Here is a 142,121-nt window from a genome sequence, read left to right on the forward strand (position 1 = left end):
GTTCTAGGATAAAGGACCCATGCTCTCTCCTTGTCCAGCTTTACCTGAGTTCTTGGGACCCTGCCCTCAAGCTTACCCAGCAGATGCCTCACCCACTTGACCCACTGACCTACTGACCCACTGATCCACTGACCTGGCTTCACAATTCGCTCTCTTGATCCCACCCTTCAATTTACCAACCAATGAAAGTTATCCATTCATTGAACACAGGACTTTATCTGACAACGATCTACCCTGCTTACAACTACACAATGTTAATTAAACTCAGGTAACCAACAAACGTTTGTAAGAAGAACATTAAGAAAATGGAGTCCCCATATGACATAAAATAAGTGCAAAATTAAAAAGAAATAGTTCTCTGGTTTTCAATGACTCAGTCACCTTGGAAGGAAGGATGGGGCACTGGGCACTGTCTGCTAACCTCCAGATAGACACTTTTGCCTGCACAGTGTTTACATCTGGGTTATAAGACATTCCCTACATAAGAGAAGCCTGCAAGCAATTGGTATTATATTTTTTTGCTTGTACAAAATGAGGCTTGAGGGTGCCACATGGTCACCTCTAACCTGTGCATTTGTCAGTTGATGTGATGGGAATGCTCCAGTGTCCAAGAGGCCACTTGGGTCCTTCTTCATCTGCCCTAAACCACGCAATCCAATTTCTCACCGAGAATCAATATTTCCACCCACACGCCAGCTGCCGAGTGACATCTAGATCAGCAAGCACTGACGCCAGGTGTTGACATCCCTGGCCCACTGGGTCTCTTACCAGGCCAAGGTCATTTTCTAAAGAGGGACTTTGTCCTAGTTTCTGCTTTTCTGTTGCTGTGATAAACACCGTGACCAGAAGCAACTCGGGGAAGGAAAGGGTTTAATTGGCTCAGTCTTCTGGGTCGCAGTCCATCACTGAGGGAAGTCAGGGTAGCGGCTCAGGATGAACCGAAGCAGAAAACAGGAAGCAATGTTCTTTATTAGCTCACCCTCTGGCTCACGCTAAGCTGGATTCCTTACACAGCCCAGGCCCACTTGCTCAGGGTTGGTGCCTTCTTAACACTGGATTGGGCTGTCCCACAGTAATCATCAGGTAATACAATGTCTCTGATCTGATCAGATCAGATCTTTAATTAAGGTTTCCTCTTCCCTCTTAACTCTCGATTGTGTCCACTGACAAGAAAAATCTCACCAGTACAGAGTCCTTTCATAGCTTTTGATCAGGTACAGAAATCTCACCTGTCCTTCCTTTGGAGAAGACTGAGCCATCAAAACCCGGAGAGCTATTTTTCTTCTTGATTTTGTCCTTATTTTATATCGTATGGGGGCTCCATTTTCTTAACTTTGCTTTTAAAAAGAAGAATAACAGCCAGATTTGGTGTGTATAACTTAATTGCTGCTACTTCAAAAACTGATGCTTACAAGTTCAAGTCCAGCCTGGGCTACATAGTAAGACCCCCCACCTCTACATAAATAAGCAAACAAATAATGGCAAGCTCAGGTGTGGTACATGTCTATAATCCCAACCCTGCGGAAGGCTGAGACAACAAGAGTGGCATGGGTCTCGGGCTAGCCTGGGCTACATAACTATACCTTTAAAAAAAGTTTCAAGTATTTGTATATATAATTAAATTCAATAAAATGAGCTCTAATAAAAACAAGTTAGGAAGCAATTATTTACACAGTCAGGAGAGTCCTCCGTATGTGTGTTCACTTCCTTGTGTGAGTGTGTCCTCTCTCCTTTTTGTTTTTGTTTTTGGTGGTGTTGCTCTTTTCGGTTTTTTTTGTTTGTTTGTTTGTTTGTTTTTTTTTTTTTTTGTTTTGTTTTGTTTTCAAGACAGAGCCCTGGCTGTCAACAACTTGGTTTGTAGACCAGGCTGGCCTCAAACTCACAGAGATTCACCTGCCTCTAGTATTGGGATTAAAGGCATATGCCACCATGACAGCCTCGCTCCCTCTTGTTGGAGACTTTGAAAATAATAAGCCATCTCTCCATGTCAGTTGGGTCTCCATCTGTTTTTCTTTTAAGAACCTGCAGTAGTCTCTTTATTCAGTGCTGGAAATTAAAACCCAGGGCCTCATACATGCTAGATACATACATGCCAGGTACATGCATGTTAGTTACATGCATGCTAGATACACACATGCTAGCTACATTCATGCTACATACATACATGCTAGGTACGTACATGCTACATACATGCATGCTAGGTACGTACATGCTACATACATGCATGCTAGGTACATACATGCTAGGTACATGCATGCTACATACATGCATGCTAGGCAAGTACTCTGCTATACAGCTTCTTCTTTCCGTTTGTTTGCATGTCAGAGCTGAGGTCTCTCTTTGTAGTCTTGGCTGGCCTGGAACTCCCTATGCAGACCAGGCTGACCTCATTCTCAGAGACCCACTTGTCTCTGCCTTTTCAGGTGCTGGGATTAAAGGTGTGCACTACCATGCCCAGCCCAGACTTCCAATGTACCATGATGCTGTGCAGCTAGCCTGAATGGCCCTTCCAAGGGCCCTACCCAGCACGCTTGTCTGCAATCCAAAAGCCTAAAATATCTTGCTTCCCTTTTCTTTACTTGTAAGACAGGGTCCCATACAGCACAGGCTGAACTCAGGTAGCCAAAGATGACACTGAAGTTGTGATCTTCCTGAAGCTACTTCCTCAGCGTTGACATTACAGGTATGTGCCACCATACCTGGTTTATGTGGCACTGCTATCAAACCCAGGGCTTCCTGCACGTTAGGCCAGCACCCTACAAACTGAGTTCTACCCCCAGCCTTTAACTATTTCCCACTTTTGGGACAGACCCTGAGCTCTGTAACCCAGGTTCACATTGAACTCACTATGTAGCCCAGGCTGGCCTCAAACTCTGCGTCCTTCGATCTCTATCTCTACCTCCAAGTCAGAACTTCTGTGTGGAAAGGAGAGACCACACCCAGCCACAAAAGACTTCTAAGATGAGAACCATTTGTTACTCTTTATTTAATGTCCCACAGAGCCTTCTGTTGGCAACTGGAATCAATCCCAGGTCCTGTGCATCAGGGACCCTGCCCTCGGGAAGCCTCTGCTCAGGGACCAGATGGTGCTAGCTGCGATTTAGCTCGTCAGATATCTTGGGCCGTTGTATGTTGTTCCTGGGACATTTTCCTCCAGCTTTCGTGTGCCAGTCTCCATCCTTCCATCTGCTGTCCAAGGTCACCTCCAGAAGACCCCATCTCTAAGACCCAGGGAGACTCATCCCATCACTTAGCTCTCCTCCATCCTGGCATTGGACACACTCTGAGTCCCTGTTTGATTTCAGTCTGTTCCCTATGCAGACAGAGAATAATAAACTAGAGGCTGCCTGAGAGCAGCCTTTTGCTGTGCCCCTGAGCCTGGAAAAGCCTGGAAGTGCTACTGGCTGAATGGATGAGGGGTGTCTTACCTTCATTTCCATTACAAGAGGAATGCACGGAGCCTTTGAGAGGGATCTGTTTCCCGCTGTGACCCTGTGGCCACTTGGGAACTGCTGGCTCACCAGAGGCTTCCAAACTCTTGGCCCCAGACCAGGCCACTGCAGTGGCAGGCTGGGGAATGGCAGACCGAGCTTGCTTCCTGGAGAAGCCGGTGTCTTGTGAGGTCCTGCTGACCATCACATTTCTCCTGCAAGGATGCCTTGTCCTTCCCCCAGGACCCCAGGCTTGCCAGCCGCTTGACCATAGCTGGGCTGTGTGCTCTTTTAGCCCAAAGGCTACCATGTAGCGCTTGCTGGTGCAGCGCTGGTTGGGGCAGCTGGCAGCACTTTTATCTTTTTGTTGTATCTGTTAAGAGCTCACCCTGCTTCCTCTCTTGAAGTTCCAGGAAAGGGATGGCACCCATGAGGACAAATGCTTCTCTTTTCTTATTCAAGGTCCCCACCCTGGCTCATGCCCAGGATAGCTGCTCTCTTTCTTCCTTTGCTCCCCACTCCTAGGGAACCTCAAACCAATTTTGGGTCTCTGTTTCCCTCCATCTGACTCAGACAAGAACCAAGTGGCTAGCTAGTGTACCTCCTTCTGCCCAAGGGTATTATCACAGTATTCTTCAGATACCCCCTCAATCACTTTGGCTGTGTGTAGAGCGAAGGCCCGCCCCTCAACACCCCCCCCGCCCCCTCCAGCTTGGTAGTTCTGACTCCTCAGCTCACCCACACTCTGTGGACAGTTGTCTTGAGGATCTAGTGGGACAGGCATTTCGGTCATGCCAATGTTGTATGTTTGTGAGCAAATGTTTAGAAGGTGCACCATGTGTATCCCGAGACAGGCGGATGTCCACGTGCCACCAAAGAAATTAACTAAAAATGATCTGAAACATATGCTGTGCTAGGGTTGTAGATAGCGTTTGTCATCAAGGTCCTGGGTTTTATCCTCAGGAATACGAAAGATAAAACCAGCAAACACATCTAAATACAGGAACCTAAAGGTTGACATCTATGCAGGTCAGGATGCAAAGCACACATTTCCCTGGCTGGACTGTGGTGTGACTCAGTGGTGTGGATCTGTGGTAGAACACTTGCCTAGTGTACATAAGCACCTGGATTTCATCCTCAGTACCACACACAGAAAAAAAAATCTTTATGACATTGGGTTGGGCTAAGTAAGCCTTCTTAGATAGGACACTAAGAGCAAAGACAGCAAAAGTAAAAATAGATAAACTGGGCATCATCAGAATGAAAAACTTTTATGTCTTAAAGGACACCATCAGGGAAGGTGAAGAGACCGCTAATAAAATGACGGAGACCGTTTGCAATCAGGGCTGCGGAGTGGGGAGAGCAGCTCGGTTGGAATGGTGCAGGCCTAGCGTGCACAAGGCCCTTACTTTAATCTTCCTCCAGTCTGCATGAACCAGGCCTGATGGTGCACACCTACAGCCCAGTATTCCAGGAGGCAGGAAGATGAGATATCCAAGGTCATCCTCAGCTACATAGTGAAGTTGAGGCTAGCCTAGGCTACACGAGGCCCAGTGTGCTAATGATATTCTTCTTTTGTCAACTTGATACAAGCTCGAGTCATTTGGAAAGAGGGGATATCAATAGTAAAAACAAGCTGAAATGCTTCCGTCAGACGGGCCTGTAGGCAAATCTGTAGGTCATTTTCTTGATTAATAATCCAGGGGCCCAGCTCACTGTAGTTGGTGCCATCTCTGGACAGGTCCTGGGTTGTATAAAAAAGCAGCTGAACAAGCCATGGGGAGCATGGGGAGAAGTGAGAGTTTTTCCTTCATGGTTTCAGATCTGGTTCCTGCCTTCAGGACTTCCCTGAGTCACAGACTGTACGACGTAAGCTGAAATAAACCTTTTCCTCCAAAAGTTGCTTTGGGTCTTTGGCATAGCAGTAGAAGGCAAACCAAGACATCCCGTGTCAACACAAATGAACAAAATGAGGAAGCAACTTACCTGACAGGAAATTTGTATTTAGAATATGTTGAGAACTCAGGCTGGAGAGATGGCTCTGCTTTTCAGGGCTGCTCTTCTAGAGGACCTGAGTTCCTCTCCTGGCATCCACCCCAGCTGGCTCACAACAACCTGTAACTCTAGTTCTAGGGATTTAAAGCCTCTGGCTTCTCCTCACTTACCCCGCCCCCACCCCAGCTACACACAAGACCTAGTGGAAAAATGGATAAAGACCCTAAATAGACATTTCTCCAGAAAACAGAGATAATAAACATGCGCAGGCCCTGGTCATCAGCATCGGTCTCTAGGGAAATGCAAAGCAGAATGACACGCAGATCTGCCTTTACCGCCTCTGGAATGGCTACAATCAAAAGTTAGATAATCACAAGTGTTGGCACAGTGCATGGTTCAGAGGGAAGTGTAAACCTTTTTGGAAAACCGTGGGGTAGGTCAAAGGTCAAACACAAAACTGCCTGCCCTGTGACCCTGCTGTTTTGCTTTGAGTACACCCAAGAAAAACAAACTCATGTATTCACATTAAAGCTTGTGCACCCACGTTCATAATTGCATCATTTTCAAGAGCCAACAAAGCAAAAATAATCAACATACTCAAGGTACACCCATGCAACTGAACATTACTTACTGGGGACCGGAAAGATGGCTCAGTGGTCAAGGGAGCCTGGTGCTCACTCCTGAAGGGGCCTGGAGTTTGACTTCCAGCACACACATCGGGTGGCTCACACAGCCTGTCACTCCAGTTCCAGGGAATCTGACGCCCCCTTCTAGCCTCTAAGAGCCACCAGGTGTGCATGCGGTACACAGACACCACACAGGCAAAATACCAGTATACATAAAATTAATTAATTAACTGACTAAATACATATTTTGGGCCAGGTATGATGGTGCACAGCTTTAACTCCCATTACTTGAGGCAGAGGCAGGTGGATCTCTATGAACTCAAGACCAGCCTTGTCTACATAGAGAGTTCCAGGTCAAAGGAAAACAAAACAAAACAAAACAAAACGATGGAGTCTAAAATAAGAAATATAGTTTGGGATTATACAAGTGTCCCTCTCCAGTCTGATATTCTTTATGGTTTTTTTTTGTTTGTTTGTTTTTGTTTTTTTTTGTTTTCTCTGTGTAGGGTTTCTCTGTGTAGCCCTGGCTGTCCTGGAACTCACTCTGTAGACCAGGCTGGCCTCGAACTCAGAAATCCGCCTGCCTCTGCCTCCCAAGTGCTGGGATTAAAGGCGTGCGCCACCAACGCCTGGCCAGTCTGATATTCTTAAATCACACACCCATTCCTTGGCTGAGTCAGAAACTATACCCAGATAAGAGCAAGAGAAATTCCTAGCTCTCAACTCCCACCCAAGCCCTGAAGATAAGGAGCCCCAGGCCAAGGAACTCCCAAACTGACAACTGTTCTCCGAGAAAGCCAGGAGGGAGACTGGGGATTCCTCAGATCTCCAGGCACCTCTGAAGTAAGACAGTGGCTTCTCTACCTAGGACCAACCCCTGGTTACCAACCAGCCCAAGGTAACGTTAACTGAGGTACCCTATTTAATGGTAGCGACAGGGAACAGAATAATCCCCACTTTACGTAGTCAATTTTATTAAAACGTAACAAGTCATTTGGAGATTTCTTGTGTGGGGATGAAAATGTCTACCCATGGTTGAGAAGACCGTACTACACCTGTTCTGTCCCTCCCTCTTCCGTGAGAAGCAAGGAACCAGCAAGTAGAGCCAACTTGGGGCATGGTGCCTGAAAATAGAAACTGCAACGTGATTTTATTTCTAACTCCATAGACATCTCTGTGAGTGATTCATCTCCCTGGGTTTCACATTCCATGTCTGCAAAGCAGGCTGAGTTAACCCCGACCTGCTCACCCAGGACGCTGGGTAATGGCTAGGAGACAAATTCCTCTCCCCCCCACCCCATGTGCTTTATAAACAGAGACCCTGGCATCTTCCTTACCCAGGGCAAGATAAACCAGGTGCAATCTGACCACGAGAACCCCTCCCCTAAAGGACAGTTCCCGCCCCCCCCCACTTCTTCCACAGAGCTTTGAGTACACCCCGTTACACAGTTTGGAGTGGGTAGTAGCAGCTAGCACAGAAAGGAGAAACTCCAGGCAGGCAGAGGTGCTGAGACTAATCCCAGCCCACACAAACAAGGTTTCCAGTGCTGATTCGGGGGAAGCAGTGCTCTCATACCTAGATAATTGTGGTTTAATGTGACTGGACTGTTTCTATGAAAAGAGTTATATAGTTCACTTCAAACCAGAAGGCACAGGGGTAGGACGGGATGTGACTGAGGGGAAGATGAGGGGAGTTAGAGACAGGTCAGTGGTACAGTGAGGGCTCTGCAGGTGTGAGGACCCAAGGGTGGATTCCTAGCACCCACACTATAAAGCCAGGCATGATTGCGTATGGCCTAACATCCAATCACTAGAGAGAACAGCCAAATCGGCAAGCCACTGTTATTGAGACACTGACTCAAAATAAGGTGTAGAAGCTGGAGAGCTGGCTCAGAGGTTAGGGGAGCTTGCCGCTATTACAAAAGAGCCAGGTTCAGTTCCCAGCACCCACATGGTGGCTTCTAAGCCTGGTTTCAGGGGATCTCTTCTGACATCTACAGGCACCAGATACACACATGGTACACATAAATACACATAAAATAGAAAATGCAAAAAAAAAAAAACTGTAGAAAGATAGACACCTGACAATCACTGACCGTTGGCCTCCACACGTGCACATACAACACGCAGACACACAGACACAGATGAGGAAACAGTATGGAGAAACAAAGCAATTTGCAGTAGTGTGGGGGTCACATCCCAGCAGAGTAGTTATGATGACAGGCTTGTTCCTCCCCGAGTTATAGCCCCACCACACAGGGGACACACAAGCTGGTCACAGCTCAATGGGTTTGGGGATATTTTAAAGATGTCTTCAAGATAACTGGACATGACTTCCTATGATGGATGGGCTCATAGAGATCTGGGGAGTATCCCTCTGCTCATCTTAACCTCTGGGCACCTGTCTACTCCTGTCTGTACTTTATCAGGCTCTAGGGAATATGGGAAGGGCTCTAGGCTAAGAATCTTGCCATCAGCTCAATTCAATTTGCCTGACCCCGGCCTTAGACTCTCTTGCTCACTGCAGTTCTAGAGGTGATCCAGAAGGTACCTGGCCCTTTGCCCCATGTCCCACCTCAGATTCCACCCAAATGCGACCTCTATCTTTGGTGTGGCTCAGCAGTCTTCTTGTGGCCGCTGGGTTCCATAACAGTGAGCCCAGCTTCCCTTAGCTGTCCACCTTTCTGGAACCTCCTAGAACTTCCTTGCCCAACATCCCATTCAGTGATCATGCCTGTTCGCCTCACTTGGCCCTTCCGGTCCTGCCAAATTCGCCCTTATACTTGGACAGTGACCATCATGAAATAAAAGGCTGGTTCGGTTTCTCTCACACCAGAGTCCCCTCTCAGAGGTGATCACGCAGCCTTTCTGTCAGTGGAGTGTCTGGGAGGAGTGTCTGAAAAAGGAGCAGAGTTGCGGTGTTCCAAGAGTAAAGATGGACACCCTCTTCCAAGATGAGGCCCTGGGCAGCCTGGCAGGTCAGGGCAGCCTGTCTTCATTACCCCAAAGTTGCTTGGGACCTGCTGAGACGAAGGACCACAGAGGGAAGGAGCTGGACCTCTTCAGTGTCGGAGTCATAAGGCTCGCTGTAGGGTCAGAATGAAATTAAGCATGAGGGTGGGGGCAGGGCACCAAACGGATAGAGGTGTGATGGAGCCAAGAGCTGAGATGTCTTTTAAACACCTGCTACTCTCTGAAGAGCGAGCGAGCCGTGTTTTATTTCCTGTCTTGCTTAAAGCCACACAGGCGCAGGTTAAGCCTCATCATTTGACAGTTAACTTCCGGCCCACACTTCCACTACCTTAATTGTACAGAAGAGCACAGAGTCTCAAGACCATGTACGTTAGCGGGTGTTAGATCTGGAGCTGACTGGTGAGGGTGTGGCAAATGTGTGCACTCCCAGCGTTTAATTCACTCCTCTGGGTGGACCAAACTATTCACTACAGATAGGGGAGTGTGAGGTCTGGAGAAGGTAGGGAACCTGTTTCAGGTTCCAGACTGCAAACGAGAGACACTGCTCAACCTCTGAAGCTCCTCAACCACACAACCACTTTCTCTACCACTAGCATCTTTAGGGGTACACGCGCGTCTCCGCGCAGCAGGGAATCCCTGCCACCCAGGATACAACCGACGTGGGGAACGCAAGGCAGGCAGGAGCCCAGGAGGAGCAGCTGGCCTCAAGGGAAGCACTAGGAGGCTCCGCCTCCGCCGCGCCCGCGAGCTAGGGGGTGTGCCCACGCCAGAGGCTCCGCCTCCTCCGCGCGCGCTTCGCCCCAGGTCCTATTGCGCGCGCTCCCGGTGCCGGGCGAGCGCGGCGCGGGCCCGCGGTGGCCTGAGGCCTGCCCGCTGGGCCCTGACGCTGCGCAGCTCGGCTCTGCGGCGTCCCGGGCTGAACTTGGCCCCGCGCCCTAGGCTCTCGCCGCGTGCCCGGGAGCTCTCGGAGCGCCGAGGCGCGGCCCCGCGTGAGGCGCGCACCTGCCGAGGACGAGGCGCGGGCAGGGGGTCGCAGGTTCCCCCGCGCCCCTGCTGCCTGTCCCTGCTAGCCAACCCCGGCCACTTCCCGGACGAGAGAGATGAAGTAAGCTGCACCCCACCCCGCTTGCTCTGGGCTGTGCGCTTCTTGCATCCGAGGACATGCTAGCCAGCCGGCCACGGTGGTGGCTCGGGTCCCACGGTGCTCGCCTGAGTCTCCGATCCTCCACCCGCACGCCCCTCCTTCCGCGGAATAAAGGCATCGTTACCCTACCCCACCCCTGCATGACCTGGGGTTGCGGTGCAGTTAAGTGGCGGGCCAGTAGGAGGCGGCCAGGCCCCTTCCCGGGTAGCCCTGGGGTCCCAGCGTGCCCTTGTCCCTGGGCTTCCTGGAACGTGCCTCCGAGAGCGAGAGCGAGAGCGAGCTGGTGCTTTCCCAGTGCTTAAGCTTTGGCAGTTGTTATCGCATGAGCATTTCCCACATACCGACGCAGCACATTCTTTTCCTGGGGCATGGGGCCTCTGAAAGTCGGCTCTCCTAGCCTTGAATATTTTAAACAGAAATTCCTTCCATATGGTTAGTCCAGTAGCCAGCCCACCCGCTCCACTGTGACCCCTGAAAGGTGATGGGGTTGGAAAACTAGGACGTCTGAAGTGATGCAAGGATGACCGAATCTTTGAGTTGATGAAGCTAATCTTTATTTTGGGAGCACATCCCAGAAAAGCACCTGTTTAAGAAGGGTATAGTGGTGCACACTTTTGATCCCAGCACTTCTCGGAGGGCAGAGGCAGGAAGATCTCTGTGAGGTTGAAGCCAGCCTGTTCTACCTTGAGAGTTCTAGACTATTCACACAATGAGACCCTACCTTAAATAGACAGCAGTGTTTGACTTGAACACGGCTCATTTTTAAGAATTCTGTATTTAACAAATAAATAATTTAATATACAAGACTATCTAACAGAAGGCAACTGCTGTTGGCTGTTTGGGTAGCTCAGGGAGCCTTTAAAGGAGAAAGAATGGGCTGGTAGAGCCCACCCATTCTCCCAGCATTTCTGAGACGGGCAGAAGAATGGGGAGCCTAAGCCAGCCTGACCAGACTAGCTACACTCTCGTCTCCAGACAAAACCAAGCCATAAGGGAGAAGCACAAAGACTGAGTTAGCCATCTATGGTCCAGTCCTCCGGATCTGTCTGGGAGCAGCTGTCCTGGGTTTCAAGTCAGCCAATCACTTACACCATATCCTCACAGAGTACTTTTTGTTCCCTGATCTGGCTTCTTCTGGCCAGTCATTAAGATAGGGTTGTTTATTCCCATTTTACAGCTAGGGAAAACAGCATAGGATTAAGCCATGGGTTTTGGGCTTCACGGTTACAGCTATACTCTTTATTCTTTGTAGTATAGGGCATCGTATAGCCTAGGTAAACAACAAACCTTTGAGTTAAAGCCCCAGTTTATATTTCTTTTAAAACAGTTTTTTTAAATTAATTTTTGTGTGTTTGTGCGTATGAGTAGTTTGCCTGCATATATGTAAGTGTGTACAGTGTTCACCAATGCTAGAAGAGGGTGTGGGATCTCCTGGAACTGGAGTCATAGGTGGTTATGGGCTGCCACGTGGGATGTGGAGAGTCAAACCCAGGTCCTCTGCAAGAGCCACATGTGCTCTTAAGCAATAAGTCAGCTCTTCTGCCTCATATGTTATGTGCGTGTGTGCACGTGTGCGTGTGTGCACGTTCACATGTCTAGAGAACAGAAGGGGAATTGGATCTCACGGAGCTGGGGTTACAGTGAGCTGCCATGTTGGTTCTGGGGACTGAATCTAGGTCTCCAGGAACAGCAAGTGTTAAGCAAACTCTCTAGTCCTCCTTCCCCGCTCCCTGTTTGGTTTGTTTTAATTTTGTCTGTTTATTGTATGTGTGAGGTTGGGTGTTTTATCTCCGTGTATATCTTTGTACCACATATGTCCCTGGAATCCTCGGAGGCCAGGCAAGGACTGGAGTTACAGATGGTTGTGAGGGGTCGTGTACATGCTGGGAATTGAACTCGGGTCCTCTGCAATAGCAGCAGGCACCCTTAACTGCTGAGTCTTCTCTCCAGCTCTTCTTTCTTTTGTGAAACAAGGTCTTGTTTTCTATCCCAGGTGGGTCTTAAGCTCTTAGTTCTACCTCTCCCTCTTCAGACTTGCAACCCCCGCTGTCATGTTCTTTATTCTTCTGGCCAGATGTTAGACTTCTCAAGGGCTAAGAAGGGGCCACCCCAGCCCCATACTTCTTCACTCTTCCCTGTGATCAAATGGAACAGCTGAGCTCTCATGATCCATACCTTGAAGTTTTTCTGTAGCAAGGTGGTTCGTTGGTTTCGAGGTATTGCAGGAAGTAAGTTCCCGGTGCTAACAGTGGTAGAAGCTAGTGTTTCTTGAGAGCCTGCAGCTTGCCAAGCATAGTGTGCCAAAGTGCCTTACGTGGATCATCATGTGTGTGCGGAACGGATTTGCTTGTCTGTTCTGTGGTTGAAAACAAAAGAGGTTAAAGACTGTCTCAGGTCACCTAGCTGCTGAGAGGCACAGAATTGAATCCCAGATTGTATACTTAATGTCTTAGCCCACAGGGCCTGTCAGGTTTCAGTAGGGTATCGACAGAATGTCCTCCTGATAGCAGAAGGAGGGCATGTGAAGTACTAGTGGACATGGGGCCCAGAGCAGTGTTCAGCCAGCTGGCCTATGTGAGCAACCACCGGCAGGAGAACCAGGAATGTCTACGCCAAGCTGCTGTCTGCCATTCTGTTTTGGGGATCTAGCCACACATTCTTTCTTGTCCTTTTTTTTTTTTTTAATTTTTATGTGTATGTGTGAGGTTTTGTTTGCACCATGTGTGTACAGTGCCTTCAGAAGCCAAAAGAGGGTACTGGATCCCCTGGGGCTGGAGTTACAGATTGGGTAGGTGCTGGGAACTGAACCTGGGTCCTCTGCAAGAATAGCCAGTGTTCTTAACCGCTGAGCCACCTGCCCAGCCTTTAGCCACACATTTTGTAGAGCCATTAGAGATTAGCTCTACGACCAACCTGCTTCCATCCACGTTCTGCCACCTCTGAGTTGTCTGACCTTCAGCAAGGTAGTTTAGCTTTCTGTGTTCACTGCTAGACAAACGGTTGATGATCGTGCCTATCTCACAGAAGTGTGGTGAGGATAGAAGGGTCTGTTACTGCCTAGCATTTGGCATATGGCATACATGCCATAAATAGATCACAATACTAATAGCGTTGTCATAAGCAAAAAGCAGCTGCTGGTGGGCTGCGGTGTCGCGGTGCTCGCAGTGACCGCTACAGCCTATTGTTTCCGTGGCACCATGCAGCCCTGGGTATCTTGTACCGGAGGTTACAGTGATCCTGTGTAAACGAGATTGATTTTGTCGTTAGCAAATATTTCTGGGGAGCTTGCTGGGTGCCTGGCCATGAATATTTTGGATGTGGGAGATACTGCACATCCTTTCCTTGTCCAGTGAACGTACCTTTCCCTGTCCAGGTGGGACTTGCCTTCTTGGGAGGAGTGCGTGTCAGGCAGTAAGCAAGCTAAGTGTAATTATCATACAGCGTCTCAGCAAGTGTTAGAGACACAGGCTGGGGATATAGCTCACTTGGTGAAGTGCTTGCTTAGCATGCATAACACAGCCAGCACTGCATGGAACTGAACATGGTGACATGTGCCTGTCATCCTAGTGCTCAGGAGCTCGGGGGCGGGGGGGGGGGAAGGAAGAAAAGAAGTTTATGAGTCTGGAGAGATGGCTCAGCAGTTACCAGCACTTGCTGTCCTTGCAGAGGACCTGAGTTCAATTCCCAGCACTCACATGGCAGCTCACAATGTCTATAATGTCCATTCCAGGGTGTCTGAAGCCCACTTCTGGCCTCTGCAGGCGTCAGGTAGACCTGGAAGGAAGGAAGGAAGGAAGGAAGGAAGGAAGGAAGGAAGGAAAGAAGGAAGGAGGGACTACAGAGAGAAATAGAATAGGAAGTAGGCATGAGGTGGAAGTGGAAGTTTTAGTATTTTGTGGAATGGTCTGAGATAGCCCGACTTAGCAAGCGGTCTTGCTGAAGTTGGTGAGGTAATGGGCCATGTGAGTACCTGCAGGGGAATATAGCTCAGAGAGAAGAGCCAGAATAAAGGCCCGGAGGCAGGGGGATGGGCAGAATAGTCAGAGGTCAGAGAAATGATGGCAAGAAGCTAGACCGTGTAGACCCTTTCCTACCAACACTGAGGGTCACTGTGGCCCTGTGCTAGACTCAACTCTGCAGGGGTCACAGGAAGCTGTAGGAGCGGAAGGGAGTTCTGTGGTAATCCAGACAGAGGAGACAGCAGCAGAGACAAAGGCGGTGAGAGATACTGTACTCCAAACCTGTATGGCCTCTGTTGTGTTTGTGTGTGCACATGCGTGTGGACACATGTGGAGCTCAGAGAACAGGCTCTGGAGCTGGCTCTCTCCTTCCACCCTGCAGTTCCTGTGGAGTGAACTCAGGTCATCAGCCTTGGTGGCAGACACCTGGGCCAGCCCCCAAATAGGATTTGAAGGCGGACACCGGTATTTGCCAACAGACCTCTAAGGTTTATGATCTGAGTATGTCTGTGTGTTTACTGGGACTTGTGGAGACTGCATTTGAAGCAGGTTGAGAGTCGTGGTGGTACATGCCTGAAATCCCAGTGCCAGGGAGGACAAGGCTGGTCCATACCAGGCCTGAGGCCAGCCTGAGCTACATAGAGATGCCTTGTTTCAAAAAACAAAGAAGCACAAACCTGAAGAAAAGGGGAAAAGGGGAGGGGAGGAAGGGGGTGATTTAGATCTGTGGTTAATAAAGCAGGTTGGATTTGGATGTGAACCAGTTAGCATTCAACTAATGTGATCAGAGGATCTGAGTGTGAGTTAATTGGGAAAGTCCAAACTGGAAATACCGGCTTGGCAGCACAGATAGCAGCTGGCTGGTCAGTGCGGAGCAGCTGCTATGCAGGAGGTGGGGGCTGGGCTGGGGAACTTGATTTATGTTCTTTGCCAATATCTGGGTTCTAGATGTCACAATATCAAGCGCATATATGACAGCAAAAAGTGATCCCACGATCAGGAAACAGTAAAGTTTGAGTGTGTATTGACCTTTGCTCTTAATGGAATTTGGTTAGTTATTCGTTTATGTAACTTCCCTTTAACTGTGTTTAACAACCAGCTGGGATAAGACCCGGAAATTTTGCAATCAAACATTGCAAAAAGGTACAAAGGGGCTTTGAGCGCTCCTCAGCGCTTGCAGCTACAGAGGAGGCCAGGGAAAGGGCTGTTTGAACGTAAGATAGCCTCATCTGGAAGCACTGGTCCCCAGATTGTCCTCGTGGGGGGGCCAAATGCAGATACTGGTTGATTGACACCAGGTTGTATTCTTTGCCTGCACTGGTAAGTTTGGCATTGGAGCCCCAGAACTGGGGGTGGGGGGTGGGACAACACTTGGCTGATAAGGATGATTTTATAAATGTTCTTTCATCTGTGTTCTTGTTCCTTTCCCAATCCTTTCAAAATTAGTATTTATTTTTATTTTATGTGCATTGGTGTTTTGCCCTCATATGTGTCTGTGTGAGGGTGTTGGATCCCCTGGAACTGGAGTTACAAACAGTTGTGACCTGCCATGTGGGTGCTGGGAATTGAACCCCAGGCCCTCTGGAAGAGCACCTGTCTCTCCAGCCCCCCAAATTCTTTTTAAAAGTTCAGATTCTGAGGCTGTGATTAGAGACACCCCTCTTTTAGCCCCACCTATAGAAAGCAGCTTTGTCAATGATATCTGAGAGGGTAGGGCAGGGAAGGGGGTGTAGATAATGGCCCCTGATCTCTCACAGGTCATTCTCCCACCCTTGTCTTGTCATAAAGGCTGGTAATTAGCCAGCACCAGCCCTGCCTCTCGGTGTTGCTGGTCTGGGCAGGGACAGCTTTGGGGTGGCTGTCCATGTGCCCCTTTCCTGTGTGGGTGATAGGAAAATAGAGCTGGACTCTGCCCCTGCTCACCATGGCTGGCCAAATCTGTCTTTCCCCTTCTGGAATGTTCTCAGGGCCTTTGTCTAATGGGTGAGTCTCTTCCGGGATGACCTGTCAGTAGGTGGGGTTGGGGAGCCAAGGGTATTGGAATAAGATGCTTGTGTGCACGCACGCTCAGTCCTCATTCTAACATGAGCCTGTCAGAGTAATGCACTGTCACCCAGAGGAAGCCCACCTGCCTTCCTGTCTGCTGACTCCCACCTCCTCTATTTTATCTCCTGTGCCTGCATGCCTGTATGTCCACCATGTACATGCTTAGTGTAGGATCCCTGGAACTGGAGTTATGGATGGTTGTGAGCCACCATGTGGGTGCTGGGACTGGGTCCTCTGCAAGAGGAACACATGCTCTAAACTGCTGAGTCATCGTTCCAGCCTCCACCCTACCCCCCCCCCCCCCCCCCCCCCCGCTTGTTTTTGTTTTTGAAGTGGAGTTGCTACGTAGCCCAGGCTAACCTGGAATTCACAATCCTCCTGACTCCTAAAGGCTGAGATTGTAGGCTTGGCTCACCAGGTCCTGTGCCAGATGTTTCGTGAACAAAATTTGTTATGTATGAAACCACGTCTTCCACACTCTTCTGTTGGTGTGGTTGTTGTTGTTGTTTTGGTTTTTGAGACAGGATTTCTTTGTGTATCCCTGGCTGTCCTGGTCTCATTCTGAAGACCAGGGTGTAGACTTGTCTCTATATTTCATGGCCCCGTGGGGTCTGTCCCCTCTAGCACTTCTGTGCTTATATAAATAGGTGGTAGCATCTCCTTGACAGTAGGGTGGGGACCTCCCTTGAAATGTGTGGAACCAAGGGCCAGAAGATAACCTGGGCACACTTAGTCCATCACCCAGGCAAGGAAGCGAGGAGGCCTTGGCAAGTTGAATGCCTTATTCAGGCCTGTGTGGTTGTTTAGGATGGGGGCAAAATGGTGGCTATGAATGACATTTCCCCTGTCCGTGTTGATGTCTGTCCTCTCTCTCCTCCAGTCCCTCAGCCTGTTAGTCATGGCTTCCTGACTGATTGCTTAATTAGACAAAGAAAGCAAGGGAGAAGAAAATTCCTAAGTGGGCATTTGGTTTCCTGCTTCTTGACCAGCGCCCGTCTGTCCGTCGTGTGTGCAGCTCTGGAAGGTGTATTTCCTAGCCCCTTCCTCTCAGTCAGTGTAGGGCCCAGAGGGAGAGGGCGGGAGTCAAACCACTCAGACCACAGCTTCTGAAGCAAGAGGTGGTACAGCCTGTGGGGAGGAGAGCCAGAGGAGCCCCCAGGTTTCGCTGTCCACATCTTGGGAGGCTGAGACAGCTTGTGAAATTGGTGACAGACTTTGTTCTCCAGGGCGCTCCAGGGCAGGGTTGGCTCTCTAGCCCAGAGGTAAGGGGAATGGCCCAGGTTTCCTCAGAGCAATGGCATTGTGCCATCCTAAGGCAGGCTTTATATTTAATTTGCTTCCTCCCTTCCTTCCTTCCTTCCTTTCTTTTTCTTTTTCTTTCTTTCTGTTTCTTTTTCTTTTTTCCAAGACAGATTTTCAAACTACTTGTGTTATAGGCTGGCTTGGACTTCTGAGCTCTCTGGCGTCAACCCCCAGATACTGGCTTACCAGGCGTGCATCACAATACCTGGACTGTTTAAGTAATCTAATTAGTTAGCATTTGTCTAGAGTTCATTTTAAAAACTTATTATTTTATTTAGTGTGTGTTACACGTGTGCACACCATTCACTTGCCAAGGCATGTGCATGTAGGTCAGAGGTCAGACCCAGGGAGTCGGGTTTCTCCTTCAGTCCTGTCAGCTCAGGGATTGGACTTGGGTCAACATGCTTCTTGGTTAGCAAGTACTTTTATCCACTAAACCATTTCATCCACCTGGGGGAGGTGAGGGGAAGTGGAGAGGGAGGGTAGGACGAGAGAGAAAGAGGGTAGAGAGAGAATGTGGAAAGAAGGAGAAAGGAGGAAGAGAGGGTGGGAAGAGGAGTGCAGTTTCTTGTTCGTTTTTTTTTGGTTTTGGGAGCCAGAGTCTTACTGTGTAGCCCAGGCTAGGCCTGAACTTTCAGTAACCCCCCTGCCTGCTGGGCTGGCAGGCATGTGCTGTCATATGTGGTTGTGTAGGGTTTGTTTTGTTTGCTCTGGCTTGGGTCACACACCTCATCTATTACTCTTTGCGGCCCTCCCCTCCTCGGTTGGTCGGTTGGTCGCATGGCTATTCTAACGTAGCACTAGAGCCTGGCTGGGGCCTCCTTCCTGTTAGGTAAACACTCTGCCTCGGGCTGGAATCCTCAGCCCTTCTCTTCCTCCTCATTTAGCGTCTCTTTAAATTACCCGGACCGACCTCTGTTGGCGGCTCAAGCTGGCCTTGAGCTTTTGACCCTCATGCCTTAACCTCCCAAGGGCTAGGATCACAGGCACACACACCACCATGCTTGGCGTCAGCCATGTTTTGTAGATTGTGTCGGTTCCCTGTACTAGGCATGCTGAGCCCAGTGCTTGGGACGAGGGTTAGCCTGGTAACTTGGGCACTATGACTTTGTCATTGGCTCCTGGTCATCTCCTCAGCTGTATTATGAGAATCGTGTCAGAACCAGTGGGGTGAGAAGTACAGCTTCATCCCCCAGGTCATGCCCGCTGCCATAGTCTACGCAGGACTTCTCATCCGAAGCCATTTTTGATAAGGAGGTGGGTGAAGTAGAGGGTCTAAGGCCCGGCTCAAGCAGGACTGTGCTGTCCTAGTGATGAGCGTGGAAGGCTGGGCGTGTGCTTTTTTTGCTTTTCCTTTTGTGAGTGTGGGTGTTTCCTGTGAAGTGTGTGCATGCTTGGTGTCTGTGGAGGCCAGAAGAGGGCATTGGATCCACCCCACCTCTGGGACCGGAGTTACAAACAGTTGTAAACCGCCACGTGGGTGCTGGGAATCTAACTCTGGGAGCAACTAGGATGTTTAGCCACTGAACCGACTCTGCAATCCCAGGCATGTCTGCTTTGACGCTGACGTCCTCTGTGCTCAGTGTTCTGGAACCTTGCCCCTCAAAGTATGCTCCTGGGACCCAGGCATCATCAGCTCCTTAGGCCTCGCCCTCATCTTCTTTTTTCAGACTCTGCCTTTTAAACAGTTCCCTGGAAAATTCAAGCACACAGTACAGTTTGAGCTATACTGTTAGGGTTAAAAAACAGGCCCGTCCTGAGAACAAGTAGCGTGTATACCACCCACGCCGATCTCGGAAAGAGTATTTACGCAGGGGTTTAGTAATCACACTGTTGAAATACCCAGTGTTGCTGCTTCGGGAGTTCTGGGAATGCAAGAGAGAAGACTGGTTCACTTGGGCACTGGGTCCGGAACACACACGCTGTCCGAGGAAAACAGTATTAAGCAGAGAACCAGAAGGCAGTGTGGGCCGGGTTCCACCCATCCTCCTTGTCCTCAGAGAGGTGGCCTTGGCCCCCCTGCCCCACCTGACAGGGCTCCCTAACTTCCCCCTGTACCAGCACATCCCGAGCCCTGGCTCCCAGGACGGATCAGGAGTTCGGAGTGCTTTTTGCCAGCTGGCGCCACCTCCTTCTCCAGGCTGTTCTCTGGGCTTCAGATTTCTCCCGCACTGACCTTGCAGCTTCTCCTTCCCCCAGGGCAGAGGCTGCTGCCAGCTGAGAAAGAAAGGCTCAGGTGCCAAGGACAGGAATTGAGAAGCAGAGGAAAGCGTGACGCTCAGATCCCTTCTGTGTGCTTGGGAATAGGTATAGATGCAGGAACTGCAGGTGAGGAAGGCTGGGCCCTCTCAGGTCCTTTGGATGGATGGACCATTCATCTTGTGGATGTGCCACAGACACTATTATTGGGCCTTTGCCCTACTTGGGTGTCACTAGAGCCATCTTGGGGAGGGGTCCCCAGAGAGATGAGGAAGGAAGGCTAGGACTAGGTAAAAGCAGGTGCACGGCTCATACCTGTAATCCCAGCACTTCAAAGGCTGAGGCAGGAGGATTGCCATGAGTGTGAGGCCAGTCCTAGGCTACAGAGTAAGACCCTGTTTCACACACTCATAACAACAGCAATCTATAGAGGCCAAGTGAATCCCAACTGAAGAGTGCCGGTAGGCTGGCCAGCGCTGTGGGGCCTTCTGTATGTTCGACGGTCTCTCTGGACCCCAGTTTCCCATCTGTTCATGTTGTCTGGTTTACGAAGGGTGCTTACCCGGTTCTGTACTTGCCCCTTCATCTTTCCACCTCCAGCCTGAACCCCATTTATCAACCTCCATTCTTCCCTTCCTTCTGCCTTTTCCCAAAGTTCAGGTTCAGTGGAGGCCTGGAGGGCTGCGGTGATATAAACACAGCACTTGGCCCTGTGACTTCAGCCAGAACAGAAGGCAACACAGTAAATACTCAGGTGCTCCTGTAACTCGACCCAGGCCTCTTGCCTGGGAGGGCATGCTTGCCTAGGGAAGACCAGTAAGGCTTGTCACTCTGTCACTATGGAAGCTTCATTCCACAGCACCTCAGCCTGTGCTGAGGAATCCCAAGAATACTCAGATCATTGGGTTGGGACTGGTGTGCTTTTATACTGAACCATCTTTCTGGCCTCCACAGTCTGGTCTTAGGTGCTGTCCCAGAGCCACTATTAGTTGTGACTTTTGCATGATGCCCAGCAGACACTGGAAAAAGCTGAGTGGTGGGTGAGAAAGGACAGTCATGTCCTCTCACGGTCCAGCCATTGGCCGGAAGGGTACCTGGTACTATTCCTGACCTAGGGTTCTCCTGCTATCCAATTAGCCTGCACTCATGGCTGAGACTAACTGTGGTTGTGGAGTGGACGACTCCTCTCTCATCACCATGGACCTCTCTGGTGATTCATGCCATTCTCCGATCCTCTGAGCAGCAAAACGTGCTGGTTCCACTCAGTGGCCTAGGACTTTCCTGGACACAATTCCTGCTTGCAGAGCAAGCTCCCTACATACTTTTGGCATGGAAGACAGACTGCTGGGGGGAGGAGAATGCCGGAGGACTATAACATTTCCCTGAGAAACAGGTGGCCATTTCTCGCCAGGCAGGAAATGTTTGATGTCCTGTGTTCCTTCTACATCCTAACCTCCTGAACCATGTCTGATCCTTCCTTGTTCCTTGTCTGCTCTTCCCAGGCACACAGGCATTTGGAAGATGCTTGTTGCAGCAATGTGCTTGGCCCTTTTGGGCTGCCTGCAGGCGCAGGAATTCAAGGGACATGTTTCCATAATCCTGCTGGGAGCAACCGGGGACCTAGCTAAAAAGTACCTGTGGCAGGGCCTGTTTCAGCTATACCTGGATGAGGCTGGGAAGGGCCACAGTTTCAGCTTCCACGGGGCCGCCTTGACAGCCCCCCAGCAAGGCCAGAAGCTCATGGACAAGGCTTTGGAGTCCCTCTCCTGCCCCAAGGACTTGGTACCCAGTCAATGTGATGAACTCAAGAGTCAGTTTCTACAGCTGAGCCAGTACCGCCAACTGAAGACAGTGGAGGACTATCAGACTCTGAACAAGGACATTGAGACCCAAGCCCAGCAGGATGGGCTCTGGGAGGCAGGCAGGATCTTCTACTTCTCGGTGCCGCCCTTCGCCTACGCAGACATTGCCCGTAACATCAACAGCAGCTGCCGCCCACACCCAGGAGCCTGGCTACGGGTTGTTCTGGAAAAACCCTTTGGACATGACCACCTCTCAGCCCAGCAGCTGGCTTCAGAACTCGGAAGTTTTTTCCAGGAAGAGGAGATGTACCGTGTGGATCATTACCTGGGCAAGCAGGTGAGCTGCAGCTTGGAGCCTGGCATGGCTGTGCTAGGTGGTGTATCATGGAGCCTGGCATGGCTGTGCTAGGTGGCGTATCATGGATCTGTCATTAGGAACTCGCTGCCAAATACAGAACTGAGCTCAAGAGTGTTAGGAACCCTCAGCCTCGTGGTCTTCCTGAAGGAAGACAGGAAAGATGGAAGTTGGAGAAACTGGTGGAATAGCAGGCAGAAAGGACCAGTCGCTATATCCTAGTCTGGGCTTCCCAGTGAGGGTATACATTCCAATTCCCGCATGTTGACCTGGGACTCTGATGTCTGGATCTGGCTTTCATTTGGGGATGTTGTGGGAATTGGATTTAGCTTTTTAAACCCCTCACCCGTCTGCCCTTTTAAAATAGAAATATTTTTTCATCTTGAATTCTGTCTTGAGGCAAAAGGCCAGTAACAGTTTAGAACTGAATAAGGGAAGCCGTGTTCCACAAAGCCTAGGACACAGGAGCTTGGGACGATCAGGAAGATACAGGCCTCGGGGCTGTGCACTCTGGGCTCATCATGGCTAACAACAGAGCGTGCACTGTACCTTGGTACCCAGACTGCTGAGCTGGGCCTCGTACTGGTCAGGGAGTTGACGACCTGGACAGGTGTTTGGCTTTCCATCCAGCCATTTGCATTTGTCATGGTTAGAGTCGCAAGACCAGGACCAGCCTTGTTAAGGTTTATTGACCTGGAAACAAAAAGGGACAACATTAAATGTATACACTTTGAAGTTTTTCACGTTACAATTTTGTCACTAAATTATCTTATTGAAAGTGGATAGTCTTAAATGATAGGGATCTTCTTTCCTTTTTTTTCCATTGTACTGCAGATTGAACCTGGGGTCTCACACATGTGAGGCAAGCACCCCACACTGAGCTATAGCCGCAGGAAAACAGTCAATTTACAAGTTGTTCTTTCTTGGCTGGAAACTGTTTAGGTCATTTTGTCTAGAGTATCTCTGCTGAATTGTGAGACCTGAGGTGTAGGAGCCATAGTCCCCAGAGTGTTTTCCCCTTTAAGTGGAGAGGTCTGAAGCTCGAGGGCTCTTCCTTTACCTGAAAGAACCTGGGATGACCAGTCTTTCTCCCTGACAGGCAGTGGCTCAGATCCTACCCTTCCGAGATCAGAACCGCAAGGCCTTGGATGGCCTCTGGAACAGGCACCATGTGGAGCGGGTGGAAATCATCTTAAAGGAGACCATCGATGCAGAAGGTGTGTGAGAGTTCTGGCACTCCTTAGCCTTGCCTGCCTGGTGTTTGGTGGCACTCCAGGCCCTGCAGTCTGGAGTATCAGCCAGGCCTTTGCACCAGGTCCAGCTCAGCTTGGAGGGAGGGTTTCTGTTAGTATGTAACCTCCTTCCAGATCTCCTACCATGTGCTGCACTTTTTACCGGGCCAACCCGCAGGGTGCCTAGTGACAAAACCCAAGTTGTCATTGATACCCCAGGGGGGCATCTGGTCCAGTGACATTCACCTGGTGGAGACATTTGAAACATCTGACACGTTGTGTCGGCGGTTACCCCAGGCATGTTTTAGTGCGTGTGACACATTTCTGTATATGTGTGTGTGTATTTTTAAGACAGGGTCTCATATAGCCCAGGCTGGACTCAAAATCACTCATAGCCAGGGGTGACCTTGAACTTCTGATCCTCCTGCCTCTACATCCCTAGTACTGGAACTCTAGGTGAGCGTTACCACACCCAGCCAATGTGGGTCTTATGCTAGTGTAATAATGGTGACCATTGCAGCTTTGTGATTACTTGAGTGATGTTGCTACATGGGAAATGGCAGCTCTCCTATGCTCTCCTGTCTCTCAAGTGATCTCTAGCATCCTTGGTTATTCTGGGAGGCCTTCACGGGCCACTCCCTCCTGAAGGCAGACTTCCCTTGCTCTCTGTGGAGCTGTTCCTGGTTTTCGATGGCTTCTTTTTCTCTCTTTCTCCTGTGCCAAGAGGGCACCTGTCTTACAACGTACTGTACACATGGTATCAGTCCTGGGTTGGGGGGCAGAGTATTGGGCTCCTCTCTGCCTCTAGCTTGGTATCTTCAGTGTGTCACTTTTCCATCTCACGCAGGAGTAGGTTTTTCAGATGATGACAGATACGGTTCCTCTGAGCTCTGGCATTCTGCAGTGTTAATTCACAATGTTTAGAAGTGTGTGTGTGTGTGTGTGTGTGCACGCGTGCGCGGGTGCATCTATGCGCTCGTGCACCTGTGTCATGTGACCTTAGGGAGGTTAGAGGACATCTTTGGAGTTGGTTCTTTCCCCCCACGTGGCTCCTGGCTATTGAACTCAGATCATTACTCAGGCTTGGTGGCAACACATTTACTCACCGGGTCATATTTCAGGTCCTGTTATTATAATTAAAACTATTTTTAAAATTTATTTCATTGTTTTATGTGTATTCATATTTTGCCTGGATGTATATGTGTACCGGGCACACACCTAGTGCCCCGGGAGGTCAGGAGGGTCTCCTGGGGCTGGAGTTGCAGACAGTTGTGAGTCACCCTGTGGGTGCTGGGAACTGGATGCAGATGCTCTGCGAGAGCAGTAAGTGCTTTAACCCCTGGGCCGTCTCTCAGGCCCCTGTTATTACAATTTTGATCACCACATTTACAACTTTGGCTCTTTCACCATCACCATCATTATATAGTAATGATTTAAGAAGCTAACTGTCACTGTGTCCCCAGTAGCCACATTAGGTGGGGACAATTACTGACCTTCTGTAAGAGAATCAGAATGGTGCTGTGTCCAAGGGTCCTTGGCTGGAGTGAAGGTCCTTGGCTCCTAGGTCAGCAGTGTGGCCTTACCTCTCACGCTTGGCACCACTGCCCAGTGCCACTGCACCCCCCCCCAGATGTGTGCCTGCTTTTTGCAGCTGCAAGAATCCCCAGAGGCCACCCCCTTTCTACCCCATAGCGTGACCTGGCTAGAACAGAGCGCTCCAGGCTTCTGGACCAATGGTGTGTGTCTGTCCTTCCTCTCCTCCACCTGTACTTTCTGCTTTGTCTTTCTCCCCAGCCCCTATCCCTGAGCCTCTGGCATGTCTCCTTTCTCTTGGTGTGTGTACTTGGCACTGAAGCTCTGGGCAGGGTCGGGTGAGAAGCTCCAGTATGGAGGCCACAGGCAAACTGTGGGAAGCAGGTGTGGAGTGAGGGGCAGGAGGCTAGGCAGGGTTTGACAGGCATCTCTCCATCAGGAGGGACTGATCTCTGCCCTCCAGGATCCACGGTCTTCCCTTCTCACGGGTCTCAGGAAGTCTTCCGAACCCTTTCAGGTGCCTGATGTCCAAGGAGAGTGTGCTGGGCCTTGTTCTTGCTTTCTCTGCAGAGCTGAGCTGCAGATCTGGCACTGAGAACTTGAATCCGATGGGTGGTACAGCGGCCACTCCTGAGCCAACCAATGGTGGTGTCTACACTTCTTTCTGCTGTCCAGACTTAGTCTGTTCCTGCCAAGGCAGGGAGACAGTGTCTCGCTCCCTCTCCCTGGGGTTCTTCCCTGTGCTCACTCCGTGTGTCTCCTGCACACACGTGTGCAGGTGTGTCTGTGGTCCTCTCACCTCTACTCTGCCTGTCTCCTGCCATGCCCTTCATGCATTGCACAGCCTCTGTGTATTCTTTGCAGTTTCCATGGAGACTGGGCCCAGGCAGACTACAGTGTTACAAAGGTGCCCCTGGAGGTTACAGAGTGGAAGCTGGCGGACAGATAGACAGACAGGTGGACAACTGGGCAGGTGGACTTGGTGAGGCCAGTCTGTAGCAGCGAGGGCATGGGTCTGACCCATGCTGCTACCAGGGTGGCTATGCCCAGAGACAGGTCAGGGGCTGGCTATGTGGCTCCTGTAGTAAGTGGTTTGACTGTTCCTGCACCTCCAGCATGGTGCTCTTCCACACAGTGGGAGAGGAGGGCAGGTAGCCAGGTCGTGTGTGTGTGTGTGTGTGTGTGTGTGTGTGTGTCCGTGTCCATCCCATCTAGTGTGAGATGGGGACTGCTGTGATGGGCTGGTCCATCTGGGCTTTCTTTCATTTAAAATTGTTTTGTTTTGTTTGAGACAGTGTCTCACAGTGTAGCCTAGGCTGGCCTTCATCTTGCAATATAGCTCAGGCTGGCCTTGAACTCATAGAAATCCTCCTGCCTTGATCCCAGACTTCCAAGTGTTGGGGTCACAGACACAAACTACCATTAATGACTCCCTTTTTCTAACACTTGTTTTTTTGCAGCTGCCCAGAAGGACTACTGCTGCCTGGGTTTGGGTCTCTCAGGTCTAGGCATAGGTCCAGAGCAGTCACTAGTGGGAAACTGTGCTACCAGACCCTCAACCCAGTAGGAGGGCCTCTGTCTCGGCCATGTTGGCAATAGATTGAGCAAACATGAGTGCTGGGAAGGCAGGTCTCGAGGACACCCTGAGGAGTACAGACAGAGGCCCCAGGCTCAGTCCTTTCCCCCCTATCTGACAGGACTGTAGTTCTGCCCAAGTGCCAACATCTGGGTTGACCATGGGTGAGGGCCACCCTGTTGGCCTCAGCCTGGGCTGAATGTTTCCAAGACTGAATTCTGAGTCTTGAAGTCTGGATTTTAAGGGGGAAGACCAAGGTCACAAGCCATTTCCTGTCCCTCTCCCCCGACCCCAACCCATTCACACTCTACTCCTACTTAGGGGTAGATGCTGGGGTGTCTAAACTGTACCCTGCCTTCTGGAGAGGCAGGGGTGCTATCCAAGCCTGTCATTCCCTGCTCCTGCCCCTGCTTTGTGCTAGACATGGGAAGGGACTTCTGAACTGCAAGGTCGTTGGCTCTTTCTCTCCCACCCCCATCCACCTGGGTGGCAGGCAGCAGTTTCTCCAGCTCCCTCCCCTCTACGGCTTCTGCCGCAGCCTTTGGCTCAGTGGAGCTTACTGCAGAGGCTGCTGCAGAGGCTGGGGGCACACTGGAGGAGGAAGGAAGAAGCCATCCTTCAGGCTAACAACACCCCCTGCAGTATCTGACCTGGGTTCTCCCCACAGGAGACCTGAGGTCCCTCAGTGGGGTCTTCGGATGCAGCAGCATTGGCTAAGGAAGTGACCTTGGCCACATTGCCTGCTGCATTGAAGCAATGAGTCCAAATGGCTGCGCAGACAGAGGAATCGGGTCTTTCATGACAGAGGTTCAATAGTCTATGTTCTGGGGTTTGAACCCCCAAGCTCTTATCCATTGCATCCTCAGCTTCTCCATGCCCAGGCACTCCGAGGTTGGCCTCTCTCACTACCTTGTGCTCAGGGTGCTCTCTACTGACTCAGTTTCCCTCTGCACAGAAAGCTGTTTAGAAACTGGGAGTAGGGGAGGGGGCATTCCCCAAGGCTGCCCCTGCTGCGGAGTATCGCTGTCCAGGCACCAGGGAATGGCATGTGATACATGTTCATCCCTGGGGGTTAGGATGGCTGCCCAGTGCCTCTCACCAAGAGACCCAAACAGCCCCGCTCCTCCCAGGTAACACCAGCTGTTCTGCAGTCCTTCTGCCCATGTGACAGAAGGTGCTGGGCACTTGCTCAGCAGAGCTGCGTCCCTTCCAGACCATCTGCTGTGCTATCTGCAGGTTGAGCTGGGGCAGCTGCAGCTTCATTCCCAGAGCCCGGGAGAGAGAGTGTTGGGGGGAGGAGAGAGAGAGAAAGAAAGAAAGAGAGAGAGAGAGAGAGAGAGAGAGAGAGAGAGAGAGAGAGAGAGAGAGAGAACAGTCAGCATCTCTTCTCGGTTCTCACCTTCCTTATTTTTAGTGATCCCAGAAGACATTGGTAGGAACTGCAGCTAACTTTTGGTTGTTTTTTCCTCTTTGTCTTGTTAAAATATCTATTTTTTTCCTGGGGACCCCAGCTCTCTCACAGCACAGAAGCATAGGAGGTGGTTACTGGTTCGGTTCAGTAGATGTGACCCTTGGTTCAGCTTGTAAAATGTAAAAGCCATCCTAGCTGTTCTCTGGGTGATTTTCTGTGTTAAATTAGATAATGTCCATGGGCATACTGGACAAATAGAGGTTCCCCCCAAGTTCATGAGGAGAGGATGATCTTAAAATGCCTGTTCCAACCAATGATGGCTTAGCGTGTGGTCTGTAATTGGTCTATAATATTCTTCCTGCTTTCTTAAATCTCCCATCCATATCTCCATGTATTGACAATCTGCATAATATATTTTTAACAGATCTATATTTTTGTTCAGTTCTATTTATATCACAGAATATGCTGTATAAATTCTATAACTAGGCATTTTGGCTGTTTCCAGTGTTTGCTATTTTAAGTAGTACTTTCTGAATTTTTTTTCTTTTGAGATCAGATCTACCTTCTGTAAAACTTATCATTTAAAGTTCGTGACTCAGTGTGTTGTAATGCTTTTTGCAATATCGTGAAGCCAGTATTTACTTCTAGAACATTCGTGATCGTTAACTTTTCCCCCTCTTGTATATTTCTCCAGTGGAGTCACTGGGCCAAAGGTGACAAGCAGTCCCAAGCCGTCTCTGTCCTGTAGATGAACAGGATGGCAGAGGGCAAAGCCGCTAGGAGTTGAGTTCACGGGGGTCTTTCTTCTAGCTGGCCAAACCGCTTGCACTTCCTCTTTTCTACGCTCTAAATTTTAGCTTGTAACCTTTAACCTAGAAAAGGATGTGCAAAGCCAGTAGAGATCCCCTTTAGGAAAAACAAATACGTTCCGACAGCTGACAGGTCTTGCATTAAGTCAGCACACTGAGTACCGGGAAAGCGTCAGCTCCTGGCTGTCCACTCTGCTGCTCAGCTTCTGATCCCGCCCACTCAGCCTCTGACCCCGCCCACTCAGCTGCTCAGCCTCTGACCCCGCCCACTCTGCCGCTCCGCCTCTGAGCCCTGAGCATAGCCTCTTTCTCCTTCACTTGTGGCTCAGGCTCCAGCCCTGATTCTTCAAAGACCAGGTTGGGAGCGAAGCCCATAAATCCACGGGCTGTGCTAAATACAGGCGCACTCCCAGAGCTTGAAATGAAGGAGTAAAGGAAACACTCCTCTAGTCAGCAGGTAGTAACCCCCAGGCATGCAATCTCCCCAGAAAGGAGGAGTGGGTGGATAAAAATAGGAAGAGGGCCACTCGGGGATTTAGGAAATTAATGAATAGTAAGCAGATAGCAGGCTTTTAAGGACTCTGGTGCCCTCTCTCCATCAAAAATTCATCTGTTCTTCAAGCCATAATTGTCCTCTCTTTGCTTAAATCTGCTCTAACCCATTGATTTTTATCAAGTATGGGTTTTCACATTTGAGCATCCCTGAAGCTGGGTTTGCTGTTCAGGGTACCAGGCTGAGCCAGCAGCCCGCTTCTTCCTGAAGTTATAATTAGCCATGTCCGAATTTCAGGCTTGGTAAAGCCGCATCCACATCGCGTCGTCATCTTGTGCCTCCAGTGACCTTTTGGGGACTCACCGAGTGTCCCATGAGTACTCCTCCGAGTCAGAGATTTCAGATGGACACCATCAAGGTGTCCTCACAATTTCCTCATGAAATGCCAACTGCTGTTAAAAAGAAGTATTTTTTTTTTTCATGTGTTGGTTGTCTTGCTTGAATGTATGTCTGTGCACCACATGAGTGCCTGATGCCCATGGGGGTCAGAAGAAGGTGTCTCACCTCCTGGACCTGGAGTTACAGATGGTTGTGAGCCACCATGTGGGTGTTGGGAACCGAACCCTGGTCCTCTCTGCAAGGGCCACAAATGTTAAGCCATCTCCAGCTCCCCTACAAGTAGCATATATGTGTGTGTGTGTGTGTATGTGTGTGTGATTTTTTTTTTCTGAGACAGAGTCTCACTGTGTAGCTCCGGCTGTCCTGAAACTTTCTCTGTAGACCAGGCTGGCCTTGAACTTACAGAGATCTAACTGCCTCTGCCTCTCAAGTGCTGGGATTAAAGGCGTGCGCCACCATGCCTGGCTCTACTTCGTTTTCAGTAGTTTTGCATGTGTGTTTGTATATGTGTGTGCAGTATCAGTGTGGTCAGATGAGGGCTTCAGATCCCCTGGAGCTGGAGTTACGAATAGTTGAGGGTGTGGGAACTGAACTTGGGTCTTCTGGAAAAGTGGCAAGTGCTCTTAACCACTGACCCATCTCTCCAACCCCCACTCCCACTGCCTTTTAGAATTTCATTATTTCAAGATAGCCACCATGTCTGTCCAGCAAGACGGGTTCTGAAGACTCAGGACGCCTGCTCAGAACAAACATTCTCAGCTTCACAAGTCTGATATGGGATCATTTATCTGTTTGGGATTAAATAGTAACTAGATTCCAGGTAAAATAATGCTTAGGGAACACATGAAAGGTAAATTAACTATGTAATAAGACTTACAAACAGTTTTTACTTAAATTTTAATTTTTTTCCTCCTGGGAGTGAGCCCAGAGCCTCAAGCATGATAAATAAACATTCTACCAGTGCCCCACCAGAGCTCTTACAAGTTCTGCCCTTCAAAACCCTCTAGTACATTTATTTATTTACTTATTTATTATGTGTATGTATGGGTGTGTGCATGCCATGGCACACATGGGGAGGTCAGATGGTAACTTATAGGAACCGGTTCCTCTTTCCATCTTATAGGACCTGTGGACCGAACCCAAATTCTCAGGCTTGTGAGCAAGCATGTTTTCCCCCCCGCTAGCTTATCCCTGCAGCCTCCCACCAGGCATTTAAAAGTGCTTTGCCATCTCCTGTGTGTGTCTCCTTGGCCTCTATAATATTTTCTGTCCTCTGTTCCCAACTTTGAGTGTGCTTACTTCTGTTTGTATGTTTGTACACTTTTGTGTGCACGTGTGTGTACATACATGTGCTTGTGGGGAGCCAGTTTTCTTCCTCAAGCACAGTCCATATTATTCGTCTTGAGTTAGGGTCTCTCTCTGTGTATGGCCAGTCAGCTATTCCTGGGCCTGGAGTGCTGTCCTCGGTGCTGGAGTTCCCGGCATGCCCCGCCACAGCCAGCGTTTGACATGGCTGGGGATCTGAACTTGCATGACCAGTGTGTTGCTGACTGAATCATCTCCCTGGTCTCAGCCAGCGCTCGACTCAACTCTCTTTACTGTTATTATTTGTGTCCATCTCCTTAAACAACACGCTGTCAGATCCGTGAGGAGCCACACGCTGTATATCAGCTTTTTGTTTGCTTGGCTTTTTTGTGCTGCTGAGGTTGGAGCCCGGGACCACGTGGTGCCAGGCAGGGCTCTGCTGCAAAGCCCCACCCCAGCCTTCTTTTCACCTCTTCACCCTGCCTCCCTTTGCAAACTTCGGGTCTCCTTTCTATTCTGCCTCTCCCAGCTCCTCCTAATGTCATCTCTTCAGCCCCCATGTCCTCTCCAAATAAGTTCCTACTTGATCAAAGCAATGCCGTCTCCCTGTGAGATGTGCCAGGATGTGTATGCATCCATTCCTTCTGCGGTCTACTGTGTAGCCCATACACAACAGCTTTGTCTCCATCACGGGCCTCAGGTGCAGGCATGAATGCAGCATGAAGTGGGCTAGAGAAGGCAGGCCTGCAGTATTGGAGGCCAGAGCTCCTAGGTTCTCGGGGTGCACAGGGATTAGTTAGCTACACTGCAGCATGCATGGCAAAGCATTTGGTAAGTGACTGATCTTCATCCCATGCTGTGAGGTTTGCTGTGTGAGTGAGGTGGTGACTGGACTTGGTGTTTGCAAATTGGGACATTCAAGCCTGTGATGACGGTAGGGGTACACCTGAATCCTGTGCTTTAACGGTTGTATCTGTGTGGAAGTCAGGGAGAATCAGAGCTCACATGCTTTAGTCCTGGCCCTGGTCACATGACTCCTTCCCAGGTAGAACAGAGGTAAGCAGATACTTGTCATGTCAGACCTTCGTGGTTCTAGAGTGACATATGTCAGGTGCTTGGTGGTGCCCCAGGTTACAGGTGGCAAGCCTCACCATCACACTGGCCCACCTGCCAGCCAGCCATCTCCACCTGGATGTTTGCAACATTGTAACATATGCATGGTTTCCTTGCAGCCACTGGTTCCATGCCTGTCCTTCCATCTCTGAGTGTTTTGATGGCTGCACTGTTGCTCTAGACCACCTTCTGAGTCTGCCTCTGCTCCTTCCTTTTCTTTCACCATCCTCTCCTTGTCCATTGGCAAGTCCAGTCATCTGAAAAGACTCTAACTCCTCAGTCACTGCTCTAGTGGGAGCCTGGCCATCTCTGCCATCTCTTCCTGCCTCTACAGCCTCACCACACAGCAGGGTCCTGCTCTTGGTGTGGCTTGGGCCTGCTCCTCCGTGGACATCCAAGGTCTCCCCTCCAGCACCTCCTCTTGCTTCCCTGCCCAGCCCCGACAGGCCCTGTCTCTCCTACCCTGGGTCTCTTCATCTGAAACGCCTTTGGTCTCCACGACCCTCTGACACATGTCACAGGTGTTCCTTGGTCTTCCTTCCTCTTTCTCTCCTTTCCATTTTGTTGTATCTCGGCTAAGTGTACTCTTGCACTGGGTCATAGGGTGATGTTTTTAGCTCTGTTTAGTGGTAGGATGTACAAACCAGTCAGCGAAGTAGCCCCCATTAGGAGGTGGTTGTCAGTGCCAGCACCCAGTCCTCTCCAGGCTGTCCCGCCTCTCATCTTGATCAGGTTGCTTCACCTGCTGGCCAGTGCCCAGGGCGGGAGGGCAGGGCAAGGAGGCTGGCCAAGATCCAGAGATGTTCCCGCCCAGCCCTGAGACGAGAACCATCTCAAGCACGTTCCTGTGATGCCCGGAGGGATGATCCCTTCTCTTAGGATAATCGCTGATGAAGGGCGTTTGCCCCAATCGTCCCCTTTCCTGGGTCATGTTGAGGCTTGCTGTGCCACACCTTGACATGGGTTCTTTGCATGGCAGAATGAGGATGCCAGGACAGTGATGGGGTAGCATCTCACCAACCTTGGGGACCCTCTGACAGCCCCCCTGTCGCTCAGGTCGGGCCAGTTTCTATGAGGAGTATGGCGTCATCCGTGACACGCTGCAGAACCACCTGACTGAGATCCTAACGCTGGTGGCTATGGAGCTGCCCCACAATATCAGCAGCTCAGCCGCCGTGCTCCAGCACAAGCTCCAGGCCTTCCAGGCCCTGCGGGGGCTGCAGAAGAGCAGCGCCATCCTGGGACAGTACCAGGCCTATAGCGGACAGGTGCGCCAAGAGCTGCAGAAGCCAGACGGCTTCCAGAGCCTGACACCAACCTTTGCAGGTAGGCACCAGGGCTGGCATCTGTGGGGCCACCGCCAGCTGGAGGCAGCTGTCCCACCAAGTACCCTTTGCAGTGTGGTAGCTGGGACTCTAAGAGATCTTTTCAGTGCATGGTGGTCACCACCTCCTAGGCCTGATGCCAGCTTAAAGCTGCAGGTCACCTGCTTCAGCCTCCGTTCAGTCCCAGAAAATCTGTGGGTGCCACCTTTGTGGGCTGTGTTTATCGCTTCTATAATGAGGTGCAAAGTTCTACCCAGCCACAGTCAAGGAACGCTCGCTCCCATGGACAGATACCACACTGGCCATCGGATACCTGCTAGAGCTACCTGGAAAGTCCCAGGAGTCTGGGGAGACCAGTTGGCTCTTAGCAGGCAGAGACCATGGGCATAAGACAGCCCCTGCATTTAGAGCCCATTTGATGTGGCAGACAGTATGTGTGCCTCACCTCAGTCTGCACACACCCACAAGTCAAGTGGCTATTGTCCTTGTACGTGAAGGCACAGAGACAAGTGAAAAGGCTCGACTTTGTATGTAGTATGTCATGACTCCTATGACTGTGGCCTGCACACATGTGCACATGTTATTCCCACCCCACGGACTCTTGCATCTCCTCCCCACCCACCTGGCCCCCACTCACGCTTGCCCTTGTTTTGGCATCCTGGGGAGTTCACATCAAGAGACCTGCTCTTCCTCAGGACGCCGCCCTTACCCATCAAGGCCCAACACGCCTCCCACCCCTTCTGCCCAACCAGAGAACCTTCCATGGCAGGCACCAAGCCTGGTTAGACCGGGGGTGGGGGGGACCTCAGAGCGCTGGTGTTCTGGCTGTAGAATTAGCCCCACAAGCTGCTTCCAGCCCTGCCTGAGAAGAGGCAGCGGGAGGCTGAAGGCAAAGCAAGACAGGCTGGGCAGGGGCGCCGGGTGTTAGGTGGGCTGCAGAGCCCACTCTCAGACTGTGATGTCACTGTCTGCTCTTTCCCCAGGTGTCCTTGTCCACATTGACAACCTGCGCTGGGAGGGTGTCCCTTTCATCCTGATGTCTGGCAAGGCCTTGGATGAGAGAGTGGGCTATGTTCGGATCGTGTTTAAGAATCGGGCATACTGCACCCAGAGCGAGAGGCACTGGGTGCCAAAGCAGAGCCGGTGCCTGCCACAGCACATTGTCTTCTACATTGGACACGGTGAGCTGGGCCACCCTGCCATCCTGGTCAGCCAGAACCTGTTCAAGCCCTCTCTACCGACTCAGAGCTGGAAGGAGGTGCAGGACCAGCCTGGGCTCCGCCTCTTTGGTCGTCCTCTGTCTGATTACTATGCCTATAGACCTGTGCGGGAGCAAGATGCCTACTCCACCCTCCTGTCTCACATCTTCCACTGCCGAAAGGAGTCCTTCATCACCACAGAGAACCTCTTGGCCTCCTGGGTCTTCTGGACCCCGTTACTGGACAGCCTGGCCTTTGAAGTTCCACGCCTGTACCCAGGGGGAGCCGAGAATGGCCAGCTGCTAGACTTTGAGTTTAGCGGTGGTCAGCTGACCTTCTCCCAGCAGCGGCTAGAGGTGCTGATACCAGAGCTAGGGTCAGTCCCAAAGCCCAGTGACTTCCAGGTCCTCAGGGCCCAGTATAGAGAGAGCCCATTGATTACTGCCTGGCCAGAGGAGCTCATCTCTAAGCTGGCCAGTGACATTGAAGCCACCGCGGAGCAGGCGGTACGGCGCTTTGGCAAGTTCCACCTAGCTCTGTCAGGTGGTTCGAGCCCCATAGCTCTCTTCCAGCAGCTGGCCACGGGGCATTATGGCTTCCCCTGGACCCACACACACCTCTGGTTGGTTGATGAGCGCTGTGTCCCTCTCTCAGACCCAGACTCCAACTTCCAGGGCCTGCAGGCTCACCTGCTGCAGCACGTCAGGGTACCCTACTACAACATCCACCCCATGCCGGTGCACCTGCACCAGCGGCTTTGTGCTGAGGAGGACCAGGGAGCTCAGACCTATGCCAGCGAGATCTCGGCCCTGGTGGCCAACAGCAGCTTCGACCTGGTGCTCCTGGGCATGGGCACCGATGGGCACACGGCCTCTCTGTTTCCACAGTCTCCCACGGGGCTGGATGGTGACCAGCTGGTGGTGCTGACGGAGAGCCCGTTCAGGCCACACCAACGCATGAGTCTCAGCCTGCCCCTCATCAACCGAGCCAAGAAGGTAGCTGTCCTGGTCATGGGCAGGACAAAACGTGAGATCGCCATGCTGGTGAGCCGCGTGGGTCACGAGCCCAAGAAGTGGCCCATCTCAGGTGTGGTGCCTCTTTCTGGACAGCTGGTTTGGTATATGGATTACGATGCCTTTCTGGGATGACAGGAACATCCTGGGTTTAGTCATTCTCAGCCTTTCTCAGCCTTTCTCTCAGCTGCCCAGTGTGCCTCAGCTGTGTGGAGCCTGGTACCAGAGTCAGGCCCCAGAGAAGGGAGGACAAAACTCTGAGCCAACTTCCTGGACCCACTGGTTCTGTGGAATTACAGTGCCTGCACATGGAAACAAGGTAGAGCCCTGGCCTCAAAACCCAGACAGGAGAGAGACTAAGGCCCCGGGCAGTTACACGCCAGTATCTTCAACACACCGTAAGACCAGGTGAAGCCTCCATGCTTAAGAACCAAAGTGGCCTGCCAAGACTGGCTCATGATATTTGAACTGGTCTCTGTGGGAAGAGGGGCCAGCATTGGTGGGGAGAAGGGTGCAGAGACTCCTGGTGAATGTCTTGCTCTGAGCCAGGCCAGAAGAGGAGACATGATCCTGGGACTGCACCGGGAAACCTGCCTCTTCTGGTATCCCTTCATCCCTCTGTGCAGCTTGCTGAGATCCTCCCCTCCTTCCAGCAGCTTCTGTCTCTGGGCCAGACATCCACTGTCCTCAGTACTCCCCATTACCCCTCAGCCTCTCCCTCTCTACAGACACAGACACTGCCACGTCAAAGGTTCCCTTCAAATCTAGAGACCAGGGCTCCCTTTCCCACTGAGAACTGTCCTGCCATCACTGGGCTATTGGGCATCTCTGATCTAACTAGACAGGATGGCTCTGTCTGCTCCTGGGCCGGGGGTGAGTCCAGCTCACAGCCTCTTTCTAGGACTTATGTGGCCAATTCCAAGTCTCAGGATAGCCTGCAGCTAGCTCTCCTCACACTACCTCTCAGGGGCTCCAAGCCTGGCAGTGGTCCCTCCCCTGTCCGGCATCTCCACATTTCTTGTTGACTAACCTGGTACCACTGGGAACACTATAGGCAGCTCCTAACTTCAGCCTCCTCCGGGGCTTTGGAACTTTTATTTTTTTTAAAAAAAGAAAGCCAACAACATAAATGTTTCAGGGCACAGACAGTTTTTGTTTCAGTCTCCTGCTTAGTCGTGTGAACAAGAGAAGGCCCAGAAGGCTTAGGATGGTCCCTCCTCAGTTACCTGTGTGCCAGTCACAGAGTCTCCATGTCCTTCAGAATTTTCCCAGAGAAGGGTTTTCCTGTGATGAGAAGCATCAGGAAATCTGTTCCTCTACTTTTAATTGATTGTACTTTCTCCTGGGCAACACATGGGAGAGAATTCTTGCTTTCACTAGAGATGTGTACACAGAGTGTAGTCTGAGCTGGGGCTCTGTATGAAAGGCACTCTTGTTAAAATTCTGCTTACTCTGGCCTCCAGTGACCCAGACTGACAGAACACCTCTATTCTAAGAGAGCTATCCTTGGCAGAGAAGAGGACTGCCCTGGGGTCCTTTCCTGGCCTGCTTTGCTCAGGCTTGGATGCAGGTAGTTGCAGGTGAAGTTCCACCTTTGGCCATGTGGGGGAGCCCACGTGCCACCACTCACATTCCACCCAGGAGGCAGGTTTAGTGCCAACTGTCTGCGTTTTTTGCTCTCTGCCTCTCTGGCTTCTTAGCCCAGTGCATTTTCATCTGTTCTTTACGAACTCGGCCTTCTGCAGTTGCAACATCAGAGAGGAAGGGGCCCTGCATGCCTCAGGAGAGAGGGTGCACAGGCTGTGTGTCACCATTCTGAATAACAGTGAGTCACTCCCCAGCCTGAGCCTAGAATGTCCTGTTCTTACCCAGAATGACTCGCCTCTGTCTGTGGGGAGTCTGCACAGGGAAGGCCAGTGTGGGGAAATACCAAAGATGTCCTTTCCAGAAGCAAGCACTAATAAAATCTCATTGGAAAGGTTGGCGAGGGACATTGTCCATGTTCTTTGGTGTGCACCTGTGCGTGCCCTTTCCCCTTCTGCCCCCAGATTAGGAAGGAGTGATGCTCAGAGCCAGGACCACGGAGGATGCTGCTCTTCAGACCTTCTGGACCACCATCCACAGCAAGCAGTGTGCTTTCTGTCACCAATCAGTCACATCTGTGTATAAATCTGAATCTTGAGTCTCAGGAAGGAGTTCTCAGCCTTAAGTCCTGGGATACCCTCTTTTTTAAAATTTTTCATTAAAGAAATTATTGCTTACAAACCACTTACGTTGAGTTGATAAACAGTGTGATGAACATAGCCTTTGCCAGCTTCCTGCCTGTCTGGAAGTGGAGGTCTGAGGCTGGGAAGGGAGGACAAGGTGTGCAGGTCCCTGGGGGAGGGGAATGTGTGGTCACTTTGTATCTGGGACACAGCCTTCCCTCCCGAAATCACTTCCAGATTCCCCAGGGAAGTGAGTCCTCTGTAGCTGGCTTAGCTCTGGCCTTGCAGGCCCTCACCCTGGGCTGGCTCTAACCCCTGGTGGGATCTGCTAACCACATTCCTACTTACTCCCTTGTTGAAACAATGGAATCAAAACCCTTCATCTTGCTGGTCCCTCTTGTGGGTTCCCTGCTGACAGGCAGATGCCAGATGCCATGCACAGGCACACCTTGTCCTGTGGACAGCTCAGTGTGCCTCATGGTGGGACCTCAGTGACCAAAGATTTGAAACTGGAAAAATGTCCAGTGGCAGCCAGAAACCATATGTTAGATTCTAGAGCCATGCCCCACACCCTGTGTGAGACCTGTTCTTTTCCAGGGCCTTGCATGGCTGAGTCAGGCCCCAGGGTAGGCCCATGATTCCACCATGGGAAGGGCACAGAGGCATGTGAATGGCAGAAGTTGTCCTCCTTGGGGTGACATGCCAGTTAGCATCTCCAGGCTTGTGAGGGGCTTCTGCAAGTTGCAGGCTAGATTCTGATTTCCAGTCCCGAGCAAATGTCCCTGCTAACTGCACCTTAAGTGGTCCCATCTTGTTAATTTCTTGCTTCATTTTTAAAAATGATTTTAATTTTTTTACGTGTATGTTTTACCTGCATATGTGTCTGTGTGAGGGTGTCAGACACCCTGGAACTGGAGTTACAGACAGTTGTGAGTGCCATGTGGGTGCTGGGAATTGAACCCAGGTTTTCTGGAAGAGCAGCTAGTCCTCTTAACCACAGAGCCATCTCTCCAGCCCCAATTTTCAGCTTACTATTGCTCTGCAGAAAATACTCTCTTCTCACTTTTACTCCCCAAATTAGTGTAATCGGAGCTGCCTGCCACTTGGACTAATATCTTAGATCTCTGTCTTGAGGACCTTCTCCCCAAATTGATGAGGCTCAATCCCCCCAGTCCTCTTTTGTTGACCACTTTTCTTCTTTCTCTGACTCTGACAGAGAGCCAGGGGTGTGTCGTGCAAGAAAGAACGAAGAAGTTTCCAGAAAACCTTAATAGGGCTTCTTTTTGTTGTTGTTTTTTGTTTTGGTTTTTTGTTTGTTTTTGTTTTATGAGACAGGGTTTCTCTGTGTAGCCCTGGCTGTCCTGGAACTCACTCTGTAGACCAGGCTGGCCTCAAACTCAGAAATCCACCTGCCGCTGCCTCCCAAGTGCTGGGATTAAAGGCGTGCACCACCACTGCCCGTCCGGGAAGCTACATTCTTAGAATTTAATTTTCAGGAACTTTTTTTTTTTTTTTATTTGGTCCCACAGAGTGTGTGCAGCTCCTCAGAGCGGCTCTGCAGCAGATCCACAGCTACACTTTTATCTTACACAGCTGGGGCCGCTGCAGGCCCTCATTCACTAGTAGAAAAATCACCCGACAGCGTTCCAGTGTCAGGTAGCGAGTCACGGGTGGTGAGAGGAAGGCACATTGGTTGGCAGAAGTGGTCAGCACATGCCTGCTCTGGAAATGGCTGACCAGGCGAAGGAACAAGCTGCTGTCCCCAGGCTGCACAGGTCATGAGACTGCTGGCTGAACTGACGACCACAGGCCCATCTGCCTTCTGCTCTCTTCTCCCCCAGCTCCCTGTTTTCCTGGAGCTGCTCTGCGAAGCATCTCAGCCCCCAAGGCCATGCCGTGGCCCGGGACCTTGTACTTACAGATGTGCTTATGGCTTGGTTCAGCAGCTTATCCAATGGGGGAAGATGGCGCTCAGGCACTAGTCAGAACCCAGCCAGAACCAGTGGCTAGTCGGGACGCTCTGCACTGTTCTGTCTGGGCCCATTTTAACTGCAGTGGTTGGGGATGTCCAGTTGAAGATGAGATTTGTTCCTGCCGCGGCCCTGCCTAAGCTTTCCTTGAGCCCATCTGCAGCTACCAATAGCTTAGCTGCACAGTCTGCCGCTGTAGGAGATTCAGTTGGTTGCATGCGTGCCTTCCCCCCTTCCTCCTCTGGAGCAGAACTGGCCTCCAGGTATCAAAGGATTCCTTGCAAGGGTTTGGCCCCTGAAAAGGAGCAGGCATCCAACCAGAGCATGTTCCTGGAAGATGCTTGGGGCAGATGTCTTCTAGGAACACCTAATCCTGCCTTCAGCAAGCTCCTCACACCCACTGTCAGCTCCTCACACCTAGAGGTGGGTGTAAGGAACCCCAAGGATCTTTTAGCTCCTAGATGAGCGAGGTGTCAATTCGCCACTTCTGTCACCAGCACAAGACATCCTGCCAAAGGATCCCAAGATGCTTCACTGTGCTCTAGCCAGCCATGCAGATGGTGATGCCGTGGGTGTTTTATAACTCCAGCCGATCAAGAGTATATTTATTTGCAGGTCCCATAGAATGTCCATGTCTGTGTGTGACCACAGACAGGACCTCAGATTAATGACACTTGTATTCATTCTTTGACCTCAAGGGTGAGTTTGTTAAAACCCTGTGTTGTTTCCATAACATTGGTGTGTTAAAAGAAGTCTGTATCTTTTCTGTCCCTTTCTATTGAGTGCCAGGATTTGCCTGTGTCAGATGCTCTTGAGACTGTTTGAACAGCTGGGAGCTTGCACTGAGGATGCAGGTGTACATAAACACATGTGTCAGGGTGCAGGTGTACATAGACACATGTGTCAGGGTGCAGGTGTACATAAACACATGTGTCAGGGTGCAGGTGTACATACACACCACATGTGTCAGGGTGCAGGTGTACATACACACCACATGTGTCAGGGTGCAGGTGTACAAAGACACATGTGTCAGGGTGCAGGTGTACAAAGACACATGTGTCAGGGTGCAGGTGTACATAAACACATGTGTCAGGGTGCAGGTGTATATAAACACATGTGTCAGGGTGCAGGTGTACATACACACCACATGTGTCAGGGTGCAGGTGTACAAAGACACATGTGTCAGGGTGTGGGTGTACAGACACTTTGTGTGAGGCCTTGGCTAGGCCTCACAGAGGTCTAGATGGGCTGGTTATTGTTATGTTTTATAAAAAGAAAGAGAAACTAGGGATATATTTGGTGGAGGCGCATGGTGTGGGGGAAGGCGGTGTCTCTGTGGGGCCCATGCTGAGGTGTCCCTTTCCCCTGAGGGACCAGCTACAGACAGTATAGTATAGAATAGTTTACTTAGGGTATGGGGAGGGAAGTTGAGGGAGTAGAGACAGAGAAAGGCAGAGAGAGAGGAGGAGGAAGAGGACGGAGAGGGGAGGAGGATGTGAGGGGAGGGGGAGGAGGGGGAGGAGGGGGAGGAGGGGGGGGAGGAGGTGGAGGAGGAAGAGGAGAGGCCGGCCAGGGAATGGGGAGAGAAAGAGAAGACAACGGTGAGGGAGCAGGGGCAAGAGAAGGGAACGAGAGAGCCAGGAGGGTAGCAAGCAGCCCCTTTTATAGTGGGTTAGGCACCTCCTGGCTGTTGCCAGGTAACTGTGGGGCGGAGCCTAGACAAAATGCCAGCAGTTATGATGCATCATGGGAATGTAGCTCAGTTGATAGAGCGCGAGCCTAATGTGCAAAGCCCTGGGTTGCATTCCCAGTGCCACATAAACTGGAAATGGTGGTACACACCTGTAATCCCAGAACTTGGGAATTCAAGTGGCTTGGCTACAGAGCAGTATCAAGCCAACCTAAGATAGTTGAGACCCTGTTTTAAAAACACCGTGAGTTCAAAAAGTAAGGACTAGGTTAGCTGGGCGTGGGAACACCCACGCTGTTTCTCTCTTGTTGCAGGGTCGGCACAAGACTCGTGGGTCTGTCCACTTGGGAGAGCGAGACTAAGTGAACTCCAGTAGTGGGCAGCGCTGCTTCTGCCGGTCCATGCCTGAGTGAGAGCACTCAGTTCTGATTCCCCAGAAACTCCCCAGTCTCTGTGACACACTAGAGAAAACAAAAGAGGTAGGATTCATTCTGGCCTATGATTCATTTTAGCCCAAGGTCACTTGACAGTGTTGTTTGTGGGCCAGAACTGAGGCAGAACGGCAGGGCATGGTGACCCGGAAGTGGGATAAAACAGGCAGGCAAGGAGCAAGGGACAAAACTCGTCCTTCAAGAGCCCTGCTGGCAGGGACCTGCTCTCTCCAATGAAGGCTGACCTCCTTCTGTCACCTCAGAGAACGCTCTCATATTATGAAACCAGCAAGGAATTAATGTGGCAGTGACATCAGCACCTTCAGGATGCAGTCAGTTCTCCAGAGCCCACCAGCTGGCAGCCCAGCACCTGAGGCAGGAGTCTACAGACAGATTTCCATCCAAACCATCACAGAGGGGCAAGCCGCAACCGTGCTGAGGGCCTGGGGCAGGGGTGATGAGCTGGGTTGTGTCCTTTCTCTCTACCCACAGCCTGGATTTGGGAGTCTGGGCTTTCATCAGGTAGGGTTGGCAGCAGACAATGGCGTGAGTGGGATTGTACAGGAGCAAGAATATGGAGGGGTGTTTGTTTTCTGTTTTGTTTTGTTTTTGTTGTTTGAGACAGAGTTTTTCTGTAGCCCTGGCTTTTCTGGAACTTACTCTGTAGACCAGTGTGGCCTTGAACCTGCTTCTACCTCCTGAGTCCTGGGATTAAAGGTGTGTACCACCACTGTGCAGCAAAAATGTGGGGTCCCCTGCCCAGAAAAATTTCCCCTGATCTTGTGGAACTGTCTCAGAGAATGAAATATATTCAGAACAAGTGCCTTTTAGAGTTCTAAGACCCTTTATGGATTTTTGTTTGTTTGTTTTGTATGTAAAATATAACATCTATTTTTTTAAGCAATAAACTTGTTTACTTGCCAAAATCCAAGTTTCTTCCTTTTGGAGATGGAGTAAAATGGCTCCTGAGTCTGGCTAGTGTGGTCAGGGGAAGGGGCACAGAGCAAAGACCCTGCTGGTTTGTACTTGTCAACTTGACACAGGCTAGTGTCACCTGGGAGAACGGTGATCCTCTCCTGGCCCTTTAGATCATCTACACACACACACACACACACACACACAGGCACACACACACGGAGGCACACACACAGACACAGGCACACACACACTCACATACTCACACAGGCACACACACTCACACATGGAGACACACACAGGCACACACACACAGAGGCACACACACACTCACACACAGAGGCATACACACACACAGAGGCACACAAAGGCACACACACTCACACACAGGCACACACACATGGAAGCACACTCACACACAAGCACACAGAGGCACACAGAGGCACACACACACACATACAGAAGCACATTCACACACACAGGCACACACACACACAGGCATACACACAGGCACACACATGTTCATATACATAAATAAAATTTCAAAAAATGTTATTCTTTTGGAATTCAAATTTTCAATTCAGAACACAGTTGAATTTACATATCGACCATGAAAAACAACTATGACAGACTCGAAACCAAAAAAAAAAAAATCCCTCTCGTGACTCACGTGGGCTTGGCCTGTATTTCATCCTTCCCCATCACCAAACATTCTCTCGATCTCCTTTTCAAGTTTTCTGTCTGTATTGACCCTGTTACCTATTTAGCTGCACACATAGAAGGATGCACTTGGAATATGATGAAGAACGCATGTTTCAGGTTTGTCTTTCTGACTTGGGGGCACCTTGTATAATAATGTTCTTTCCCAGTCCATCTGTTTTCCCGATAAGTTTCACAATTTCATTTAAAAAAAATCTGCTGAATAGTATTCCAGCCTGTAAATGTACTACACTTGCTTTATGCAGTCATCGGGGGGTGAGCATCTAAGTTGGTTCCATTTCCTTGCTCTCGTGAACAGAGTAACAGTAAGCACGAGTGTGCAAACATTTTCGTGGTGGAGTATGGAGAGCTGTGATAAATGCCCGAGTCTGGAATGGCTGGAGCACAAGGTAGTTCCACATTAAACCGGTTGAGGAGACTCCAAACCGATTTCCATAATGGCTACATTAATTTATACTCCAGCAGTGAGTAAAGGTTCCTTTCCCTACAACATTTCCAACGTTTGGTGTCAGATTTCTTTTTTAAATAAAAAGTTTTAATATAATATTTTTATTAATTCTCCTCTTTCTCCTCCCCCCTAACTTCTCCTGAATCTGGATCCATCTCTATTTCAAACCCCTCCCAACTTTGTGGTTTTTCTTTTTTTCTTAACTTTTATGTGGATTAGTGTTTTGCCTGCATGTATCTCTGTGCACCACATGTGTCTAGTGCCCAAGGAGGCCAGAAGAGGACGTCTGATCTTCTGGGACTGGAGTTACAGATGGTTGTGCGCCACGTGTCGGGGCTGGGAATTGAAACTGGGTCCTCCAGAAATGCTGTCAGTGCCCTTAACTGATGAGCCATCTCTAGCCCTTGTACCCTCTTTAAAAACAAAACAAAACAAAAACAACAACAAAAAAACAACCCACAGAGTCCCATTTGTATGCCCAAAATCTCATGGGTGGGGAGCGCCCACTAGGCTATGATCAACATACTAGGGGCCACCGAACCCTTAAAGAAAATTGACTCTTCCTTCCCCAGAAGCCATCAACTGTCAATAGAGGGAGTGCATACTGGCTAGTTTTATGTCAACTTGTCCAAAGCTAGACTCATCAGAGAGGAGGGGGCCTCAATTGAAGCCCATAAGATTGGGTTGTAGGCAAACCTGTAGGGCATTTTCTTTATTAGTCATTGATGGGGCAGGGCCAAGCCCACTGTGGGTGGTGTCACTCTGGGGCTGGTGGTCCTGGGTTCCATAAGAAAGCAGTCTGAGCAAGCCATGAGGAGCAAACCAATAAGCAGCACCCCTCTATGGCCTCTGCAGAGCTCCTGCCTCCAGGTCCCTGCCCTGTACGCATTCCTGTCCTGAGTTCCTCCAACGACAAGCAGGAAGCACAAATCAAACTCTTTCCTCCCCGAGTTGCTTTCAGTCATGGTGTTTCATCACCAACAATAGTAACGTCAGCTAAGGCAGTGCGGTCAGGTTTCATGATGGTAGCCGTTCTGAATGGGATGTGGTGGTATCTCAAAGTAATTTTAATTTGCATTTCTCCAAGTGGTGAACATTTTAAACACGGCTCTTGCCCATGTGTTTCTTCTTTTGACAACTGTGTGTTTGGCTATTTAGTCCATTGGTTGATATGCAGTATTTATTTCTTTGATGTTTCATTACTGCAGTCCCTCGTAAAGTCTGGATATTAACCCTTATCTTTGGTACAGCTGACAAAGATTTTTTCCCTTCCCTTGGGCTGTCTGCGTGATTGCTGCTCCTTTCGCTTGCTGTGTAGTCCTGTGTGCTGAGACTTGGCGCCATTAGTGTTCTATTCAGGAAGTTCTTGCCTGCTCCAGTGCCTTGAAGAGTATTCCCTGTGGTTTTTCTTTCAGCATTTCAGAATTTAAAGTCTAATCATCTAAGGCTGATTTTGCACAGGGTAAAAGATATGAATTTAATTTCATTCTTCTGGAGGTAGAAACCCAGCTTTACTGGCATCATCTCTTCAATAAGATATCATCCCCCTTACACAGACACACACACACAGAGACACACAGACACACACAGACACACACACACACACACACACTGCATGTTTTTGCCTCCTTTGTCAAACATTAGGTTCCCCTGGCTTTGTGACTTTACATCCTCACATCTGTTCAGTGTCCTGATACAGGCATCTATGTTCTTCTATCTAAGGATTGTTTTGGGTATTCATGGTTTTTTTTTTTTTTTTTTTTTTTTTTTTTTTTTTTTTTTTTTTTTTTTGTGGTTTCATGTGAATTCTTAGTGTTTTGTTTTTCTAGATCTGTGAAGAATGTTGTCAGAGAAGAATGTTGTAAGCCTTTAATCCCAGCACGTGGGAAGCAGACTCAGGTAGAGCTCTAGGAGTTTGAGGCCAGCCTGATCTATAGTAAGTTTTAGGACAGCCTGGTCTATGTAAAGAGACCCTGTCTCAAAACAAACAAGAAAACAAAGGATGTTGTCAGGGTTTTGGTGAGTATTGCATTGAATATCTGTGGAGGTCTCTGCAGCCTCCATGGCCAGGAGCGACCAGTCCGAGGGCAGTAGAAGGGCCGTCTGGTTCAATGAGACTAAGTAGACAGTGTTGGTACAAACTGCTGAACTCTGACCCCAAGTAGTTTATTTTAAGTATATTTAAGCGCCAGGAAGTGGTGGCACACACCTTTAATCCCAGCACTTGGGAGGCAGAGGCAGGCGGATTTCTTTTTTTTTTTTTCTTTTTTCTTTTGGTTTTTCGAGACAGGTTTTCTCTGTGTAGTCCTGGCTGTCCTGGAACTCACTCTGTAGACCAGGCTGGCCTCGAACTCAGAAATCCACCTGCCTCTGCCTCCCAAGTGCTGGGATTAAAGGCATGCGCCACCACCGCCGGGCAGCAGGAGGATTTCTGAGTTCGAGGCTAGCCTGGTCTACAGAGTGAGTTCCAGGACAGCCAGGGCTACACAGAGAAAACCTGTCTCGAAAAACCATTAAAAAAAAAACCCAAAAGTATATTTAAGCACCACACAGTTTGGCAAAAACTTTTCTGGTGACAACTTGTCTGTGTGTACAATGGAGGATACACAAATCTCATCAGGGCACAAAGGAAGTTAAATAAAGATAGGCCATGACCACACCAAAACTCTTTGTAAAGTATATGTGACACTTTTCACAAAGATGGGGTCTATAGATTGGCTGGAAAAGAAAAACACGGTAAGGGTCTGGGGGAGCATCCAGTGTGGTCTGGACCACACAGACAGTGCCAAGGTCTCCAGGCTGTTAACTATGCCCGCTCCCAGCCTTCTGGTCGGATAACAGGTTACACATCCCTTCCTTTGAAGGGTCAATGCGGTGCATTTGACATTCCAGGTTCCCTCGTGCTTATCTGCAAGCATAGGACCTCTGAGCCTCCGACAGCTATGGAGATTAATTTTGGTAGTAGAACCATTTTCATGACATCACCTGCCGATCCAGAAACCTGGGTGGTTTTTGCATCATCTAATCTTCTTCATTGTTTCATTTCCTTTTTAGTTTTTGCTTTTTCAACAGGGTCTCATAATGAAGTCCTCTCTGTCCTGGAACTCACTGTGCAGACCAGGCTGTCCTTGAACTCACAGAGATCTGTCTACTCCTGAATGCTAGGATTAAAAGCCTGTGCCACCATGCCCAGTTTTGGCTTCCTTTTCTGATGTGTTGGAGTTTCAGTGTGTGTGTGTGTGTGTGTATGTCTGTGTATGTTGTGTATGTGTGTGTGTATGTATGTGTATGTGTGTGTGTATGTGTGTGTGTGTGTGTGTGTGTAGGCACACATGTCAGAAGACACCATGAGAAGTTGGTTCTCCCCTTTCACCCTATGAGTCCCAGGGATTGACCTCAAGTCATTAGGCAAGTACCCACCAAGTCACCTCCCACAGTTGGAATATTCCTTTGGTCTCTGAGGCCAAATGCTTAAATGCCTTCGGGGCCTCAAAAATCTCAAGGCTACCACAGCCTCTCTGCTCTCATCCGCCTTTGATTCCTTGTAATCATTGTGACTTTGTGTGCTGTGATGGATATAGCACAGATCCGTGTGTGTGTGTGTGTGTGTGTGTGTGTCGGGGGGGGGGGCTCTGGTGTCTCTTAGATAAAAGTGACATAGCAAATACCTGTGTGAGACACAGGTGACCTCAGGTGACAGACAGGTGGTGCTTCTGCACCTTTTCCCACGCACAGCAGCTGCTCAGTTCCTCTGTGGAGAATATCTTAAGCAAGAATGTTCCAGGGACAATCAAACCAACAGGCTTCCTCTTGATCCTTTCTTATTCTTCCCTCGGTTTCTCCACCCCCTCCCTCTGCAGTCCCAGGTGTCCCATCTTTCTTCCTTGCTACCTCAAGTGTCACTCAGTACCTTCCTTCAAGGACGTGTCCCAGGTACAGCTCAGCTCCGTGCATCAGGCAGGCAGTCCAGGGCCCCTCTAGGCTGGATTTCAGGGTACTTGGATCGGTCACTCCTGTGTCTAAGAGAACCGAGGAATGCATGCTATCTCGAATCTGAGTCCCTGCCCTAGAAAGTGGGTCCTGAACCAAACTTATTTTTCTGAGTACCACATTTTGAGATGGCCTCAGTCATTTCTTTTATTTATTTATTTATACACCTTGAGTGAAAGCAGAGGAGGAGATGAAGAGAAGGGAATAGTGCTAAAGACAGAAAGAGAAACCGTTTATCAGGGAGTTTACGGCCATGACTTGGACTTTACATCTCTTCCCTGGTTCCAACTCGGATCCTTTCTCAACAGGGCAGGTAGATACACTAGGCTGGTTATATCTGGTCTTATCCCCTGGCCACAGCTACCCAGGGAGAGGGGGTAGCAGCAGGCAGCTTAGGTCTTCTATAGGTGTTCTGCCCAGTAGCTCCCCCTCCACTCCATCGCACGATCTAAGGGAAAGTCATCACACAAGACGCCCTTGGCCCCAACAGAGGTTTGAGGTATCAGTGGGCATCTATTCCTGCTCCCTGCCTAGCTCTTTCTTTTGGGTCTTCAGAGAGGAGTATAAGAGGGTCAGCGCACTGGTACCCACCATGGCTTTCCTAACAGATATGTGCCAAAGGCTGGGGCTATAGGCCTCACCCACAGTCCTCTGACATAGTCTACCTGGATTTGAGAGCAAAAGAGAGTTTCTTTTCTTTTTTTTTTTTTTGTCTAAGAGCTGCCCCTGTGTTTCAAGCCTGCAGAGTAGGCAGTTGGAGCTCTTTCCTCCCCATTGCTGATCCCAGAGAAGGAGGAAGCCCAGCAGACAGAGGGCCTGAGGGTTCCAGCCAGCCTGTGGTGCCCAAGGCTCCACCCACGCTTTCCCCAGCCTGTAAACCAATCCATCAGATTCTCTCCCAGCTTAAACTACTTTGAGCTAGATTTTTTTTTCACTCATAAGGAAGAATCCCTGGATAATGGAGCAGACAGACACAGAAGAGAACATTCGAGGCTAGTGCTCTCCCACAGAGACATTTTCCAGCCCAAGACAATATTAGAGACTTAGGGTTCTTCATATTCATAGTATTTGTAGTTTATATGTTATTTTTATTTCTGCAGGGTTGGGAATTAGACTCAGGGCCGTGTGCATGCCAAGGTACAGAAAAAACAGGTTTATTGTTATTGAGGTCTTTTTTTTGAGACAGGGTCTCATGCATCTCAGGCTGGCCTTGAACTTACCATATTTGGAGTGCTGAGATCATATGCAGGGTGACCGCATCCGGTTTATGCAGTGTTGAGGATCAAACCCTCAAGCTTGGATCATGTTGGGCAAGCATTCTACTAACAACTGAGCTACACCCCCAGAAACAGAAACAGAATTATAATTCTGTCTTAGAAGACTAATGATATGGGGGGCCCAAAGCAGCATGCTGGTCCTATCAGAAGGAGGAGGGTTGGGCATGTCCTGAAAATCTCTGCCAGGAGAAAGGACCTGGGTAGAAGATGAACTTTTCAAGGCAGGCAGCCAGAAGCAGCACGTCTCAGGTGGGAGACCTGTAAGGCAAGCATGGTCCCAGATTTGCAGCTTGGGCTACCGATACAAAGAGAGGACAGACAAACAGCCTTGAAGGCTGTCCTATCCTCTCAAACTGGGCCTCCCCACAGACTTGGAGAATCAAGGTATAGGGGATGGGTATAGGGTTTTTTTCTCCAGAGCAAAAACCATATCCAAGACTGGACAGAAATTTCTTTTGCCCTAAACAAAGCTAGTGCTGCGAATGGGATTCAAACCATTATCAGGCCTGACAAGAAGGCTCAGCGCCCGTCCGTGCAAGCTGTCCGTGCAAGCCATCCGTGCATCAGCTCTCTGGAGCTCACGGAATGGTGGAAGGAGAGAACTGACCCCCAAAAACTGTACTCTGATCTCTGCAAACGCAAATAACAACAGCAGCAGCAGCAGCAGCAACAACAACAACAACAATAATAACAACAACAACCATATCAGAAAAACCAGGCCTGAGAACTTGAACACATCACAGTATGGAGGAGCAATGACACCCACGCTGGGCTCCATAGCACTTAACACTGAGTCGGATGGTCCCACTGTCCTGTTAATTGGCCACCTGTGTCAAGAGACTGACAGGCAGAGAATTCCCTGTGAATTCACTGTGCCTTGGGCTCCAGCTCAGATAAGTCCCTACTGCTTGAGTCTGTCTACTTAAGCTGATGGGTCTCTGTGTTGCTGCCACCTGTCCTGTCTTGTCTCATACCCGCAGTATGATCCTCTGCAGCTCAGCTTGACTCTGAGGTGGACCCTCTGGCAGTTCTGTGTGTCCCCAGCACCCCCGCAGCTGGACTCCTTTATATCTTCTCTTTGGGGCTGAAAGATGGGTCAGCTGTCAGGAGGATTGGTTGAATCTATCTTGACATTGTTGCAAAGATACAGATGTGTTTGTCAATGTTTACGGTGTGGCTTGCTTACACCAGGTGTCCAGCCATTATAGCTGCTGTGTGAATGCAGAGGAATGCTGGGGAATGCTGGGGAATGCTGGGGAATGCTGGGGAATGCTGGGGAATGCTGGGGAATGCTGGGGAATGCTGGGGAATGCTGGGGAATGCTGGGTGGGTGATCTACACACCAACACACTGTTCATTCATTTCATCCACACCACCGTTAACTTCCATTCAGTTCAGGCACAGTGGCAGATACTGGGTCCCTGGCTATGATAAAGCTGACCAGGTCCTCCCTTTTTATGCCACACTGTGACATGTCTCTCCATTTAGGGACAAGGGCCTGCTGTTCCTTGCTACACAACCTGCCTGGTGTGCCTTGAACACTCAGAAAGTGAGTCAGGCCTACAGGCCGGACCACCATGCTGCCCTGCCCACGCACATTTCCTTCCTGTGGGCTTGCTTAGTGTCGAGATCGACCAGCTCATGCTGGTCTGCTGGCGCTCTGCCCACACAACCCTTCTTTGGCTCTTGCCAACAGCGATTTCCTTTCAAACCTTCTCCTAGGTCCATGAGGGAGGATCGGCTTTGCCTGTGACATACTTTCCACCCTCTCTGGAGGAAGCCGGAAGCAAGGATGCGGGGTCCTGGTTGTTCTCAGTCTGTTGAGGAGACAGTGCCTTGTAACATTCCAAACATGAAAGATCTGAGTTCAAATCCTGGCTCCACTACTTAGCAGTGAATGCCACGGGGTCATGTCACCATTATGAACTTTGGTCTTCTCTGTGAATTGGGATAGTTAACTCTGTTTTCCAGAAAGGAAGCACAAAGCTAGGACTTTGTATGAAGTCCCAGGAACTTAGGATGGGGCACAGCAGGACTCTGGGCACTTCTGCTGGGGAACAGGAAGAATTAGGAAAGACTTCCACTGAGCCAGGGCACAGAGTTCAATAAATGCCATAAGCTGATTTTGTGTGGTCCCACAGGTACTTACTAAATGCATACCGTGTGCCAGGCACTGTGCTTAGTACTGGGACAAAGTTCATAGCAAGACAAAGAAGGAAATGGCCCAGGATTCCCAGTCTGCAGGAGACAGGCACCGTCCCAGGCACCCACAGCTCTGAATACTAGGGAACCAAAGCCGTGAGCAGCCAGGTAGAGGGAGCTCCTCAGGAGATACCACGCCTCAGTCAGATGGGAGATGCTGCTGCACAGATAGGCCATTCATCCCCAGGGCCTGGCCTCTCCCCCTCTCGCCCCCAGCAAGCTACCGCAGCTGAAGCTGCCTTTCGGGCTTCGGCAGTTACCATGGTCCAACTCCCTGGCATTCTCGGATCAACAGGACCTACTTGGAAAGATCGAGGTCCCCACTCACTCTCCTTTCAATATTTTATCTATTCTTCCCTTACTCCCTGTTTGTGAGCAAGCATGTTGCTCACAAACAGGGAGCCTGTTGAGGTCAGAGGACAACTATCAGGAGTTGGCTCTGTCCCAACTGTGGTTCCTAGGCATCGAACTCAGAACTTTAGGTTTAGGCTGCAGTATTTTCTGCCTTTGGTTTTTTGAGACAGGGTCTCATATAGTCCAGGCTGGCCTCAAACCCGCTGTTACGCTGGCATCAAACCCTGATTGTCCTGTCTCCTCTTTCCAAGTGTTGGGATTAGGGGTGTGTATCACCATACCTGGCTGGGTGGCTCTGAAAGCCTTCGGAGAGTGCTCTTAACTGCAGAGCTGGCTTGTGGAAGCAGGTTTATGACCCAGCCTGGCCACAATGGCACAGACCACCTCCTGCACCAGATCTGTTAAGGGAGTTATAACTTCTCCCCAAGCCTTAAATGTAGCTCTCACATCCTTACCTAGCTAAGCTGGTTTTCCTTTGTACCACTGGTCCCGCAGGGAGCAGGAGCAGGAGCCCTGTGGAACCAGACCTCGGGAGCATAGGCCGACATCCCGGAGCCAGCCCTGGCCCCAGGCACCAGCTGCAGAGAACAGCTTCCTGAAGCAGCTACTGGGAAAAGGTTCAGCCCACTCCTGGTACATTCCAGATCCTGGGTGGTCTAGTGTCAGGGACCCAGAGGCCAGAGGATCTGGGTTCAGATTGCCACCAATTTCCTGAGAGTTTTTTTCCCCCCTTAGGGCTCCAGGCAAACCCACCAGTTGAACAGGAAAAATAACAGACCCCACACTTAAAACCAGATGTCAGAGTCTCTCCTGAGCCATTCAGAGAGACAGAAGGCGCCAGCTCATCTCTCCCCGCCCCCCCTCCCCCGTAGGTCCTTGCTGCAGATGGGTCAGCCACCACCAAGCCACACAGCACACAAATTAGTTGGCACCTAAAAATATTGCCTTGTGTTTTTCCTTTAAATAGAAAGGTCCCTCAGCTCGATCCATACCAGGCCTCTGCCTTCTGGGTTCTGGGTGGGCGCCTGGGACTTCAGCCAGACTCAGCAGCCCCCACATTGAGCTGCCATGGCTCAGACGGAGCAGGGTAGGGAGGGGTGAGTTATTTTGGGGGCTCGTGCACTCCTGGAGCTGGATGAAATGATGCAGGGTGTTTGATTTGCCCAATGTCCCAGAGCATTATGTATCCAGATGGGCCCTATTTCAAAGTCCAGGGCATCCCCATGGCACAGATGGGAGACTAGTGTTCAGGATTGGAGGACTCTCTAACAATGGAATAAAGAGGGCAGGGCATACCAATGTGCTTACAGGACAATTGTCCAGGAATATCTGACCTCCCGAGTTGCCAGTGGAAGCCAGGAAGCCATAGCCCATGAGTTATAAGCTCTGCCTGGCAGGAGAGACCTTGGGTTCAAGGACCTTTTCTTGGAGGAAGGACCAACCAGGGGTCCCTTGGGAGCCCTCCTCAATTCTGAGCCTCTATGGTGCCTTTATCCTGATTGGAGACAACTCTATGGTCAGTGTTTAGTGAGAAGAGCAGAAAGAGGCCCATACAGGGCTGGTGGCACCTATGGTAGAGCACACAGGGAACCTACTATTCTCAGGGTGACCCAGGTGATCTTGAGAAGGCCACCTCTGGTGAAGGGGGTTACTGGAGTTGGTTTCTCTTGATTTGCATTATAATCAGGACAATGCAGGCCGTGGCCAGCTGAATGTTTGTGTTCTTAGAGCTGGGTGGTGATCTCATGAATGGGATTAGTGTCCCTATAAAAAAAGTTCAGAGAGACTTTCTCCACTTCCCCACCTTGCGGGAACACAGTGAAGAGAGGTTATATATAGGAGGTTACAACAGTGTAACAAACAGGCTATGTTGGTTGGTTTTGTCACCTTGACATAAGCCTAGGGTCACCTAGGAAGAGGGAAACCCAACTGAGAAAATGCATCCATAAGATTAACCTATTGGTGAGTCTTTGGGAGAATTTTCTTGATTGATGATAGATAAGGAAGAGCTCAGTCCATTGTGGGCGGTGTCACCCCCTAGACAGGTGGTTCCGGACTGTCTAAGAAAGCAAGCTGAGCAAGCCATGGAGAGCAAGCCAGTAAGAGACATTCCTTCATGGTCTATGCTTCAGTTCCTGCCTTGAGTTCCTATCCTGGCTTCCCTCAGTGATAGAGTCTAGGCCATAAATCCTTTCCTTCTACATTGCTTTTGTTCAGGGTGCTCAGCACAACAAGAGAAAGCAAACCGGACACAGGCCTTCCCCAGACATCAAGCTTCGGACCTCATCCCAATCTCTCCAGCCTCCAGAACGCAGAGAAAGAAATCCCCATGGTAGTTTGTTATAGAAACGAACTATTTAAAATGCACACAAGTCCTTTATTTGCTTATTTTAGTCTGCAGCTCCTGTGATCAGGCACAAGGCCCTGTGCATGCAAGGAATGTGATCTTTCACTGGGCTATCTTTCCAGTCACAAATCCGTTTTTATATGAGAAAGATACAAGTAAGACAACACACTCTTTACCCAGTGGTTTCCTGCTCTGCCTCTCCACACCCCTGTTGTTACTGGGGGGGATTGGGGGAGGGAATACTAGAATTCTTTTTTTTAATTGTTCTTCTGTCATTTACTCTCACATTTTCCAACAGTCTTCCTCCATTATCCCTTCATAATGCTTATTTTCCTTTTTAATTTTGTGTTCAATTTATTTACATTTTAAAGAATCAAATTTTAATTCAAAATAAAAAAGCGTAAATTAAACTTATAATTTTTTTTAAATTTAGTCTTAATTTTGAATTAAAGAGTAAAGTGTCTGAGGCAGCCAGAAGAGGGCATCAGACACTTTGGAGTTGGAATTACAGGTGGTGAGACGCTACCTGATATGTGTGGGTGCTGGGAACTGAACTCACAGCGTGTGTTCTTAACTGTCAAGGCATCTCTCCAGCTCCATATTTTGATGTCACCTAAATGTGTGATCTTCCGTAGAGACCTGGGTGAGGGGCTTAACAGCTGGAACGGGAAACATCCTCCACCGGAAGAATTTTTGTTTGGACGTCCGGGAATCTTTGGGACCGGGGTCTGGCTGGCAGAAGTTGAGAGCCATGAAGGTGGTGTCTTCTTCTGCTTCTGGCCTCAACTCTCTGCTTCTTGTCCCTTCAAGATGGCCTCCGTCTCACACTCTTGCCAGCCAGGGACAGCCCTGTTTCTACCACCATGCCTTCCCCGTCCGAGAGTGGCTGACTCTGGAGCCAGGTTGCATGGGATCAAGTCCAAGCTGCATTTAGCTAGAAGCTACACAAGGCATTGATTTCAGCTGTGTTTTGTGTTTGCTCGTCTACACCAGAAAGCTTGAGTGAGGATTCAGGAGATGAGGTTTTCTTTTGTTTTGTTTGAGACAGTCTCATGTAGCCGAGGCTGGCCTTGAACTGCTGATCCTCCTGCCTCTGCCTCCTAAGTGCTGGGATTGTCAGATCACTATGCTTGGCACTTTAGACAAGGTTTTTCTTTTAAAAGTTCATTTATTCTAGCAGAACTTGGGGACTCAACCCAAGGCTTTATTCATGCCACAACCCGGAAGCCACCGCAGGAAGCACAGGCGTTGAACAGGTCGAGTTGGCTGCGCTTTCGGGCGCCTCCTTTCCATTTTTCACCATGCTATCCCTTTATCTGACTCAGCTTATTCCATCCAAATGGAGGTCCTCATTTATTCATCCAATACTATTTGAGGACAGTGGGGACTATGAAGGAGATACTCACTGTTCTCTCTTTCTGTCTCCCGGAACATCTTCCTCCCTTGTCCTTGTGACTTCCTTTTGCTCCTCAAGGAATCGGACCAGAGACTTAAAGGGCACACAAGCTGTGACTTCTCCTTCCAGGGTTTCAGCCTCTGTCCCAGGTCCTCAGTCCCTTGGAACACAAGGCCAGAAGAACCAACTCATCCCCAGCCACCCAACAAATGGGAGTGGGAATAAATAATTGCTCTTTAAAACCACTGGGTTTGAGGTGGTTTGTTTCATGGCAGTGACTGAGAGATGCTATGTGTCAAGGATCCAGGTGAGCCTTGGCATCCATGGGAATGCAACCTAGCCCATCATTCGATATGAGTCTGGTGAGAATAGGATGACCCAAAGATTCTGACAATCGGTGGAGAAATTGCCTCTTTCACAGGGGTTGTGAGGGAGGGCCAGGTGGGAGAGAGTGTAATCAGGGGTGATCAAGCCCAGAAAGGCAGATGGGAACTGGAAGCCAGAGCAGAGCAGGGAGGAAGGAGAGAAGGGGGAGGAGGAGAAGCTTTTGGAGAGAGGCCTGAGCCACAGTCGTGGAGGATGAAGCAGGGGGTTGAGGAGGTAAAGCAGGAAGGTTGCCCAAGGCTTATTGGACATCCTCAAAGAGGGAACAGAAAGGTCTAAGAGCTGGACAGCTGGGTGGGGGTGGGGTGGGCCCAGAGTGCTGTGGAATGCCGTCTTCTGGACACCCATGGCTGCCCTGCCTCGATGCAGCTGTGGTTTCTGCACAAGCCCTGTATATGAGGAAGCCAACCAACGTGATCAGTCGGCACTGTAGCAGGCAGCACTAACCGAACTCAGTGGGTTAAAAAATAATAGAAAGAGAAAAGAAAAAAAGAAGAGCTCAATATATGGCCATTAAGATCCTCAAATTTCAATTAAAAAAAAAAATACTGAGAAGCCGAAGAAGGAAATACTCTCAGGAAGCATTTGCTTACGCTGTTTAAATAAAGATTTACTGTTCCAGTAAAGATGTCCCATGGGAAAAATACCCCGAAGGACTGGCAAAAAATTCCTTGTGACAAGCTGACAGAGGCACCAGCAGCCCAGCCGACTGGCTATTATTTTACTGGAAGAAGTATCAGAATATATTGCAGTAGGTGTTGGAGAGCTGGCTTAGTGCCTTAGTGTTGGCTGATCTCTCAGAAGATGTGAGTTCAACTCTCAGGACCCACACGACAGCTCACAACCATTCAGAACTCCCAGTTCCAGGGAATCTGGCACCTTCTTCTGGCCTCTCCCAGTACCAGGTACTCACACAGCATGCTTGTGTGCATGTAGGCACAACACTCATTGATATAAAGTAAAAATAAGTACATCCTTTAAAACAACAACGAAAAACATAGCAGTAACTGTTGTCCCAAGATCGCCCCTCTCCCTCTATCCACATCTCTTGGGATCTCATGCACCCCAAGCTGGTCTTGAACTCACTATGTAAAGGATTATAACCTTGAACTTCATATCTTCCTGCCTCTGCCTCCCAAGTGCTGGGTTTACAGGTACATGCCAGCAAGGCCAGGTCTATGTGATGCTAGCTAAAATGTCTAACAACTGAGCTGCATGCCACACAGAGAATGACCATCTCTCTGTTAATATCTTCTCAGAGTCTTCAGAGCTCCTTTCAAGCCTGGGGTACCACCCAAAGCCTGGCATGTAGTTACTGAGCCTTTTCTCTGAATGTTTGAGATCGCTGTACTGCAATCTCACATCTTGCCAGCAGGTGTCACTGTTCAACAACATGATCCTGCACCAGCACAGCCGCTAAGGACAGATAGAGCCTAGTTTTACCTCGTGAGAGAGCGCTGTCTTCGCCTATGGGTAAGGGATGGTCAACATGTACTAATATGCCCCAGTGTTTGTTCTCTCTGTCTTGGTGGTTCTTGAAACACTTTCGGGTCTTGGACTGGCCTTACAAATTCTTGGGAATTGTTTCATGTTTGGTAAATGAGCACACATACGGAGAACATGCCTCTCCAAACCCTGGGAAACACAGAGCAGTTTTATAGATGACAAGACCGAATCTCTTGGGCTGGATGAAGTGTACCCCACAACCGTGAAGGTCTGAGTTAAAATTCCAAACACCCAAGTAAAGGAGGTTGTGGCAGTGATCAGCATAGTCTCATTTAAATACTCATACTTCTCAGATCGTGGGGGGGAGGTGTGGACTGGAGAATCCCCAGAAGCTCCTGTAACCGGCCTGGCAGAAATGAAAATATTCCAAAGAGACACTTGTATCTCTCAGTCTGACTGTCAGACTATTGAAACAATGGACCTCAAAGAAATGGGAATTTCCCCAGGAATCTCATGCTGGAAGAAGAAAGGACTCCAGCCAGGGGGGAACTTGTCTCCCCGAAAGATTTCACATAGTTCTAAGAACTCATCAGACCTCCCTACAGGATGTGACCGAAGCCCAGACAAAGATGGGCCAGCGGAACCATATGTGGACCAGAACTGCTTAGATGTGCACTTCCTTGGCCTCCGCTTCACTTCACAACCCCACAGATGAACTTGCGGGATTTGCTAGCTCTGTCTGTCCCTCGTCCCAGTGTGACCACACCAACTATATCTCCCCTTTCTGAATTCCACTTTTAATTTGGCTCCATTAATTGGCTTATTGAGGACAGGTGGCCCGACCTGACTTGGAACGAATGTTGTAACCCCCCAAGTTCAATAACATGCCCAGACCAGCTAGCCTGGTATATGTAGCTGTGAACAAGAAAGCCTAGTCTTAAACAAGGTGGAAGTCAAGGACCAGCCAGTACCTGAGGTTGTCCTGACCACGGGCAGGCGTGCTGTGCTACTTGTGTGCGCAAGTTTGCATTGATTTACATTTGCATTTACACTGGCATACACACAAAATTAACTTCAAACAAACGGAATCTCTGCAGGTTAAGTATCTTGGTCAAGGACACCCAGTGGGCGAACAACGAACGGTGTTGGGGTTTACACGAGGTTGGTCTTATTCCAAGGGGCCTGGGGAAGACAGGGGCCCCGTACCCTTTAAAGAATGGCAGGATTCTTCCCTGTGGTCCCCAACTGTCCAAGACATCTCTAGCTAGACCTTCAAACCAACATCAGATAAAGCAATTCTGTAAAGACTTGTTCCCTAATGATCCATCCTTATCATTTTCTGAAGGTTAGAGAAGTGAGCCAATCATATCAACAGAATCCATGGTGTACCAGATGTGGGAGTGGGGTCTCGGGACAGCGTGAGCAGAACTGGGAGTCTGGAGCCTCCTCCCTCCCTGGGGCTCACAGATTTGACTGAGACATACGCAATCATCAGCTGACCTTTCGATCATACTTATCAGCTGGTGTTACACTATTGCAAGCCGATGACTTTTCAACAAACAATAGACTCCGGCCTTGAGGACTCTTTCACAGTGCTCTGATTCATGGAGGCCACTGCCGTATGACTCACCGTGTGATACTAGCCCACCTTCCCGGTATCCCGGGGCGGGAAAGATGACTGTCAGGTAAGCTTAGATGTTCAGACCGTCAGGATCAGAGCTCAAGAGTTCAGGATCGGTGCTGACAGAGAAGTATTTGAGCCTTTTGAGAGCTGTCTTTCACAGCGGTCAAAGCTAAGGGCCCAGATGAACAGCTGCCATTTTAATCATTTGAAACATATCCCGGTCTGTCCTGGGAGCTTTCCCCCAGGCAAAAGACAAGTCTTAGAAGAGAGTGTGTAGCCCCAGGTGTATGTTGCAATACCTGTCCTGTGAGGTGACCACACCTGATAGGGGACACGTACTTCTCGCTCAACATATGGAGCACGGCTCTCCTTCCAAGCTATGTGTTCACAGGGAATGCTACAAATTTCCAGACTTTGAAGAGTCCAACAGGAGGAAGTCACCCCTGAGTAGAGCCAATGGACTTGAGCCTATGGGGTCCTGGAGAGGCCACTTTCCCCATGCAGGCCCACCTTGTCCAGTCCCTAAGCATCTGTGTTTTCAAACAAAATTGGCAACGCAGTGAGGTGGTTGGAGTCCACACTATAGCCTCCGGCCCTTCGAGTCTTTACAGTGAGTGATTAAATAGCGTCAGCGGCCACAGTATTTATAGCAACTTCTCTAGCGTCCTATGGGTGGGGAGTGGGGAGATCTTAGGGGGATATCGTTAAGATGGGAATGTAAAATCCCCCCAGTCACCTGTGACAACTCTCTTCCGTAACGAGGGGAAAGGAAATATCTTTCAGACTAGAGCCTCTAACGGGGCACTTTTAATGTGAAGTCCCTGTCGCTCATGCCATCCTAAGCTCGGCGTCTAGATACTGTGGATGCCTATGCGACCAGGACCTCGGGGTCTTGAAGTCCTGGGATGCCTGTCTGTCCCCATGAGTGTGGAAACAGTAAGTACAGAGCACCTGGATTACACGTGGACTCATATACAATTCCTTTGCACGGCAGCATCACAGAACCTTAACTCGGAGTTTCAAACGAGTTAAGCAAGATCTTGCTCCTGTGATTATTGCTATAACCTCACCCTGCCAAACATTCTTTTCTCTAATGGTTGAACCTCAACTCCTCAATACAGGCCCGGGCACCACCGCAGCCCCCCCGCAGGTTTTCCGTTATTATGATCTGGGCCTTAGGCCCAGCCTTTCCCAAAAACTTCTCCAGAGGGAACAAAGCTCTTGCTGCAGAGGCCAGGGCAGAGAGATGTATGGCTGAGCCTACACCACCTCCGCAAAAAGGTGGTACCGGGGACTACAGAGCTCGCAAAGCCGCAATCCGGGCCTGTCTCTGAGCTCCGCGCGCTCTGCGTTCTCGGGCGCCCCGCAGCGCTCAGCCCCAAGAAACCCAACACTCGGCCGGAAAGTAGAGGGGCGTGGCGGAAAAGGGGGCGGGGCTGGGGCGGGGCTAGGTGCAAAAAAAGTGGAAAGGGGGAGGTACTTGAGTCGCAACGGGCAGAAGTGAGGGCGGAGATAAAGGGCGTGACCTGAGGCGGGGCGTGGTGAAGGAGCGTGACATGGGGCGTGGCAGGGCAGATGGAGGCGGGGTGGGGCGTACAAACCCAGCCCACGGCGCGTCCCTCTTTTTCTCCGCCCCCCCACTTTAGAGAAGTCGGTGGCTTTTTCTTCTCAGCGCACGAGTCGCGCTCCAGCGGCCCGCGCGCTTGCTGCAGGAACCAGCTCCAGGCGCTGGCGCCGGGGCCCTGGGGAGGAAGCGACTTCGTTCTCCGCAGCGGGCGCGGCCCTGGGCACTGCGAGCCTCCTGAGCTCCGGGAGCTGCGGCCTCTCTGTGCACGGTAGGCGGCGCGGGACACGGAAGACCCGTTGGGTGGGCGCGCGTTCGGGCTCTGGGATCCGGGGAGGGGGAGACACGGGAACCACCACGCTGTGGGAACTGAGAGGGTGGGCCCGGGGCAGAGTGTGGGTATAGGGTGGGCACCCGCCGTGGAGCCATGATCGATCTTGGGTCCCCGGAGAGGGGCCGGGCGCCGCCCTGTGCACTGCCGCCTCTGCTGCGGAGGGCCAGCTCCTGGAGGCTCTGGGGTCCCACCTGCGGGGTGGCATTGGGCGGGGACCTCAGTGGAGCGGGGACTGTCGCGCCTTAGGATGAGTCTAGGCTGCAGATAGAGAAAGAGGCCTGGGGTGCGCCATAGTCCCGGGGCGCCTTAGGGTTCTGGTTGTTGAGGCGGACTCCCATCGCCAAAGTCGAGGGGACCTCTTCTGCACCGTGCATCGCGACCCTGCTGAGTTAAGTTAGTTTCGCTTTTCCCGCCAGTCCGGGCTCTGATTTGCAGCGGTCAAAACTGTCCTGGTCCCCCTTTCCGAAGGGGTCCGGTAGCGCCTCTCTCTGGGAGACCGCCTGGTGACACTGCGCGCGGCGCCAGCCACCTCGGAGCCGCCGATGCTTCTCCAGACAGAGGTTATGTCAGGAAATCGATGGAAACAGAGAAACAAGAGCAGCCTGATGAAGCAGCGGGTTGGGTTGTCCCGCGCCTGACGTGTGTGCAAGGTCTTACTAATTTCCAAGTTTAAGGATGTGCCATGGCAAAGACTGAATGTTCACAAATGGAGCCTATGAAGATGCTTGCCAGCCAGGAAGATGTGTGTGCTTTTGCGAACGAGAGTGTGTCCTTGTGTGTTTCTGCGAGTGTCTGTCCGTGTATCATTGTGAATATGTGTGTTTCCTAAGTGTTCTTGCCCGTCTGTGAACATATTTCTCTGGCATGAGCATGTGTCTGTACACATTTCTATGTGTGTCCACTGCCATCTGGGATAACCCAGCAGTGGGGCTGGCCATTGGCTCTGCAAGGTTGTGGAGTATTACTCCCCTTGGTTGGTTGGTTCTGGTAAGTGGGGTACTGCTGGAGTGTTGGCTGGCACCTTTCCAGAGAAGCTCCTGCCAGCTGAGCAGGGCTCGGGCTCCTCTCTCTCCCCTCTTTTTTTCTCTGAAAGCAAACTGTACAGTGTGGTGGTGAGCTGGCAAAGGCTGCTTCCTGAGTGAGTAATATTTAATTAAACACTCTAGTTAGTAGCATCAGAAACTGCTCGTGAGCTGAGTTTTTAACAGGTGTTTATCGTAAGAACGCCATCCCTCATGACGAAGGCTCATGAATGCGGGCGTGTGTGTGTGTGTGTGTGTGTGTGTGTGTGTGTGTGCGCGCGCCTGTGTGTACAATGAGGTAGGATGGCCTGGAGGGAGTTGGCTTTCTTCCTAATTGTTAGTCTAGGAGAGAGTGGGATTGCCTTTTCCTTTCTGCCCCACGCCGCCTTGCCTTCTGAACTTGCGTCTCTGGGAGGCAGAAAGCACTACACTAACATTAGTGGTATAGACAGAAGGGATCATGCAGTCAGAGAAGCACCACATCATTTAGAGACTACTAGTTAGACCAACCCTTTCCCAGTGGAGGCCCAGACAGGTTGGGTGACTTAGCCAAAGTGCAGAGGCAAGGCTATGCAGCAAGACTTAAATCTGGGCGGTTGGTTACCGGCCCTAGCCCTGAGGTCATAGGCCAAGCATCTGCAAAGTGACAGGCTGGATTAGATCATCTGAAACATCTCTTCTTCTCCTCTTACTGCAGGGAGCACTTCTTCCAGTAGATTTCAGACATTATCTAGATGGGAGGTGTGGAGTTGCTGAGTCTGGTAACCTTACATGTCTTTTTCTTGGTTAGCCTGTATCCCACTCAATCAGCCAGACCAAAACCTGGGGAGAAGCCATAACTGTCAGAGTCTTAGGAACTAAGGCCGGTCTTGCCTGGGGCCCTGGGTGAGGTCACTTAGGGGGTAAATTAGGCTTCGTGAGTGTGAGGTTGTGCCAGCAAGGGTGGACACACCCTTCAATGGGTTCCTCATGGACGTGGCATAAAATGGGCCCCCTTGGAATCAGCAGAGATGTTGAATTTCTCCTTGCTCCCAGGGCGCTGCTGCTGTTGCTGAGGATGCGGGTGCTTCCTTCTTGAGCCTGCTATCTTCTCCAGGGTGGATGAAGCTGGAAGGCAGATGTATGTATCTCTGCTTTATCCAAGTCTGCGCTTCTCACCATGTTGTGAGTTTAGCCTGGGGATTTCACACCAGCCCCTTTCAGAAATAGGGTGTGGCCAGTATTCGTGAATTGATCCATCTTTTTGTTATGGTGCATAGAGCATGGCAGGTATGCAATTGTGCAGTCCCTGCATTCACTGCAAGCCATATCAGTGAGAGCAAGAGCTGAAGGCTGCCTGTCACCCGGGCTCTCAGTGCCGTGCCCGCCCTTCTGCAGTTGGTATCCTTGACACTGGGCTCTGTCTGCTGTGAGCCCTCATCGTACCCCTGCTGGGCAACGGCTGGTGCTGGTACCAGGCTCCAATCCAAGTGCTTGACACATGGAGTTGTCTACACTTCCCAAACGCTTGGACTGGGAGCTCTCCCGCTTCTTTCCCCCTCGTGCCCAGCAGGTTACTTAACCAAGGTCTGTTTGCCATGGAAGGGTGGAGTCAAAACTCCAGCCCAGTCACCGTCATCACTGCAGTGTGCCTCTCTTCTGCCTCCCCTGGCCCTTCAGCAAGTTTGTGTTTGTTAAATTATTTATTATTGCGTGTGTACGGTGTGTGTGTGTGGAGGGTGCACATGTGCCATGCATGTGTGTGCATTTGCGTGTGTGACAGTTTGACACTTTGTCTGCTGAGCCATCTTGGTAGCCCCTGTTAACTTTATAAATGGAGTTTTCTGTTGTTGCTGCAAAGAATTTAATCATATACTTGTGGAAAGGATAATACAATGAACACGTCGTCACGTTCCTTCACCAATTCTGAGGGTCCACATGTGCACATACATGAATGCATACCTGCATATATACGTGTTGGAATATTCGGAAGCAGAAATATGTTGTCAAATTACCTATCGAACCTTGTAAGATGTATTAAAGGGGGAAATTGGCTTAAAAAATAGACCCTGTGATGACTCCATATGAGGGTAAGGCCAGCAGCCCGTCGGGGGCTCCAGTTTGGTGCCACTCTTCAAAGTAGCGCCTGGCTTATTTAGCATTGTCACAGTTCTGTTCATTGCCTAATATTAAAAACAATGAGTCTGAGGCTCACGAGGCAAACCACATCGGTTTAGGCCCTCTCGGTCTCCCTGAAGAGTTGGGCAACAGAAGCCGCCAAGGCACAGTCCCGCTCTGGCTGCAGTGGAGGCCCAGACCTTGTGCAATGCTCGTGCAGGGGTCATGGCAGGCCTGGGAGTTAGGAATGAGAGATAATTTGTCAACAAATGCTAGATTAGACCTTAACCCAAGTTTAACTCTTCAACTTGGCTGGAAGGGTCTGGGAGCCCCGGCTTTCCTCCAACTTCTGTGTGCTCTGGGATGAAGGCGGAGGGGATTGGGGTATAACCTCCACACTCACAGAAGGACAGCCGAGTGGGACTTTGGTGTCTCAGGGTTGAAGAGCCCTGTCTGTGACAAGGTCTCTACTCTGCCCCTCACAGTGAACCCAGCTTGTCAGGTTAGCTATGTGGCTGTGAAGCTGCCAGCTGTTTTGGGAGCCACTTTGCCTGTTAAATTTATACCTGTGTAAGGTACTTATTGCTATAACAAAATATCTGATTTTGTTGTATATATTTTGAAAATATAACAAAGAACAACTTAAAGAAAAGGCTATCTCACCATCTTGGGGAAGATGTGAGCACAGAGGCCGGAGGTACCTGGTGTCATGGTGTCCACAGTCAGAAAACAGCGAGATAAGTGCTCGCACTCAGCCCGCTCTATCCTGTTTAGTCAGCCCATCCTGGACGGTGCCACTTACATCGGAGGCAAGTCTTCCCTCTTCTCGAAACAGCCTCACAGACACACCAGGAGTGCTTCTGAGGTTATTCTACATCCCATCAAATTGACAAGGAAGATTAAACATCATAGTACCCCTGTGTTGTGAGCATCTGCATGCCCACCTGTCATCCCTCCCTTAAGGAGCAAAGGCGCTCTCCCTTTGGGTCACCTCCCTTTGGGTCATCTTACCTGTGCAAGGTGAACTGACTTCCAAAGGAACTGATGTGCTTTCTAATTCCCTAGGAGGAATCCACAAGACTACAGGGGTCGATTTTGTGGGTGTGGGGTCATGGTGGCAGGGGACACGGAGTTGGGTCTGCTGCCTGTACTGAGGCTAAAGTCCTGATCTGCATGTTGCATGCAGATCAGGAGTTAGGAAGGACACTAACAGGTTGCCTGGCTGGCTGAAGCGTGAAAAGCTGGCACATTGTGTCAGAACTAGAGATGGCAACTCTCTTTGGGTTCAGTGGAGGAAGGGTCAGCAGCAGCTGGAAAGGTAGGGATTTCAGAGGAGCCAATCTCTCTTACTTCAAACCTCACCGCCCATCCTGGGAGGGCCCAGAGGATGAACTTCCTTCCCACTGGTACTCTGGGAAATAGATTTGGGAGACCCACTCTGAAATGTCGCTTGCTCTTCTCTGACCTACTGTGGACTGTGCACTGAGAACTCTGAAGTCAGTACGAGTAATCGGATGGGGGAGGAAGAGGCTGAGTGGTGGCTCTCAACTTCCAAGGGCACGGTGGGTGTAATTAGTAATTCCCATAATGGGCGGTCGAGCAAAGCAGTAATCACAGTCGTCTGGCTCGTGCAGACCTATGGGGCTGGCGAGTTAATCACCGTGTTCGTAGGGGTGAAGTAGGTGAGAAGCCTGCTTTGCATTCTTGACTGTACAAGCAAAAGGCCTCCAGGGTGAGCGAACTGAAAAGTGTAACTCAGATCATAAAGAGAGAAGCGTGGTTCCTCAAGTCATTCCACCTGAGCTCAATGACAGAGAGGCTGGGCCTACCGGAGTACTTCCAAGTCACTCACGAAGAAAGTGTTCACTGTTCATCTTTCAGCCAGGCCTCCCCAAAGGGTCTTAAGGTCTTTGACCAGGACGACTGTACACTAGGAGACAGGAAGTAATCAGAGAACCCAGGGGCCTAATCCAACCCAGTGGATGTTGTCTGTGAGCTGACTCGATTCCAGGAAACTGGAATGGCATTGTGGTCCTCTCTTCCCAGAGGGGCCGATGGGGGTCACGTATCAGTGGAGTTTTAGCTTAGACCCAACTTGGAGGGTGCTGTGGGTCCCTGAACATATCCTGTGGTTATTTATTGGCACAGAAAATACAGCAGCCGGCATAACCATCACATTGACTCTGCCCCGTGGAACAAGACCAGGGTTGAATGGAAACCTTTTGAAATGTGCTCAGCCAGGAGGAGATGATAAATGGGAAGCAGTGATGCGTCTCTCAGAGGGTTTTCAGAGATGAGCACCCCGTGAAGAGTTTGAGAGATGCCAAGGGTGTCGGTCTCCCTACCCACATCCCCCCACCCCATTCAACTCAGCAAGCACAGGTAGCCTGTGTAAAACGAACCTGGGTCTTAGAGAATGTTAGTGCTTATCATTAAATGGACCAAGCGGTGACTCCAGCTGCTGTACCAGATGTGGCTTTCTTGTTTGAGCAAATGCACACATCTGGTATATAGCTATTGATCTGGGAAATGCCTTTTTTCTCCAGACCTGTCCACAAGACCGTCCGGAAGCAATTCATTTTCACCAGGCAAGGCCAGTAATATTCATGCATGATCCCACCTAAGGGGTAGTTCACTCTCCTATACTGTGGCACAATTTCATCCCCAGGGTCTTGCCTGCCGTGACCTTCTACAATATGTCACAGGTGCCAATGATGTAAAAATACTATGCTACTTGGATTGAATGAGCGAGAGGGGAAAACCTGCTCTGGACTTACTAGTAAGATCTTCGTGGCAGAAGCTGGAAATAAGACCTATTGAAATCTAGGACCCTTTGCATCAATGAAGTTTTTATAAGTTGTGTGGAGTGAGGCATGCTGGGATACCCTACTTCAGCAGAGGATAAGTTGCTGTGCCTTGCCCTGCTTACAGCCAAAAAAGAAGCATAATGCTAGCAGATCTATTTGGGCTTTGAAGATAGCACATTCCAGACTTGGGTGTGTTACTCAGCCCCATCTATTGAGGGACTCTGAATGCTGCTAGTTTGAGTGGGACCTGGACCAGGAGAAGGTTCCGCGACAGATACAGGCTCCCATGCAGGCTGCTTTTATGTTTGGGCTGCATGATCCAGAGCTCAGTGATCCTAGAGGTGCGGTGGTAGATAAGGATGCTATTTGGAGCCTTTGGCAGCCCCCAAAGTGAATCACAGCACAAGTGTTTGGGATTTTGGAGCAAGGCCCAGCTGCTATCCTCAAATAACTACTCTCCGTTTGAGAGACAGCCCTTGGCATGCTGCTGGTCCTTAGTGCAAAATGAACCCTGACCATGGATCCTTTGATCCAAGCCACTCATATGAACTGGGTGTCACTGGATGCCCCTCCCACCCCAAGTCATAGGAACAATTCATGATCCAAAAAAAAAAAAAAAAAAAACAACCCAATAGTTTTTATGGCCCTGAGTAGTGTCTGAAGGCTCAAGTTTGTGTCCGAGTAGACAAAGAACATGTAGCTAGATCCAAATGGATAGGATGCTTGTTTTGAAGATATTGCACAGGCTCTGTTTCCAGCCATCCTTCCTATTGCCCAAGGATGTCCTGAAGTAGCTATGGTGCCAGAAAAGGATATTGTGTATGAGAAGCAGAGAGACTGATACTTATGTATGTATATAATAAGCATGCATGCATGCTGTTTGCTTCTGTCTGTATGGAAAATAGGCATGTGGGCTTATGAACCTGGGGCTGACAGCTCCTAATGTTGCCTTCTGGCTTCTACATGTATAGACGTGCATATATGCACATGAACCTGTACACACACACACACACACACTCACACACACACACACACACACACAGAGAGAGAGAGAGAGCGAGAGAGAGAGAGAGACTGGTAAGGAGTCTATAGCTGTAGCTGGAAGGTAGGGGAGGCAACTAACCCTGCTTGCCAGTTGGGAGATGAGCTGACAGCACCCCCAATGTTCAGTGGGCAGGGAGCTCACTGAGCATGAAGTGTTAAAGGAGGGTAAGGAAGTGTGAGTGTGTCTGAGAAACCCGGATAGTTAGTGGATCAAGACCCTAGAGAGAGGTCCAGGAGGTGCTTTGAACCTGTCTTGCTTTGAACATGGCTCTAGGAGACCTGTCAAAATGACAGACAGGAAGGCTTGGGGAAAAGACTTAGAGAAAGAGAGTGGCCTGGATTAGCAGCTAGGAACTGGAGCCCTTTTTGAAAGGAAGTTTCTCTGCCAGCATAAGATTGCCTGAGGTGAGACACCACAGGGTTTGGGGCCATGTTGGGCATCTTCTTCCAAACAGGGAAGACCTTTGGTGGCCTCTCAGGCCTGGGGCTTCCACCTGGTACACCCTGTCTGGGGAGAAGCTACCCTTGAGCACCACAAACACTGGCTAGCTGATGTATGCTCAGACCTCAAAGGTGAGTTCCATAGTGCCTACAAACCATCTGAAAAGCCTTTCAAGAGAAAAATGTGAAGTCTACCATCTTAACGTTACTTTTCTTCAGTGCCGGGGACTGAACCCAGAACCTTGTGCATGCCGAAGAAGTGTTGTTCTTCCACGGACTCACATTTTCAGCCCCTGGAGTTTTGAGACAATCTTGCTGTTCTAGCTTAGCTTGGCCTTGAACTCATGATCCTACCTCAGCTTCCCAGATGCTAGAATAATGGCTATGAGCCACCATGCTCAGTTTCTGTGAAGATAGAAATAGAAACCAGGTCTTGGTGCATGCTAGATCAATACTGTACCAGCATGGCTATATCTCCAGCTGCCTGGGGAAGGTGGCTTCATGGTGTGCCTTCAGGGTAATTGTAGAGTTATGAACTCCGTGGGTAGCCATGGGTTTCCTCTGATGCCTTCTTCAACTGGATTGCAGATGGAATGAAGTTGCTTGTGCAGCTGGTGGGGGCAAGGTCTAGGGCTGGAAAGGTGCCCTGTTGCTCTGGTTTCTTGGCTATTAAGTTGCCCCATCCCCACCCCTGTCCTGGAACAAGAGGAATAACACCAGTCATGGCCCAGCCTCCATTCCACATGGACTGTGGTCAACACAGTAGTCTCTGCTTCCTCAATTCCCTCACCCTCCTAACCCCACCCCCACACCCCCATCCCCCAGCCTGATCCTGGCAGCCCTTGTCACTAGAACTGCTGTCAATGACCTGTCTCCATCAGCCACACACTCTCAGTTGTCCTTGCCCTTCCCTCCCTTCTGCCACCCCTCCCTCTCCTGCTAAGGAACTTCTGGATGCTCCTTGGGTCTCTCCTGCTGCTATTAGACCTTGTTTGCTGCCCCTCCACTGCTGCCTGCTACCTTGCCTTTATTAACTGGCTTTTTATTGCTATGACAAATGTGTGAGAAACAACCCAAAAGAGGACAGCTGGACATTTGGCTGGTGGTTTCAGATTTTGTAGGCCATGGTCACTCAGCTCTGTTGCTTCAGGGGCTGTGTGACACTGCACAGCTCATGTGCAGGTGAGGAACGTGACAAAGCAACATGTCTCATGGCGGTTGGGAAGCAGAGAGATTGATGCTCGGAGAGCTAGCGCGACTTTCTCTCCATTCCTTCCTGACAGCTTCTTGCATTCTTCCCACACTTGGACCGGCAATCAGTGGAAGGTGTCTGAAATACCATCTTCTCAAAGCATGGTTCTGCTAGTTGTTGGAATCCTTGTCAAATGCCTTCTCTGCCAGGCTCGGTACCTGACACCCTCAAATGGCCTTGTGAGGTAGATGCTGCTGCCTTGTTTTTTTGTTTTGTTTTGTTTTGTTTATTTTTGTTTTTCGAGACAGGGTTTCTCTGTGTAGCCCTGGCTGTCCTGGAGCTCACTATGTAGACCAGGCTGGCCTCGAACTCAGAAATCCACCTGCCTCTGCCTCCCAAGTGCTGGGATTAAAAGCGTGCGCCACCACCGCCCGGTGCTGCTGCCTTGTTTATGGCTGAGAATAATGAACTTAAAAGATGTTCCCTGACCCCGGGAACACGTGAATTCCAGACATATGTAGCCACCAAGAGGGTTCCTACAAGGCTGGGATTTTTCCCAATCAGTGCTACAGGCTAGGAAACTGACTTTTTTTTTCTTTCTTTCCTTCTTCTTCTTCCTCCTCCTCCTCTTCCTCCTCTTCCTCCTCTTCTTCTTCTCCTTCTTTCTTTTTTGGTTTTTTATTTATTATTATTTATTTATTTATTTATTTATTTATTATTGGTTTTTTGAGTCCTAGAACTCACTCTTGTACACCAGGCTAGCCTCGAACTCAGAAGTCCGCCTGCCTCTGCCTCCCAAGGGCTGGGATTGAAGGCGTGCACCACCACTGCCCGGCTGAAAGCTGGCTTTCATAGGGAAGACTGAGGGGTGCATGCTACATTGCTGTATAGCAGGGGGTGGCATTCTGTGTCAGGCTTAGTGGTCATTTGTGAGTTCAATTTCCTGTATTACCTTGTATTTAAAGCATCATAACTGGGGTTCCTGGAATTTTCTCTCAGAAGACCCAAATTCAACCCCCTTGTCTGTCTAACAGCCTATGCCCCCTCCCCGTCAGGTTGTTGACGCTCCCTGGCAATGTTGCTGTTCGCTGACTGAGGCACAGGTATCTAGCTGTGTGGTGCTGCCCGGTTGCCTTAAGTCTTCCCTCTTGTGGGGTCCGTGATAGTAACACAGTCCTGTGCCTGCTGTGAGGAGGGCACAGAGGAAGTGAGCCATCAGACGGGGATCATGGGAAGCTGGCAGTCCTCTAATTAAGACTTTACAAGGGATGAGGCACTTGTTCTGAGAAAGAAAGCCTTCAGAGGGTTTCTGGATGAGACCTGTAGACAAAGCCCACAGAAATGGGAGTCCTGGAGCTTGATTCCTCTGAAGATGAGGGATGAGGGGAACCTTTGCATCTTCTCTGGATCGCAAGCTCTTCTCAGTTTGGTGATTCTTAGGGCTTGTGAGAATGATGGCTGCATGTGTCTGTGAAGCACAGACGTGGGAAGGGAGGGCTTCCTAAAGATGGAGAGCAGTGTCCAATTTATGATAATTACCTATACATTATGTGTCTGGGTTCCTTTGAAAACTTTCTTCAGAGTGATGGATGTGAGTCCCAGATTTCTCTGTCCTTGGTGCACTGTTGCGGTGATTCTGAGTCGATTCCTATGGTCTCTCCCCCTGACTCCCGCTTGCCCTCAAAGCTAGCCCTCCTACCACCCAGCTTTCAGGGCTGTCTGGAAAGCACAAGATAAAAGGCTTTCTGCCCCTCTCTTAAAAAAAAAAAAAATAAACTCCCTCCCTCCCTCATCATTCAGCCGCTGTCCCCTGAATGCCTGCTCTGTCTGGACTGTCCCGGTGCCTGCACTGAGGGAGATGCCCAGACAGGGCTAACCCGGAGGTCTGAGTCTGAGCTGCACACACACACACACACACACACACACACCCCCCGTGACTGGGTCTCTTTCTTCCTTGCAATGGGTCTTGACACAGCAGAGGTTTACTCGGCTGTCAGATGTTTACTGTGGAAACTTGCAGACAGGGATACCTCCAGGCCCCGCCCCGACCACCCAGGTCACTGCTCATTCCCTGGTCTCCTCAGGAGGCACAGTCATCCTCCCTAGAAAACCCATCAGGCTCAGAAATCGCGTTGGTGTTCTAGGAAAGGTCACCAGGGCTCTCGTGCATTGGGGGTTTATACTGAACGTCCCTGAATCAGTGTCTTTGGATACAGTCCACTGTTTGTTCGGAGTCTCAAGGCTGTTTGAGCCAGAGGGGTTCTACATTTGGATTTAAGGGAGGGGCAATATAGGGTTCTCTATAAAGTGTAGCTTTTTTTTTTTTTTTTTTTTTTTTTTTTTTTTTTTTGAGAGGGTTAGCTTGCTCTGCTCAGCATAGATTTGGAGGCCACTCCCCTAGAAGCTGACTCTGAGAAGATTCCCTCCCTCCCCTCTCTGTCTCTGTCTTTTAAAAATGCTTTCAGGAATGACACCAGGGCCAGGCAGGTAGAGCACAGGTTGTTTCTGCAAGTTGCTGGGTGACAGGTGTGACTGACATATGGCTTCACCCAGTTTGTTTGAGGGAGTGCAGGCTGTTCTTCCTAAAAAGGTGGGTTTAGAGCAAGCTGAGGGAAGTGAGTTTTCTCTGTAGCACTGGGCTATCTGTCCTTCCACTCAGCCAGGTGAAGCAGCTGTGCTCAGACCCCATAGAAACCAGGCCTGGACCTCTCTCTCTCTCTCAAGCCTGTCACTCACTGAGTTGAGACTCAGTCCAGTAAAAGTAGCACAGCTTTGGAATACTCCCAAGGAAAGCTGTCCCCAGGATGTGACTAAGGGTAGCATAAGAAGCTTGTCCAAGCTAGGCTCATTGTACGAGCAGGGGGGCCACACTATATATGGGTTGTTCAGTTTCTTCCTGCGTGTAGGAAGGAGACCGGTTCTTCAGGGGTGATGGAGTCCCTGTATGTATTGGATTTCCTTCTAAATCTAAATGCTTTTAACTGAACACAAGGTGGGGACTCTTTGGCCCATTCACAGATAGGTAAACACACACACACACACACACACACACACACGCACGCACATATACACACACACACACAAAAAACTTCAAAAACTATACATGGAGGTACACTGCATGCTTTTAATCCCTGTACTTGAGAAGCTGAGGCAGGAGAATTGTAAGTTCCAGGCTAGGGGGACTACTGTGTGTTGTGTATGCATTCTTTGCAAGTATGTGTGTGTGTGTGTGCTTAAATGCATGTGTATGTATTGGGTGTTTGTGTGTATGTGTAGGTGCGCTTGTGTGCATGTATGTGCATGGGTGTGTGTGTTTGCATGTGTGTGCACAGGGTGTGTGTGTGTGTGCTTGAGTGCATGTGTATGCACAGTGTGTGTGTGTGCTTGCTTGCGTGTGTGTGCATACAAGTGTATGCATGCATGTGGAGACCCAGGGCTGATGATCCATCTGCCATCTGCCATTGCTCTTTCCCGTGATTCCTAAGTCAGTTTCCTGGTCAAGCCCAGACTGCACCAGTAAGGCTAGTCTTACTAACCAGCTTGTTCCAGAGATTCTCTGTCATCATCCTCCGGACCTGGAATTACAGGTGGGCTGCCATACCCAGCTGTCATTTTTGTGGTTTCTGGGATCCAAACTCTGGTCTTTCCACTTTAACTGCTGAGCCATCTTCTCCAGGCCCTCGGTCTGTATCCTGACCCTCTGACTACCACTGAGCTGGAAGACTCAGGATGGGGTGGTCAGAGGCAGTTACTACAGTACCACACAGAGTGAGCCCTGGGTGGGATGTGCTGGCCAGTGTAGGGAGAGCTTCTGATGGAAGGAGGTGAAGGAAGGCCACGTGACTGAGTCTGGAGAAGCAGGTAAGACAGCGCCCCTTCAATGCTGCGGTCTGGGAGTGGCAGTGCACATCCAGCTCACTCCCAATCCCAGTGTCTGGCCCTCAGCACATGTGGATGCTGGACTGGATGGCAGCATCATCTTCAGAGAGGTCGGAAAAGACCCTGAGTCTTGCACTTTTCCCAGACAACCCTAGACATGTTTAGTGGTTCTGCCGGGCTCTCGGTAGATCAGCCACACCCAGAATCTTCTACTTTCTCACAAATAACCGGAGCAGCTGCCTGGCTGGGAAAGCTGGAGGAGCCCCCCATAGCTTTCCTAGGCCTTTCCCTATGGGAGCTGCCCCTCCCCAGAGGGGATGCATACTTGGGTTCATATTGAGGAGGTAGAGGGAGGCAAGGGAGAGAGAGCAGGTCCTTGAAAATTGCTTCTGCTCTTTGTCTAAGAGTTCACATTTAGACAAACTGAGAGACTGATGGCTTCAAGGCTAGTCTTTCCTTGTGGTACCACGTTTCTCTCTGAGAAAAACCAGCCTTCGGCGTCAGACTTTAATTACCTTCCCGAGGGACGTTTCCTGTGGATATTTCAAGTGACAGTGGCTGAGGCTCCGCTCCTGAATAAAATTAGGGTTTTTAACTGGGTCATAAGCTCCCATGCCCCCAGAGGCTGGCAAGGGAGGCAGAAGGGCATCAGAAAGCCTGTGGTGTAAAGTGCATGTCCCTGCTAAGGAGGAGCTCCTGGGACCATGGAGCCCACTGACATGGTAATGTTTTGTTTTTTCCCTCAAGAGAAGCCAAGAATACAGACACACACACACACACACATAACTAACTCAGGGAGTTTTGTTTGAGGAGTCCTAACACTACATCAGGTTGAAAATGAATCTTTGAGACAGGACACAGGACACAGCTGGGGAGCCCACTCAGTTTGGGTCCAGGCAGCTGGGACGGGGACTGTTTTCGTACATGGTACAGCCTCCAGCCCACCTGCTCAGGTTGCATTGTGGTTAAAACTGAGGACCAACTCAGCAGATTCCACCACAACATGAGACATATGGTGGCTCTGAGGGACAAGAGGGGACAACCTCCTACACCTCAAGAGATGGCATTTGCATGATTGTCTTTTGGGTACCATGCACAGCGTGTCTCCGGTCAGTTTTCTCTCACACACTCCTGATAGGTACTTATTATATTTATGTTGCAGATATGCAAATTATGACCTGCTAGGGCCCCGCCTACTTTGGTGGACGGGATTTTAATACAAGTCTGGTTGCCATGTGTGTGTGAATGTGTGTGTGTGTGTGTCCCCTGGGCTGCATTCTTATTATCTCAACTGAAGAATACTGGGTCAAGGTCCCTCTAGCACCTCTCCCTTTGGGGCACTTAGGGTCTACAGGCTGTCCCACCTAAGAGTGCTCCAAAGGCTGCTGACTAATTCTCCTCACAAAGGGCTCAGTTTCACAGGCTGGTGCTTCCAGGAACCTCATAGGTGGCTTTGTTTCACTAAAGGGGAAAATGAAACAAAACTTGGAGGGATTTTCTTTCTCAAGAAGAGGACTCAGTCATTAAGGGTATGCACGCATGCACGCACATGTGGCTCTGGGCATCCTGGTGCATTCTGCAGCTAGCAGGGCCTCTTGGCAGCCTGCTCCAGGGAGAAATCCCTTAGTCATTTACAAGCAGATCCAGGTGTAGGAGGTCAGGGAGGTGCAGGGGCTGCGGGGACACAAGAGACCCTGCCCTGCCCAGAGAACCATGTCATCCAGGTGCTCCTTCCAGCTCAGATCTACCCCACACCTGGCCGGAGAAGAGCTGGGTGAAGGTGGCAGGTGAGACAGCAGACCAAACCCTTGGGGCTCATGGCACTCCAAAGGGACAAGGCCTGGCAAGAAGATGCTCCCAGCTGGCCAAGACCGCCTGCCTACTGCTGTTGGGTTGGAGTCAGGGGATTGCCTAGGCTGCTTAGATTCTGCTGGAGAATACACACAGCAGTTAGTTCTGGGAAAGGAAAGGTTACCCTCCCCTCCCCCCCCGTGTGTGTGTGTGTGTGTGTGTGTGTGTGTGTGTGTGTGTATGTGTGTATGTGCGCGCGCGCATTGTGTATTTTCACATAACCTCCTCCAGGTCATCACTATACCTGGTTGGGTCCAGGCCCTATCAAAGTAAGCCTGTTTGGTCCTGATATTTGACCGGATCCTGGGAGGCTCTGCTGTGTCCTAAACTTAAGGCAGAACCTTGGTTAGTTGCTTTTTGGTGAGGAAGCACAGGTCATAACAGAGACTGATTGGGTGGGCAATTTTTGGTACCCTGCAGCCCATGTGTGTCCCTTGCCTCAGAACAGGGACACAATAGGCTGTGCAGTGACCGCCCTGAACACAGGGGACTCTTCTTTGGGGTGGCAGGCTCTTGTCTGGATGAGGCCGCAGGGGAAGCCAGGTTTTGTCTCTGTGTGGAGGAGGTTTGAGGCTGTTTTGAGCTTGGCTGGAAGTCAGGGAGATGACTGCAGTCTTGTGTTGGATCTTCCTGCCTCTGTGACCTGAGCATCCTGGTCACTTCTCTGAGCCTCCAGTTTTCCCCTTGGAAGTGCAAGTGTCAGAATGACCCCCTGAATTCGATGATGCAATGCAGGTGAGTTGCCTGGGGTTGTCCTCCCAGTATCCAGGACGCCCTGTCTATTGGAAACAAGGCAGTTTATTGTGAAGAGGATAACTCCTCCCAAATACAACAGTAAGGGAGGTGCCAAAGGGGTCAACAGGAATTGGGGAGACTTTTATGGCAATCAGGATTTATTCGGGAGACTATGGGAAAGTCACTACCCAGAGCGCAGTGACTCTGACCCTGAGACTTAGGGCTGGGAGGGCTGAGAGCAAGGAGGAGAGGTAGACAAGAAGAGACACGTTCACCATTCACCGTTCACCGGGTGAGGGTGGTGTGTAGGCAGAATCATCAGGCGCTTAGCCAGGGTTTAGAGTCACAGTAAGCACCTGAGAAATGTCATCAGTAAAGGCAGAATGACGTCTGGGTTTTCAGTTTCAATATTTGAGAGTGTGTATGTCCCGAGTCCATAGGTCTGTCTGTGTCTTCCCCTCCCCCCGGCCCCTGCAGCTCTATCGGTTTCTTGGGTCTGAGCCATTTATTCTTCTCTGACCTTCCATTTGTCACACACATGCATGTTAAGTAAGGGTGTCTGTGGGCCAGGCTGGCCCATGTACCGGCCCCCTCCCCTCCCCAGCCATAGGAAGAGCAGTGGACAGCTGTGGGCTGTGACAAGCCAGGTGGAGACGGGAAGCAGCTGTGCTGTTTTCCCCCCTTTCCGGGCAGGTTAGGGAAGCACGCTGATTGTTCTGGGAAGCTCAGTTTGGACAGCACCCGTGTTTCCTGTGGCCAGTGAGGGTGTGGCCTTGGGGTCTGGGCTGCGGCAAGGGTTGGAGGTGGGCGTGGGCACCAGAGGCTTACAGCACCCGCCATCCCATATCTTCAGCTAGGGAGGTGGCTGGTGGTGATATTCACCCCACACCCATGCCTTTTACTGTGTACTCTCTCTGGCTGTGCTCTCTTCACTTTCTCCTTTGGCAGCCTAAGTCCCAAGCTTCTGCAGGCTGGCTTAGTAGCAGACAGGCGAGTCCGAGGAAAGCATCTGTGTAGTGGTTTGTTTGTTTGTTTGTTTTTTTGTTTTTTTTTTTTTTTGCCATGTTCTTTGCTCCAGAACTACCTCCCCAAATCCCCTCCCAGGCTTCTGTGTCTTGAGAACACCGTGCTTTGGTTCTGGCTTCTGACCTGGATCCTGGACAAGTTCCTGTGCCTCTAACTCTCAGCTGTAGACATGGGTGTGAGCTCCTTGTACTAAACCACGGCTGGACTGAGCCGAGACACAGACAGATTGTGGCTGGTGCCTATGGGGCCACTGGTGCCATCATTTAGACAACTGTGCCTTTTGTGGGTTCAATAGCTGTGCCATATTCTGGATGTACAGCTGGACGAGGCAGGGTTCATGGCCCTTCCATGGTGGGGACAGTCATGTGAGCTGGTGATTAGAACACAGTATAACTGCAGGAGCCAGCCTGGCAGGATGCCAGCCCATGATTGTGCCCTAGAGCAGGTCCTGAGGAGAAGTCAGGAGCCTCAGAGGCAGGAGTCTGAAGGGCAGTGCTGTGTGTGGGCCTGTGGGACTCTTCCAGGCCACTGCTCCTCAGACTGTTCAGCCCTGCAACATACCCAGTTCCCTTCAAGGTGGCCCCTCCCCTCCGGGAACCTGTTTTCTTCTAAGGTTTCGTGGATCTGAGGAGGTAGGGACCCTCTTAGCTGCACACCTTTAATAAACACTGCTAAGGCAAGAGGAGTGCTATGTGTCTGGGGTTAGCCTAGGCTACGCAGGAAGACCCAGTGTCCAAAAAAGGAAAAGCAGGCAAGCAGCTCTGCTTTTAAGCCCACTGGGATCATGCAGCTCTGGCCCTCTTGGGACAAGGCACAGTCCCCTCCCAGAGACTAGATGTCCATACTGCTTCTGCTCCAGTTTCTTTGCCTCCTTCCTGGTTTTACATGGCAAGAACTTCTTCCTATAAATAGGTGTGGAGATCCACTAGTGTTCTTGGCGAGGGGGCGGGTGGCCATTCAGTGGGAGAGAGACTAGAGGGTTGTAAGTAGCCATCGCTGTCTCTTGGGGACAGGTCTGCCTGCTTAATGTTAAACACATCCACTGGTTCGGCCAGCCAAGCCAGGAGCTTAAATCTACAGAAGTCTTTGTCTCCTCTCAGTTCCCTTTCGCCTCTGCCTTGCCTCACGGGTGCCCAGATGTAGGGTGGTCACAAGAGCCCTTATGTTCCCCAGGCGTGATCCGTTTCTTTGGTAGGTCTCAGTCCTTGTAGCACAGAGGAAGCAAGTACCCACATCCTTCCATCTTGGAAATATTTTAGGCAGTGACCCAGTAGAACCAAGCCCAGGGGAGTTGTGGAGACCCATCCAGGGCTAACCCCTTCCCTCAGTACCAGGCCTGAGGGTGTCTAAAGAACCAGAGGCCCCACAGAGAATGCTCGAGTGCACTCCAGGCAGAGACACGGCTGGATCTCTGTGAGGGTTGCAGGTGCCCATTTTATACCATAGCTGCGACATGGTGACCTCACAATGCTGGAAGCTTGGTAGACACTGGACTGAACGGATAAGTGAATGAAGGAGCTAGCACATCTCTTCACTGAGGGTGAAAAAGATAGCATCTTTGATCTAGCCAGGTCATACTTTGTGGTTATCCATGTGCTCTCAGGATCCATCCATTTAGTTCTGAAGCCACTGTGTCTAGGACAGTGCCTGGCTCACACTGGATTGATTCCCTTGACCTAGTAAGATGGAGTAGGTTGCCTTTGGCTCTCTAGCCTGTATCCCCTCCCTGAAGGATCAGGTCTGTCTCCTTCCTCCCTAGAGATGGCCTCTCCAAACCCAGACTCCTCCCTTGCTCCTGAGAGTGGGCACTGTGCTCTCCTCTCCTCACACAAGCTGACCATCTTCTCCATGTCCACTGAAGGCAGGCTCTGCATTTCTTATTTCTCCGTGAGAGCTTTTTTGTTTACATCACTGGTGTTTTTGAGACTATAACATCCTGAGGTGAAGTGAGTAGAATGGAGTTACGTAGGACTCTTGCTGGATACGTTCAGTGTAGCAGGAGGGACACACTTTACCAGGCTCCAGGGGAAGACCCCACTCCTCTGCCACCCTCGAAAGCCTCTTCTGTGCCCCACCCCACCCCATGTCCTGTCTGCATCCCTGAGAGCCCTACTCCTACCCTCTAGGCAAGAGGAGTAGCTTTGGCTATGATTCTGGGGAAGGAGGCGGCAGGGTAATTACAGTTACTGGAAATAATCTTATTTCCTTTCACCCTTCTCTATCCCACTGAAATAAAAAAAAAATAAAAAGAAAGAAATCAAAACAAAACAAAAAATGTCCCCAAAACACCAAGCCGAAAAGAATTCTTAAACCTCCCTAGTTTAGTCTGTTCGGTTGGTCCAGCAGAGGGCCTTAAACATTTGCATTCCTGGGGCTTAGCTGGCTCTTTGGGTGTAGAGTTTCTGGGTTAGTGGTCCTCCAAGGTGGAGTCAGAACTCCTTACAAAGAAAGTGTGTGTGTGGTGGAATGTCAAATATCCTACTAGGCATGTGTGGGCTCCCAGCGCACCGGGGCATGGAAATGGCCTCTGACCTGCTACAGGTTACCTCTGTGCAGGGGGAGAGAAATGTCCCCTAGTTGGGTCTTCAGACCTTTATAACATATTCACTGTGTGTTGGGGGTCACAGCTGAGGAGGGCTAAGAAGTTTTGGAGACAGACATGGAGTTGTTCCCATTTTATCAAAGGCCATTTGGGTGGAAGTCACCTGATTGTCACTGTAAGGTACCTTTGTCTTTAGGACCAGTCTGATGGCAGAGATAGTAAGATGTGGGTCACATGACTGAGTCAGTGTGGGAGGAGAAAATGAATGTTAGATAGGTGGGTGGTCATGGGTAGGCCAAGGGCATGGGGAAAGATTGTTATGGACAGACAGGCTGGAGGGCACAGACCTGATCCTTCAGGCAGGGCACAGGCCGGGAAGACTGTCAACCAACTGCATGCTGTGTCGAGAGGTTCAGCCCCACTGTAGGTGGAAAACTTGTAGGCACGGGGCTGTAGTGCTGGGAGTCTCTGTGGCTCACAGCAGGCCTAGAGAGGGTGGCACCCACAGGAACAAGCCCAGAAAGTACCACCTATGGATGTCCCCACTGTGGCCTCTTGTCCTGTGAAGGAACAGCTCTGGCTTCTGTTTTATATGTGAGCAAAAGCTATCTCTCTGTCTTCAGGAAATATACAGCTGGGTCATACTGCCTGCCCTCTCTGAATTCCCAGCCTATGAGAGGCTCAAAGGGTCTGTATTAAACACCTGAGCCCCTGGGTTTAGCCCTGGTGAGTGAACCTTACCTTGGTCCTGTTCCTGTGGCTTCCTTGTAATCAGCTCTTTGTACCCGCCAGGCTCAGGACTCGGTGGATGCCCCACTGTCTTCTCTAATCTTCAAGTCATTGCTCTATAAGACAAGGCTGTTAATCCAGTTTGCAAAAAGGGGGAAACTGAGGCCCATAATATCGCAGGTCATAACTGAGCCAAGGTTGTAGCCCACATTGAAAATACAAAGCTCATACCTCTCTGTGATTTGGGTCAGTTTTTAATAGACTCTTATTTATTTATTCCTGTTTGGAGAACTGTCCGCTGGCCTGCCTTCCTCTGTATGGTGTATTCACTATACAGAGCTCTTGGAAAATGTGATTAAAAAAGAAATCCCAGCCCGGTAACTGATCAAGACCAGGCATCTGTGACTCTGACCCGGGAGCCTCAGCTTATGTGTTTTCTTCAAAGCTGGAAGAGAAATGGCTTCATCTCTGGATAGAGTCTAAGGGGACTTGGGAGTGCTGTGCTAGGGGGTTCTGAGTCAAATTTGAGGTAGTCAGGGTCACCTGCTGGTACCATTGTGGTTGAAAATTAGTGGACAGTTTTGGAGGGCCAAGAGAAGCCACATACAGGTCCAGGTATTACAGAGGGACAGTAGCTTATAATGTCAGGCTTGGCCTTGGCTATTCTGATGGTTAGCAGGAGGCTGAGGCCCTTGGCCTGGAGGCAGGCTCTAGGTTAAGTCAGCAGACACATCCAGCCTCTTACCGTCACCACACCCTTCCTAAAACTCTTCCCAGACACCTTTTGTTGTCTGGCTCTGACAGACGTCTGGGCTCCCAGGGAGGTTCCTGATGGGGGACCTTGGAAATAGGTCACTCCCTTCCCGTGTAGCCAGCACTGACCCAGATGTGACCTGCCCCATGTGACAGTGTCTGTCTGAGTATCACTCTTTGATGCTAGCAGTGGAAGGGCCAGGTGGCCATCTCTTCCCAGCTCTGGCCTTTGAAGACTCTGTCTTCTCAGCTACAGCACTCTGCATGCTCTTTCAGTCAGCCCCTCCTCCTCTCTGCCATATTGGAAAGGGGAAATCCAGTCTTGACCTCTTCCGCTCTCATGAGTGCCCTGGCTGGGCTGGCGGCTCCCAGCCTCTGGATGAAACAGGCAAGTTCCTGCAGGGCCAAAGCCAAGGGCTGCTGGGCCTAGACATGGCCCTTCTCTGGCCCCCTACTCATCTGCATTCTACAGAATCTTGGGGTTTTCCATTTCTTCCTGGCTTGCTTTCTCAGTTGCACCCCACCCCACAAGCCTTTTGGCTGGAACCTTAGGAGATGCTTGGAACCATAGACCTTCCTCCTTTTCTTCTTAGAGCTTCCTGAGGGCCAAAGAGAAAGCCAAGGGGACTTTCTTCCAGCAAAGAAAACTGAGGTACAAACCCCAAGGGGGGGGAATCTTTTTATCTGAGCTGCAGAATTCCTCTCAGAGTATCTGGTCACAATTCCTGGGTTTTCTAGGCCACCTCTCTCCCCCCTTCTTCCAGTTTCCATCCTTTATTACGGAGTCCTAGTAGGGCCTTTATTTATCCCTTTCCAGACAGTCTCAACTTGCTTGGTGGAGTGTGTGTGTGTGTGTGTGTGTGTGTGTGTGTGTGTGTGTGTGTTTGAATGTGGGGGTAAGAGGACAACTTGTGGGAGCTGGTTTTCACCTATGGTATGAGTCCCAGGGATCAGACTTTAAGGCTTCAGCATGCTGCATAAGCCTTCTACCAGCTGGGCTGTTCTATCAGGCCTAGGGACCCTGACTTCTGATCATTTCATTTTTCTCAGTCAGCAAGTCTGGCACCTGTGATGCAGCTGGATCAGACCCCAAGTTAGCAGGTTTGTCTTCATCACCATGTGGCCCCACTGTGAGGCAGGCACACACACAGAAGATTACATACAGGAGACCACACAGCCATCCATGGCAACAATGAATGACATTCTCAGTGGCTGGCAGTGTCATCCCATCTGTGGCTCTGCTGTGTGTAGGCTCTTCTGCATTTCTACTCTTCAGCACATAGTAGGTCCTCAATAAGGAGATGTCCAGTGCTGACTGAATATGCCTATTCTTGGTGTCTTTGTGGCCGAGTTCAGAAAGTTGGTGAAGTAGCCTGGGGTCCTGGACTTTACCCACTAAGGAGTCTGGGGGGGTGGGGTAGTGATGGGGTAGGAGTCAGAACAAAACCTATTATATCCTTGGAGAAAATCCAAGCCTGGCTTTCCCTGATGCTGGATCTGCCAGCAGCCAGCCTGTTTTCTCACACAGAGAACTTTGCATGGGTCCTCGTGTGAGGCAGTCACTGGCCAGTTGTCTCCTGGTGCCCAGAGATTCTGGGATATGTGTGACAGCCTTGAAGCTAGGAAGTATGCGCCATGATGACAACTCTATGACTCTTAATTTAAAGCTGACATTAGACTAGACAGTCACGTTTGGAACAAGAAGTCTGTTTTCTCTGCCAAGGGGCCTGTGTGGCCAGATCCAGTGCAGACACGTTCTTTCTTAGAAGACAGTGCCATAGAAAGCACAGACACTGGCCTCTCCGGCCGGCAGATAGGCAGGTGGCTGGTGCAGGGCACACAGTTGGTTGCCCTGTCTGGAAGGATCCTATGTACTAGCTGTTGTTCCTGAAGAGAATGCTCCTGTGGATGGAGGGAATGTGTTGAGCCTCTTCTGTGCCCAGTGTAGACGTGGGTTCCCCACGCTGGAGCTGGGTGCCCAGAAGGTCCAATGCTCATATGATCCAGCCGGAACTGATACTCTAGGCTTCGAACCAGAGAGGGTAGAGGGAGGGACTGAAGCTGCTGCCTGCTTCCTGGGCACAGCCAGCTCTACCAACACGATAGTTTGGGCTGCAGGAGACTTGAGATGCAGTTTCTAGGAATGAGGGGCCTGGAAGGCAAGCCTGGGGCAAAGGTGCTTCTGACAGGATGGAACAGAGTCAGCTGGGGACAGAGAGCAGGGTATAGGCAACCCTTCAGGAAGACGGCGAATCTGGGGAAGATGCGAGGCCCTGGTTCTCCAGGAGGACCGTGCAGCATGTCTGTGGAGCACGGTACTCTAAGATAGAAGGAGTTTCTCTCATCCAATAGGCATTTATGTATTCTAGTGCCAGCCACTGTTCCACATCCTGAGATACAGTGAGCGAGATGAAGTGCATGCCCTCATAGAGTGACCGTTCTGGTGAAGATGGAGTCTTAAGGTGTTGTCTCTGGAAAAGCATCAAATGGTCTCCTGAGGTAGGAGGGCTGGGGCAGTCACATCTGCCATCATGAACAGTGGCTGCCAGGCCTCAGTGGTGATTGATGTTGGAGCAGCGGCCTGATGGGAGAGAGAGCTAGCCCTCTAAATGGTGCAAAGACCCTGAGTTTGAGACTGCCAGAAGGCCAGAGAGGCTGGTCAGAACATGGCAGGATGAGGAAGAGAAGGCAACAGCGGGGTCCAGAGGAAAGGCCTAGAGGTTCTGTGAGATGTTAGCTCAGGCCTGAAAGCAGCCACAGGGGAGGATGGGCAATGGGCAGTGGGGGATGAGCTGGCTTAGAAGCCACACAGGGAAAGAGAAAGGAACCTGAAGGAACAGAGGTGGGGAGGACAGTCTGACTCTTAATAGATTGACTGGGTTTCTGCCCTCAAACTTGTGCATGATATGACATCAAATAAGGGTCACCAGGAAGTAGGTGCTCCATTCATGTTTGTCTGACATGTGCTGTGTTCCAGGTACTAACTTTGAGAAGGTTTAGTACCAGCAGTTTTGACAGCCCCTGCTGGACTGAGTCAGGCATCATAAGGATAGGGGTTCCATGGCTGAGTACATACAGGATACTGGCAAACAGGTCAAGCAAGGATGGAGAGCATGCAAAAGCCACGTGAGGGCACAGGAGGGGTGTCACAGAGGAGAGGCCACAGACTTCCCGATGTCAGAGGCTCTGTTGAGGGCAAAGTCAGATCAGGAAACAGGGTGTGCCTGGTAGAAGAACCGTGATCCAGAAAGCAGTCTTTAAAGCTCTCCTTGGAACCATGGAAGAGTTCTCACTCGGCTTACCAGTGGCCCGGCCTCAGTCCCCAGCACCATAAATAACTTAAGTTTATTTATGCAAACACACAAAACACCCCCAGCCTGGGGAAATGGCTCAGTGGTTAAAGAGCTTGTCATGCAAGCACAAGGGCCTGAGTTTAATCCCCTAGAACTCACACAAGCCCCAGTACATGGCAGCGTGGGCCTGTAAGCCCAGCGCTGGGTAGGTGGACATACGAAGAGCCCCAGGGCTTGCTAGCTAGCCAAACTAATTCAGTCCGTGAATTCCAGGTTCAGAAAGAGATTCTCCCTCAAATAATAAGGCAGAGAGTGAATATGGAAGGCACCTAGGTTGACCTCTGGCCTCCACTTGTACTCACACACATACACACACTCTGCCACACACACACACACACACACACACACACATATACACAAGCACCAAAGCTTAACTTGCTTGTCAGAAGGAACTTTTCTGAGTCAGAAAATCAAATCTAAACACGGAAAAAAAAAAAAAAAAAGGAGCTGCCGTATCTCAGGCGTCTCTGCGTCCAGGGGTTCCAGCCCTGGCGTCAGGAACTGTGTTTCTGCTGGTTAAACATCTAATTTAATTTTTTTTACCCCTTTCTCAGAAGGTCATTTAGGCAAGAATTCCAGGATTGTTTTGACTGGTCCCCTATCTTCACTGTCCCAGGGCCATGTGACTCATCTCCTGAGGCAGCAGTGTAAATCATGTCCTAAGTTCCAGCAGCAGATCAGGTCCTACTTTGTGAATGGGGACAGGGGACACTTCAAAATCTGAACTGAGACATAGCATTAAAACCAAGTACTAGACGAAGACATCAAGTGTCCTACCCCCAGCAAATTGTTGGGGACACTGAGCATAGGGTAGTCATGTATTCTGGGGGTGGGGGGTGACAGACCCCCCCCCAAAAGGAATAAGGGATGAATCTAGAATCATAGTAGGAGGTCACAAAGCACTGTTGACCACTGTCCTTGAAGTGACCTGTGCCTGTAGACTTGCCAAAGTGATCTGCATACTCTGTGGGTAACCACCAGATAGTTTAGCAGGGGCAGGTGACGCTGGGTCCTGGAGGCTGGTTGGTAGGGCATGTGAGGACTTCAAGAAGAGTCAGTGCAGTTGACACCCAGGTGCCTGTTGGAGCTCTGCTCCCTCCTGACGCCCTTCTCCAGGGGAAGCTGCCTACAGCAGAACGGAACCTGTCACTAGCAGGCCCTGGCAGCCTCTCAGCCCTCCCTCACCAGCTCTGGAGAGCTCACACCCCTGTTTTAGCTTTGGCATGGTTGATGGAGGACGAACAGGGTGTGTTTCTAAAAGCAGCCCGTAGCCCACCCGACTGTGGGGTCTTCTCACTGCCTTCTGGAGGGAAGACGCATTCACAGCTGGGTTCCCTTGGCATTCACAGCTGGCATTCCCTTGGCATTGTTGGATGTCTCTTTTGCCATCCAGAAAGCCAGTCCTACGGCTAACCCCGGAGAGCTTGATCTCTCAGGATTAAAGGTCACTGTAGCAAGGGGATAGTAGCAGAGACAGTGTCTCAGAGCCAACCAGAGTCAACTGACCCTGTCCCATACTGCTGTTGTCCCATCTGTCCCCAAGAGCATGACAGAGCCAGCTGCTGACATCAGGTGGGGGGGTGTCCCCTTACAGGGGAGGATTTATTTTTCTCTGCCTTTGATTGGTTGGCCCTCTGGTGCTCTGGTGCTCATGGGAAGATTTCTCAGGGGAGAAGAGCCCCCTTAAGGTCATCAGTGTCTACTCCTTAACCACCAAGAGCTGGTCTTACTGCCTTTCTGAGACCTAGCGTCCCTCTACCACAGAGGCAGACACCCACAGGCTGCTGAGATTCCCAGAAACGCTCAGGCCCTTGGAGGCAATGCTGTGCTTTGAATGGGGATCAGAGACATAACCAGAATAGATGCAAAAGTAGGAGCTTGGCCTAGATGTCTCTGTGTGAGTGGCCTCCTTGGAGGGCTCTGGAGATGTCTGGCACAGGAGCTGGAGGCAAATCTAAGAGTTTGAAGAAGTTGGGATACCCACGGGGCCCTGCTGGAGCTGCCCATGTCCACTTTCCTGGAGAGAACTGCTGGGCAGGGGGGTCCTGCCCACCCACCCCCTGGAGATAAACAGTGCCCGGATTACTAGCTGAACAGACAGAGTCAGCCTGAGTTTCCAAGGGGCTTTCCTCATCCCTAAAGTTTAGTCTACTTTGGTTTAGTTTCAAAGATGGTATTGCTTTTGAGTCAGAACATAAAAATCCCCTTGGATGCAGTATAGAGCTTGTTGACTGTGGGGGAAGGGGACCCTAGGGGAAGGGGAATAACTGGAACATTCTCTAAGCCTTTTCTGCCTGCAACCCTGACCAGCCTTCTAGGAGGTAACAAGTCCAAAGTCACTCCCCTCCCTCATCTGAGGGTCTTGCGTTGGGACAAGTGTTTCAGGGCTGGGTAATGGTGGTTTCTTGTGCTTAGATGAATCTGTTGTTTCTCAGCTGAGAATCAAACATGACCTTTATGCACATGTGTAGGCTGGGTGACCCTCCATGCCTTCCTGAGTAACAGTCACAGGATGACAGAAAATACAATTTTCTATCTATGCCAGTTTAAATTGTGTGTGTGTGTGTCTGTGTGTCTGTGTGTGATGTTCGGTCTTTGTGGCTGTAGCAATATTGTTAGTATATGTGTCAGTTTATGTCTTTTGGGAGTGATTGTTTAAAAATGGACACTCTTTGCCAAATAGGCATAAAAATCGAAAAAAAGGATGGTGAATTCTGATGCAAATGAAGCTCTGGGTCGTGAAGAGAATAAGTGTCTGGAAGTGTCCTAAGAAGTTTGGGAGATGCATCTTACCGGCAAGGACAGGCCAGACCAAGGGAAGGGAGGCTGTGGGCAGGGTAGCTAACAGCTGGTACCATACCTTTTTTCTTTGCATCTAGCTGGTCCTCCTGCTGGAGCCTGGTCCTGGAAGACCCAAGTTTGGGAAAAAGTTTGGCAATTACCAAAGGTCTCAATCAATCAAGGGCCAGCAAACTTTACAGGCTGGATAGGCAGACACAAGGTTGTCCATCTCCTGGCAATGGTAGTACACTGCAAAGGGCAGCCATTTGTAACCAACAGGTCCACATGCCCACTGTGTCCTGGAGCTGTAATTTTACTGCTTGAGAACCAGGAGTGGAACTTCCGGGTTGATTGACAGTTTGTTTCCCTATTCAAACTTCGTGGTGCTAGCTCCTCGACTCCCCCAGTGGAGGCTGGATCTGTCTGGGCTCCTAGAAATCTGGCACATGCACAGTGATGTCACATTTTAATTTGGGGTTCCCCTGTCAACTTGAGTATGAGCATCTTTTCAAGCAAGTATGTTTGCCATGTGGGATTTTTTTCTTTTGAGTGGACTATTTACATCCTCTGGCCATATGATGCCTGCCTTAGCAGAATGAAGAGCAAGTGTGTGGAGAGCTACCCGCCCCCCAGTAGCTTCACAAGTGAGGACTCTGGTGGGCAGAGAGGGGACCGGTTTGAACTGTGCTGTCAGAGGGAGCTCACACCTGGCATGAGTTGTGAGGAATGCCCAGCGAGGAAGGAAGGCATTCATGTTTGGATGTGAGTGAGCAAGGGGTTGAGGGTGGAAATGGACGGATACATAGAGACTGGGAGGGGTCTGATTGAGTCCATAGGAGATGTTGTTTGAGGGCAAACTTGAGAAAGGCTGTTTCCTGAGCTACCAATGCAGAGGGGTGACAGAAGTCAAGGGACAGCAGCCACCTACAGAGTTGCCGGGGTGGGGCAGTGGGCAGTGAGGAGTGTACGTCAGGGAGAGGACAGCATCTGTGTCAAGGACATGGCAGGATTTCCAGATGAGGTTGAGAGGTACAAAAGATGCTTTTCTTAGGCCCGGTCAATGTATTGATTAGGAATTTATAACCTTGAAGGGCACTTAAGGGCTGGACCTGAGTAGGCTGCTTCTATAAGCTGAGCACAGAAGAGAACAGAAGCCACAGGAAGTGTGGGCAGAAGTGTACTGGGATACAGGTCATCTTGGGCCTCAGAGCCCTCTCCTGGGCTTTCAGGCCCTGACTTAACTTTAGTAATATTTGTCCATTTGTTTGTTTGTCTTATGTATGAGCCTGTCATGTAATCTAGTCTTGAGCTCACTCTATAAATGGAGGCTGCCCTCAAACTCCTTGTCTCTCAGCCTCCCAAGTGCTGGAATTTCAGACATATGCCACCACACTTAGCTTGACTTTCTCTTCACCAACAAGTGGGTGTGTTGAGCATAAGTGATACCCACATGTCTCTAAGCTGGTTTCCAGATATGTGGTCCTGGGTGATGCTCCATCCAATGTCTTCCCAACAAAGGAGCCCTGGGGCCCAGGAGACGTGGAAGCTTTTAGCTCCTTGAGGCTTGGTTTTTAATGTCCTAGTCTGCATGCCCCCCATGCCCCGCCACTTCTATCTCTTGCCAGTTTGGTCTCCTGTCTGTCTAGTGAGGCCTGCAGTTTGTAAGCACATGCACTTCCTGGAATGGCCTAGACTGGACCCAGATGCAGTCTGGGAATCACGATAGGAAGGATAGGATACTGCCAAGAGCCCTGGGGACCCTTCACCAAACAGCCGGTGTCCTTTACAGCAGGGCTGCTCTTGGGAGGACTGACAGCGGCGGCCATTGAGCAGCTTAAAGAGACACAGGGGACTGCCGTGGGCAATAGGCCACATTTCTTAGCAGTTTTGAGCATCTGTCCCAGGATACCATGATGGGGGAGCTTCTTCTTTCATGACTTTTAGACTTCCATGCCTCAGGTTTTTCTTGCTTTTATTTTTCCTATGAAAACACCTGTTGATTGTGGCAACTATAGATAACCTAAAATTTAGTATTTGAATCTCAGGCTCAAACCTGAGGCTTCACCCTCAGTGGTCGGGCAAGTGCTCTACCACTGAACCGAGTCTCCAGCCCCTTACTGTTTTTAAGAATAAGCTTGGGCTTGTGAGATGCCTCAGAGAGCAAAGGCACTGGCTGCTAAGCCTGATTACAGGAGCTCAATACCCGGAGCCATGTGGTGGAAGGGAGGAGTGATTCCCACACGGTGTCCACTGATCTTCATAGGCATGCCTTGCATGCACACACCCCATACAATAAACCAGCACCTAAATGTGTGTACGTAAGGGTAGCTCAGTGGAGGTGATGACGGTATGTGTGCTGTCATGACGCTCTACCCATCTCCAGAATGTTTACATGTTCCCCAACTGGAAGTCTGTCCTATGTAACCTCTAACCTCCGCCCTCCATGGCTCGACCCCGAGCCCTGACATTCACTGATCTGCACCAGTCTCTGAATTTGTCCTAATAGGGACCACACAGAAGTGAGAACATACTGTATTTGTCTTTTTGTGACTTCTTTCTTTTTTTATTTTATTTTATTTGTATGAAGACACTCACTGTAGCTGTCTTCAGACACACCAGAAGAGGGCATCAGATCCCATTACAGATGGTTGGGAGCCACCATGTGGTTGCTGGGAATCGAACTCAGGACCTCAGGTGGAAGAGTCAGTGCTCTTAACCTTGTTGAGCCGTCTCTCCAGCCCTGTGACTTATTTCATTTCCCAAAATATTTTCAAGGTTCATTCTTGACACAGGTGTCAGAATTCCCTGCCCTTTTAAAGTCTGAATTATACCCCCACTATGTGTATAGATTACAGCAGACACAGGGGTTGTTCCCGCCTTGATTGTAACGGCTAGACAGTCTTTCAGTTCTTTTGGACGTTGTGGCACTCGATCTTCACTGTTAATTGGACTGGATTGAGAATCACCATGGACACACATTTCCGGGTGTGTCTATGAAGGCATTTCCAGAGAAGTTAACTAAAGAGGAAAGACTCGCCCTGAATGTGGGCAGGCACATCCCGTGGGCTGTGTGCTCCTGGGTTGAGTAAAAGGTGAGTTGAGCGCCAGCATTCACCTCTTAGCTTCCTGACTGCAGACAAGACGTGACCAGCCACCTCATGCTCTTCCTCCTGTGCCTTTCTGCTGTGATGGACTGTACCCGCAATCTGTGAGCCAAAATGAACCCTTCTGTACATTGCTCTTGTTGGGTGTTCTGACACAGCAGCAAGAAGATTAATCCAGAGAATTGGTGCTGTGGAGGCGGGGCTGTTGCCATGATTAACCTGACCGTTACAGCTCAATAGCGGTGTTCCTGAATGCCATGTGGGCGTAGGGCAGAGCTGTGATGGTTCATTGTCATTATCAGCTTGACTGGGTTAGAGTTGCCATGGGAACACACCTCTGGCTCTGGTCCAGAGAGGTTTAACCACGAAAGGAGAGTCTACCCTGAATGTCGGTGGTACTATCCCATGGGCTGGTCACAGACTGAATAAAGAGAGAAAAAAGAAGGGGCCTATGAGAAGTCTCTATCAGTAAAGTACTTGACATACAAGTCTGAGGATCTCAGTTCAATCCCCAGGAGCTGCCTAAAGGCAGGAGAGAGCTGACTCCACAAAGTTGTCCTCTGACCCCAGCATGTGTGCAGTGATGTGTGTATCCACCAACCTCTCTGTCTGTCTGTCTCTCTCTCTCTCTGCATGTCTCTGTCTCTCTGTCTTGCACACACACACACACACACACACACACACACACACACAGAAAGAGAGAGAGAGAGATACATTTTTTTAAGGAGAAAGTGAGCTGTGTCCCAGCATTTCTCTCTCCACTTCCTGATTGTCACAGAGGCGGGAACTAGCTGTAGCCAGTAGCTGTGTACCCCACATGGAATTCTGAGATTACACCGTCATTCTTAGTGTTTCTAGCCATGACTGCATTTACAAAGCAAAGCATTCTGAATAAATAGATGATCATTTTTTTAAAAAGAATTTTTACTTTTAAAACAGTGTGTACATGTATGCAGTATATGTGTATACATGTATGCAGTAGCCATGGATGCTAGAGAGGACATCAGACCTCCCTGGATCTGGAGTTACGGATGCAGGTGAGCCACCGCCAGACACGGGGTGCTGGAAACTGAACTCAGTCCTCTGGTAGAGTAGTGCTTTCTCTTGCTCGCTGAGTCATCTCTCCAGCCCCATGGTAAGGCAGCTTTGTGCTTTAAAACAGTGTGGGCCTCATACAGTAGGATATGTTGTGTTAAGATTTAACCACATGGATGCCGGGTAAACAGTGGTGTTCATCATCCCATGCACAAGTACGGGTCATCTATTGATCCTCCAAACTGTCCACACAGAGAGCTGTTGAAGATTTGTGGCACTGTTGAAGGACCTGCTGTGTCCTGGGAATTGTTGGACTCTCCCTGCACATTCGTGATATTCTCTGATTATCTCAGGAGCCTCTGGGGCTGGGGCTGATATTTAATCTTCTCCCTTTTGCAGTGAGAAGTGAGCCCAAGCATGCTGATGGTGGTGTCGTTTCGGGCTGTTTCCCTAAAAGGCACCTACTTAGATACTGCCCAACTCCTCTTTCCTGGTTCTTATGTGTGTATCTGTGTGTGTGGAGGCCAGAGGATTCACTCAAATGGTTCTTCGGCTGCCAGCTACCTTGTGTTACTGTTTGTTTGTTGGGTTTGTTTGTTTGATTTTGAGACAAGATCGATCTCTCTCTCTCTCCCCCTCCTCTCTCTCATCGTCTTGGCTGTCCTGGAACTAGCTATGTAACCAGGATGGCTTTGAACTTATGGAGATCTGACTGCCTCTGCCTCCCAAGTGCTGCGATTAAAGGCATGCACCACCACACCCAGTGGTATTTTTTAAGTCATTTAGTGTGTGTGTGTGTGTGTGTGTGTGTGTGTGTGTGTGTGTGTGTACTATGTATGTGTTGAGGTCATAGCTCAACTTGTAGGAGCCAGCGTTCTTCTTCCACCATGTGGAATCTAGGATCTTAGGTCATTAGGGTTGGCAGTAAGTGCCTTTACCTGCTAAGCCATCTTGCCAGCCCCGTCTTGTTTATTGACATACATTCTTGGACTGGCCTGGAGCTCTCCAAGTGGACTAGGTAGCCAGCTAGAAAGCCTTGGAGCATCAAATCAAGTCTTTCTGCTCGTAGGGTAAGAACTTTACCAAGTATCTTCCTAGCCCCGTCTTGGTTCTTAACCTACTTTGCCCAAAGCAAAAGAGAAGGAAAATGGAAAGAGAATGAGAGGAGGAGGGAAGGAGAGGCGGAAGATGATGGACCAGCCCTTTCTGATGACTTCAAGCACATGTCTAAATACCAGCTCCCATATCCAGGCTGACTTAGACGGCTTAAATGGCTGACTCTGGCAGAGCCTTCAGTGTAACACGCCAGAATGACACCAGTCGCCATGTTTATGAACCTGCTGCCCTTCCCTGCCTGTTTCAATAGGTAGTGAAGCTAACCGCTTGGTAGGGAGAGGGCATCAGCTCTCTGTTTACAGAGCTTTCTGGTTCCCATACGGAAACCCAGGGCGTTGAGTGTGCCTGTGGAGGGACTTCTGTTGTGTGGTGTCTTCCCTGCCTCTCGTCTGGCTGCTGCCCAGAGTCCGGTCATGCACCCTGTTGTGTCACAGCCCCAGTGTCCTTGCCATTGGGCCCCAGACAGTGTTTCATATCCTCACCCTACGTCCTTGTGTTCTAAGCAACTTTTCCATAGACTCAGGCAAAATGAAAGGAGTGGGGGCTTCTGATAGCTTCAGACTAATTATCCCTGGAATGCACTGTTTACAATTTCAGCCCAGCAGTATCAAAATCTAAGACTCTGACCGCTGCTATTAAGTTCAATGGCCTTCCCGTCTGTGACTGGGACAGGACAAGGGGACAGTGGGACCTCAAGTCCCTCTAAGACAAGCAAGGATTAGGGGTTGAGTCCAAATAGTAAGTTGGCTTTCAGTGAGGTAGGACCTCTGCTTTTAAAGACAGGGATTACTCCAAGGCAGACCCCCGCAGCCTGGCTGGTAAGTGCGGTGGTTTTTGTTTTTTCCATGAGACCTCCTTGGATTATGAAAACAAAACACTATGGGGGTGGGGGGTGGGATGGGAGGATGAGAAAGTAGGACAGAGTTGAGAGTGGGAATGAGGACTGTGTCCTTACTATGCTCAGAGTGGGGTTCCGGTTGCATATACACTGGGGGCGGGAAGGAGACAGAATGAGTGTGAGGCAGAGAGCGGGGAGGTTCCAAGATGGATACATTCTGTCTCCTTCCTGTTCCCCGGCTCTCCGTTTCTTTCCCCTGAAGCCAACGTAGGCTGACTACTGTGGTCGAGAGAAAAACATGGACGCAGGGAGGCTAAGGAGCCACAGGTTCAAGCGAGCCTGAGGTTAGGGGAGTATTTAAGAGGATCTTCCAGGCGTTATGGTGACTCCTATATTAACAAAGATTTGGACCTTGTCCAAGGTCAGGACCCCATGCCCTTCCCACCCCATGCAACACTAGGTAGATGGGGCTGTCCCACCTCCCTTAGACTGCAGAGAAGAGCAGAGCAAGCAAGCTCTCGTGGAAACCCAGAAAGTAAGGAATCGGATGGAGGAATGACCAATACTTCTTTCTCCCTGCATCTCACCCCACTGCAGGGAGCAGACCTGGAGACTTGGGTGAGGGTCTGAGGAGGGATGAGATGTGCCCTCAAGTCTCTCCTAGTTCTGTTTAAGCATTCCTCCAGTGTCTACTTATGGTATCCCAGGTCCCTGACAGTAGGGTATTCCTGCATGGGAGAGATCTCATCCCAGAAGAAGATGGGACTGAGGGGAAGGTTCTGGATGTGCTGGGACAGGAGGGGATTGGAACCTGAACTGTGCTGGCTGTACCTGAAGCCTACCCCACAATACCCACAGGACGGTGTGGAGCCCTGGTGGAGTCCTGGCTGCTCTACCCCAGGTTTGGCTGGGGTCTGGTGGGAAATAGCTTTTCTTCTTCAATGGTGAGTCTATTCGTCTGATGATGAGCTGTTTGGGGGAGCAGGGGAAATGGGAGCCCGGCCCCCGCCTGGCTGGGGTTTCTGGTGATCCCTTCTAATGGGACATCACCCCTGCACCTGCCAAGCTTACTAGAGGAAAACAGTTTGCATACCTGGCTCAGTGCTCTGTGCTCTGTGCTGTGTCGGCCATGACTCTGCAGTTACTAGGGCACCAGTGTGTTCCTGTGTCTTTCTGAGTGGGGTTCAGAGGGGTCCTTAGGTCTTGGGAAATATGCAGAGGCAGAGGAAGGGAATGAGTTACCTCCTGGCCTCCCACTGGCTCGCAGCCTCCAATCTTGGAGGGCCCTTAAACTGCTGGGCCGATTACCCTGTAATTGTTCCCAGCAGCTAGGAGGAGAGAGAGGCCTGTTAGGCCTTCGTGTTTGTTTTGCCTTCTGTGTTAGGCCAGTGGTAACCAAGGGCCGTTTCCCCTTGGTGACGGTGGAGCTGACTCTGGCCAGGACTGATCCAGGCAGCTCAGGCACGGCAGGCCTGGGAAGCCTGTGTGGCAGCCACATTCAGGAGGATACCCAGGTCTCAGCAACCCAGTGCTACCTTCATTGTACTCAAATCCTACCCCCGGTGGTGAAGACCCACCAACTTTTCTCCTGGCTTTTCTCCAAGGCACTTGCCTGGAACATTCCAGAACTCTGGATTTCATGGTAGGTGTTGGGAGACTGTGAGGCCACTTGCAGGCTGGCCGCATGTGGGCGGGTCTTGGACAGGCTCGTGGACTTCAGCCAAGATGCAGGGTTGTGACTGACCGCCTGCCTAGGTTCCTTCAGGCCCAGGGTCCTGAGGTCATCCCAGGGAGAGATCAGAGGAGGACATGGCTATGTGAGGCAGCTGCAGACAGCCATGGACACCAACCAGGGAAGGCTCCATGGAGCCAGGCAACCAGAGCAGACCTTGAGAAGAGGGCTGCAGCTGAGTGTGGTTCCTTCAAGGGCAGAGAATTTCTATAGCAGGCATGGGACCAAGAGGTCTCAGGATCTGCCTGTCTAACTGGAATCTGGGATACTGAGAGTAGAAGAGCCCAACAGAATGGCTGAAGCCTGAGGTGGGCAGAGGGACGGCTGATGGCTGACTAGAGGAGAAGCCTGGGGTGCTATCCCCATGACTTGTCCTCCCAGAACCCAGTGACCACTGCCTTCTGTTTTATGTGCCCCATCCTGCCCACCTGTATGGGTCTGGCAAAAGAGTCTCTCATCATTGTCTGCCCTCTCATCATTGTCTGCCCCCTCTGTCACATGGTTGTGTTTTAGGATCAACTTCCGGGGGGCAGGGGGGATGAAGCTCTTCATCTAGAGTAGAGGCCCTCAACCTTCCTAACGCTGGGACCCCTTTAATACAGTTCCTCCTGTTGTGGTGACCCCCCCCCCAACCATAACATTATTGTTGCTACTTTGTAACTGTAATCTTGCTACTGTTAAGAATCCCAATATCTGCATTTTTCTGATTGTCTTAGGTGACTCCCCCTGTGAAAAGGTTATTTAACCCCCCCAGGTTGAGAACCACTACCTAGTGTTCTCCTAATGTACTTCCTGTAAGCCTCCACCTCCCAAAGAGTCACCCTGGCAGCCCCAAGCCACCTGAGCACAAATCACCTGAGGCCTGTTCAGGTCCTACCAGTGAGCAGGTAGGGTGGGACCTGAGGCTCTGCATTTTCATCAAGCACCTGGCATGCATATGGTGTTTGCTGGACGTCACAAGGTGTAGGGCAAGCCAGGTGACCGGTCCCCTCCTTTTATAAAGTGACAGCGTGCCTGTGTTGGGGCCATAAAGGAGTCACACTGCACCACATGCAGGATTTCCATGCTGTCTGGTTTTCTGTTTGGGGCCCTGGAGAGGGAGCTGTCAATCAGGAGAGATGGGATGCAGGGAGTGGGGCTGAGCATCCCGTGTAACTTTCACACGGGTCTCTGCCACCGGTCCAGCTGCCTATACCATTAGGCCTCAGTGATTCATTGTAGCAGTGTTACGCAAAAGCAGGTCCCAGAGGCTTGTTTTGTTGGCAGGTCTTGTCAGCTCAGCAGAAAAGAGAGGCTTCTGATAGGGGAACGGAAACTCGGGCAGCCAGAGAGCTCAGCGGCGCCTTTGGTAGGAGCAGGGATTGTGGTCCAGCTCCAGCTGTGGAAATCTGAGTCTGGCAGGAAGGCTTGCAGCAGGGTCCTGAAGAGGAGTCTCCCACAGTTGGTCGAGTGGCAGCTGCACAGCCGTGATGTGCCAAGGCCTCTTGCATCCCCCTTCAGGCATGTAAAGGTGACATGTGTGCTGCCGATCCTGTCTCAGGAAACCCAGCCTGCCAAGCACGTACCTCAGCCCAGCTGTCTACAGAGCTCTCGCCAGCAAGGCCAGAGTGTAAAATATACATTTGCGTCTTGTGTGTGGACGTGGGGTGGCAGGAGCTGGGCTACCTGAAGTGGTCAGCCCTGAGCTTGTTGATGCTCCAAGGATGAGCTGACTGTTAGGACAAGCAGCTTCTTCCCTCTCTCCACCGGCCGCCCTTCTGGGTCAGCCCACTACATGGCTATGCAGCCAGTTCCCCCTTTCCCCCTTTATGTTTTCAAGCAGTGAGAACTGGGAAAGACAGTCCCCAGATCCAAATTGTTTTCCTAAGAAACATTCCTTTGGCTGCCTGGCTTCAGGGAGCAGAGGGAGGAAAGGCCCCTCCTCTCCCAGACACTGGAGGCTCGATCCCCAGGGGCTCTGTGGCTGTTATTGAGTTCAAGATGGCCCAAGGTAGCCACAGAGCTAAGTCACCTCTTCAGGCTGCTCTTCTTCACAACATGGCTGAGTTTGAGATAAGGGATGGATCTGCATGTCTGTGCTGAATCCCTGTCTCAGGAAACACACCCCTCTGCTCTTCTTTTCCCTCCCCCCACTAAATTGGAAAAGTATCTCCAGTGTTATCCGCTCACGTTTTTTAGTGTTTGTTTATTGGTTGGTTGATGTGCATGTGTGTAAGCACGTGCGCCAAGGCCTTTCCTGAGGAGGAGATGCAATGCACACGCCTACTCACCCCACCCAGGGAATCCATCCATGACAGACCAAAGTACTGATGCTACCAAAGTGCAACTTGATAAACCAGTAAGTTTTATTGGAGTTACTTCCAGGAATATGGGTGAGGGGTCACTTAAAGGGGCAGAAATGACTCAGACACCTGCATCACCAAAGCCTACCCTAGCATGAGTGACAGCTCACAAAGCTGGGAACCCAAGCTCACTGCACAGCCTTCGGGCAGCACAACAGGTGGGAGAGTGTCCTTTCCAGGTGCCCCAGTTGGTTTTAACCTCTTCTAGGCAGCTGATCTGGACTCAGAGTCTTTGCATTTCAGCTTTCTGAAATAAGAACTCTGAGCTTTTATTGCTTACTCTGGCAGGGAGGGGCCTAATGATTCTAGTCAGTTTCAGGGACTTCCTGAAGCCATTTTGAGTTGCTTACTTTCCTGCTTAAGGAGCTTGCCTGCAGGGTGGAATGTTTGAATCTCTGGAGGAAATTACTATACATAATTCCATGGAGCAGGTGTGAAGGTCACTCCTCTTCTACTGTGTGGGTCACAGGACTCAAACTCAGGTCCTCAGGTTTGGTGGCAAATCCCTTTCATCTCTCTGGCCTTGGCTCCTCATTTAATGCTGGACTTCTGGTAGGATCTATGTTTTATCCTCTAAGCAACCAGTGAGGTTGGGCCAATAGTGGATAAGGGACCCAGAGCTAGGAGAGCTGAGGAAATACGGTCACCGAGCTTGTGGAGCAGAAGGCGATAACTGACGGCCCAACTCCAGACTGCACATGCCCTCTGCACTTGGTTAAACCAGTCTCCCTTGACTGACTGGGGCCCAGCCTAGCTAGAAACAGTTTATGGGAAATGATGGCACCTGTCTGAGGTGCTTGGGCTGTGCTCACGCTGTAAGTGGTGAGGTTCCAAGAACTTTGCCCATTAGAACGAGTTTGCATGTGAGGACAGGCCGGGTCCCACTGAGCATCAGTGTGGGGCCTCCAGGGTGTGGGCAGGAGTCCTGTGGTGTAGTATTGCTGGAGGCCAGGCCAAGATAGCATCAGCAGGGGGGAGCAAGCAAGAGTTGAGCAGCCAGGATGGTTTCCTGATATCAGAAAGTGGGGTCCTGGGGCTGGAGAGATGGCTCAGCAGTTAAGAGCACTGACTTCTCTTCCAGAAGTCTTGAGTTCAATTCCCAGCAACCACATGGTGGCTCACAACCATCTGTAATGGGATCTGATGCCCTTTTCTGATGTGTCTGAAGACAGTGACAGTGTACTCATACATTAAATAAATAAATTAAAAAAAAAAAAAAAAAAAAAAAAGAAAGTGGGGTCCTTGCCAATGCTTGATGCCTCAGGCTGTGAACCTGCTCTGTGAGAAAGTAGGCACTGGAGCGTGTGAGCGGGCCTCCTGCCTGCTGGGCTGGGCCCGTGTGCTGCTCTAGCAGTGCCAGCGTCCTTCCACGATTAGAGTTTTGGGTGTGCTGGTCACCACTCCCCAGACTTCTGTTTGGGCGCAGGCGGGAGATACAGGCACACATTCCAGATTTCTCCAGAGAAACTTGATCCACAGGTGCCTGCTCAAGGATGCAAAGCTGCCAAGCCAAGCTCAGCGCTTTTTTACTTTTGCAGAGGAGAAAAAAAAAATAGTGTGTGGGTGCAGGGACAGAGGATTACAGCAACCAGACTCTCTAACTCTCACATCTAAATACTATCAGCCGTGGCTGGTGTGAAGCACTGGCTGCAAGCCGGTGTTCAGTCAGCCAGGTCCCTGTAGGTTCTGGGTGTCCTTCAACTTTGCGCCTCTGCCCCACCCCCTCCTCCTTTCATCATGGGCACGCAAAGGCGCATGCTTTCCTTCAGTTGGGCTTCCTTCAGATAGCATAGGATTAACCTTTTTGTGTGTTTACAAGTGTGGTGGGGTGCACCTGCATGGATTGAAAACACATACATGACAATGTGGGTCAGCCCACCTTGGTGTTATCTGTCAGGAGCTATCTACTTTGCTTTTTGAAACAAGACCTCTTACTGGAGCCGAGGACAAACTGACCAGGCTGGACTGGCTGGCCGGAGAATCCCCAGGGTTCTTTCCTGTTCCCAGAGCTGGGATTACAAGGATGTGCCACTATTCGTGGCTTTGTACATGGATTTTGGGGGTTGGATGATGTTCTTCATGTGTGTGTGTGACAAGCATTTTATAAACTGAGCTATCTCCCCGGTCCACATTAACCTGTATGTTTAAGAATTACATTGTGTGTGTGTGTCTGGGTGTGAGCACATGTGTATGTGTGTGCACATACTTGTATACATTCACGTGTGTGCATGCGTGTGTGTGCTACGGTATATACATGTGGAGGTCAAAGGGCAACTTGGAATCAGTTCTCTCATTTGGGGGTCCCGTGATTAAATTCAAGTTGTTAGGAAATGCCATCTGCCGTCTTGCCAACCCGATATTAATCTGTTTTTTAAAAGGACAACTTGGTGGCACCTGGCACACACACACACACACACACACACACACACACACACACCACTTAGTCCCTGACATTTGGGTCCCTTATCTAGAGGTCCTGTCTACAAGCAGTCACTCCCCGTGACCGTTTACTGCCGCTTCACAGGCTGCTTTGGTCTGAATGGACTCTCCTGATCCATCCATTCTATAAGCTGGAATCACAGGTTGTGTGATCTTTTGTGTCTGGCTTCTCTCAGGTAGGATAAGGCTTTCCAGGTCCACCCACAGTGTAGCATGTACCTGGACAGTGCTTGGTCCACGGCTAAGCACTGCTGCATCACACGTGAGCGCTGCAGTTCACAAATCGCATCAACTGTTGGTAGGGGCTTGGTCCATTTACCATTTGTATCAACAGCGAGACAACCAAATGAGGAGATTTAAAAGCAGGGTTCACCATGCATCCCTCGTGCTAAACACAACATACTTTAACATTCCTGGTTCTTTTCTATTTATTTGCCAGAGAATGAGAGCTTTGCTGTTGTTTTGCCTTGTTGAAATAAGGTTAGCCAACTTGCTATGTAGCCCAGGCTAGCCTCCAACTCGGAATCATCCTGTCACCACCTCTGAGTGCTGGAATTCTGGGTGTGAGCCAACAGCATTTTGGACAGCTGAGGGGTAGTCTACCCATACACTGGCCAAGAGGTCATTTTCTCCCTCCTGCACGTTCCTGTGTGTGACAAACTAGTACATGGGAATTCGCTCCCCAGAGTCTACATACAGCTTGTCTGAAGTGTAGGATTAATTCACTTGCCACCTTTGAACTTGCTGGGGCCTCCCCTTTAGAGGTCTTAGGACTTTCCAGGCTAACGGGGTTGGAACAAGAAGGCCAGGGACAGATAAGAGGAAATTCCTGGAGGCTACAGGAATCTGAGACATTAAAGTCCCCACTTTCCCCACCTGCCTGTGAGACCTGGGGATTTGACCTCTCCCAGGCCTCCTGTCAGTTCTGTGAAATCCCACCAGGGACCAGTGCTGAAGCTTCTCCCTGGTTCGTCTTAGACTCCTGTCCGAGTTCCCTGGCAGCAGTCCTTTAGAAGTCAGTTTGACCAACTAGCCAGGCAGAAACTCCTCGGCACCTCAGCCTGACACTGTGAGGTGCAAAGACCAAGAGGCCTAGAGGCAGGTTGGTGGGATCTTCCACATCTTCCATGAAAGGTGACTGTGAGGTGGGGGTTCTGAGAGCCAAAGTTTTGGGGGTGAGAATGAGCTACTGTTAAAGAGGGGATCTCAATCCCATATGTGACCGTTCTTACAGAGAACCCAGGTTATCATATAAAACTGATGCAAGGAATAAACTGTGGCTAGGAAAAACAACCCATGTACTGGGGGTGGGGTGAGGGTGTCACCTTTGGCCGTAAGTGGCCATCATTGTATCTGCAGTCTAGGGTAGTCTAGAAGGGAGGCAACTGTACGTATCTTGGTGCTTCTCCCTAGCTGTGGAGGAGAGAAAACTAACTATGCTTTCTCCATTTCCGTATTGTGAGTTCTTACTTGTGACATTTGAGATAGTTGGTATCAGGGTAGAACGAGAGGTTTCTGGAAAGTCATAGAGGGGTTGGGGAGACGGTTCTGCAGATAGAACACTTGCTGCATAGGCGTGCAGGCTGCAGTTCAGATCTCTAGCACCCATGCAGATGCTGGGCTGCTGTAGTAGCCGATCTGGAATCCCAGTCTATGGGAGGTGAAGACAGGGTACCCCTTCTGCAAACTGGTTGGATGAGTGTCTTTGCACACACAAGGACATCACACACACACACACACACACACACACACACACACACACCATAGAGTAAGCCCATTTAATATGGGTGGGGGAGCCAGTTGTGACGCTGTACGCCTTTGTTCCCAGCATTTGGGAGAACCAAGACTCTGTGCAATTCCCAGGGGCTGCCCCTGCTGCCCCGCCTCACTCTCGCTAATGTGATTTCAGGGAGCAACCGCACAGCCTCGTCCCCTTCTGGATATTTTGGGGGTGACTCTTGCTGCTGCTTTTTATCTAAGGGGTTCACCTGACTGAATGAATCCAGAAGAGAGTGTTGTGCAAGGAGGCCTTCTGGTCCCTCAGCTTTTGGCATGCCCTGTGCAGGGACATCTGTGTGTCTTATGTGTCTTCTCTCAGAGACAGACAGCTGAACAACTGGACTTATCTCTGTGACCCATGGACCCAAAACTTCCCATGAGCCCCTACACTTGCCGTTCATGTTCCCTGTTTTTAGAGATACTTTAGTACTGAGAGAGACGGGAGGAGGCAGAGCGGCTGCATGGACGATGCTTCTCCTGTGTGCTAGATGCTGGGAGCTGGAGCTGGGGCTGCAGTCTGTGTCCTGAAGTAACAAAGGCCATGCCTCTTTCTTGCCTTTCATGCCTTGCACACCCAGGTAGTTTGAGGCTGTTCACCTGGATCTGCAGAATGGGGCAAATTTACCCCAACCCAAGCCCCTAACCCTCCCCGAGAACCTCCTCCTCTTTCTCTTGCTCCTTGTATCTGGAAGACATGAAGTGAACTGAGATCACTTCTAGAGGTAATCTTCTCTATGAGAGGACATCGGGGTGATACCTGCTCCTATACTAGGAGACCCCAAAAGCTGAGCATTGGTTTGATGCTGGACTGTAAGCTATCTCAGACCTGTTAGCTTACTCTCAGATCGGGCAGCCCAGAAGCCAGCCTGGTGGGGAACCAGGCAAGAGTAACCCTGGGATTGTTTCCCTGGGGAGTCTTCTCTGGGGAGGGACGACTTGGGGGCTGTAGGCACCTACCTCCAGCACCCCATCTTCTGCTTTGCTCTGGTGCTGATAAGGGCATGGGGTACGGGGCAACCAGAGCCTTCCTCTGTGGAGTCCTTCAGTAGCTCCCCCTACTTCTCCGGTGCTGCTGTGGGAAGCACTCAGCTCCCTCTGTGCCAGCACTAGCAGCCCAGTTTGTGACTGACTCCCTTAGGCCGTGAGAACCAGTGACCCAGAGTGTAGACTCTTCCCACTGTCACTAAGGTACACATGCCACGCTGTGGCTGCCCCTTCTGCGGCAGGGCTTCTCTGAGTGAGTCGCAGATCATAGCCCTCTGGCTCTAACTAGACTACACGCTAACTGTTATTTTAATTTCTGGTCTCTGTATGAATGTCTCACCAATTTCCCAGGGGTGCGAAGCAACTGCTTCAAGCTCTTTCTGAAAGTGTAGTGAGTCATCTGGGTCCTTCTGTAGGTGTCTGTGGCAGGTGCATTGCGCTCTTTTGAAGCCAGAGGCTAGAGCTCTGGACTATGTGGGATTTTTCTTTCCAAAATCGCCTCTCAGAACTTCCCAGAAGGGCTTGATACTCTCTGATGGTTCTAGGGTCAGAAACTTAATTTTATCCCCCTGCCTGAGAAGGCCTCTCAAGTGGCAGGAGTCACAGGGAAGATAGTGCCTTTGTTCTGTACACCAGCGTGTGCTGGTGTTGCGCCCTGAGCGCTCTCACCACCCAACCCTCCCTGCCGGCTGTGTTCCTCTGGCTGGAGGAAGCAGTGAACCCTAATGAACAGGCCTAGCTGGGCCAGGCGGTCAGACAGTGGCTCAGCCAGCCTGCAGAGGCTGCACTGTAATATAATAACAGGCTGTTCTGCCTCAGGCATATTGCTCTTGCAAAACCCTGGGCTGCAACCACTGAGGTGTGAGGCAGGGAGGCCGCAGGAGGGAGGGAGCCTATTTGATCTTCAGGTGAAAGGAGGTTTTATAAATAGGTCACCTTGTTCCACATCCTGAATTTCATTCTTTCTCCATCTCATGTCAAAACAATGGTTTTACTGTTCTGGGGTCAGGGGTACTGAGGGTGAGCCTAGCTTCAGGAGGTAGGTGTGTGTCTGCTTCCTCCCTGGTGGCCCTCCTCTGTCCACTCCTATACACGGCCCCCCCAGTCACCTTGGCAGGGCCTTCTACAGTAAAAGGCTAGTTTTCAGAAGAAGTGGGACTCTTGGGCCCAGCTATCTGAAAGCACTCAGGTGGTGGTGGGGTCGGGAGGTGGAGTGAGGTCTGAGGGGCCATATCATTTGCTGAGGGAACATAGTAGGGTTCCAGGTTGATACTGGCAAGTTCAGAAGTCCCAACTGAGCCAAGTGCTGGAAGTTGTCCCCATAGATGTCTCCCTCTGAGGTACCCATTCTTCTTCCTCATCCGCTATAGAGTTACTGTTGAGGCCAGAGCAGCCCCGGGTTTTATGGGGATGGCATTACGAGGCCCTTGACAGGGGCAGGGCTTGAGTAGAGCTTACCTGGCTGAGTTGCAGACTAAAGCAATGTGTTTGGGGCAAGCGGTGATAGATGACAGCTCCATTTTCAGTGGACAGAGTAAGTTTAGAAAGTGTAATGGCACTCTGGAGAATCGACTGCAGAAATAATGGTTTCTTTGGGGACAGCCTTACAGCTTGACTGCCATTCTTATCTTTGATTCCACTTTTCTGTCAATCACGAACCTCAGCAAATCGAAAATGAACGTGCCTTCTCTTTCGTAGCATTGTCCCAGGGTGGCCACTATAAGATGTTCGACATTTATTCTTCTGGGTCTTTCTCTGTGCCTGCGCCTTCGGAGATGGGAACACATACTGCACGTTCCTGTGATCCACGGTAATAACCTCACGGTATCAATTTTGCAGCCTAATCCCAAGATGCCTCATTCCCAGGGCTTACACTGCATGAAATGTCTTCATCTGACGCTCCTGTGTGTAGACCTGCTGGGGGCGGTGAGCCTCTCACATAAGACTCCTGAAAGAGTATTTGGCACCTGGTTGGAGGTGTGCCATGCTCCTCCCAAGAGAAGGTTGTCCTGGTTGGGGTCCTATTCTTCACACTAGCTGATAGTTCCCTGCCATGCTTCGCTCCTCTGTCCTCCATGATGTCTTGGACAGCAATAAGGAGCCCTTGACTGAAGGCTGCCCATGGGAAGCCTCCAAGGCTTCAGGAGGTTCCTGTCTTGTTAGAACCAAGCTGTGCATTTGAAAGTCTATTACAGATGCCACCTTTGCTAGGTTCCTAGTGACCCCAGCCGTCTAATCTAAGCTTTCACCTCTAGCTGTGGTTGCCTTTGAAGTGAACCTGGAACTCATCAGTGACCCCAACTCTGTGTGTGGCAGGAGTGGGGGAGGGGTGGGATTTCTTCCTTAAAGGAAGGCGGAAGAAATTTAAACCACAGGGTTCAGTGTGGTCTAGCAGATGCAGACACCCTTTCCTTAGTTCCTGCGCTTCTGATCTGATTCACTCTAACGTAAAGAAATGTAGAGTGAGTCTTGTGGGTATGTGTGTGTGTGTGAGTGTGTGTGTGTGTGTCTGTGCATGTGCCTGTGCGAGTGTGCGTGCATGTGTGCACATATGCCTCTGTATGTGTGTGTGCGTATGTGTGTACCTGTGCATGTGTGTACTTGTGTGTGCATGTGTCTGTGTGTGCACGTGTGTGAGTGTGTGTGTGTGTGCATGTGTGCGTGTGCCTGTGCATGTGTCTGCGTGCGTGTGTGCGAGCTTGCGAACTGGCCTGTCAAAATCAGACATCAGCCCTCAGGGCCAGTGCCTTTGCTTTTGCATGCTGTGCTCCTGGCTCTGCTTCCCGTCTGTGTTTTTCTTACCCACCCCACCCTCCAGCCAGAGATAGGAAGGTCCCACCGTGTACTTGGGGCTAGGTCTCTTCCATTCTAGACACTGACTGGTGTGTGCCAAGTGGAGCACGGGTTGATCTGGAATCCCAAGAGCAGGAAGGTGAGAACTGAGAAAAAACTGGGGTCCGCCTAGAATGTCCCTCTCACAGCCTTGGGGTCTTTCCCAAGCCTGGCCCCCTTGTCAGTGTGCTTGGGTTCAGCCACACATTCCTAACCAGCCACACATCCCATCCAGTGTCATTGGTGGCGGTAGGGGAGTGACCTGCCTGTGTGGCCCGTGAAGCTGCTCCAGCGGCGGCATTTCCTGAGTAATTATCCAGGTAGCTTTCATGTCGCAGAGCCCCTGTCACTGACTGCTCTTGACTCTAGAACAAGAATTCAGACTCCAAACAAGAGACACTTCTCTTTTGTGACTCATCAAGTTCTAGGCTACTGTGTAAACAATACTTTGTCTCTCATAGGCAGCCCGCTCACCCTTTGCCGATGCTTACCTCCCCCCACATCCTTGGTTGATCTTTAATCTGATTTTACCTGGAGAAAAACATTGCTGAGAGAAGGACTGGACGTATTCCCTGCTACCCAATAAGAGTAACAGACCTGCAGTTAGAGCGTGCTCGAGCGCATATGCGCACGTTCGACCACACACATGCTCACACACACAAATATGCACATGCACACTTGTGTACATAATCTCTTAACTGGGACACTTGCCTGCCTCACAGGAGCTGTGGTGGGGGTAATGACACTGTATGTCTGTCCCTTCCTCAGCCCTCTCAGGTGTGTTCGCCAACAGTGTAACTGTGTGACAGCTGGCAAGGGCAGCCCTGGCGACTCAGCACAGCGGGATGTGTTCAGTATTCAGGGTGGCCAGAGTTTGGTAGGGCAAGCAGTTTGGTAGGGCTTTGTTTGGGGATTAGCTGGTGTGAGGATGCCCAGCAGGTGCTGTGTGGAGGGACATGCTGGTGAATGCCAGAGTTCACTCTCTGAGCGTGACACCAAGGCACTCAAAATAGGAGTCACCAACTTCTAGGCTTCTTTCTGTCCTGCTCCTCCACCCAGTGACCACTGACATCACTCCATCCAGTTGTACCCCTGTGCACACAGTCGTGTGTGCCTGTCTATGTAGGCATCTGTGGGTGCCATGGCTGATGGGGTCTGGTGATGGCAGACTAGCCCTGTGGGCTCCCTGCTGTCTGTCTAGTTTCAGCCTACAAGGCAACAGACACTTGGTGGCTCCTGGTCAGGGAGCTGAGTCCTCCCACCTCTCCGAGGCTTGCCGTCTGCTTCCCCCCCAACCCCCCCCCCCCCGAACTTGAGGCCTAGCTCTCAGGTGGCACACCTGGATCAAGCTTGAGCCTCTGCTTTGCTTCCAGAACAGCAGGAGATGGAACTGGGGGTGAGCCAGAGCCAGCATCTGTACAGGGTCCCCTACTTCCTGTTAACTATACCCACTGTTAGTCCTTACTGGCTCAATGAAGCTTGTCTGGTCCAGTGGCAACCACACTGTAAAGACCCACCCATGTTCCTGTCACTCAGCACACATGGATGGCACACACCCACCCCACCCTGAGCTCCATGTCCAGGTATTTTGGAAGAGCAGTTTTTTTCACAGTTTTATAAGAGGGGTCAGTCAGCAGACTATGGCTATGTTAAATCCAGCTCTCTGTTTTCTTAAAGTATTATTAGATATAGCCACACCCATTTGTTTACACACTGTCTGAAAAGCCTAAAACATTTACTATCTGGCCATTCACAAAGCAAATTCACTGACCTCTGGTTGAGTGGAGTCCTTAATCTTGGTCTTCCGTGGGACGGCATTCCAGTGCTTGGGTCCCGGCCAGAGGCAGTGTTCATATGTTGGCCCAGGTGTGGTAACCAGGAACACTGGCTCACAGTGATCTTTGTTCAGTGAACGAGCACATTCTAGAACATCAAAGTAAAATGCCAGTTGTGCCAAGCCCTCTCTAGGACATTGTCTCCATTGAGTTTCGGATAAGCATGTGACACACGGGCGACACCCACGTTGCAGATGAACAGAGGAAAAGTTGGACACACCAAAAGTGAATCGTAGTCGGTGTACAAAGCACAGCGTCCTGAGTGAGTTTGGGAGCCTTGGAGACAGGCCTGGGGACATGCCCTGCGGGCTACAGCCCAGGGAGAGGTGAGAATGGGAGGGTACGTTGGCACGGGCATATTTTAACAACTAATTTATCTTTAAGTTAGATGTGTGGGTTAGAGTGCAGGTCCCCACAGAGGCCAGAGGCCCCAGCTTTTCTGGAGCTGGATCGATAGACAGTTGTGAACTGTCTGGTGTTGAGACTGGGAATCAAACTTGGGTCCTCTGCAAGAGCGGTATTTACTTTTAACCGCTGAGGCATCTTTCTAGCTACCTGTATGGGAACAATTTAAAAGGGGATGGTATAGTCATCCTTACATAGGTGAGGAGATGGCCTAACTACAGACACTAGAACAGTGTCATCTTCAGCCAACAACCTGGACACACAGGAAAGATGAGTCAAGAGTGGCTCTAGGTTGCCATGGCAACTGACCACTCAGAAGGTGACTCAGATGATTCGATGTTGGGACACATACAACAGAGTGCTTGGACCATGTCCCCTGGCCTGCCCTTACGAGAGAATCATTCCACAATACAGTGGACACTTCAACGTGTGCCAGCCGGCCGTCTCTCCAGCTCCTTCTTCCCACACCTCCTGTCCAGTGGACACTCACCATTCATAGCCATTCCATGCCTGGAGCTCCCTACAGGCCAGAGAGGGAAGCAGCTCAGCACAGTGGGAGTGTTGGTGAACTCACTGGGCTGTGTACGGGCCATTGGTAACATCTTACAGCTAGAAGAGCTCGTGGGACTGACCTGGACAGATAGTGGATGCTCTGCTCTGAGGTAGCTTCTTTGGTTGTTATTTCTAAGGCTGCTAGGAGATCCCTTCTGATACCTGCCTTATGCTTGCCTGCTTGCGCCTTCCCAAAAGTCTGTTCAGTGGTGACAGAGTGGGATCCATGATCTGGCTCAGGGACTGGCGGGCTGAGGCCTGGCCTGTTTTTATAAGTAAAGTTTTACTGTAATGCACTCAGGAACGTCAGCTTCTACGCCTTCTATAGGAGCTTGTGTTCTATGGTGGTGATGTTGAACAGTTTGTAATCTGGTCCATGAAGCCCAAGACAATTAGCATGGAGCTTTTACACATAGGATTTGCTGGTTTCTGGTTGTTTTCATTTGATTTCTGCTGTGATATTTAAAAAGAAAAAACATTCTGATGAGAAGCAATTTTGATGAGGAAAAGATTTACTCCAGCTTACAGGTTACACTCTTGTCATTGAAAGAAGTCAGGGCAGTAACTCAAGGAGCTTGAAGCAAAAAAAAAAAAAAAAAATCAGGTGATTGACTGAGCCAGCAACAGCCCTGGGTCCAAAAGAAAAGTTTTTTTAAAAAAGGGTTCAGGATGTAACATACATCACACACACACACACACACACACACACACACACACACACACACACACACACACTATACATACATTTAAAAAGAATTGTACTTGTGAGGCAGGCTCTTTATCCTCTGAGCCATCTTTCCAACCCTCCAGGTTTGGGTGGCAGAGAGCACAGCTCACAAGCAAGACCCAGGAGTGCAAATCCTTTGCTGTTTTCCCTGATCCAAGGCTGGACAGCAACAGGTCAGCCCTCCTCTTCCTCATTTCTACAGGCACTGAAGGTCGAGTAGATGCCGTGAGGCCTCCCTTCTTGTTCCGCCTCCCCATTCATTCTCCCTAACATATCCAAGGCATGTTGAAGCCAGAGGGGAAAGAGGTGACATGGAGTTAGTCCTCCCTCTGTGAGGCTGTAGCAGGAAGACTCAAGGGTGAAGCATCATCTTCTAGTTCATCTGCCTTCTGGTTGATCTTCTGCAAGTTAGCCCAGAACCATGTGAGGGTTTAGTATTATGACTCTTGTCTTGTCTATATTCATCTGAATCCAGGACCCAGCTTAGGGGGCCTTGCGGAAAGCCTTGTTGATAGCTTGGGTCCAGGCAGGCTAAGGACCTGATGAGGAATTGTGGAGGCCTCTGGGCTGTAGAGCCTGGCTTAGTGTGCATGCATTTGCAACGTTGAACTGTTCTACATCAGCGTGCCCTCCCTTGGGCCACTTGATGTCATGACTCTGAGAAGTGACGATGCTGGAGAGGAAAAGGGAAGGCTGGGTGTGGTGTCTTCATCTGCCTGTGCCGTGCTTTGCATTCTCTACAGGGAAGAGGGGAACAAGAAGGTGTCAGTGAGCCGAGGCTCACTCCGGGGTCTGTGCTGCTGCCTTGGCCTTCTGACCGTGAAAAGACAACCAGGAGGCCAACCAGCATCTCCCTTGTCTGAGACTGACCCAGGACATCGAGGGCAGTTCCAGTCCCTGTGTCCACCACACAGACCATGAGCTGGATGGCCTCGTGACAGCATAGGCACAGGGACAGGGCCATTTCATTCGGGACTGGGTTCCAGACTGCTGTGACGTCTTGGGGTGTGTGCACTTCCGTGTTTCTCTTAAATCTTCCCCCTGCTGCGACTCCCCAGCTCACCCACCCTCCTGTTTTTCTTTCCACCCATTAGGCAATACAGAGTGCTTCACAACCTTTGGAGATCGCCTAGCAACCTCCCTTAGGGGTTCTGTCCGGCCCTCACTGGAGATCTGGAGTCAACGCCCCGAGATTGATGAGTTTGTCTTGGGAGTCAGTGAAGAGGTGAAATAAAGGCCAACATGGGTCAGAAGGTCACGGGAGGGATCAAGACTGTGGACATGCGGGACCCCACATACCGGCCTCTAAAGCAGGAGCTCCAGAGTCTGGATTATTGCAAGCCCACCCGGCTGGACCTGCTGCTCGACATGCCCCCCGTGTCCTACGACGTCCAGCTGCTCCACTCCTGGAACAATAATGACCGTTCGCTCAACGTCTTCGTGAAGGAGGACGACAAGTTGATCTTTCACCGGCATCCGGTGGCCCAGAGCACAGACGCCATCAGGGGCAAAGTTGGGTACACACGTGGACTGCACGTATGGCAGATCACATGGGCCATGAGGCAACGAGGCACGCATGCCGTGGTGGGAGTGGCCACAGCAGATGCCCCTCTGCACTCTGTTGGGTACACAACCCTTGTAGGAAATAACCATGAATCCTGGGGCTGGGACCTGGGACGTAACCGTCTCTACCATGACGGCAAGAACCAGCCAAGTAAAACATACCCGGCCTTTCTGGAGCCAGATGAGACATTCATTGTCCCTGACTCCTTTCTTGTGGCCCTGGACATGGATGATGGGACTTTGAGTTTCATCGTGGATGGACAGTACATGGGAGTGGCTTTCCGGGGACTCAAGGGTAAAAAGCTGTATCCTGTGGTGAGTGCCGTCTGGGGCCACTGTGAGATCCGCATGCGCTACTTGAACGGACTTGATCGTAAGTGTCCCCTGCTTTGTCTAAAACAGTGCTGTCTCCCATGTCCCTGTGGTCTTGGCTAGCTTATGTAGTTATGGGATTTAAAATGTCTTTAAGTAGATAGCTCAGGGTTTGTAGATCTTCACAGGTCATATTTGACCTATACCTGGTTAAATGAGAAAGTCTGTCTAGAGCTTGCAGGAGTACCTGGCAGTGTTTCATGAATAAATAAAAGATGAATGTATGTATGGGTGGGTGGATGATGGATGGATGGATGGATGGATGATAGATGGATGGATGATTGATGGATGGGTGGATGATTGATGGATGGATGGATGAATGGATAGATGGATGAATGGATAGATGGATGGATAGATGGATGGATGGATGGATGGATGCATGGATGATGGATGGATGATTGATGGATGGGTATATGATTGATGGATGGATGGATAGATGAATGGATAGATGGATGAATGGATAGATGGATGAATGGATGATGGATAGATGATGGATGGATGATGGATAGATGGATGATGGATGGATGATAGATGGATGGATGATTGATGGGTGGGTGGATGATTGATGGATGAGTGGATGATGGATGGATGGATGATGGACAGATGATGGATGGAGAGATCAAATGATTGGATGAATAGGTGATGGATGGAGTAGTGAATAGATGAATGAATGCATGCATGAATGAATGAATGGTTTTATTATTCTCTGGCTAACATGCTTCTAGCCTTGACCTGTAGTTGACTGTGTTCTAGCACAGTAGAGTCAGCAAGTTGAGCTCTGTAGCCTTGGGGATGCTCTGCTCTCTTAGATAAGTGAAAGCCAGGGACCTCTCCCAACCGTGACCCAGATTCCACACCTCTCTCTCTCAGAGCCAGACACTCCATTGCACCACCATCTTGAGAAGGACTTGCTTAGTCTTGGAGTGGGGACACTGCTGAGTCAGCATTGACTTCTGCCTGTCCCTTTGGAAAGGGGCGTGGCCTTTCTCTGTGTTGAAATGGCTTGTGTGCTGCAACACCATGCTGGTGGCAGGTCCAGGTCATCCCAGCATGAGTGGGGGTGGGAAGCCATTTTACCAGGAGTCCTAGTGCTCCAGACCCATCCACCCCCATGCCAGGCCTCCTCTCATTTCCCACAAGGGCGTCTCCTGTGGTCTATATGGTCTATATCCATAGGGGACGAGCCAGGAAACGTCAATCTCCCGTGGCCGCTTTTAAGGGCAGGTTTGGCCTGGTACTCCAAATCCCAGCCCCGTCTGTGTTTCTGTGAGGCGTGGCTCTCGCTGATGTCAGACCTGACCATCCCACTCTCTAACCTTTCAGGATCCCTTACTCTCCCTCACCCCTTCCTCACGTCCATCTTTGAAAGGCTCTGGAATGTTCAGATAGTTGGGCGTGGGAAGCTAACTCCTAAATCTTCTCAGAAGCCCCACCCCTTTCTAGAATCCCCTCCCCTTTCTGGAATTCCTTCCCCTTCCTTTTTCATAGTCAGTGGCTGGGAACGATTTGTTGGGTGGAGCCATCAGTAGTGCAGAATCTCTGCCTGCTCCATCTTTCCCTGTGCAGCCCAGCCAAAGGGTATGGCACTCGTGGCAGATGTGGCTAAGTGTTCACCTCAAAGGGAACCTCTCTGAGGAAGTCAGCACAGACCTGGACCAGGGAACTACCAGAGCAAGTTCTGTGGGTCTGTCTCCCCCACCCTACCCCCCCACCCCCCACCCCCCCACCCCCCACCCCCATTACAGAAACAAGTAGCATAAGCCACAGCAGACTTTACAGGCATGGCCAGAGACTCCTGAGCCCAGGCTCTGGGACTGCCTCCCTCCTCCCTACAGAGGAGTGCTCAGTGCCCCAGGGAGATTTATGCTCCCTCGTGGCAGAGTGGCAGATCGGGAATCGATGTCTCCTAGACACCAGATCTGAGCTCCACAAGAATTGTCCAACCTTGTCTTTGGGAATAGACTTGCCAATACTTCCATGAGCCCAGGGAGTTACTGTGGTTTCCATGTGTCCCACTCCTGTACAGAATTCAGACTCTTGGCGGCTAAGAGGGGCCTGGGTGTTTGCCCTTGGCACAATTATGTGTAAGTCACATGGCTTTTCCAGCGGTGCCCTTCCAGAGGCCTAGGCATGCCCTGTGAGAAAACGGTACTTCATTGAGCTCTGCACCAGGTAGAGGGCTGGCTATCCACCAAACTAGTTACTGTTCTCGTTGCCAGAACAAAGCTGACAGATGCCCCTGAAGGAAGGAAGAAAGGAAGGAAGGAAGGAAGGAAGGAAGGAAGGAAGGAAGGAAGGAAGGATAGATGTAAGCGAGGAAGCAAGGAAGCGAGGAAGCAAGGAAGGGAGGGAAGGTTTATTCAGGCTCAGTTTGAGGGATACAGTCCATCGCGGTGGAGGAGCTATGAGAGTCATATTACATCCATAGTTGGGAAGCAGAGGAAGATGAATGCTTGCTTTCCCCTTTTCTTCAATCAGGAACTCCAGCCCTACAAGAAAATTCTGAAGAGGTTGGGTGGGACCATGAGAATGGGAGGGAATAAGTTCTTAGAAACCAGCTTGGGCTGGACAGGTAGTTCAGTGGTTAAGAGCACTGACTGCTCTTCCAGAGGTCCTGAGTTCAATTCCCAGCAACTACATGGTGGCTCACAACCACCTGTAATGGGATCTGATGTCCTCTTCTGGTGTGTCTGAAGACAGCTACAGTGTACTCACATATATAAGATAAATAAATCTTTAAAAAACAAAACAAACAAAAAGAAACCGACCAGCAGTCTGTCATGGCATCTAGTATCCAGATAGACTCAGAATGTCACATCAGGATACTTCTTGGTCAGCGACATGCACTCAGGGCTCTCTCCAGCTTAACTGAATGCCAAGATCCTTGGCCCTTCTTTTTCCACAGTCCTGGATATATATGGTTGACTTTGGAGGCTGCAGAGGAGAACACAGATGTCTCCCTTTCCCAACAAGCTGAGCAGGACATCTGAGGGCAGCCTGTTGTCCTAAGCCCTGCTGCAGAGGGAGAGTGAGGAAAGGGGGCATGTGTCAGCACCATCACCTGCCTCCACCAACACCTCAGCACATTGTTGAGGAGCAACTCATGCCTTACCGGGACCCTTAGCTGATGGCAGGCAAGGGTGGCGGCCATGACAGCTGTCCAGGCAAGAGATGGCTGCACCTGAGGCAACGCAAGCGCCATCGAGGTGACAGAGGCAGCCAGATTCTAGACTGCACACCGCAGTAGATGGTGTATAAGAAATGAGAAAGGCTACTGCGGCTGTGACTTCGGGTGTTCATCCTCAGCAGGTTGAAGGGTGTAGCCACAATCGGAAAGCTGGAAAAGCTGGAGAGAGAACATGTAGACATTGAAATTAGTCCAGGTGAACCTACACGTCACCCGAGACACGGGCAAGCAGGGGGAGTTCATCCATGTACAGACAGCACTGAAAGCGGCGACCCTTAGCGAGGAGTGTTGCTTAAGGATAGCAGGCTTGCCTAGCATGCAGAAGGTCCCAGGATCCATCCCCAGCCCACGAAAACAATAAGAAACACACCAGGACCCTGGATGAAAGCACCCAGAAAGATGGGGAGAGTCAGGTTTGAGAGCTGAGGCTGGACCTTGTTGGAAGTGGGGGGCGGGGCAGGAGATACAGGCCATGTGTCCAGAGGGTCCCAGGAGATGGTATTTGGATGCCAAAGGCAGAAAGAGTTTCAAGACAAAGTAATGACAGGTCAAGAATTCCGACAGCTGCCTTGGCAACCAGACAGTAGTTAGTGACCTTGCCAGGAGTCATCTGGGTGGATCGGGGTTACAGCCTGAGGTCTGATGGAGAAAGCAAGATGCTATCTGTCACAGTTCAGGAGGCCAGATGTCCGAGACTGAGCTGTCAACAGGGTTGGAGCTCCCAGAGGCTCCAGGGGAGAATCAGTTCCCTGAGCCCAGCAGGCCTGGCGTCTGCTGGTGCTCAGTTTGTAGCTGTGTCACCCACTTCCTTCCTCTCTCTGCTCCTGGCCAGTTCTCTGTGTATCTCTTCTCTCGCCCCACGTTGTTCTCTGGCTGCCCCGCCACAACGGTACCTTCTCAGTGCTCCCCAGGTCAAGCAGTGCTCTGGGGAGACTGACTACCCTGCCCCTGCCAGGACGCCCCTCGGGGAGTGTGACACCATGAAGGAGAAGTGACACTCTGTCTCAGACACGCTGGCCTTGTGAGGACAGCAGCTTCTCAGAGTTTGGAGAACAGAGACCAAGGGTATCTGTGTCACCCAGAGAGATAGCTGCTCTTCCCTAGGGACAAGGGCAAGGCTTTGAGGTTTCATGGCTCTTCCTAAGAGAACTGCTTAGCGCAAAGCTCGATGGCTAGTTCTACTCAGAACATTCTAGAATGTCCCCATGAATATTTTCTCAGCCAGAAGCTTGTAGGAGCAAGCACCATGTCAGCTGCAGGTACCATGGGGGTAAGCAGCATGACCATTACTGAACTAGGGTCCCTTCTGATGTGACTTTTTTTCTTGATCTATTTATTGTCTGTCATGGATGGGGACAAAGCACTTGACTCTTTTTTTTTTTTAACTTCCCGTTTTTGCATGCACATATGAATGATTTTGCATGTGTGTGGGTACATGTGTGTGGCTGCAGGTGCGTGTGGAAGTCCGAGGTTTATGTCAGGAACCATCCTGAATAACATTTCTACCTTGCTCACTAAGGCAGGTTTCTCAATCAAACTCAGAGCTCACCGATGTGGCTAGTCTTGCTAGTCAGCTTGTTTGGGGAACCCATCCCTATCCTCCAAGGCTGGGCTTACAAGCAGATTGTCATGTCCAGTTGGCATTCACAGGGTCCTGGGGATGCAAATCTGGTCCTCACATTTATACAAGTACTTTAGCCATCCCCTCTCCCCTTCCCCTCCCGCCTGCCCCAATGCCTCGTGTGTTTTGAAGCTTCGTTTGGGTCAGATCTTTTTCGGGGTACCACAGACATCTCAGGTTGGGGCTCCAGGGCCGTGCAGTACCTCTTAAATCACTAGGAAGCTGTTCCTCTTAGAAATGCAGAAGTTGGCATGGGGGCTCTCCCAGGTCCTCAACCTTCTGCTCCTGGAAACAGTGTCTGGTTAACTTCCTGGTGTCTTTGCTGCACACTCTGCTCCATCTTCTCTGTCATTCACTTAGAAATCAGAGACCCTCCCCAGCCTCCCAAGGCGAACATAAGTAGCCAGTGGTTCCAGCCAGCAGGACCAGTAGCCTCCAGCTCAGTGGAACGGCAGCAAACACTTGGATAGGTCAGGGAGCAAGCTTATAGCTCTTGTCCAAAAGTATCGAAATGGGAGCGACCCTCTTGGGTCCTGCAGTGACCAACTGGACTTGGTGCAGTGGGCATTGTGTCTATTTGCATGGTCCATGCATTCTTGTCTCGGCCCAGGATGTGAGAAGCAGGCAGACCGCAGCTGTGTACTGTTGTTTCTCTCCCTACGAGGATGGGGGACAGTGACCTGTTTGTTCCTGTTAGAGTGACTGCTTTACTCTGATTATATTTTCGAGTCTTACTGCATCTCTATAGCCCTTAGCTGCTGCCCCTCCCATAGCTCATCCCAGAAGGCCGCACAGCCCATGACCATTCCTACCTCCCCCCCCCCCCCGTGTGTGTGTGTATGTGTGTGTGAGTTCTGGCATACCCATGCTTCCATCATTGAGTGTGTGCTGCAGACGCTTTACCCACTAAGCCACCCCATCAGCTCAGCTGTATCCTGTGGGGCAGTGTGTAAGTGTGGGTGGGTGCATACACACATATATGTGGAGGCCAGAGGTCAGCTTCAGGTGTCATTTCTGACACAGAACCTGTCTCTGAGACCCGGGACTCACCAATATGGCTAACCTAGCTGGCCAGTGGAGCCCCAGGAATCCTCCTGTCTCTGCCTCCCCAGCACTGAGATTACAAGTGTGTGCTACCGCACCTGGCTTTTTTTCATGTGTTCTGAGAACTAAACTCAGGTCCTCCTTTCGTGGCAAGCACCTTCTGGATGGAGCCATCTCCCCAACCCAGTTTATTCTTTTGCAGTACCGCTTGTGTGAGGCTGAGCTTAGGCTCCACTGCCATTCTACTGCACGCACCTGAAGCACCAGTGACTTCACTACAATCAGCATCTGAACATTCTCCTACCCCAAAGAATCCTGCACTCCATGTTCTCCCAGACATAGAATTCAATCTTCAATAATTTTTTACTCACTTACTTACTTTAGTTCCTTATTATTTGGCAATGGGATCGGACCCCAGAGCTTTGCACATGCTCATCACACACTCTGTCACCCGTACGTGGTTGTTTTTACTGTGTGGAGGCATGCTGGTGGATATTGAGGAATTAAACAGAAGAATGCACTTTAGCCTTAGGGAGACGGCTCAGTCAGGAAAATCTTGCCTTGCAAGAAGGAGGAAAGACCTGAGTTCGATCCCCCAGAACCCAAGTAAAAAAAGCCCGGTGTGATGTGTGCACTTGTAAGGCCAGCATTACGAGCACAGAGAACTCGGCACATATCAGAGGCTAGCCAGCCAGCCTAGCCCACTTGCTGAATTCCAGGCCAATGGCCTTGTCACAGAACAAACAACAATATGGTGAATTGTTTTTCCTGAGGAATATCGGCTAAGGTTGTCCTGCGGCTGCTACATTCACACACATGCATGTACACACATGAACATGTGTATACTTTATTATTGTCCTCTGCCATAAAACGAAGGCAAGGACAGTACCTGACAGGCTCCTGGAAGTAGAAGCCAGATGGCATGCAAAGACCTCCCCTCCAAAACCTGCCTGGGGCCCTGCGTCTGGAATGGGGGGGGTGGGGGGGCGGTGCTGAGGAGCTGACTCCTTTCCCCAGAGCCATTTATATGGAAGGTCTGTTTGTCCAGACAGGGCAGAGTGGCCCCACAGGGAGACCAGGAACAGCTCCTTCAGGTTCCAGCCCTATCTGTTCCCAAAGGGCAAGCCTAGGCAAGTTGTTAGATGCTGCTTCTCAGCTCGCCTTTCTGTAAAACGAACGAGGACAACAATGACCTCCCTGTGTCTCCATCACAACTGACCACTGTCGTGAGAGCCATGACTCCAAGTCAGCAGAGGGCTTCTGTGCCCGTCTGGCCCAGGGCTCCTCTGCAGTTGCCACAATTCAGAATTTAAAATACATCCGTTAATGATCTGTTTGTTAAACTCCACTAAGATCAATTCAGTGCTAACTTTGGCTATGTCGTAAGCGCTGTCTGTTCCAGAACCTTCCTGAGCTTTGCTAAGGTTCTCCTCTTCTCTCCTGGTTTTTCCCAGCTGAGCCCCTGCCACTCATGGACCTGTGCCGGCGTTCCGTGCGCCTAGCGCTGGGAAAGGAACGTCTGGGTGCCATCCCCGCTCTGCCGCTACCTGCCTCCCTCAAAGCCTACCTCCTGTACCAGTGATCCACATCCCAGGACCGCCATACGACAGCCACCTGGTGCCAACTCACTGAGCCGTTGGGGTCCACTGACCCCTGCGCCTGGGATGGACGCCCACCCTCAGCCATGGGCAGATGTACCCTCTCACCCTACCAGCTGCCTCTGCTGGGCGGACCAATGCCAACGGACTTCTCCCTTCCCAACACTGGCTGAAGCAGCAGCATCCAGGCCCTTCCCTGAACCAGATGCAGAGAATAAACTATGAGAACCTCTCTCAGGCGCCTTCTGCTCTCAGGTGGAGTGGGCTGCCCCCCCCCCTCGCTGCAGAGAGAGTCTGCACCCATCTGGGGGGTCCTGGGGAGTGAGACTAGCGGGAGATGCCAGGGCAGATTCCAAAAGCAGGAATGTCCGGGACCAGGCCACACAGATGAAGCTCAGGATGTCACATACCATGGACACTGAGACAGAACCCCAGCTTGGACCTCCCTTGGGCTGAGTGCCAGCTTTAGTGTCAGCTGCTGGTGCTCCGTGCCCTGTATTTATTCTTTAAACAGTAGCAAAGGCCGTTTATTTATTCCACTTAGAAAGGAAACCTTGTTGGGTGGCTTCTCTCGATGTCCTGTTTCTGTCCTCCACCTCCCTGGAATGTATGTGCCACACCTGCCCTTCTCCCCGGCCAGGCCTGTGGCACGTGAGCTGGTGTGCACAGATACAAGTATGTCATCGTGTATGACCCTTGACCCAGTTCCCAAGTAGCTCTGCTCCAAGCACCAGAGCAGCCCCTACGAGAGGACTGTGCAAGTCCCCATGTCCCCAGGTACCTGCTTTTATTACTTTGGGCATTCACACGTGTTTCGGTCTCTTGTCTTCCATGAGCTTTGAGTTTTGCCCCCGATTCTTCTAATATTTCCCATTGGCATCCCCCAAAGCTCTAGGCCTGGAGGACCATCAGGACCCACGGGATGAGTGGAGTCTCCAGCCCCTGAGAAAGCCACAGGCAAGGCAGGATTAGAGAGACCAAGAGCAGGGTGGGGTGCCATGAAAGCCTGTGCCCCTCTCAGGCTCAAGACCCTGCCACTACACCCTCAAGCCTCAGAAGTGGGGTGTTGGACAGCCCTCGGAGATGAGTGCCTGTCCCCAGCAGTGCATGCATGGAGCGCCCCCACACCTGCTTTGGCCCTCTGGCTGTTTCTTTTACTTAAGAATCAACTCTTTCAGTTGGTTGATTGAGGACTTGCCTAGCATGCAGGAAACTTAGGTTCCATCCCCTGCACCAATGAGAATCAAAGCTCAGGAGGCTGAGGCAGGAGGATTGCTGTACAGAGGTCATGGCCATCCCGGGCTATGTTAAACCTTGCCCTTTAAGAAAAAGAAAAGAAACCATCTTCCATCGAATTTGAGTTCTGTTCGTTTCTGCACAGGTACAATAGATGACTTTATTTGTTGAAAATGTTTAATATATTTACATATATATATATTTGTAAAAACCATTTTAAAAGGCTGCTGTAGGGTACCTTTTTTAAAAAAAAAAAATCTTCCAGTAGAGTATAATTTTTAAAGCACAGGATTGGTGCCAAGACTAGATAAAGAATGTAAATTATTCCCTTTATATTTTGAGGTTCTTTTCCTCTTGGGGCCTTTGTCAGACTGTCAAACCTGACCTGTTCTCATCTTGGAGTGGATCACATTCAATTGTATAGATCCCAGCTTGTCATCTCAATCCGGCTGTCCCCCCTGGATACAGTCGCCAGGCTCTCCTGCGCCCCCCCCCCCACTCCACTGCCCCAGGACTCACCACACCTCTCTGACATCCCATCACTGACACCGTAAAGCCTTGTGGCATGTATAGTTCTGAAACTCCCGTTCTGTTCTGTTTTATGACTCATAATAGTCGGTAACCTAATAAAGGAAACTTTGTTAAAATATGAAACCATTTGAGTCCTTTTGTGCCTGGGGAGAGGGGCATGGCTAAGCCCTCTTCCATCCGGCCAGTGACACTGCCTACTGTGTGTCTGGCTTGCCGCTCCTTGGCCTGGCCTAAGAGTGGGATGCGAGCCAAAGAGTGTGGGTGCCATCCTGGGATACACCTCACGTTTGCAGAAAGCGTATAACCCCAGCAACCCAATAAATGTAGCCCACTGAGCCCAAAAGGAAGGGATTCTGAGTGCTGGTGAGTTTCTCTCATTGCCTTGTTAAAAAAGCTCTCAGGGGTGGCGGAGGCGGCAATTGGGATGTAAAATGGATTAATAAATTAATGAATTAATGAAAAAAAAAGCTTAGTGTGAGAGTTGGGGAAGATGGCATGTCACTCAAGAGTGAGGACCTCAGTTTGGATCAGAGCACCAATGGAAAAAAGCTGGGAACAGTGGCAGGCATCTGTAATCCCAGCGCTGGGGACAGAGACAAACAAGTCCCTGTGGGCCAGCCAATCGTGCCAAATCCGTGAGCTCCAATGAAAGGCCCCATCTCAAATAAATAAATAAATAAATAAATAAATAAATAAATAAATAAGGTGGAATGTAACTGAGGAAATCAGGTGAGGTAAGCCTCTAGCTTCTGCATGCTTATGTGTGTAAGAACACAAACACACACACACACACACACACACACACACACACACACACACACACACACACGAGCAATTAGCAGGGAAACTTAAATTGACTGTGGGCTGGTTAGGCTCAGACCAGCAGCTAGCATGGCTGCTTCTGGCCCTCAGAGTCCAGTCTCAGCACTTACCAGAAGACCTTAGGCTTGTACCCCAATGCAGCGGTATTGAAAGAACCTTGCTTGCCCAGGGAGCTCATCCTTCCAGCTGCTGCAGCCAGAGGCCTCATGGGAAGGACAGGAAATTCTGGCTTATTTAGAGGAGCAATGAATGACATCGTGAACAGTGAGCTCACATGTCATAACTAGTTCCAGAGAACCACCAAGACTGGATGCAGCTCACTGCGGGGGCTGGGGGAGGGGATCTGAAGGACTTGCGGGGCTGCGGGGGGGTGCTGTGGGGGTGCTGTGAGAAGCGCCTGGTCAGGGGCCCAAGCCAAGCAGCATGGCCCTTTCTGAGGACCTCTTGACCAATTTTCCTCAGCTCCTTCCGTTATTAAAAGCAAGCTCCTGCTTTGTGATACAACTCAGTTGGTAGAGTTCTTGCCTAACACGCAGAAGCCCTTCACTGGATTCCCCAGAACCAAAGATAGTCAGACATGGGTCGCCAAGATGGCTCAGTGGGTAAAGATACTTGCTCCCAAGCTTGATGACCTGCGTTTCGTCCCTAGGAATGTCCCCACTATCCATATGGTAGAGAAAAGTGATTCCCTCAAATTGTCCTCTGGATGTCCTAACGCACAATGTGGTGTGTGCACACAAGCACAGGACAATTAAAATTGTAAAAACAAAACACAGTCTGGCGCGATGACATATATCGGGAATCTTGGTACTCAGGAGAAGGAGGCAGGAAAAGCAAACGTTCAGGGTCATCCTAGGCTAGTTAGTGATTTAGAGGCTGGGCTGGAGTACATGGGACCCTGTCTCAAAAAAAAAAAAAAATGCTTATTACAGAAGCCCCACCCCATAAGCCCAACCAGCATTTCTAGGGCCAGCCCCAGGAAGCTACACTTCCTTACATGCCCCAGGAAAACTTGCTTGAGAGACATGCCAATGGTCTTTGAGACCAGCTTGCAAAGTTGCTAGGTAAAGAGACCCACTTCATTGTGGTGGCAGCTTGACCCAAGAACTCGAACATGGTATCCTTGGTCACACCCAGGGTCTAACACAGGTGGTATAACCTTGGGCAAGACTGGAAAATGGCAGTCACCAATGGGACAAGGGGCTGTGGGGTCCCCAGAGCAAGCTCGGCCTTACGGCACAGTCCGTGAACCAGCGTGCGCTTCAGAGACCAGCTCTTCTGAAAGATAGCGTTTCCCCTGTTGGAACTTGGCTTCTGAGTACAAACCAAACATTCCTGATCTAACCTTCTAACTAACTTTTCTTCCCAGGTAGCGTTCCACAAATCAAGGTGGATCCTGGGGTAAAGACATTTCCACACCCGCCCCGGATGTAGGCAGAGGAAAGAGGGCAGGTCTAGAGTTATTTTTAGGCAGGAGTTCATGTCTGGGTTGCAGTTGGAACTTGGGCCTCCTTTGAAAGGGTGGCAGGGGAAGAGGGGTCAGGCATGGGGTAGGGGAGGCACCAGAAAAATGAGGGCCTTTGTACTGTCAGGAGACTTCTGGGGGAGCCGGCCTTTGTGCTGAAGGGAACAGTTTTAATAAAACCATCTGTGCAGACTTGGCCCATCTGGTTGTAATTAATCCCCTGCCTTCAAGCAGGTAGCCGGCTCTCTGGCGTGGCCATAGATGGGAAGCTGCCTCTGTCTCAGTCCTGGGCAGCAGCCTCCCTCCCGCTCCTAGGCGGAATGAGGAATGTGGACTTTGCTGAACCGTAAACTATGCCGGGGAAGCTGAGGAAGGGGCTGAAGACAGAGCAATTCGTTCATGTTCCAGTCCAGACACCCAAACATGGTCGGGTTCCAGCCACAAGGAATATTTGAAATAAATGCACTGCGCGGGGCCAGGAGTTTGCTGTGTTTTCTGCATGAGGCCATGGCAACCCGAGAGATCATGAGCTCGGATCAGGCTGAAGGATCAACAAATGATGTCCTGGCCCAGCAAGCCAGAGGAAGCCTCGCATGACTCTCCGAGAGCTTCTCAGGACTCAGCTGTGGGGAGCCAGGACTCAGACTGTCCATCTTTCTGGTGCACTCAGACCTCATGATCCACTTCTAGACTCAGATGCTTCATTATATTTTTGGTAGACCATAGGAGGTCTGCTACTGTCACTGAAGGTCTGATAATGATTTTCTGAGCAGAGGGGATGTTCTCAGTGAGAGAGCTCAGACTAAGGGCAGCCACTAGAATCTAGCTGCTATGTGGAGGTGTCCCTAGTGCTGGCCCTAGCCCGGGGTCTGTCTTCCAGCCCAGGCCCAGCTGCAATCCTTCTGGGTTGATGTTCTAGGCAGAAAGACATCCTCTAGGTTTCTTCTTTCTCATGGTGCCATCTGATATTCTCTCTCTCTCTCTCTCTCTCTCTCTCTCTCTCTCTCTCTCTCTCTCTTTCTCTCTCTCTCTCAGAATGTGGCTCATATATGCCTATAAATAACAGGTCCTAGCTGGGGGGTGTCAGCTGAAGCCCACAGATGTTCCCTGCACCTGACTCACCTGGGGAACTTAAGGAAAACCCCAAATCCCAGCAAGCTTGCTATGCCAAAGTGGAGAATCAGGTGACTGATAGATTGCCCCAGAGTTCCGAGATCTCAGAAGTCTGCAAATAGCTCTCCCCAGGCAGACCCTTCTTCCGTTCCCCATGGTCCTCTGGAAACCTGCAGGAGGCTAAGAAAGGTCTTGGTGACATCCCTAGTGCAGAAGCTACCGTGAGAAGGCTTGGTGAGGTCGGTCTGCTTTGGTCTTAGCACCCGCTGAAGCCCAGGAGAGCCAAGGCTAAAGTGACGACGCCAGCACCCCCCCAGGCCCAGAGGTCTACTCTTCAGAACTCAGTAACTGGGTCCACAGGGAAATTACTTCCTGGAAAGCCGAACCAGGAGGCTGCTGACATTATCAGGCCTCCAAGCCGTGGCTCAGGCAAGACCTTTCTATCAGAACTGTCCCCTTAGGAGCTGTCCCTTTACTTGCAGTGAAAATAAAATCACATGACATTAACCTCACTATTTTTCAGGGCATCCATCGGTGGCTTTTAGCACTCTCAATACTGGGCATTAGCCTCCTTCTAGATCTCAAACACTTCATCATCCCCAAAGGAACACACACCACACACACCACATACATCACACACACTATACACACCACACACATAAACACACACATATACATACATATACCACATACACATATACCACATACACATACACACACCAACACATATGCACCACACACACCACACACACAAACACACACATACATACACCACACACACATACACACACCAACACATATGCACCACATACACCACACACACATACATATATCACACATACATATACACACACACATACACACACCAACACATATGCACCACACACACCACACACAAACACACACATACATATACCACACATACATACACACACACACCACACACATACACTCATATATACCACACATATATCATAAACACATGCATACACACATATGTACCACACACATACATACACTATACACACACCACACACACATGCACCACATACCACACATACCACATACACACACCACATGTACACATACACTCACATACACCACACACATACCACATACGTACACTACACACACATACACTCATATATACCACATATATATATATATATATATATATATATATATATATATATGTACCACACACATACATACACTACACACATACCACACACACACACACATACACTCATATATACCACACATACACCACACACACACACCATACATTCACATATATCACACATACACAACACACACATGCAGCACACACACCACATGCATGCATACACTCAAATATACCCTGCATACACCACACACATACATACACCATACACACACACACACACACACACACACACACACACACACACACATAATCCCTCTCCTATTTTCCCTTGCCCACAATCCCTGGCAACCATGCACCTATTTTCTGCCTCCATGAATTTTCTGTTCGATGGGCTCATGACAAGGGTATGTCCCTCACATTCTCTTTTATTATTTTTCTTTGTCTCCTTGTCTGTCAGAGGGAGAACATTTCCTCTCAGGATTCTTTCAGGATCCCTAAGCCAGTATCAGCAGGGCACTCAGAGCACATCTAAGCCACAGACGCATGAGAGGCTCCATGGGTCCCAGCCACCAAAGTCCCTGTGTGTGCTGCATCTACCAACGCTCTTTCCTACGAGGGCATCTTCCAAGGCCATTGCCAAGACCCAGCAGCCTTAGTTACTGGGAGGAAACCAGGTCTAGCTTGTTGTTATTGTTGTTGTTATTGTTGTTGTTGTTGTGGTGGTGGTGGGGTGGTGGTGGTGGTGGTGGTGGTAGTGGTGGTGGTGGTGGTGGTGGTGGTGGTGGTGGTGGTGGTGGTGGTGGTGGTGGTGGTGGTGGTTTGGTCTGGGAGCCAGGAGCATCAAAGGGCCAGGTGATAAGAGTTTCATGGCCTTGCTCAGCGTCTCTGAGAATGCAATTGGGTCCAGGTTGCAGCCCCAGCCCCTCCCTCTGTTTTTATGCCTGTCTTCTCAGAACACTTGTCATCAGGGCCCAAGTGAGCTGATCTCAAGTCCTGGATTCAATGGCATCTGCTGAGACCCTTTCCTCAGAGAAAGTCACACCCTTGGGTTCAGCTCTCAAAACATAGACACATCATTCGGGGCCACCATGCAGCCCTCCACCTGCATCTTAAGGACAGAATCCCTGGGGTGACTGAGAGGACTTTTCCAACAGAAGCCCGTGAGAGATGCAACCCAGGCTAGCCCATGGGGGCTGCTGCCAAACAATCAGCGTTCTCAGTCATCAGTGGTTACATTGTCCTCTCTCCCTGGCCACTTACCTAAAGCTAGTCCTATGACACCAGGTTTCTGTGTGCTTGAGCCATATTCCCAGGGAGGAACCTGGGACCAACTCAAGGCCATAGAGCCAGGATCCAGTTACAGAAGTTTTGTTGTACACTTCAGTGCACACTAACTTAGAAGCTGTCTCCCCTCTGACCTACTACACTATTGGGGTCTGGAAAAATGAGCAAGGCTCAGAGGTCCCTGGAAACAGAGGTTGAACCCCAGTGAGACATCACATCTTAAGGGTCAAGTTCCCTGTGGAGACCTGGAGAGGTCGTATCCCTCCATCTGATGGCACAGGGATGCCACGGGCCCCTGCAGCTTTTCCTGGAGGGCTGTGCGAGTTGGTCCTACAGGGACATGGAATGTGAATCCCGAGCTACTGGGAGACAGAAGGCACAGCTGGTGCCATGCCAAACCGGGGTGCCGTGGTCAGCCGGCACAGTCCTCCGTGCGCATGGTTTGATTTACAGGAGGCCACGAGCAGCCCCAACTGCAGACAGAAAACTATTTGAAGCAGCTGCCAGATGTTGTGTCTGAGCTGGGTTTTACAACTTGCTTACTGGTGAACAGTCACCTCCTGCTGGAGTTCAGCTTGCCCCAGTGGGTTCGGGCCCTGGCGCCAACCCCACAGGCCTTTGCTCAGCTGCCTGGAGGCTCTCTCCTGTTTAGTAGGGATCTTGTTGGGACCTTGAGGGGAGCCAGGCTGGGAGCCCAGTTTCCAAAGCACCCCACCTTCCTGAGGAGGTCCTGAGGGTCTGACTTGGGAATTTCTCTTAGGAGCTCTGGAATGTCTGTCTGAGCTCAAGCACTTGGGGTGTGGCCTGGGAGATGTGTGTACCGAGTATGACTCTCGTCTTTCTTGTTCTGTATCTTGGTCTCTCCCACTTTAGCCACCTGACACCAAAAGCAAGAAGGACCAGGGCTGGAACCACAGCTCAGCCAAGAGCTTCTAGAAGGTTCCTAACTTTGTGCATGAGAGAGGGAGGTACTAGTGAGTACAGCCTGTCTGTGGAGGCCGCTGTGTCAAGCCAGGTCAGGATTTTTCCCAGCATGAGACTGCTGGTGTTCACTGGAAGTTAGAACATGTTTCTCAGACTTCCCTGTGGCAAGAGACTCAGGACTCCAGGCTCAGGATCACTTCCTGGGGCTGAGAAGTGGAGCTGAGCGGGAGACAGGGAAAGGGGCGGGGAGGAGGAAGGAGACGCATGATTAATCTTGTTGCTTGTGAAAGCATGCCTGTGTCCGTCCAGGAATCCTGGCCGAAGGCCGCCAGAGTGGACAGAGTGTTCAGTCCCCTCCTGAAAGCGCCAGCGATGTTTTGTCCGCCGGGAAGGAAAACACCCTCTGCCTAAGCTAGAACTTGGCTCTGCCTCTGGGAGACGCCTGGGAGGCCTCCTTCTGAGAGGAGTGTAGTTGATGACTAGAGGGTTTAGAGAGCCCGGCTTCTCTGAGGTGCCGGGGTGCCCTCTAACCTACAGCCCTCAGGAACGTCCCCCTGTGCTCTTGCCCAGTTCTCATTTTTTTTTCTTCTGAAAGAAAAGACCCCAACAGCTCAACTCTCCCAAAAACCCGTGTTGTCGGCCCAGAAATGTTGGTGGAACTTAAGACATTCCCAGGCTGGCCCACATCAGACACAGTGACCCTGCAGAAATATAGGGACTCGGGCCCAAGATCATAAATCTGGGGTTTAGACTCAAAACATCTGTGACAGTGGCCTTGTTAGCTTCCCAGGGAGCCTGACTGTGCCTTCTGTGATACAGGACTAATGATAACTTTTAACCAAGATCAAAGGCGGCGTGAGTAAAGAGATAGGACCTGGAAGCCCAAGAAGACATGCCCGCCCGCCCCTAGGTTATTGCCCATTTATTTGCAGGACAGTGGGAAAGAGACACCTCCTAGGAATTTCTGCTGCTGCCAGACAGCCCCTCCCTCTGGCTCAACTCTTCCTCCAGGAAGCTGATAGCCTCTTTGAGCATCTCCCCCCCACACACCCCCACTTCCTGAAAGGATGGATTCGGCTGCAGGTGTCACTTCCTTCGAGGGAAGCCATGCAGCAGCCCAGCCCAGACTCACCCTGAGAACATGCCAGTCTCCTATGAAGGCTCAGAGGCCTGGGGTTCTTGTCAGGATATCTCATAAAAATGTTGCCAAAGACCCCAGTCTCCATTAGTCCCGTTAGACCCAAACAGGTCTCGGCCCCATTGTCTGCGCCAGACACATGTGGACACTGAATAGAGGCCCAGAAAACCTGATCCAGGGGTGCAGTGGGATGACACAGACCAGCAGACGTGGGGCAGGGGCTGTGGGGGAGAACCTGATGTACCCTCCTACTCATTCTGGACAGGGATGCCCTGGGGCATTTGGAAAGATGAGGAGGAGGAGGAGGGGAAGGAAGAGGAGGAGGAGGGGGAGGGGGAGGAAGGCGGAGGGGGAGGAGGAGGAGGAAGAAGAAGAGGAGGAAGAAGAGGAGGAGGAGGGTTCCGGAAATGAAATCAAGCCTACTTATGTACGTTTCTGAATACAACTGGTTGTTTCAAGGAGCTCTTTGTAAAACAATAGATACAGCCCAGGGTTTGATTGGCTCAGCAGTAGAAATAGAAGTCATAATTAATGATGATGGTGGTGATGGAGATGGTGGTGATGATGGTGATGGAGATAGAGATGGCTATGGCGATGGTGATGGTGAGGGTGGTGTTGGTATGATGATGTCATCCAAGCACATGATGTCTTTGCAGCCCACAGAAAGTTCTTTGAACAGTGTTAATCCAGACCCCCAGGAGCCAGGGTAGTCTCTGAGACCATTCAGGTTCTGGCTTTCTGAGATGAACCCCTTCAGAGCAACTATCCTGAAGAAGGCCCTGGATTCCTACCCTACTCTGCATCTGGTCATTTTCCCATTGGGGATCCCGGGGCAGTCATGAGCCAGGCCAGCAAGACTGCTGTCACACGGTGGGGTGTGGGCTCGGGATCGTAGCACCCCACCAGTTCTTGAATGACCTGTGGAAACTTTTTCCTGAAGTGACCCCATGGGGCTAGAAAAATGGCTCCGTGGATAAAGCACTTGGCTCAAATCATCAGCAGTCCTGTGAAAAGCCAAGCATGACCCTGTATCTGTAACACCAGCCATGGGGCTTACACAGAAAACGGGGAGGATCTAGCACAGCGGTTCTCAGCCTTCCTAAGGCTGCGACCCTTTAATACACTTCCTCATGCTGTGGTGACCCCCAACCATAAAATTATTTTGTTGCTACTTCGTAACTGTAATTTTGTTACTGTTATGAATGGTAGCATAAATATCTGATAGGGGACCCTAAAGAAGTCTGGACCCACAGGTTGAGAGGTGCTGGTCTTGCTAAGTCAATCAGCTCCAGGTTCAGTGTGAGACCCTGTCTCAAAAATAAGGTAGATATCATTGAGGAAGACTCTTGACACCAGCCGCTGGCATCCACATACACACAAGGGTAGGGGTTATTGTTTGTACATGTGCACACATTCCAATATGTAAACACACACAGAACACACACACACATACACGCACACACACACACACACACAGAGAGAGAGAGAGAGAGAGAGAGAGAGAGAGAGAGAGAGAGAGAGAGAGAAATATCCTAATTTCTACTCATGTTGGCTCCCAGATCTTGGAGGCCAAGTTTCTGCAGACTGACTCCTGATTGTTCTAGAAAGCCTGTCCTGGGCAAGCCTGTCTCTTCCTCCTGCCTGTGCACCTGCACCACTTATGATGTGGGCGTGCTCTGTGGCCTTGCCAAGGGCGGCTCTGCAGAGGGGCACCACAACAAGCAGGCTGGCCTCCCCAGGGCCACATGACTCCTGTTTTCTCCGTAAACATTGCCCGGTCCAAGACCAACGAGGACACCTGACCCGGCCGAGGTTACCCTGGTCTTCTGAGCTCCGTGCCGGCTGCCAGCTTATTTTTACGAGTTGTTTAATCTGCTCACTGTCCTCTGTTCCCAGTAGATGAGGACACGCATTCCAGGATGGCCTCGAATGATAACAGCAGCTGTCTAGACAGAGGCTGGCCCCAACACCATCATAAATAAAAGTAGCTTTGTGCTCCAGGCTCTTGCCTGAGCCCAAGGAGGGGCGAGCAGGCCCCCGGCGGGCCGGCTGCCACAGGGCTCACCCAGCTGCTGTCTGACCCTGCCGCATACCCTGGGAGCCTAATAGAGTGCCTAAGACCTACATGGGGGCAGAAAGCTGGCCCTAGGTGCCCTTGGAGGAATGAGGTGCTGAACATCTGCCCTTTCTCTGCTCCGTACATCCGTGTGATCTGACCGGGCTGCTTAGACAGAGAACACAAGGCATTCATGTGCTGATTTAACTTTAGACTCCAGAGTTAGTGCTCTGCCCTAACTCTCTCCCCAGGCCCAGGCCTCCAGGCATAACCAGAGGTTTCGGCCTCAGCTCTGTCCCTTTACTATCCCCTTGCTCCATGGAGCCCAGGCTCCCCTTCCACGTGGCGTTCATTCCCTGGTGCGTTTTCCACATTTTCTTTCAAGCTGACTGGGCCCTTTTCTACAGAGCCAGGCAGGGCTAGACTCAGGTCTGGGAGGAGCTGGCAGGTAGAAGGACCTTGGGACGCCCCATGAATTCAGAGAGCTGGGCATGGCTAACACGTCCATCAGGTGCGCCGACAGCATGCAGAAGTATCCACGGGTGCGTTCAGGGCAATGTGGGGGAATTCAGCCTCTGGTTCTTCTCATGTTCATTTGTTTTTTCATAGGGGACAGGGAAGCCGTGGAGCACAATGGGAGATTCACTGAGAACAAAGATGGTTTTTGAATATAATATGCCTCTTGGGTGTGGCTGGAGAAAAAGAAACAACTGGATTCCGCAAAGAAGTATGTCAGTGTGACACGGTATGTACCACGGTGCCTTGCACATGGGATGGACCTTATTTTCACTACTAGAGACTTGAGGGACTAGATCTCAGTGCCAAACACCTCTTCTTTGGAAGAAACACAGCTTCCCCCAGGGGCTTGGTAAACCTATGCTGACCTCTCACTCCTGAGCACATAGGTCTCCATAAAGCACAGGTACTGAGAGAATGGGGCCTCGGGACAGCAGAAGGGACAGCACCCAGATGAGGCACACCCACAATACACACAGTGGTCCTTCCCTGTGCCCCAGCAACAGCCAGCACAGACCTGGGGATCCTTTTGTTTGAAATGTTTGTCAACTTATTTGATCTAAATGGCGTCACTTTTCCACCCTCCCCAGACCCCACCCGAACACACCCACAGAGGGTCCAAAATCAGGAGAGATCTCGCTGTGCTGCGGATAAAGCAGCAATGACCACTCTAAGGGGAGAGAGCATGTAGGATCTTCCTTGGATCCTCAGATGATACCCACCCCTATGAAAGGTACCACCAGGCCTGGAGTCCCCTTCCACACCCATGGTAGCCAAACAACCTTGGTCCACCCTATCCCCAAGAGGCACCCCCCTTCTGGCCGCAGGGAAGGCAGCAAGTGCTCTGATGCTTTGAACATTTAAAGGTGGAGAAGACCGTCCAGGGGAGATGGTGGATGCGGGTGGGGCCACTGTGGGTCCATTGAAAAAAGTTGTGTTGACAGCAAGGAAAGCATCCATTTCTAAGAACAAGGGACAAAGGGGGAAGACTGACTAGGTAACCTAGAGACCAGGGCAGGATGGACCTTCCTGCCATGTCATTTGCCACAGTATTCACCCTGAAAACACATCCAAATCAAACAGGTGAAGAAGAGGGCAGAGAGTTTCCTGCCTGTCTTTTCTTTTGAGATAGGGTCTCATGTAGCCCAGGCTTGTCTCTGATAGGTAACCCCCGCCAACAAAATACACCAGCCCAAGCTGAATTTAAAAGTATATAAAGGCAGGTTTATTGGGAGCAGCTCTTGGGAGGGTTCACTGATCTCCCAGGAGGAGGTCAGGGAAGTAGCATTCGGGAAGAGAGAAAATGCAGAGGGAGTGGGGGATGGGGAGAATATGTCCGGGTAATACAGTGAAGAGCCCAGCCCCTGGGCTGCAAAGTTCAGGGTAGAGGGCTTGGTATGCCAGCCATGCCCTTTAACGGGTAGGGACTGAGGGATCCTGGGAAATCCAGGTCAGCTTTGGTGTATTAACCAGGAACCTTGGCTGCTTGTCGGCTTGTTCCAGATCTCTCTCTGTACAGAGGATGGCTGTGATCCCTGATCCTCCTACTCCCGATACAATGGAAGTACAAACATACCACCATGGCCAGTTTGTTAAGTGCTAAGGATTGACCTGGTGCATCAGGCAAGCACTGTACCCACTGAAATGTATCTCTAGTCCAAGGACTTACATCCTATATGTTTATAATTTTTATAATTGAATGCAAACAAACATCCGTGTGACAAGCAGCAGGAAGGACCACCTGGGGCTTAAGGATGTGACTGTGGCCCAAGCCTCTGATAAAACACCAGAATGTTCTATCTTAATGGCACTGCAATTCTGAAAGGTTGGACCTCCCCCTCTTTGTTTTATAGAGGGGGAAACTGAGGCACAGGGAGAGGGGAGGCTTGACCCAAGTGTGCCTTGCAGCTGGCAAGGGCGGAGTCAGGATTCCAGACACAGATGGCTCTGATTCCCTGTCGTCTGGACCTCTCTGTGTCCTGCAGCGCCTGGCACTGAGCTGGCACCAGACATGTTTATTCAGTGCATGGCTGGGAGACCCGAGCCCTCCCCGCCTTGCCCCGAGTGGAGCTTCAATCAAGTCTTACACAGGCAGCTTACCAAACAAGAGTCTATTGGGGATGTGGGGCAAACAAGGAAGCATTGGAGCAGCCACCCCGCTTTCAGGGGCCTCTGGCCTGGCTGGACAAAGGGAGACATCCAAAGTCAGAAGTCTGGCCTCATGGCTGTCAGGAGCGGAACAAGAGCCAGGGGATATGAAATGGGGACATGGCCCTTCCTGACCATCCTTGGAGCCCTGAGCAGCGTGTTCAAGATCCACCAAAGTCTCTCTCCCCTCAAAAAGGCAACAGGGAAACAAGGTCCCGGACAGAAAGGGCAGTGATGTATGAGGATGGGTTAGACCCTGTTCATTCCAGCATTAGATCCTTGGTGAGGGGCCCAGGACACCAGTCAGGTCTGCTCAGAATCGAAGTCATGATCCCTGGAGTTGGGGGTGGGGGGTGGGGGGTGGGGATGTTGTTGAGATACCTGGGAGAGGGGAAGAATGGGGCATCTGAGTGGAGCAGCCTGGAGTGTCCTGAATCTGACACAGGACATCAAGAGCATGCACCTTGCCCCCTCCCCACAGCCTCTGACCACCCTTTCCTCAGCTCCTCTGGCCAGGGAGGACCATAGATGACGAAGCTCCCTTGCCTATGTTCCCCTGATGCTGCAGCTGACCCCAGTAAGCTCTTCTTCCCGGGCAAGACCTATGCAGGCTAGAAATACCCACTCTTTCCTAACGTGCCTTCAGCTCCCAAGTTTCAATTTGTCCAGCCTGGAACTATCCACCATTGTCTCCTCTCTGACCATTGTCAACACCACTGAGAATGAATCTTGCTTCACAAGGGAACCCTGTAGCTGGATGGACCACATAGCCCCCCCCCCCCCGAGGAGCTATCTCAGTCTTCCTCTGGGAACTAGCTCAGTCTTACCCAGTAGAGCTACTGAGAGTGAGCCCCACTGGCTGGAAAAGCATCAGAGATGAGGAGAGAGAGGGGGCTGGGCCAACTTCAAGTGGTTGATCCTTTGCAAACCTACATCCACAGGCACCCCAGACTAGGCCTCCACAGAACTCTTCAACCTTTTTCTGCTGAAGCCAATGAGAGCTGGGCCTCTGGCACCCACAACTGCAAGAACCTGGGGTGACCAGGCTCAGTCCCCATGTCTCCATACCAGAAGCAAAAAGGCTTTTCCTGGGGACCCAAAGAAGGAGGGAGAAGGTTATTGTCTGAGTCAGTGAGACCCATCAGGAGCACAGCCCTGAGGCAGAGCTTGGCCAGTCTCAGCCTCCCGATGTTAGGCAGTAACTCAAACCAACCCCTTTGGGTTACGGAAATAGCCCCCAACCCCTTCCAGGCCTCTGTTTCTCCCTGTTCAGTGGGAAAGAGAAATAAAGACTAAGAATATGCTTGGTGTTGGCTCTATGTCTTGTCCCACAAGAGACAGAGATGGCAGCTTCAGGACAAGTCAAGGAAGGTTTCTCACATGGTGTGTGTAAGGTAGGGGAGCCTTAGAGAGAAGGCAGCTGGAGCTGGTTGGTGACAGCAAAGCCGCCTTCTCCCCAAGCCCCACAGGGCAATGGTAGTGACTGATAGCTGATACCCAGAACAGCAAGCCATTCTGCTGGCAGCAGAAACTCTCACTCATAGACCTTGCTGGCTCACAGGGGCCGGCAGTGTTGTAGATGGAACCCCAAATGTCATGGTCATGTCCACCCAGGGACCTGTGTCTCCATGAGAGGACAACACAGACAGATACAGAGCTAAAGGCGTGAGATATGCTTCTCTGAGCCAAGGAAGGCTGGAGCCACTCCAAGTGGGGAGACGCCTGGACGGGTCCTCCCAGAGCCTGGGGAGGACCCTTGTGGACACTTTACGTGAATTGTGAGAGAGTGCGTGTGTGTTGTCAGTTCCAAGAGATCACCGCACGTCTCCTTTCCTCTGGCTCGCCTTGAGTCTAGCCCTAAGGCAGAGGGCATGAAAATCTCATGGGGTGATCTACGCAACGCAGCCTCTAGGCAGGAAGCCGGAAAAGAGGGAGCCAGGTCCTGAGGGAGAAGAGGAAGGCTAGAGGGGATAGCTGTTGTCACAAAGGGCAGCCTACCCAGATGTGCAAAGGAGACCTGCTCTCTGGGGTAAGCTGTCACTCAGTGAGCTCCCAGTGGCCATCTTGGAACCTCAGTCCATTTTTCCATGTCACATGCACATCTACCCACCTGAGAAAGTCAAGAAAGAGCTGAGTCACTGTAGCTACACGCTGGGGAAACAACCCAGGAACACTTGGATTTACCAACGCATATGCTTTCTCTTGCTCACTCAGTGTGTGCGCATGTGTGTGTCTGTGTGTGTGTATTTGTGTCTGTGTGTGTCTGTGTGTATATGTGCCTGTGTGTCTGTGTATAGGTATATGTGTGTATGTGCATGTGGGTATCTGTGTGTGTGTGTGTGTGTGTGTCTGTGTGTATATGTATTTGTGTGCACATGTGTATCTGTGTGTGTCTTTGTGTATATGTTCATGTGTGTATATGTGTATGTCATGTGTGTGTCTGTGTATGTGTCTCTATGTATATGTATCTCTGTGTATATGTGTCTCTGTGTTTGTGTCAGTATGTGTGTATCTGTGTGTGTGTCAGTATGTGTGTATCTGTGTGTGCATGTGTGTGTCTGTTTTAGTATGTATGTATCAGTGTGTGCATGTGTGTGTCTGTATGTATATGTCTGTGTATACCTGTATGTGTCTCTGTGTGTGCATGTGTGTATCTGTGTATGTCTGTGTGTGTATCTCTCTGTGTGTGTGTGTGTGTCTATATGTGTTCATCAGTGTGAACACACTCAAGGAAGCCATAAGTAAAGCTCGGCAGTTGTTCCTCAGGACACCAGCCACTTTAATCTTTTGTCACATGGTCTTTCACCAGTCTGGAACTCAACAATTCAGCCAGGTTGGCTGGCCAGCCATCCCCAGGGGAGTCACATGTCTCCACGGCCTCCCCACAGCTCTGGAATTAGACACGTAAGCATGCATAACACCCCTCACCCTCTTCTTGGATCCTGAGGGCTGATCCCAGGTTCCCATGGTTACAACTGAGCCATCTCCCGGCCCTAGGTAAGGTAAGTTGAATTTCTACAAGAGGAATGTAGAGTCAAGCACTCAGCCAGGTCTAAGGATCCATTTGGACTGAACAGAAGGACACTCAGATGCACTTGACCAGACCAGGCAGGTCAAAGACTGGAGACAAAGGCCAACTAAAGTCCCAGGGTCTATAGAAACCCTGTGCATCAGTTTCTTGACACACACCCTGGGTGGTCAGATGACAGGTGGGTGGGGCAGTGTTAAGTACCCTCCACCTGCTGGGGTCCAGGTGCAGGTGTTCCTGCAATCTGTGTTCCTCAAGTCCTTAGCCTGGCTTTCCTGGTATGACTTTAATACATCCGTGTGCCCGTATGTTCTCAGTCTTGTGTGACAAGGTTTCAACTATTCCTTTGTTACTTTTGGGTACTAGCTATCAGTCTGTGTCTCATAGCTATTGCTGGATGGGTAGTCACTTCTACGTGCACAAGATGCAGAGTTATCCTGTCTGCATTTGCACTGAAAATGCAGCCAAGCGCTGCTTGTAAAAAGAGTGTCACCCAGGGCCAAGGCACAGCCTGGAAGCCACAGAGGGGTCCTGAAAGAACCTAGGGGCTTCTGACAGGAGGCGAGGACACCAGGTAATCCCTCTGAGTTTCCTGTGGCTGCGTGACATCTGACCACAGACACACAATGTGTGACTTCACAGCTCTGGAGACCAGACGTGATAGAGGCAGGTACGAGCAGGGCTGACTCACTCTGAAGCCCCAGGGAAGACTATTTTAATTTTCTAGCTTCAAGCAATGCCTCTGTCCCTGGACTCTCAGACTCCTGCTCCATCTTCAAAGCCATCAGCTTTGAAGCATCTGTGTCTCTTCCTTTCTCTGACTCTCTGAGCGCTATCTCCTCTTCCTGTTTATGTCTCTCTGACATTTCCTGTCTCTCTCATTTTATGTCTCTGTGTCTCTCTCACTCTGTCTCTGACTTTCTTGCCTCTAATGCTCCTGTCTGCTTCTTGTGGGGATTCTTTGGGTAACACCAAACCTGCCTGGGATTAAGAGGTCCCTTAATCCCATCTTCAAAGTCCCTTTGCCATGTAGAATCATGAAGATGATGCAGACATCTTCACAGAGATGTCATTCTGCTCTCCGCAGCCCTGTAACTACTGTCACAGCCAGCCACACCTGCTCAAACTGCAGCTCTACCTTGCTCAGGGTCAATTTTCAGGCCACCTCCCAGGGCCATTGGGGAATCGGCCTCTTGCAGCTGAGGATGCTCCAGCTGACCTTTGACCTGTGCACGCAGGGCGCCGTGCCCAGTCCAGCAGCAAACAGAGAACTCTCCCCAAAAGTCAACAGGCGTGGTAGGGCAGAGACCCATTAGCCAGACACAGAGGGACCTTGTCACTGTAGATCCATCAGTCACTGTCCTTGAATCTTGGGAGATCTCCAGAAGGTACAGCTAGGGAGGCCAGGAATACAACCGCCGACAAGCCGGAAAACTCCAGAAACCTGTTCTCTCTCTCTTGAGGCCCCAGAAGGCATCAACCCTGTCGACAGTTGCTTCAGTCACTGTCTGCAAAAGAGAGAAAAGGCTACCACTGTCCTTAGAAACGCTTGTGTAGATGCTGAGGAGTGATGGGTAAATCCCAGGCCCAATAAAGAGTTTTAAGACGTGAAGAAAGAAAAAAGCCTGGTTTCCTGGTATACATGCCAGCATCCATGGGGCACGGAGGTAGGAAGGATTTTTGACTATATAGAAAATTCAAGGTCATCCTGAGCCACATGAGACCCTGTGTCAAAATATTAAAGAAGAGGGAAGGGCAGAGAAGAGAGTAAGTAAAGGATTTGTGGCAACAAGATGGTGGTCCCTACACAGAGTGGGTGACACACACCCAGGGAACCTGGCTTTGAGGGTTAGTACAGTCCTGATTGCCTTCCTGGACAGTATGGAGAGGCACTAGTGGACAGGGGTGGCTTGCCAACAGCTCTTGGAATGTTCTCAGGAACCGCTCGGGAGAGAAGAGGGAAGGGGCTGTACAAAGAGTGTGCATAGCAGTGCTGGCTGTCCCCAAGGCTAACTGCCATGCTACCTCCTACCAGCTTGCAGGTGAACCTCACAAAAGCCCCAGGGGCTCACTGAGCCCTGTTGTACTAGGCCCCAGTTGATGGAGACCTCCCCTAAGCTTGGCCACAAGGCTTGACCATACTCACCTCTGGGAAGACTGGGAGTCTTGTGGACCTGTAAACTGGCTGTGGGCACTGCAAGCTTCTCCCTGGGGTGGAACCCAGAACCCCATGCTCTCTCCAGACCTTGATGATCCAGCCACAGGAGAGACTTTATATGCTTCTCAATTAAGCCTGGGGGTGGGGGTGGGTCAAAGCACCCTTGAATGCAGTGCACAAGCCAGGGCCCTCCGATAGCTACTCTGTTGGCACAGGGCCCCTGGCTGGGCCTGCCAGGAACACCCTTGGATAAGCCAGGTTTTTCCTGAGTGGAAGTTAGGTTCAGATCCATGTGCCCTGCAGGCCTGAGCAATTGGGCAGGCTATCCGGGTCCCACAGAAAAGGTGGAGGATTCTGGCCACCAGCCGGGGAGGGGACAACAGAGGATTCTGAGAAGCTGCCAGGCTTCATCTCACCGTCCTGAGTCACACGGGAATGTTTTAGACCAGAAGGCAGGTGCGGGGGGGGGGGGGGGGGGGGGTAGGGGCTGTCTCATAGCCCCTTCCAGGGTCACAGTCTGGGCACTGCAGAGGGAGAGTGGGCCAGACCTGTGAGGGATGGCTATGGAGAGGCAAGCGGAGGATACAGCTGCAGCCTCAGGCCAGACACCACTTCCTCCCCTCAAGCCCGCCCTCCTTTCCAGAGATGCAGCCCACCAAAGATCTCATGTTCTGGAAACACTGGCTGATCTCATCCAGGAGCATAGGGGAAGGATCTGAGGTTCCTGTTCCCATCTGGTCCAGGGAAACCCAGGGCCTTGACTCACACGCTCCCTTCACTCCCCGCCCCTCCCACGCCCACTGCCCCACCCCCACCTGCAGCTTCTGCGGCAAAACTTCTTCCCTCCTTCCATCCCCCACGTCTAACACCAAGCCCAGCATACACTGGGGCTTAGTAAACACCCACTGTCTCTCCTCAGCATCCCCACACTGAAGACTGCTGCAGCTACTTTGCCCAGCAGACTGTGCAGCATACTGTAAAATAGGAGCTAGATTGGCTAAAGCAGCTGAGCACAGTAGGACCACTTCTTAGTGGGGCCCTGCCCTGCTCCACCCCGGGGAGATGCTAATGACAACTCTGCTATGACTGACATCTGCCAATTCCAGCCCTACTTCTGAGAAAGATGCTGTCGGTCATTTCTCCCTCCCACCCCTACCGCCTGCCCTCTGGTGCTCAAATAAGCGGATCTGTGTTCCCCGGCTGCCCACTGGCAGCCCGGTCCAGCCTGCGGGTGGAAGCCCCCGTCTGTGTCTACTAATAGTGCTTCTCTGTGCTTCTTGTGTGTGGACGTTCATCCCCCAAGCTCTGTAAGGAAAAGTCTTGAGGCCAACCCACCAGGCTGGGCCTATGGGAGAGCACTGCACACCATTCTTGTTGCTGGGAGTTTGGCGGCTGCACACTGGTGTGGCCCTTAAGTTATATGAGGGAAGCATCAAAGACATCAGGGTACCCAGCCTGAAGCCCAGATCCAGCCACCTCCGTCTCTGGGCGACCAGGAGCTGGGACAGGAAGCAGTCTGCCAGCTGCTCCCCTCACACCAGGGCTTGCAGATCCAACAGCTGGGCTTCGTCAGAGATTCCAAGGGAGTCCTTAGCAAGCTCAGCCATGGGGATGTTCTCCAAATAGAAAGCTTGCTCCGCACTGGGCCAGGAGTTGGTGTATGTACTGGAATCATCCTGGTCCACCTGGCTAGAGACACCACAGGTCCAGACCACACCAGCCTCAGGGAATCCGATGGGAAAAAGACTTCGCTTCACTCTCTCAGGCTCTCATAGTAAAGGAAAGGTTACTCCCTCCTGCCAGAGGGATTTCGGTAGCTCTGGTCCAGCTACCTGGTAAATGTTCCTGAACCCAGCTTTGTGCAGAGCACGTGGTGGGTGCTGAGACCAAACTGTGGCTCTGCCCTGTAGGAACCTGAAGCAGACAGGTAAAATCAAACCAATGCAGCATGTCTGAGCCAGTGTAGCCGAAATCAGGGAAAGCGGCTGGTGGTCAGCTACCGGCAGGAAGGTCCCTGGGGCTGTCCAGGTCAAACTGACTTCACGGGGAATGGGCCGGGATGCAGAAGAACTTGGAGGCAGCCGGTCCACAGTGCCCTCCTAGTGTGCCAGGCCGAGGAGTACCAGACTTGCTTGGGAAGCCTCGGGCTCTGTGCCCTGGAAGACTCAGCTGCACCTGCCTGGCCTTGAGCCACAGGAAGTGACTTGCCTGTGAGGTCCCTGTAGGCAGCATCTCCCAGAAGGCACACAGGAAAGAGCTTGCAAGGTTTATGACCACTGAAGTCAGGCTAGGTTTGGGGAGGGTGTGAGCCAAGCCTGCTGGTTCTAATTAGAGGACTGGGCTCCTCAAATGGCCAAAGGGGCTAGGGGCTATGCCAGGTTTGCTGAGCAGATGGCAGTGTTTTGTACAGAGTCTCCTAGCAACAGGGGCCACTGTAATGGAGAGGGGGTACCCCAGGAGCTGGAGAACTCAGCAGTTAAGTTTCACTGAAAGGCCTGTGACAAGCCTGGATGGAGTACCTGTCCTGGACTGAAACTGGCTGGCTCTTATCCCACCACCAACCTGAGCTCAGGGGGAGGCAAACGGAACCTGTATTCTTTACTGGAACCTGAGTGAGAACTGTTACCTCCCAGCCCAGGGTGGTACTGCTAGGATCCAAAGGTCCTGAAGCCAGAGCCTGGCTGTGCACCTCCCCTGAGCCCTGTCCACACTCAGAGCCCAAAGTAAAAGTAACAAGTCAGTGAGTAGAACTTAGTCTGGCGTTCAGTGGACTCTAAATGTTTAACTGATAAAATGAAAGGCTGCCATCAGTCTTCAACACCAGGCTAAGTGACAACCAGACAGACACAGGCAGTGTCCTGTGTTCACCTGTACATGTACATGCTATCTCAGGCCCCAGGGCTTCCAGGTTCCCACCCTGGTTGGTAGAAGGCAGAGGGATTCGGGTGGGGTGGCAGGCCCAGGTCAGACAGTGGTGTCTGGCCTTTGAATGCTTTCCCCGGCAGTTCCTCTGATTCACAGCTGTCCCAGGAACAGTCATTGCTGTGTCAATAAATATTAGTGACACCAAGTGACCTCTCTGTCTCGCAGGGTTGCTTGGGTCTTCCTGCCCCTCCAAACCCCTTCCCGGCCATTGTTATCCTAGTCAGCATGTAAGTCTCGGAGCCGTGATAGGTCCTGGGGGAGAGAATAACCCCTGCAGGCTGGTAACCCAGAAAGCTGTGGCCATGGCCTAGATTGGGGTCCCATTTTTTAAGGAGAAACTCCAGCCCTCTGAGAGCTCACATCTCTGGGTACATGAGGGTGACGGACAGATACCAAGATCTGATTCAGAATAATGTTGACCCTGCCTTATCCCCAAAACCCACCTAATGTCCCCCTGTTGCTCCGTGTTAGTGAAGGGGCAGATGCGTGTTGTAGATTAACACAAACACCAAGCTGGGACAAGCTGCCTCTCTCCCTGCTTCATACCTTCCACAGAGGGCACTGAGTGCACCCTTTTTCAGGATGACAGATTTTTAAGCATGCGAGGGAAAAGACAACTGTGAACACAAGGATTTGTGTCACCTCTTCCACTCTACTCCAGAAACATGGTGGTTTCAGCTTCCTGTGGGCTAGGCGCTCTGGGGATGTGACAAGCCTGAGACACATCTCCTAACAAGTCAGCAAGAGAGAAAGACATAACAGAGCAGGTGTGGGGCTCTGGTGGCCAAGGCTCTGGGGAGCTTCCAGAGCAGCTAACAAAGACTAGAGGGACAAACAAGGGAGGCCTGGGGGCTGGGGAGGGCTCTTGGCTGGAACTTGTGTTAAAAGCAAAAGTAGGGCTAGTGACTAGTGTTTGGGGGTGTTGGGGAAATTAATTGTGGAAAGTGTTAACTGGAACTCCTGAAACAAGGTCACATTTCTGGCTATGAGAACGGACTTTGGGACATACGAGAGACTACCCCGGATCCTCCACGGGGCTTGCTGACATGTTAAAGAGAGAGGGGCCTTTGACTCTGCAGCTGTCTTTGGAAGGCTTAGGAGGACATGGATGACAAAGTGCCTGTGGCTGAGCCTCAAGTCACTGTACAAAGACGTGAGGGGTTCAGGCGGCTGCCAGAGCTGAACTAGGAAAAGGGCAGAGAGGTTTCGGCAGCAGACCACCAGCAGCCAACAACAGCTCACTTCTCCAGAGTATGGTTGTGAAGTCTAGGAGGTAGAATCCATAGGTATAAGAGATGACATGAAGGGAAGAGAACTTGTGGCTTCTGGTGGAGACCAGGGGATCAGAAATGGGCCTGGCCTGGCCAGAAGACCCAGGGACAGTGAGATCACTAAACGGTTAAAGGTGCTTGCCGCCAAGCCTGACACCTACCCGGTGGAAAGGGAGAGCTGACTCCACAAGTTGTCCTCTGCCCTCCATCTATGCTGTGGCATGGATGTGCCACCTCCACACGTAGTCAAATATAAATAAAATTGTTTTTAAAAATTCAGTTTCAGAGGCAGGAGGATTTCTGAGTTCGAGGCCAGCCTGGTCTACAGAGTGAGCTCCAGGACAGCCAGGACTACACAGAGAAACCCTGTCTCGAAAAACCAAAAAAAAAAAAAAAAAAAAAAAATTAGTTTCAAAATATCTGTGGCAACAGGACACATGAGAACCACCCCAGGAATTCGGAGGTACATTGGTCCTGAGAACCC

General features: G+C 50.6%; 2 protein-coding genes across 7 annotated transcripts; both read left to right on the top strand.

Annotated features, from left to right (window-relative positions):
* Positions 1 to 9,929: 9,929 nt before the first annotated feature.
* H6pd (hexose-6-phosphate dehydrogenase/glucose 1-dehydrogenase) lies at positions 9,930 to 37,508 on the top strand. Of its 2 annotated transcripts, none has more exons than XM_034502955.2 (5): positions 9,930 to 10,130; positions 21,178 to 21,814; positions 22,932 to 23,049; positions 32,760 to 33,029; positions 34,012 to 37,508. In XM_034502955.2, exons 1-5 carry the CDS (start codon positions 10,126 to 10,128, stop codon positions 35,373 to 35,375), a joined length of 2,394 nt encoding a protein of 797 aa, XP_034358846.1. In that variant the 5' UTR covers positions 9,930 to 10,125; the 3' UTR covers positions 35,376 to 37,508. The 2 variants fall into 2 exon arrangements, with proteins under 2 accessions (XP_034358846.1, XP_034358847.1); XM_034502956.2 differs by lacking the exon at positions 9,930 to 10,130 and adding an exon at positions 15,256 to 15,448.
* Positions 37,509 to 60,280: 22,772 nt separating this feature from the next.
* Spsb1 (splA/ryanodine receptor domain and SOCS box containing 1) lies at positions 60,281 to 119,786 on the top strand. Of its 5 annotated transcripts, none has more exons than XM_034503644.2 (3): positions 60,281 to 60,476; positions 109,606 to 110,447; positions 117,753 to 119,786. In XM_034503644.2, exons 2-3 carry the CDS (start codon positions 109,754 to 109,756, stop codon positions 117,878 to 117,880), a joined length of 822 nt encoding a protein of 273 aa, XP_034359535.1. In that variant the 5' UTR covers positions 60,281 to 60,476; positions 109,606 to 109,753; the 3' UTR covers positions 117,881 to 119,786. The 5 variants fall into 5 exon arrangements, with proteins under 5 accessions (XP_034359535.1, XP_076789826.1, XP_034359537.1 ...); XM_076933711.1 differs by lacking the exon at positions 60,281 to 60,476 and adding an exon at positions 93,810 to 93,828; XM_034503646.2 differs by lacking the exon at positions 60,281 to 60,476 and adding an exon at positions 94,343 to 94,526.
* Positions 119,787 to 142,121: the final 22,335 nt, after the last annotated feature.

The sequence above is a fragment of the Arvicanthis niloticus genome, chromosome 5 (genome assembly GCF_011762505.2).
Source record: "Arvicanthis niloticus isolate mArvNil1 chromosome 5, mArvNil1.pat.X, whole genome shotgun sequence".
Taxonomy (NCBI): domain Eukaryota; kingdom Metazoa; phylum Chordata; class Mammalia; order Rodentia; family Muridae; genus Arvicanthis; species Arvicanthis niloticus.

What these genes read in the sequence shown, in the direction of transcription:
- Spsb1 (XM_034503644.2), top strand. Translation starts at nt 109,754, where the DNA reads ATGGGTCAGAAGGTCACGGGAGGGATCAAGACTGTGGACATGCGGGAC. An exon ending in CTACTTGAACGGACTTGATC is followed by an intron (nt 110,448 to 117,752) that starts GTAAGTGTCCCC and finishes GGTTTTTCCCAG; the next exon opens with CTGAGCCCCTGCCACTCATG.
- H6pd (XM_034502955.2), top strand. An exon ending in GGAGACCATCGATGCAGAAG is followed by an intron (nt 23,050 to 32,759) that starts GTGTGTGAGAGT and finishes CCTGTCGCTCAG; the next exon opens with GTCGGGCCAGTTTCTATGAG. An exon ending in CCTGACACCAACCTTTGCAG is followed by an intron (nt 33,030 to 34,011) that starts GTAGGCACCAGG and finishes CTCTTTCCCCAG; the next exon opens with GTGTCCTTGTCCACATTGAC.